This window comes from Pezoporus occidentalis, unplaced genomic scaffold (assembly GCF_034315485.1).
Source record: "Pezoporus occidentalis ecotype Australia unplaced genomic scaffold, CSIRO_AGI_Poc_V1 ctg15, whole genome shotgun sequence".
Lineage (NCBI taxonomy): Eukaryota > Metazoa > Chordata > Aves > Psittaciformes > Psittacidae > Pezoporus > Pezoporus occidentalis.
The window spans coordinates 10,217,704-10,345,428 of NW_026913316.1; the positions used below are offsets into that span (position 1 = coordinate 10,217,704).

Below are 127,725 nucleotides of genomic sequence, written 5' to 3' on the forward strand. Positions count from 1 at the left end.
TCTGGCAGGGACTGGACTTACAATATCCCTTCTAGTTGTTTTATTTTCTCCACCCTGTATCATTGTATGCAATGAGCCTGTAGGGCTTAGGTGACAAAAATCTTTTGCACAACATACACTGTGCTAGGTTTTATATATAGTTTTCAGTGGCAAGTACCTACTTTTAGATAACACTGAAGTATAAATGGAACAGTCTTGTTAGGATGTACTGAAAGAATGAGGATGTGAGTAGTACCTGTAATATTTGATAAGCAGAGCTGCTTTTTCATTTTTGACCAGTGTATCATAAGGTCATTAAAAAAGTGAAGGAACCTTTGATTTCAAGCCCATTTACAAGAAAAATGCTATATTCCTCAGACCTTGTTCCACAATGATTAGAAGCGTTAGAGTAAGCAGATTATGCTTATAATTTTAAAGGTCAGATTTTATAATCCTTTTCACTCTCCATCCTTTTTGTCAGAGCATTTAGAACAGCAAGATCTGTTTTACAGAAGGAAGAGCATGTTTCAGTAATTATCATGAAGCATACAATATTGTAAGCATATGCTATGGGAAACTGAACATGATGGTGATTCACAAGCAGTTTATCGTCCTGATAAAAACCAGCATGAAACTTCTATATTCAGTCTGAGGCCAGTGGAATCTTTTTACTCCATATTTGCTAGGGCTATATATGTATTTAAGTGAGTTTAAACAGGGGAGTGGCAAGGGATGTTTCATAACCTTATAGGTGATTACAGTTTATAGCCAAATTAGCTCTTGAATTACATTAGCTGAAATCAATGTCTTCTACTAGGTGAACAGACTGTTCCATAAAACCTTGACAGATAAAGCATTAATAAGTGTCAGAGCTGACTTAGTCAATCGAATGATTTGCTGACACTTGTTTTTACCACAAGCCTGCACTTTCAAGTCTAGTGCCAAAGGTTCATTATATATAGCTGAAGACAGCAAATAGATGATCTCTTTTTGCACAGATTTCTACCTAGCTGCCTGTTTCACTGTCTCCTCGCTGGGGCAGCATTTCTGGTCAAGAAATTGAAAAGCATGGTGAAGCTACAGTTGCCCAATCCTGGCCTGGAGGACAGGATACCTTCCCTTGAAGAACTTGAGGTCCTTGAGAAGGAAGAGGCAGATACCAGACCAAAATGGGATAACAAGGCTCAGTATATGCTGACATGTGTAGGGTTTTGCGTGGGCTTAGGAAATGTGTGGCGGTTTCCATATCTCTGTCAGAGTCACGGAGGAGGTAGGTCTTTAATATATCTTAACTGGCTTTGTCTATAAACTAGGTTTAATCTCTTTTGGGAAACAAATAGTGGAATATGTTTAGACCTGGTCAGTTCCTATAATGATGTTCACGTATAGAAGGTTATTTCCCACGTTATGTATATCCACTGAAGTCACATTAGTGATGGAGAAAAAGGAAGGGACTGGTTTTATTTCAGGATGCAGGACTGATCAAATCAGTCTTGCACTGCCATGTACATAATGTATTTTCTTTATCTAAAACTAATGTTACTTTACATGCATACATATATATATAATGTTTATTTAAAGTATTAATAAACTACTTGGGAATATGATTCTGGTCACGGTGCCAAATGATCATTTCATAATGGTGCTTTCATAGGTTTTGGACTGATCTGTGTATCAGCTGTAGGGCCAGTGTGTGTAATTTTTGATAGGAGTAATAGTGTGAAAGCAGTTAACGTTAAGGACATGGTATTAGCAGCTGGTGTTGTTAAGTCATTTGAAATCTGAATGTATGCCTCCAAAATCCATGGCACTTGTTGACTTCTCAACTTCTTCTACTTAGAAAGTGGGCATGCCCAGTTTCCCAGGGTTGATTTATAGTCACTTTCCTGCTTTTCTATCTATCTTTCCTCATGTTCTAGCTGTATGAAATGCAGCTGAAAAATGAACTTCCAACAAACACAAAGAACTTGGCGTGGATCATGGTTTTGTGACTGATGTCAATGAAGATTTATGAATTGCTTGTGTGTGTCTGTCAGTACTGTGTTTCAATTTATCCTTTGGCAGAAATTATTTTTCTTTCTCATTATCCTGTGGCTTTTATTGCAAAGACACTCTGAAGTCTGGGTTCAGCTATCTCCAGTTGGAAATATGTATTTAGTAGACATTTTGGAAAGTTTTGCTTTAGTATTTTCCACTCAACATGGTAGCCAAGACGATTCATTCATCTTTGCACTTGTGTGGAACACTCAGGGACCCAGACGCGTCTCTGTAACAGAGTAGGGGAAAACCACAACCTTCTTCCAGTCTATTACAAAGCATATACACCAAACTCATGCGTGAGCTGAGCAAGCTCCATTTTCCCCCAGTCTGTCCAGTGTCTTTACCCTGGATGGTGTATGTCTTCACACTTCATGTCTTCAAGGTACTACACCACAAGGTCTTCACTGAATCCTGGATGCAGAGCAGCAGGAATCTCTGCTGTTGCTCTGTTTCACTGGAGATGGGGGTTATGCTGCACCTCAGTCTGTCCCTGGTATGACTGTTTTATAGACTTTTAAAGCTCACTTTGGATTTTATGGTGGATTATGGCCGTGCTTTAGGAAATAGAAAAAAATACAGCTATTTACTACACAGTAAATACCTGCAGAGGATAAGAAGTCTTTGTGATCACATAATTAGAGGTTGTCTCTTAAGGTGCATACAGAATCAAGGCTGCATAGACAACTTCATGAAAACAGTTTCTAATTTCTAAGGGTTGGCTTTGCTATCTTAACTTCTTTCTTTTTGAAATAAGAGTTACATGGATGAGCATTTGGAGTCATTTAGCGCTGGTCAGGTCTGGTAGCAAAGACGTAGCTAGTCAGTATTTCAGCAAGGACACTCCTAAATGAGGCTAGATGTCCACTTACCTTGTGAATCAGTGTTTGTACATGTTATATTCCTCAGGAAACGTAGCCAGACTACAGTGTAGCATAAAATTTATCCTTGTAGTACTTGGACTTCAAGGAAGGTGGATTTCTTTTCTCTGCAAATAGACTGTAGTGAAGGTAGTTAAGAACACTGAATTTACAGCTAGCTTGCCTTTCAAAAACAAATCAGTTGTTACATAATTTGGCCACTTCTGTTGTCACAGATTATGAGTCTATACTTTTTGAAAAAAATATATTTACCCCAGTCCAAGTTAGTAGAATAAAGCACATTTTATCTTTTCTATGTCTTGAAAGTTGTAAAATGTATCATTACCACAAGTGAACTAGATTTCAATATACACACAACATAAAAGCCAGTGTTTGCCACAGTGCTTTCACCAGCTTAATGAGATAGACATTTCCTTTCATTTGATAGCTTTCTCTGACATTGCTTAATAGCTTTTGTTTAATCTTTATTGAGCAACATGTCATTTAATCAAGTGTTAAACATTTTGTTCCATACCTGATTAGTATTATGAAAAAGAGGATGTATGTTTAATGTTTAAACTGTTGATTAAAATAGAAGTATTTAAGTCTTCAGCTTGCGTTTGTCCGCACTAAACCTTGCCACTATGTGAGGGAGAACCTGTTCATCTCTGTTCATACCACACTGAATGAAGTAGCACTAATGGCATTGGCAGTTCCTTGCTGGTTTCGGCACTCTCACTACAGTTCAGGTCTAAGAATATGATAGCATAGAAAAGCATTTTTGTCTGAATTTTACCTGTCTTCTCTTTATGAGAAATTATGTGAAAACAGTAATATTTCTTTCAATTTCACATTAGAAACTCTTATATTAAAGAGAGAGTAATAGATGTTCAACAGGTGTTCAAACCAAATATTATATGTTCTGAAATGCAGCACTGAAACATGGTTAGAATCTAATATTCCAGTTGAAAGGTTTTCAGACTGGAAAACTGCCCACTGTTTACATACATCTGTACAGCACTTATTTTCAGAGCATTGGTTTACTTGTTAGGTTCATGAAATTGTGACAGCTTAAAAACCATTGTTTCTTTTAATGTCCTGTATAGCAGCTTTGCAGAGTCGTTATCACCATTTTTCCGTTATAGCTTCCTTCAGTAAGCTAGGGGAGAAATTGAGAGAAACAGAAAATACAGCAGAGTTGGATTTCTGAGCTGGCTGTTAGAGTTGAATCCTGTAAAGGAAAGAACCCAAGAAAGAGGAGAAGCGGCATACACAATTCAGAACTGCCACTTTATTTCTCTTGCAAACCTACCATATTCCGACAGCTAAATATTAGTGGTTTTACTTATTTGCTCAGTTCTGACATGGCACACACTGCATTTTTAACACATCAGTTACACAATACCATGTATAGTGTGGTAGCTAGAAATGTTTTAGTTTTATATGTTTGTGTAGGGGTATAGATCATGCAGTTCAGGTGTATACACACACCACATAGTTTGTATCTGTGGTAACAAAAGGACAGAGATAAACCTTCTCCATTTGTATCCATCCCAGAACCCGGTCTTTATTTCCCAGTGATTGTAATGTAATGAGAAAGCTTGGGAGCTGTGAGCACACACTTGGACAGCACACCTTTTTCTTGTGATAGATGGCTCCATGAGGGCATCCTTCCCCCTTTCCATGGCTGCACAGGAAGGCCATGGAGCCCCTTTACCTGACTGCTTTTAAAGATGTGTCATGCTTAAATACTGGTTTTATGACATCATAATAAATATATCTAAGTATCTCAAGGCCTCAGGAAATCCCCTGAGGCTAATAGAGTGCTCACAGCATGTTCAACACAAAATATGGTTCAGTTCTGAAAGCCTTGCAGCAAATTTGATGCAGTGTGCTGCAAGCAGGGAGTGTTATGGTGCAGGGACAGAGCTGTTGCCGAATCTCACTGCCTTGGAGCGTGAAGCATCATGTCTACACAGACTGCAAGAGCTGTGTGAGTGGTGGTGTGCTTTGCATTTAAGGTTTGCAAGAATGTCTTAAGCAAGTTAAAAATGAAGCCCAAATCCGAATATCAACTTTTTATCATTCGAATATCAACTACTTTTTACCGAAAGTGGAAAGCTGACGCCTTCTAAAGGAAATGCTTTTAATGCTGATCTTCCTTTCCTTCTGCTAACAGAGGTGGTAAGCACCAAACCCATTTTTTCTTTGACAGGTATGATAAGAAACAAGTGGTCACAGATTGAAAGGACTATAAAGCATGTGCATTTCTTTACGCAACAAGATCTTTGATCGGGGGGGAAGTTCTAATGAAGTCCTTATGTGATCTTACTGTGACCTGATGAAAAAAGTGACGTCTCTAATAGGAGCAAAAATGGTTAAGCAATGCACCTTAGCAGAACTGACTGCTGGTACACTCTTCATTTCAATAGATGATCTAAAATCACTGCAAACCAAGTTTCAAAGGGGGACAAGGACTTGCCCTGAGTGCAAATGAGGAGTACTTGAATCAGGTAGCTGTACAGATCCATCTTCTGGACTCAATTACTACTATTTCTGAGAAAGGGCTTTACCTTTCTCAGCAATAGTAGAGATAAGTGAGATTGCAGTACAGCAGAGGCATATCCAGCATTCAAGAGGGAAGGTAGAAAAGATCCAAATGGAGCAGCCATACGAATTCTGTAGGGTCAGGTTTCAGACTCTTAGGAGGTGTCTTGTGCTTGAAACAGGGAATGCTCTGGAACTAAAAATCGCTGGTATAAACACAATTATGTTGCCCTTATCTCATCTTACCCTCTTGAGAGCTCCTGGACAGAGTGTGATATGAGGGAAAATGTGTGCCAGCCTGACATGAGATTGGAGAGCATGACATATTTTTGGCAGCTTGCAGCTCCATTCAGTGGTAAGTAACTTTCTGTGAAAGGCCAGAGGCCATGTGTGTGGAGGTTGTTCCCACTGGCTCTTCCACATAGAAAGGAAGCCATTGGGATGTAGTGGGACATATCAACAGTGAGAGGGCACTCATCATGTACATTCAAAATCTTGTTTTCTAGAACAGCAAGAATAAGACAATTGGGAGAAGTGTTATTCACAGAAATAAGGAGGGGTTTCAGTAGAGAACAAACTCTTTGAAGCCAAATCTGCATGCACTGCATGTCTAATCAAATGAAGAGGGACCCTTATGTGCACGTCAGTGCATGTTCCAGCGCAGCTAAGCAAGTCCCTAAACCACTGGCGAGTAAGCACCATGCAGCAGCTTGCTCAGTTCCCACCTGCTGAAGACCCTGGAGCGGTGGGAAGACAGAAGGGAAGAACTTTGTTTTGGAAGATATCCCAGTCCCTCTAAAATTGCCCTATATGTTTCGTGTTTGTTATCTGAAAATACGTATCCAGAAAGGAGCTGATTGTTCTAGCACTGATACTGTTTGTAATGATACCTCAGCTAAGACTACAGTGCTAAATTTGAATTTGCAACTAGAGTTCAGTTTCCTCAGATCTAGGGTTGACCACCATACTTCATTCCTTTGGGGCATTGCAAAGCAGCCACTTTCCTCCGAGATCAGAGAACATCAGCTTGAGGCTCCTAGATCCAAAAGGTAGCTGCTCCCCATTAATGCAAGACTTTTGTTCCTGTAAAGACTACGTGGTATCTGGAAAAGTGAATGTGAAAGAAAACAAACGGGATACTGTCCTCTTTGGTGGCGATACCCATATAATCCTTTTCCTGAGGCGATAGATTGACACAAGAGAAATAAAGGAAGAGTCAGCAAAGTTGGAATTTTAGCAAACTTCTCTACAAATAACAATTCATAATGAGTCCTTCAGTTTTTAACTAATAAAAAATTTCCCAAGTCAGTCATACTTCTGGCTCTCCTCTGAAACCTTTTCAGTTTGTCAGTCTCCATTTTCACAGTGATAGCCAGTTTTTAATGCAGGCAAGATGAGCTACACTGATTTTATAAGGTGTTAAACTTTTAGTAAGAAGTTTCTGTGTTGCTAAATGGCATACTTTATACAAGTCTGAGAATAGCATGCCCATACAGCTACCTTTGCCAACTGGCGTCAACAAAAAATGTCTTTTCTGGTGCATCAGTGATTAATCATTCAACCTGAAGTGTGGCATGTGCATTTTCAAAGTGCTCAGCATTTTTAATAGCTTTTTATGCATTCAAAACTACTGATTTTGATTAGCAAACCTTAAAAATGTCAGTGAAAGACAGGTGAGTAGCTAACATTACTTGAATTCCATAGGATTGGAAAGCAGAAAGTATAATTGGCTGGTTTCATTATAATAGTGGCCACTTGGTATAACCATATTGGTTCTAGCAGACTCTACTGAAATACACAGAAAATGAAGACTTTGCTGTAATGATAATTTCTAAAACTCTGGTGTAGACAACATCATAAGATACCCCATGGAGTAGACAAGTATGCAGTTCAGCTCTTCCAAAAGCCATTCAACTGCCTTGAATTCCAAACTATAGTTTCCATTCTTCAACTTTCCTCTTTTCCTCGCTAACTGATTTTCATTTCACACATGAGGAAAAAGTCAGCAAGTACCCAAGCAGGAAATGTTCACATGCTGGTTTGCATTTTTATGCGCTGAGTTTATGTACTACCTATAATTAGAAAGTTAAAGGCTTTTTGCAATGACAGATAACCATAATTCTAGTAAGTAGCAGTATAAAAGCATCTGCACTGTGGCATTCTGGTGTGGAATGTTATCTCCCAGGTCTTAGATACACTTTATTCAGGAAAAAAAAATAATTTAGAATTGTCCTGTACCAATCAGCCTTGTCATAATTATCAAGGTTTGAACCCTGTACTTCAGAACTCTTCTACTCAAACATAAAGGCTGTTGAACGCAGCTGCTGCCAGGAAGTTACTGGTTACTTTATGCAGACAGTCCAGGCTCCTGACTAATCATTTGTGGCATTTGATCAGTTCATTCAAATACTTCAAATACTTTTCATGATTCACAGTTATAACACCTGAATCCTTTGCAGAAAGAAAAGGAAGTCATTCCAGGAAAGCAGCTACCTTTCCTCCGCTTGCAACACAAAGGGGGTTTCTTCAAAGCTTAACCTTGGGGCTGTATAATTTCTGTTTATGTTTGTCACTTGGGAAGAATAGGAATTCCTACCTGAAACCACATCTGTAATCAAGTCCCATGCTTGGGCAATCAGGCGAAAGCCTTGCTCAGAAACCAGAAAAGGTTTCCACAGGTATGCTTTCAAGTCGCTTGCTATGTCAAAAGCCCTACATGTCTGTGGTTTTTGCAGTACTTCACTGATAGGAATATTTTGTTTCTTTCTTTTCCATTTCAGGAGCTTTCATGATCCCTTTCCTGATTTTGCTAGTCTTGGAGGGTATCCCCCTGCTTCACCTTGAGTTTGCCATTGGCCAAAGGCTGAGGAGAGGCAGTGTGGGTGTCTGGAGCTCTATCCACCCTACCCTGAAAGGGGTTGGTAAGTCTGAAGAGGATACAAAAAGTTAACCGAGAAAGCATAAGTCTCTGAACTCATAATGGGAAAAGCAAATCTTCAGGACTTTATTCTGGCGTGCCATAAGAGATTCTAGGATCTATTACTTTTTCTTACTAACTCTCCATTGAGAGGTCAAACTAATAATAACAAGGCACTACAACAATTTAGTGTCCACATTCCCAGGTACTGTGGGCCCAATTAAAACCTTTCTCGAATTTGAGACAGATTTTGTGTTTAAGAGAGATATTTTTTGTATTATCGATATTCACCATTTTTACCATTAGGTTGAATGTTTAAGTGTGCCAAAACTTTATTCTGTAACTGTTCTAGGGATAAATAATAGTTAATTCTTTCTTTAAGCTAGTTTACTAGACTTTAGTTCCATGTAATGTTATTTTCCTACATTTGAGAGAGGTACCATGTCAAAAGCCATGGACACAGTACTTTGCAGAACTTCTTCACATTTGTACTAGACTTCTGAGTATTCAAACACTCCATCTAACAATGCAGTTAAAGCCACATTATGTACACAGCATAAAACATTCCACAGACAACTCGTAACACAAGAAACTCGGAAGGTGCCATTTGAACACCACGAAACACTGGGAGGGTGACCAACCACTGGCACAGGTTTCACAGAGAGGTTGTGGAATCTCCATCCTTGGGGATACTCAAAATCTGCCAGGACATGGTCCTGGACAACTGATTGTAAGCAGCCCTGTTTGAGCAGGGGGTTGGACCAATGATCCTGTCCAGCCTCAGCCATGCTGTGATTTTATGATTACCACACACTTGAAAGGGAAAAAACACAACCATTATGATGGCTGTTGGCATCCACCAGACCTGTAAATCAGTTACAAAACTTAGTTGCTCATTGCATCTGGAATTTTTCAAACTTCTTTAGAAACTAAGAGCCTACAGGAGCTAATTGTTAGCATTTACTGCTAACAAATACTGCTAACTCCTCTGCCAGAGGGGTCAGCAGAGATTGATTACAAGTGGAGGAAGAGAGGTACCAGCTTGAACCCTGAACCTTTTCACAGACTGTGTCTCCTGGCAGCCATCCATCCTATACAACAACACGTATGCTGACCTCCGCCGTGACACTGTGGCTTCTAAAAGGCTGCCAGCTTCAATTCTAGAGTAGTTTTAGGCTATACGTCTATGTAGGACTCACCTGTCCAACCTTTAGGTGACAAATTTACTGTGATTAAATCTAAATCCAAAATAAAGAGAGGAGAGGGGAAAGGCTATAAACCCTGGAATTATGGTAGGGAGAAGAGCACAGAAAGGCTGAGGCTCATACTATATGTTTTGATATGTCTTGAAGACAAGAGTATTGAAACTCACATAGTGTCCTGATTTATTTTCTTCAGGCATAGCAGCAATGTTTGTATCCCTCCTGGTGGGTTTATATTATAACACTATTATTGCCTGGGTAATGTGGTATTTCTTCAACTCCTTCCAAGACCCCCTGCCTTGGAGTAGCTGCCCTCTCAATGCCAACAGAACAGGTATATTTTATGAGATATTGTATTTCATCACACAGCACATTTCTCTGTTTCTAGCAATTAGCCTAATTGAGTTTTTTCTGTCATACAACAGTAAGGCATGCCAGCCCTGTCAGGAACAATGTGCTAGGTTAATACTTGTGTTCTGTAAAATTTCACATTCTATGAAATGCGACCAATGCTTAATCTTTGAGACAAACTTTGACTTTTTATATGAAACTTCAGGGCTGATTTTGACAGATGTTCACGCACAGAATACTCACAGAGTGCAACTCTAGCATAAACATTAGCATTTTCCAGATTTAGACAGTGTGTTTCATCCATCTCTTCACCAATAACCCTCGGTTAGCATACTGAAAAGGGAAAAAAATATTACAAAGCATAGTCCACATGAAACACCTGTATGTCTCAGTATAGCAACAGTCCATAGCAGCTTTGTTTTCCATTGTAAGCCTGACATGAAACTGAAGCAGGCTTTCCTGGTGGGTCAGTGAACAGCAATTCAGAGAGCTTTGCTCCTCTCCTCCCAGAACAGGTATAAAAAGCCATATATAAGAGCAGGCCAGGGCAGAATACTGCACAGGTCAGCACATTCCAAGGAGCTGGGAATGCAACCTGAGCTGACAACATCTTGAATGGTGCCCCATAAAACAGAAAGAAAAGGAATTGCTGAGCTGAAGGAAGTGTGGGAGGGGAAGAGCTGCCTGGATGCAGGAAACTGTGGGCAGGTCCTCACACGCCATCAGGGAAGAAAAACCAGGATGCATGTGGAAATCCCAAAGTTGGTTGGTTTTTGCTAGGAAGTGTACAATCATAGGAAAACATCAGCCTAACTGTTTTTCTTCTACTTAACATAAAAATCCATGCAATGCACATACATTTATACTCAGAAATCCTCCCCAGTGTTTCTTTGGCACAAGCGGTTTCTAACCTCACAGTTTTGTAGAAAAAAAAGAAAAAAAACATAAAGATAGAAAAGACTTTGGGTGAGCTTCATAGATTTTATCTTCATGGTTGCATTAATAGAAATAACAATGAAATCTGTATTAAAATCCCTGTTAAACAATTCTCTTTTAAATCTCTTATTTTTCCATGAAACCAACCTCTAAGACTCTGAAATTTGGCAACAACAGATTCAATGGCATTAGGTGGCATAATTTAGAGCACTGGTGTTTATTATTTAACTTCCTTCTTTTTTTTCAAGTAAATAAAAAACCATAGAGAATGACAACCATTTTGTGGTTACAGGTTACATAGAAGAGTGTGCCAAGAGCTCTCCTGTAGATTATTTCTGGTACAGAGAAACACTGAACATCTCCACTTCCATTGATGATTCAGGCACTATACAGTGGTGGCTTTTGTTATGTTTAACATGTGCATGGGGTGTACTGTATGTGTGCACAATCAGAGGAATTGAAACATCAGGAAAGGTACTCTGTTTTTTGTTATTTATGAGATGATATCCATTATGCTGCTGTGATTCCTGATTCATACAGACTGACTCATACTGTTGAAACCACCTGTTTCTTGAGTAAAAGCACATCTAAAACTTCATGTGTGATCACTAGGACTGCATTTTTAAGAAGGAAGCTAAATTTGATTTTATTTGAATTATGTGGAGATTTTTGACAGCAGTTTCACTTCCTTGTCCCTGTAGGTCCTAGTAAAACATTCATTAGGTATCACCACCTTAACATTAATATTAATCTTAAATGCAGGATTGAGGAACTCTGTCTTTTTGCTATGGCCATTCTCTTCAAAACATACATGTACACATTTATTTGGGTTTGTGCTAGTCCTGAATATTACCTCTCTAAAACTGTGATCAATGCTCTGAGGCCCAGTGAAGCCTAAGAGCCCATACTTGCATTGGCAGCACCAACCTGATTCCACTGTGTAGATTATATTTTATGCTGCTTTTGAGTGATCTGATTTTAATATCAACAATGGGGATTTGTCTTAAATAGAGCACTTTAACTGTAAACGTTTATTCTTAAAACGTTCTGCACATACTGTTTCCCTTGGACATAGTTTTCTTTAGTATGCTAATTGTGACTCACTTAAAACTTGCCATTATTGTTAGTCACAGTACCGTATTTATTCCCCCTTTCTTCCCTGAAGTGCTGTTTGTATTCCAGTGCTCTGTTTTATTGGAGTGTTTTATTTAAACGTTCCTTTTGTAGGCTGTCTATGTAACATCAACTCTTCCATACCTTGTGCTTACCATTTTTTTAATCCGCGGCTTGACACTGAAAGGATCCACCAATGGAATTGTGTATCTCTTCACCCCAAATGTAAGTCACTGCATGGTTTGTCCCTTAGTGAACACGATGTAGTTCTCTCTGTAATTAACAACTGATTGAAAATTAGTGCCCCCATCGGTGCTTTTCTATCACTCAGACACCTTTAAGATCTTGATTCTGGGAGGTGAATCCTTTGCATCAGATGTAAAATGTATACATACACACAGGCATTTTCTCTCTCTCTCTTTCTCCACTCCTCAGCAAAATCTGTTATAAAAATGGAAGGATCATCACAGAGCAATGGAATGGGATTGCCTTAAGGGGGCTTGCTTGCTTTTCCTGTATTCCTGTTAAGGACAAGTCTAACTTTATAAAGCACAAATCATTTAGTGGGAGTAGAACCCTTCTAATCAGAGCAGCTTATATGGACAAAAGACCTAAGAGAATGGTTTAAATATACAACAGTTTTTAAACAAAATAAAAGGGGCTTAATTTTCCATGAGAAGATCCCTGAATGGTCATTATTAATGCTAAATAATAAACACCTTTTCTGGAAACAGGCAAGGAAGCTGTCAGCTGTTGAAAGTAATATGTTTATCTTCAAAATACTTGTATAAAACTTAGATAGGTTTTCTTTTGAAAAACAAAACAAAACAACAGCCAAAAAACCCACATCCAAGTTTCACCAAAGTATCAACCTGTTTGTTGATATTCTTCAAAAATGGTGAGTTCTGCATGGCTAATGTTCTTGGTTTAATCGTTGTTTTAAATCCCTCATATTCGGTCACAATAGCAATGTTGCATATGCTTAAAGCTGTATGTCTGATGCCTCAGGTAACCGAGCTGGCTAACCCAGTGACGTGGCTGGATGCAGGTGCTCAGGTGTTTTACTCTTTCTCCCTGGCCTTTGGAGGCCTTATTTCATTCTCCAGTTACAACTCTGTTCAGTAAGTAGCCAGGCAAAAGCCAAATTTTATATGAATATTTCATTCTTTCAAGTGAAAAACTTCCACTTTTGCCCATTACATGGGACCAGGCTATGCTCCTTCAATGCCTGGTCATTCACAGCTTAAGGAGGAAACTGCAGAAAGTCATTACATTCCCACGGAGATATAAGAAAAAACCCAATGCGAGTTCCAGCATTACACAGTGGAGTTGGGCTATCTGCAGTCCGACACCAGCTGATGGATGGTTTGGGAGTATAAACATCCCAGGAAAACCATGAGGTTTCAGTGCTTCAAGATTCAGTCATTCATAACAAGGAGGAGCTTGAGCATCTTAATTTCTTTGAAAGGAAGAAATCTTTTTATCAAGCCTGTTATTGAGAATCTCATGTGACAGTGGGAAAGCTGACACAAGAATACAGCAAGGAATTCCCATTCAGTGCTCTCCACCCAGTAAAGACCTATTTGCAATGCTACAAATGCAGACGGGCCACAATGTCACAGGTCTTGGCTGGACAGGCTTGTCTTTTCTCTCCTCCTCTCAAAGGTGATCAGGAAATTAAATATGACATCAACTTAATTTCAATAGTAATCTCTTGCCCAAGAGGAATGCGACATCTACAGCTTTACAGCCTTCTCATAAAACCATTAACTAATTTAATATTGATTCTTCATCTTCTCCCTCAGATGAAAGTCTCTTTCTGGCTCTGCAATTTTTTTGTCTTAACATAGATACATACACTGGCAAGAAGTGCCCGCAGCAGAGAAGTCTCTATAAGGCAGTTAAACTTTTACAATGGAACAGTTTCTCTCTCTGATGTTATCAGCAAAATGTTCCATCCCATTTCCAAAACCTGAGGACATTTTGAGCCATCTTTTGTCCAGCAGTCAAACACAACTGTTCCTAAATGCTCTTGGCTACTTCAATTTCACCATACCAAACTGCAATGGAAACTTTTGTTCAATTTTCCTTTGTGACTGCCTGCATCCAAACCCAAATTTTTCACCTTGCAGCAGAATACCCCAGCACCTAAAATACAGTCCATGGCAATGTGTGTCTGCAGACACGTATGACAGGCATGAAAAGGAAGAGGCATATTTTTTGCTGTTCATGTTTTACTTTCCATGACCTGGACATGGAAACAACTCAGGCAGTTATTACTTATGAACAGGATTGTTTCAAGAAAAAAATGACAACCAACCAACCAAATCAACCAACCAAACCCATGTCTGTTAAACTGGTCAAGTCACCAAGTTTTAATTCACTAAATCTCTCTCTAACAGAGTTCATATACTCTTAGAGACTATACTGATGTACCAATGCATCTGTAGACTACTTTTCTGGTTAGTCTTGGTAGCCAGTTTTCAGTATTTATTTTGGGAATGTGCTTGAAACCCATTGTTTCATCTCTTTGCATTGCAGCAATAACTGTGAGAAAGATGCTCTGATTATCTCAGTGATCAATGGTTTCACATCCATCTATGCAGCAACTGTTGTATACTCCATCATTGGATTCAGAGCCACAGAAAGATATGATGACTGTTTTGACACGTAAGTTATTGCAACCCCCCCCTCCCCAGATTTATGATTTCTGAATTATTGCAGCTCTTGACCTACATGGTATCAGACTACGTATTACTTCCAAAAGTTCAAATCAAATGGTACCGTTCCCATAGAAAATGGTAATTGTTTGAGCCACCTGATTTTCTACATAAATGTTGCATACGCGGCCATATTTTGCATTATTCCCCAACATTTCTGAAAAATAACATAGAAGAGTGTATTCCACATTTTAATGTGGGTTTTTTCTAAACAATTCTTTCAAATATAACTGCAGTTATTGTAACAATTTCTACCTACATAAAGTCCGATTGTTTGTGATATCTTATTTCTCTAAAACATGCTAAAATAGCTATAGTTTTGGAGGTAAATGTGAAAAATTAGTACTGTGCAACAATGTGTATGAAACAGCATGTCCTGAAGAAATGTGTTTCTTTAACCTCATAGGGCAAAAGTTTCAACAAAACTAGTTCTGTGAAAACATGAGTTTTACACCACATACTTAAGAAAACATGAAATAGATATTAGGCTGCTGCTGCTACATCTACTAAGGTTGATGTCAAACCCTCAAAGGTCTCCGATATTCTTGGCCAAACTATGTGGTTCTGCTTTGGAGATCACTTGCAATGAGACACTGAAACACTGCCCATTTTATGAGAGCTCTCCATGTCTAGGCAGTTCTTAGAGTCCTGCAAAGTCCCAGCCACAGCTGAATGACAGTGTAGGCACCTCAGGTACTGCTAATGGCTCCGCATATTCCCTTGGGAAATTACCCAAATTAATTAATTACATTATTTCTATTCTAATTTATTAGATGGAGCTCCACCAATCACTGGAAAATTGGCTAGAAGCTTTGCAAAAAAAAACCTCCAAAACGCACAAACCCAACGCTGAATTCACAATAACTGATGTTTGCTGAGCTGACATGAATTCAATATTCCCTGGCCTTTGTGTTAGCTCTATATTTAGGTTGCCTTTCAAAGAGCTTAAATGCTTAGGTCTTATCAGAGGTACCTAATTTTACCAGAGCAATTCAGATCCCCTTCTAACTGGGGCTGCCAGACCTTGTAGGTTCCAGTCAAGTTCTTCCACGGTCAGCTGTAAAAGTGCATGATGCTTACCTGTGGACACCTTACACATTCCCAGAACCTGCTCAATCTGGTAACTGGGGCCTCGCCTGCAGTGCAAAGATGGTCACGTAACCTCTGCACAGGTCCCTAGAGCATCCATCCATTTAGCTGTCATCTGTCCCATGAAAGACGCTCAGTCAGACTCATCATGGAAGAAGAAAGAAAGAATTGCACATGCAACCACTGGACTCTCCAGTTTCAAAGTCTGATCTTGACATCATGCTCTCAATAACTCGCTTGGTGATGAAAATAAATCCTGAGGATGCTCACAAATAAATAATTTCAAATTACTTGTATTTCACTTTTTCAGAAATATTCTTACTCTGATGAATGCATTTGATTTGCCAGAAGGTAATGTAACCCAAGATAACTTTGAACAAATGCAGCACCTATGTAACATGACTGATCCAATGACTTTTGCAAGCCTGAAGTTTGAAACCTGTGATCTAGAAAGTTTCTTGAATGATGTAAGTTTAATACCCCCACTCATATCAATGCCATAAATATAGCAGGAACACACCAGTTTTTTAATTGCCTAATGCTTTTTCTTCTGAGGTTGTTTTTTATATAGTTGCACTGATTGATTGCAGTTGGCCTGGAACACTCTTGAACTAAAGGATTACTTTTGTTTACCACATTTCTCTTTTGAAGCTATAAACTGTTAATTCCTCTGAAAGGTACTGGCAACATGTCAGACTAGCAACTAAAACCACAAGTGTTCTAGGCTGGTCAAATAGCAGCAGGCATTTCTCTAGAACTAGCTGTTTGCAGCTGTGGTGGGACAGGATGACCACAGAAGAGACTCCCAGAGCAAGTAAGCAGATGGAGCAAGCCCTGTCCCAGTCAGTAGGAGCGTGTCACAACACAGAAAGAATGGATCTGGACACTGGGGTTAAAAAGTCACAAGAAGAATCAAAGGGTTGCACAGGGTTTTTTGGATGAAAAGGTGATGAATTGCAGATGAAAATAGGTGTCCATGAAATTTCATGAAATAGAATTCGTATTATAATTACAGAAAACATACTGCTGCATTAGGAGGTCTTTGTGAAAACAAAAGCCTAAGTATTGTGGTGTGGTGTAGCATATGCCAAGTATAGTGAATACCAATGTAAATGTCTGTGCTGTGTGATGTTAATGAGCCTAACATTGGAGCTTCTGAAATCTTCCACAGGGAGCTGAAGGAACTGGCCTAGCCTTTATTGTCTTCACGGAAGCTATCACCAGAATGCCTATCTCACCTTTGTGGTCCATTCTCTTCTTCATTATGCTCTTCTGCTTGGGTTTGTCATCTATGTTTGGAAACATAGAAGGTGTGATTGTACCTTTACAAGATCTTAAGATTATAACCCCAAAAGTGCCTAAGGAGCTTTCTAACTGTGAGTGTTTCTTTTTGGAGACAAGTGAACCTTGGGTGACATGGTTTAGTGCCAGGTGTCCCTGCCCACGGCAGGGGGGGTGGAACTAGATGATCTTAAGGTCCTTTCCAACCCAAACTATTCTATGATTCAATGACCACCCCAGGGAATATCTTGTGTGCTGAAAACTCAACCCACCAGCCATCTGTTTGCTGATCTGGCATGGTCTTCAGACATAGGTAACCTAGACCTGATAACCAACTGATGGTTTTCTCATGTCCCCCAGTGGGACAGCTCCTGTGAGGTTGCTTCAGAGCCTTGCAGAGAGCTGCTTATGCTGTGGCTTGCCCATCAGCCTGCTCATGATGATTACCATCTCCTCCAGTGGGAATCTGGAGGATCTGACTCCTTCACCCAGGCATGATTTCTCCTAGGACAACATTGCCCAACCAATGGAGGAAGAGGACCTGCTCTGTCTCCTCATCCGTCTCCCATTTTATTTGCAGCATCTCCCACCTGTGCAATGCTAGGAGAGTTGTCATTTTACTTCATAGAAGCAGACCTCCTCAGAGTACCATGAAAAATTAAGTGGTTACATTCAGGCTGCAACTGAATTAAAAGTTACTTATAAAGCTTTCTAGATACTGCAAAAATATCTTACTTGTTTTATTTTGTTTTCCTTATCTAAGTGTGCTGTTTTGTTCTTTTCACAGGTTTCATTTGTTTGGGTTCTTACCTGGTAGCTTTAATTTTTGTGCTGGAGTCTGGCAATTACTGGCTAGCTCTCTTTGACAGTTTTGCTGGCTCTATTCCCCTGCTAATCATTGCATTTTTTGAGATGTTTTCAGTCGTCTACATTTATGGAATAGACAGGTATGAAATACGAGTTAAAAGTTACTAGAAACTGGTGCATAACTCAGTTAGTTATATAACTGCAATCTTGCTACATCTCGATGCATTGTTCTGTCATAGAAAATACTGAGATCACGCAGCTGTAGTTCAGGGTTGTTTATCTGATTTAGGTTTCCAAAAGAGTTCTCAACAACAAGAAAAAATGCTTGTGAAGAGTGCAGTAGGGATTTTTATTTGCACATGAAAGCTTTCCGCCTTATTAATACATTATAACAGATGATGCTCTATAATGACAAGCTAAAATAAACACACCCTTAAGATATTGCAAGACAATATTAAGCATTAGCAAGTGCCCTAAAGTATAATAATATGAGTGCAGATAATTTAGTCTTAAAGTAGGCATCAGAATGTATGTATTTGCAACAGTTACATTAGTGCCACTGCAGGTCATTTGCGTTTAAAATCTGGTGATCTTTACAATAAATCTTCCTCAGGAAAATTGCATTAAAGATTTAATTAGCAGGAGCAAATTACAAATACATTGGCACTGAGATGAAAGTTTAAAACAGAGGTATGTCCCAGGAGTATTTAATGTGACTGCTAAATGACCCTGTCCAAAGCAGGGATCTCCAGGCAGGCTGCAGATACTATTTTATAGCAGGATGCAAATTGAAGGCTACAAAGATATGTAGAAAGCTGATAGATTCAGCACTTTATCAGTTGTAGCAGTGAGTAATTATCCTATCAACCTATAACCCTATCAGGTTCTATAGATGTAATAAATCAAATTCCACCATATTTCTATTTATAATTAGTACATACTGAAGATGACAAAAGCATGGGGACTTCAGTCACCCACGGGTTTTGCTTGAACCTGTGCCAGCTGTGCTGCTTTTAGTGATGGGGTGAATGCTACATTGCTGTAGCCCTTTTAGAGTACAGAGCTTATCAGGGCTGCCCAAAGGTGGTCTTACCTGCTCCAGGTGAGCGTCTGTGACCTTTTTCTGAGAAAAAGGCATTGGTAAAGAGATGACTGTTTGAAGGGGAGCCCACATGTTATCCATGACACTCATGTGAACTACGCCTTGGGCATGCTCTGCAGTCAGGACATGGGCTCCATAGCATTTTAAGAATGACACCTAAATCTTAGAAGTTAGGGATGAAAAGATAAATTCTCATAGTAGTTGAGACTCAACTGAATTCTGTGTGTTGTTCATAGCTATAGGACCAACTAAACTGTTCCCTCAAATGTATCCCCATGGGATAAGCTGGAAAGGCAGACAAGAGGACTAACAATAGAAGTCCAAATTTCCAAAATCATTATTTTCAAGAAGTGCATGCACATGGTTCTGTATCATATGTAGAGGTCATAAATTGGCTCAGGACTGATGCAGGCAGTACCTCTCTCAACTCTGAGATGCTTACCAAAAAATTATGAACCAATACTGCAATGAGTTATGGGGAAAGTCCATTTCCATTGACTGTTTTGTGTAGCAACTATTTCACACGGGCTTCATTGACTACTTGAAGAAAGTACACTTCCAAAAACAATTTGCCTGACTTACAACAAATTCTACCTTAATTTGAACTACTTAGGTCTAACTCCTGATGTTATTATCAGTCCTCATTTCACACTGACATTGTGAAGTCCAGGGAATCCCAGCAAGGGGTAGTTTGGAGTCTCCTGTTTATGAGCAGGCACCCTTTGATCCTGATCAGTTTTTAGTGTCCTGAACTTCCTGTTTTTGTTTCTAGGTTTAACAAGGATATTGAGTTCATGGTTGGACACAAGCCCAATATTTTCTGGCAGGCTACCTGGAGAGTTATCAGTCCTCTCATTATGTTAGTTATCTTCCTCTTTTATTTTGTGGTGAAAGTCAATGAAGAGCTGCTCTACAGTGTTTGGGACCCTAGCTACGTAAGTTTGTAACACCAAAAAAATTATGTACAATTATTCTCTCTATTCTTCTTTCATCTGAGTCACACTCAGTTATATGCAGCTTCCATCTGAAACAGTTTTCCAGTAAAAGACTTACTACAACACATATAGTAATAAAAAAAGGTAACCCTTAGAAAAATAAGACCTAAATTCAATTGCAATGCCTGCAGCTGGTGTCTGGTGACGTGCCAGTAACCTTTCCAGAGGGGACAAAGCCAAAACATTAACCCAGTTGTCATGCAAGTCTGAAACAGGTGTCAGTTCCTGAGCAGGGTTTATAGAAGAGTCAGATATGTCACAGGCTTTCTATGTTGACAAAGGACCAAAGCTGCGAGTCCATTTTGATATTGCACTTGTTTCTGGGTGCATTTAAAATCACAGAGTGGCAGTGGTACTGGTTACTCATCACCAACCGAAGAGATAAATATTACTTAGTATTAATATCCAGGTTTATATTTTCATCACCCATTTTTTTCATACAAAATTTAAATTATAATTGCAGCAATAGGTTAGGTAGTGTGCCTTTCTGCGCCTTGCAGAATAAAAGGCTGTATGTCATACAGAGAAGGGCATATTAGAAAAAGTGTGGACCCCATCACTTCCCCACCTGTCAAGCTCTGCTTTTTGTTCTCTGGCCTTGTACCAGTCATCATCCTTAAAGCAGGAACAGTCATGCAGCACACTTAATTTGTAAAGATGAATTTTTCTTTCCACAAGACAGAGACAGAAAGGGAGTGAAAGATGAGGAAGCGGGACTGCCTTCTTCTCTCTTCCTTGGTAACCTCAATTCCTTCTTAATAAAGTTGCAGCCTTCCTGCACCCTTTGATTTCAGCCTTCCCACACAAAGGCTGTTTCACCACCAAGCCCTGGTGGCCTGTGAGCCTCCCCCCGCCCCACACTACTTTGAGCCTGGGAAGCGTGCCTGGAGGAGTCTCCCTTCCTGGCTCCTACACCTTTCACACCATCTTTTTTCCATAGCTTGAAGTAAAAATATGTCCAAACCAGGTGAGACTAATGTGGAAACTGATGTGGAATTGGCAAATTATTGTGCCACTGTGGCTAGCTACTGTTCTGATTCCATCCTTGATCTGTTGAATTACTGAATATGTACATGTTACCAGGTATTTGCTCCTCACGACTTTCTATAACTCTATTGTTTGCTCTTCCAGGAGATGTTCCCCAAAACACAGAAGGTTGAATATCCCAGTTGGGTATATGCTATTATTGTAATCCTCGCTGGAGTGCCTAGTTTGGCTATCCCTTCTTTTGCCATCTACAAAGCTATCAGAAATTGCTGTCAGAAGAAGAATGATCATATGGGCCTTATGATCTCCACATCTGAGACTTCTGTTAATGGAAACCTAAAGTACTCAGCATAAAATCATTTAAAAAAATGTAGAAGAATTCCTTGGCAGTGAGAAAAGTAAAAAATATTTTTTTAAAGAATCCAGAGTTCATTTTATTTTCATAAGATGATAACTATGTGTTGTTTCCAGGTAAACATTTCTCTGCTTAACAATGTAATGCACTATGAAGAGTAAATGGCCTGGATTCTGGCAGCAAAGCAGCAACATTGGCAGGTGATTGGGGCACCAGGCCTAATCATTTGTCCTCTTCTTGGTTTTGAGGACAGCTTGTTTGAAACTGGCTTGCAGTTCTCTGTTTGAGGATGCACTGCACTTAGCATATCATAAGTGACTCTTCCATCTGCAATCATTCCGGCTGGCTGACAACATGAAGGGTAACTTAATACCGACTCCTCTTGCACATCAATTGTTCTTACTTTACATGACACTGTGTTGCACAAAGCCACCAATATTATTTGTCTCATGAAGAAGTTTAAAATATTTAATAAAAGCATTTCTCAATATGAGAATGACAGCTTGATTCATTTACAATTCTAGATATTTTATTAATTTCTTATTACTTCAGTATTCCCAGCAGATAGCACTGGTTTTGCTGATGACAGAAGAGATAATCTTGTAATAGGGCAGCAGTAGTCCAGGAAATGGCAGTCTGCTTTCTCTGGCACCCATGAACAAGAGGTGCGCCCCTTGCCTGGGAGGTCCATGCTGATGGGAGAGGTACCCAAGGCACCCAAGCTTGGGTTCAAAGCTTCTTGTTTTCATCCACCCCAGGATTGTGAAAGTGAGTAGCTCTAGCTCACATACATACCGACATGGACACACACACCTACCTCACAACTGTTTCAAGCTTTAGACTTCCATGTGACCCAGAGGAGCTCAGTCAGGAGTCCCATTCCTTATGTGGTCACTGGAGAGAGAAAGGGGCACTGTGTAGAGCACCCAGGCTGAACGTCAGTAGCAGACAGTGTAAATGTCCCCTCTGGATATCATCCAGCTTTTCGGGTACATAAGCAACACGCCTGTATCGCTTTGCACCTCTTCCTATACCCACTTTCTGAGACAAGAATTGATCCAGTTTACACCCTGACATTCCCTTAGGATCAAAATATTCTTTTAGAAGAAATAGGGATATTTAGGGTCTAACTAGTCTAGACTGTATGTTTAGAGTAGTACGTCTGCTCTAAATAGAGAGTAAAGTACCAGGCATTGTATGTGTATTTGAATTATTAAATCCATTTGCATTCCATTTTTTATTATTTGAGTGTGAGTAATTATTTAAACTATTTAAAGATGTTTTTCTGTAACAGAAAAGAAAGTTTTGTTAGGTTTTCCTGCTGAGAAAAAGCTCGGCCACTCAGAATGAGCAAAACCAAGTGTGACATGGTCAACTGCAGGCAGCAGGTAAGGGATTCAGTGTGTTGCTAGAATAGCCCCAGCACAGCACAAGGCATTTCTTGATCTGAAGTGCAGCAGCAGCAGGGGTGCTGGTGATGGGTGCCCTGGCAGCAGTGATGCTGTGCAAGTGCTGCCAAACCATGCCGCACACATCAGCTCATACATGCCCTGTGAAACATCCTGATAAGGGACTGGGGAGTTGAGTTGCTCCATCTATAGATGTTTGCAGAGCTGCAAGCAGGTGAACTGTGCTTGCCTGGAGAGACTTGTGTAGCCTAGATGCGAACTTGGCTTCTGGTTGGATAAGTCTGCAACTTGATTATATTCACATGCTTAGCTGCAGAGCAGTGCTTTTATTTCTCTCTAAGTATTCTGGGAAAAAGAAATCCATCTTCACTTAGATACTCTTTCCAGTCTGAAAAGGAAATCCAGGCATAAAGTGTTGGTTTACTGAAGCAAGCAATCTGACTGGTTGACATGTTTAGTGTGGAGTGAACTGATTTGGTGTGCCAACTAGCAAAACCCTGGTATAACTGAAAGACAACAGAATAACATTCTCACAGATTTTCAGTTGAAGGAAAGCATTCAGATCTTGCATTCATCAGTAACTATTTAATGACCAATTAAAATAGTCACTTGGGATTCACTGACAGCTGGGAAGTGATTAACTTCTGGCAGCTATACTGAAAGTGGACCAAATTCTAATGTCTGAACATACATGTTCTACTCTTTCTTGCCTTTTTGATTTATTTACTTCTTGCACTTGTAAAAGATGTCTTCATTCATTTACCCCATTAACAAAGAAAGAAAGGAAATGGCAAGACTTTATTCACAGGTTTTCCCAAGTGTTCTACACTTGTAATAAGTCTGCTGTAAAGGTTTCTCCTTAATGACATTCAGTGTCACACTTCCCTGAAAGCATCTGAGAACAGAAGCAGAACAGAAAATAAAAACCTGCTTGATCCCATGTTACCCATTAACAGCATATTCCCAAGTTCTCTAACTATAGAAGGAGCTTCAAAAAAGTCAAGAGTAGTAGCTCTCTCTATAATTGTAATTCCTGGTTTTGTCTTTAAACTGCAGCTTTGGCAATGACACGTTCCTTTGTATTACATAAAAAGAAAGCTCCACCTCTCTTTCCAGGATCCTCCAGTCACCCCGCATAAAATCTGTAGGAGAGACAGGTTTTGAAGCATCTTCCAACTTATAGGGAAAGGAGCTAAAGAGCCAAGGATACTGCATTAAAATGTCGAAAGACTTGTCAGTGCCACCTGAAATCCCTAAAGAAGATAGCAGACCCAAGTGGGACAACAAGTTCCAGTATATTTTAAGCTGTATCGGATTTGCCGTCGGTTTGGGGAACGTGTGGCGATTTCCATACTTGTGTCAGATACATGGAGGCGGTAAGACTGACATGCGGTTTTGTTGGACTATTAAATTACAATTCTTATATAACTACACTAACTTACGATGGGCACGGAAGTTAGATATAGCCCCCCAATGATTCAGGGGGCTTTTTTTTAAACTATCTAATTCTCATAAATGTTTTGCTCCAGTTAGACTAACTTTTTCTGTAGACGTGTATTTCATTTTAACTTCATAGAGTCATAGAATCATGGAATCAATCATAGAACAGTTTGGGTTTGAAGGGACCTTAAAATGATGTGTTTGTTTAGGAGATAAGACCAGACTGCCACTAACTGTCAGCAAAACCAACACTGGAGCTCTTACATTGCTTCTACATTCCAGATAGGAGCAGGAATCTGACCCTGCAGCTTGTTACTTTAAGGAAAAGCAAGAAGTCCTGGGGAGGCCCAAGTGAACCGGCCCCCATACAAACAGTCACTGCTCTTTCCTTTGGGAAGGGAGCAAGTTGTTCCCTTTCCTTCTCTGATGCACTCAGGAGTTGCCTCATCATCTGGAACTTCCCCTGCACAAAACTAAATTGTACTTTTTGATGCCTGTGAGGCATTTATCATAGATCACAGTATCACAGTATGCTAGAGATTGGAAGGGACCTCAAAAGATCATCTAGTCCAATACCCCTGCCGGAGCACGAACACCTAGGTAATGTTACACAGGAATGTGTCCAGGCGGGTTTTGAATGTCTCCAGGGAAGGAGACTCCACAACCTCCCTGGGGAGCCTGTTCCAGTGTTCCGTCACCCTCACTGAGAAGAAGTTTCTTCTCAAGTTTAAGTGGAACCTCTTGTGTTCCAGTTTGCACCCATTACCCCTTGTCCTATCATTGTTTGCCACTGAGTAGAGCCTAGCTCCATCCTGACATTCCCCCTTTATATATTTATAGACACTAATAAGGTCACCCCTCAGTCTCCTCTTCTCCAAACTATAGAGACCCAGCTCCCTCAGTCTTTCCTCATAAGGGAGATGCTCCACTCCCTTAATCATCTTTGTTGCCCTTCACTGGACTCTCTCCAGCAGCTCCCTGTCCTTGAACTGAGGGGCCCAGAACTGGACACAATATTCCAGATGGGGTCTCACCAGGGCAGAGTAGAGGGGAAGGAGATAAATGATAAGAACTGGAAGAACCCCACCAGGACCCTGCCAGGTACTGCAGGCAGCTGCCCAAGCCTGTCCCAGGGCACCATTCCCACAAAGAATTGCTTTAGAAGCAGCCAATTTAGTAAATATAAGTGGATCAGAAAAGAGTACTTGATAACTCGCCTTTCACAGCAGCTTTTGAGATCCGCCATGGTAAGCTGGCTAAAGCAGAGTGAGATAGCAAATTGTTTCAGACCAGTATTAGTCTTTATCTTTCAAATAACTGGAGAAAGAGAAAATTCAAACCTGGAGAACTGTCATATGACAGAAAAAACCTATTAAATCCAGCTTGTTATACCAAGGTATCTGTATTACTTGATGAGCTACATATATTTGAACCAGCCAAGGAACCAGGAATGGATGCTGCCTTTAAATGGAAGAGGTGTTTCAGAAAGAAGGAGACACTTGAGGATTCTCGTAAGTATCTGAATGAATAAGATACAGAAGGTTGTATCAACACAAAGAACCTTAGTTCTTAGTCAAAACACAGCACTGCACCAGCTACCAAGACGGATTAAAATGACTGCTACTGCTGAACCCAGGACACATATATAAGCAGAGCATTAGGAAGTAGGTGTAGATACTACTACCAGTACTAAGAAACTTCTGACTTCTTCAGAAAGTCCGCCTTTCAAAGTCAACTTGAAAAATCAGACAAAATGCAGAAAAGCCCTAACAACTATTCAAGGTCCAGAAAACTTTTGGGACAAGGAATGACTCAAGAATCCAGTCTATTTAGCTCATGAAATTCAAAATGAAAGTGTATGTTGATCATAGTCCATAAACAAAGGGAAATTATCTTGGCTGCAAGGAGCTGTTAAACATGTAACAGCTGGACGCTACAATTAGATCGATTCAAATAAAAAAAGAGAAGAAGTGAGCTAGATTCCTCCCGAGAGACTTAACATTTTCCATTATTTATTTAGATGTGAAACCCAGTGAAACTCCCCCAGAGCAGTGACATAACTGGGTGGTGAGAAAGCCATAGGTGCAAGCATGTTTTTTTTCTGTGTTTGCCCACGGAGATGGCTGGAAAAAAGCCTGTCACTTCAGTTAATGATACAGACATTAATGAGACATGATAAACACCTTTTGAGAAACATCCCCATAGCAGGTATGGCATGGGACCTGCAAGGATGATACTCTGGAGCAGGAGCTGTAGGTCAGACAAAAACCCTACAGCATCTCAAGTGGCCTTTCTATCTTGGAGCAAGGGAACAAGCATTCAGAACAAAATTAACATAATGTGATATTTCTGTAATGTAATAATTAACACCAAGCATTCAGTGGAAGGTTTCAAACTCATAGACGGGACCATAGCAAGACGCAGCTCCTCCACACATCTCATTACACAGAGCTGGTTCTGGGGCCACCAGCTGCATGCGGCTGCATAAACTTTGTGTGTCAGGGTTTCGTGCTGTTATGGATTAAGATGAAATATTGTTCTACGGACCATAAGGAGGCTCTCACACCTTCCCATGAAGCACCAAGGGTTGCTTCTCCATGCTGGAGGCAGGGTCTAGCTGTGGCCAGCTGTTTTTCAACCTCTTCAGATCCCAGCCTCACTTCAGAAGATCAGGAACACTTGCCTCGTACTGAGGTTTGCTCTCTTCCCTCCATTCTTCTCCTCCTACATCCCATCACTGCCCTACAGACCTCTACCACCACAGAAGTGTGAGTCTTAGTGCAAGGATACCCAAGTGACCAGTCTGTATGGACTGCACAGTGCTCGGAAAGTCTGTTTGCTTGTGGATCCAGCTTCTGAGCACTGATATAACCCACAGGAGCTTCTAGGGACAAAAAGAACAGGGTTTAAGCAGGTTTAAAGACAATAAAAATAAGAAAATGCTGCAGGGACAAAGGCTGAATCATTCCTTTGCTTCATGAATAGTATTTTTTTCTGTGAAAAATCAGTTTAAAATAGGTAGCAGACTCAGTAATGGTATATAGGTACTTTGCATCACTACAGTCTGTAGCATGAGACTGGTGAGTAAAGGTCAATATGTGGATGTACGGGCAATGTCTGGTCACTGGATTTAAAAAAGGGCTCAGAGAGCTCAAAGCAGGGTGGACTCTGTAACAAAGTGCTGCAGGATTTGTGAATAATTTATCCCAGAAAGCCGGCATTGGGAAAGTTTGAGGGAGTCATGAAGACCACCAAGAAGACAGAGCGGTTGGGTTTACACCGGTGTATAATGTAGCTGCATTATATTTCTGCTAATTTAAGACAGTGATGTGATTTTGGGGTTGCATTTTTTGAAAGCAAGCAACTCAGATGCAAAAGCCCAATAGATTTTATGGAGTACTGAAGTATAAATCCTGCTTGTGTGCATCTGAAGATGTAAGCATGGGAGAGACCAGCAGCATCTGGTTAAGTAGGAGACCTGAGAGGTGCAGTGACTATACCTGCAGCCACAGCCAGAAGTGCAGCTGGTAGGGACATAGCATAGATGTGCTCTAAGGTGGAATGGTTTATGGGTACAGCTCACAGTTTCACAGCTCATTCAGGTGTTTTCCAAGTCTGTAAGAGTTAGTCAGTGCACTTCACCTCATTTCTAGATCTTTTTAAAAACAAGAGATAAAAACGAGTGCTTGTATATTTGTCTCATGTCAGCTGTTCTCAGCAGACCTCTGGACCTTATTCATTGCACATTAGTGTTACTCAGTAACTCGGATCTAATATAATATCAGTTTTGCTGACATTTATCACCCTCTGTCGTTACTGATTATTTGCATTTATTGCCTGAGTTAAGTTAGTTATTTACTTTTCATGACTAATGGATATGAAGGTTGTTTGCCACAGTAAGTGGAGACAAACACAAAGGTTCCCAGGCAACTGGGATCAAAAAGAAGTCTCTAAATGACCCAGCATATAGTTTGACACTTAAAACTGAGACTCAAACAAGCCATACAGTTATATGTGTACACATAAGATCATCTGAGTGTATCTAAAAAACCCCAACAACCCAGATGTACCTGGAACTTACCGCACTGTTTTATTTTTTTCATTATAGCTGGGATATATATATGCTTGCCTAATCCATGGGTATTACAAATGTGCATTGTGCCTGAGCCTGCAGGATGACTGGAAAATACCTTTAACATAAAATACAGTTTCTTTCTAGGAAAATAAATACAATCAGCACTGAAGTACAGCTCAAAAGGGAGAACTGTTTACTTCTGGGGCAACGATTAACAGACTTTAATAACCCATGGCCTACCTGACCTTTGCTAGGATTTGAACTACCACTGGCTGCAAAACGCAGTTCCTGGCTCCCTGTGTCCTCAGAAGGAAAATAAAATCTCAGAGGAACAACAGGTACACCAGGAAGATACTGTAAAATTAAACAAATAAAAGAAGTATGGTGGGAACAAAAGAGCTTGCATTTGGTTGCCTTTTGCAGTTCAGAGTGGTGCATGCTTGCACGTGACTGCTGCTCTCTTGCATCCCTCAGTTATGAGTATTTCATAGAGGAGTTCACCAAGGTCATTTTATAAGTTGATCTACAGGAGTTAGCCCCATTCTTTCCAAATCGCTATTGCCACCTTGATTTTTCTGGGCATGGCTTTAGCTTCTTCAATATTGTTCAAGGGGATAGAGTCACTTACACACACAACCCTGCAAAGTTTCAGAGTCTAAGAAGATGTGCAGTGTGGCCTGTAAGTCAAAATCAGTGCCATCATAAATATGCTGCACAAGTATGACATTTACAGTAGCTCATACTTTTCATCTGTATTAAGGCATGTGTAGAAGACATCGCAAAGATCATGACGTATTGTTTTCCAGAGAGAAGGGTGAATACGATTAAGCTGCTGCTTTTTTTCCTACTTGATTGATGTCTTGATGTGATTTGTTCCTGTGTTGGCTACTACCCTGCTTAGCTGAACTCCTATGGAGAAAGTGAGACAGGTCTAATAATCCCTTTTCAATATCTAATAGCTTTTTCTCTGTATCTGTACAAGTAGTTATCAGCTATTGCAATTTCTTGTAGGTAAAACATAAATTATTCTGCTACTTGATCTGCAGGCACTGGTAAGATGCAATATTGAACACCTGAATCAATTCCTCTAAGCTGTTCTTCAGCATTTAACAAGTCTTTATTGGTACTCCCAGGTTTTCACATCTGCTTCTCACTGATGCTAATGAATTTCTGCTGGTCTTGGTACAGCCTTGGTACTCCTTGATGAGGAGGTCACCTGGCTGGTACATCAAACTGCTTTACATTTCCACTAGTCAGGTCTATTGCTCTCTCTTGGTAAGATGTGATAGAACCAATTTGGCTGTTTCACTCTGTGGTTGCCATTATTCAGCTTTAGACTGCTCTCCTTTGCTAAGCCCCTGGTCACTCTGCCCTCCAGTGCATCAGCAGCTCTCAACAGGCTGCCTAGCAGCTCCTGCACTTTTCTTCCAGATGGCCATGTGTGGGTGATAAAACAAAGAGCGTGCCCTTCAAGTGTCATTTTGCAAGCAGAGGGTTGAATAGGGCTGAGCAGTTGCTTTTCTCACCTGATTTGTCTGTACATCTGCCAGGCTGGATGGGGCTTTGAGCAATCTGGTCTAGTGGAAGATGACCCTGCCTACAGCAAGGGGGTTGGATAATCTTTAAGGCCCCTTCTAACCCAAACAATTCTGTGATTCTATGATACACCACAATCAAGGGATCAGGTTTTAAAAACTCTCAGTGTAGCTAGAGCACACCAAGTATTTTCTACCACCACGACTACAGAGCTGTCTCTGCTCTAATGGCTCTTCTGAGTTAGCAACACCACCAGTCGTGCTACATGCTGAAGCTCCTTGTCACTTGGGATTCTGCTGTCAAGGAAACCAGCTTATCAATATGTGCAGTATTTGTAGTTGATAGACTGATTTGAAAAAGCTATTGTAGACTTTCTGTGCCTTCTCATGTGCACAGGGATTGCTCCTCAGCTTTGCAGTATCCTTGTGCAGGATCTCCTTCCAAAATGACTTTCAACTGTGGCACATTTTGGACTCTTCATTTTTCGTTTAGTCTGGGTAGTGCTAGAGGGTTCCTACTCACTATGAGGTATCTGATACTGATGCGCGGATAAACTCCACAACTCATTAAAAGTTGTAAAGTAGGTATGCTTTTATTCAGCGCTGAGACGCATAGGGATAATTCCTCAAAGTCATGCGTGCCTCAGTGTTGTTTCCCTCTACATTTATCCTCTAAAGTTATATATATTCATAAGGTTGCACAACACGCCTATACATATTCATATCCTATCCCCGCTTCGTATTATAATGAGCCAGAAGGTCATGACCCATTATAATGACCCTCTGGTCATGGGCAGGGGTCTCAAGATGAAGTAACTGAGTCTTCCTCCTGTGGGTAGGGGTCTTCAAGATGAAGTAAATGAGTCTTCCTCTCCTTGCACTTTTCACCTTTCAATCTTCACATATGGCCTTAGGGTTTGGCCCGGTATCCCAGCCATAAACCATCTGCTTCTCCCCTTGTTAGTAGATTCAGGCATCTGCTTTTCCTTATCAATAGCTGCTTATCAAAAGGACCAAGTGTCTGCTTTTCCTTATCAATAGCTGCTTATCAATAGGACCAAGTGTCTTCTTTTCCTTATCAATAGCTGCTTACCAATAGGACCAGGTGCCTTTGTTCTGCTTAGCAGACATTTACAACAGACAATACTTTTAAGCAAGCAAATTCCTCTAACCCCCTTGTACAATATCCCTGTACTACCCCCCTGTACATTGGTCAACCTTCTGTATCAATACCTTTCTAGTATCAGATAGGGGTAGGGGGATTTTATTGTGGGAAAAAGTAAGCTTCTAGTGCTTGAGCAGACTGTCTGTGCTTTTCCTAACTCCCTCCTTCTTGCTTAAAAATACTATAAAGCAAAGGAATGAACAACTGAAAGCATATTTTTACACTACAAGCCATTTATTTGAATTAGGTTTGAGAAAGATTAGCTCCAGTACCTATTTCTTCTTACCCCTATCTTCTGCCATATTTCCATATTTGCAGGTAGCATACTTTTTATATCGTTTTCATGGAAAACCAGTGTTTTCTTTCCAAGCCTGACATTACGCGTTGCCATGCTTTCAATATGACTGGAGATAGGTACAAACCAGCACAAAGTAAACAGGCTTTTATCAGCACATTATCTAAACATGCCCTGCTGTCAGTGGTTCATCTAGCAAACAGAAGAGAGCGATAACAGGGGGCAGTTTGCACTAATTATTACACAGTTATTTCCAGGAAGATATGACATGAGAGATTGCCGGTCCCTTACAGAGCGCTTTGCTAGCAAGAGTTCAGCATGGCAGGGATTGCAGTGGACAGCTGCCGCTCGGAGCTGGTGCATGGCCACACAGACAGGAGAACAAGCAGAGTGCTCCAGGCACTCTCATGGATATTCCACTATTCCTATTAGACAGCCCAAGGCATGGGGCTGTCAGGAGGGCTGGGTGGGCACCCCGGTGTGCTGCGGAAGGGGATATTGCAGCAGGTTTGAAGGAGAATGCAGGACTGAGAATGGTGAGAGGTTACCCAGTTCTTGTGGGAAGGACCTGCAAATTCCATCGCATTTACATGGGAGGCGGGTAGCTCCAGGTGAGATTTTATCAGGTGGTAAAACACTTAAACAATTGTTTTCCTTAACTCCTCTGTAAGTCTCTCTCTTCTGAGGGTGTGTGTTTGTTATAACAGCCACTTCAGAGCTTTTTCCAAGCACTGGGACTACTGTGAAGGGGGTACGTGCAAATTGAAGATTTAACGTACTAGGAATTAACAGTCTCTTTTAAAATCTGATTCTTAGCCGTTAAAAACATCTTAAGAAATCGGATCATAAGGGGACACATTTATTTCCACCTTTGGCAAACTAAAAACAGTCCTTCACTGTGAAGAGCTTTGCTGATTTTTGTTCCTATGTGTTTCTTGATAAGGGGAAATTGAAACATTAAAAGAACACACTTTCTCTGGGTGCTGTACCAAGTTACTGTAGCACCTAGCAGCAGGTAGCAAAGTTTTTGCAGTACTTAATACAAGCAATTAGATTTATCTGCCCAGCCTTTCTAAATAGTCCGTGATTGCAAAACACAGAGGCCATTCTAAGAAGTGACCTGAAACCTTGTGCATCCCCCCACCTCCCTCTCAGAGGGGAAGATGGGGTGGAGAGCCGAGCTGCTCCATTCTGCTCTCTCAAGTGGTGATAGTGATGCTCTCCCTACTAGCCTGAGGGAGAGCAGAAGGTTTCCAGAGCTGGCAGCAGAGACAGGCAGACACAGATATGAGATCTGGAGGGTAAGGGAAATGGTATAACAAGGCAGAGGTTTACTGACAAAGTCATGAGGAGCACAGCCAGTAGGATAGGAAGGGGGCTGAGGCAGGACTTCTGCTTTTGTTTCCCCAGAGAAAAGAGGCTTCATGCTCGCAGTGCTTGAGGGGAAGCATCCTGCAGAACTAAGCATCCTTTAGTCCTTCCTCCTGCATCTTCAGCAATAAAACTACCAGTAACAGATGTTACTTGGCAGGTATCCCTAGCAATGCTTTCTCTCCCAACACATCCTACAAGAACAAGGGTCATAAAGCAGGCAAATTATCAAACAGTAATCTCAGTGAGATGCAGATAACAACGTGGCTTAATTGCACTTTATTTTCAGGGGCATTCCTTATCCCATACTTCATCGCTCTTCTCTTCGAAGGAATCCCGCTGTTGCACCTTGAACTGGCCTTGGGACAGTGCATGAGGAAAGGCAGCATCAGTGCCTGGAACAGCATCTCGCCCTACCTCGGAGGAGTCGGTATATCTCTTGGGGTCCCAGCTGAAGGAACTGCAGCTGAGCTCCCAGCCAACAAACCCATGCCTGATGCTTTGTTAGGATATAAGAAGAAAGTTTGTACTTTAAGGGTAGTGAAACCATAATAGGTTGCCCAGAGAGCTGGTAGGTGTCCCATACCTGGAAACAGTCAAGGCCAGGCTGCATGGGGCTCTGAGCAACCAGATCTAGTTGTAGATGTCCCTGCTCATTAGAAGGGGGTTGGACTAAATGACCTTTAAAGGCCCCTTCCCACCCAAACTATTCTATGATTCTATATCACTCCCATCAGATGTTACTCTAGGCACAAAGGAGCCTTAAATGCAAACCTCATAACCTTTGCTGTAGAAAGCACAGCAGTCACAAGCTCTATTGGCCAACACTGCCCTATTCCTACCATACCTTGTAGCTTACACAAGAGCTGCCTGCACACAGTGGTTCTTGCTCCTCCCTCACAGCCCCTCCAGGAGCCAGGAAGAGTTGGACTGGAGGACAGAAAGAGCGGAGATCAGGAACAGGATCCTGCCACCTCCTAAAGAGCCTGAAGCAACCTAGGAGAGTTCCTCACCACAAAACACAGGCACAATGGGGCTACTGAAGGGCTATTATTAACATGAGTGACAGTCCACACAGCAGGATGCAGACTGATGAGCAGTTCTGTACCAACAATTTTTTTTCTATTTATTTAATATACGCTGAAAAAAAAACCTGTATCTGGTATCCCAAGCACATTGTTAGGCCGCAGAAAGTGAATGGGAGCAGCCATCGTTAGAGGGCTGAACAATCAGCTGTACCAGCTTTGAGATAGCACCTTCCTGCCTGTGGGGTCAAGGAGAAACCGTCAGATGCTCCAGCCAGCACTGATGGATCATACCCTGCTTTCAGCAGGTGCTTAAAAATGGGATTGGGAGCAACTGCCATACCTGTGGGTGTGTGTGAGAGGAGAAGGGGTGGGTAAGGGGAGTTATCTAAGGGCCAAAGAGCAATGAGGAAGAAATACCAAGCAGCAGTGTAGTGGTTCCAGCTAAACCCATCTCTTACAATTAAGCATGTCCATCCTCCCTTTGCAAAAACACAAGCAAGCAGAAGCCATGGTGTTGCTATTCTTCCTTCCTCATTGTAGGAGCAACTCAGTTAATAGTTTAGGGCACTGTGCATGATTTGGGACAAAAGAGACAAGACATGCTGCAAAAAATTCAGTCTCTTTTGGTGTCTGCTATTAAAGTTGTGTTGCAGAAAACAATGTATTACATACTACAGCAAAGACTTCAACCCTAATCTTATAAATATGTAGTGATTGGCAGCCCTCTTGGAGCTGGGGGCTGCACCAGTGTTTGGCTACTGAGGACACAAATACTCATCTTTCATGTGAAAATTCCTGGGGGAAGCAGAAAATGTTGCAAAGTGAGGAAACATGAGCTTCTGAGGGCAAGTGCTGCGACTGATATTTTTCTCCAAACCTTTCTAAGCTGAGATCTTGTGCTTTCTGCAGGTGTTGGTTCGTGGATGGTGTCAGTTCTGGTGAGCTTATACTACAACACAGTTTTAACCTGGGTGATGTGGTATCTAATAAACTCCTTCCAGGAACCTCTTCCTTGGAGCATGTGTCCTCTAAATGAAAACAGAACAGGTAACTACCACTCTGAGCATCACTCATAGGAAAAGGAGGATCACAAACATCAGTCTGGGGACTAGAAAGGGGAAAAGGGAAGCTTTGTGTATTTTCTATGCTTGTGCTATGATACAAAAATACCAGTCTGAAAGAGCATCCTCTGCTTCCTATGGAAAAATAGTCCTTTATCAAGACACATGTATCTGCTGTTACAAACTACACATCAAGACACATGAGATAGTTAACATAAAACACAGATTTACAACTACATCTTTCAGTAACTGCTTTAAATGAGACTTCTGAGTTTTCATTAAGTGGTGATTCATTCATCATGACTCATTACAAGCTCTTACAGAAACCTTTCAGGTCATTTGCCATGATGTACTGAGAAAGATTAAGTGAGATGCCAGAGCAAGAAACACAACCTTACCAGAGAACTTCAGTTTCTGCTGTAGGTCGCTGAGACAAGAAGACAACATCCTAGAGCAGCTAATTGAGAAACCCTTGAGAAGCCACACTTGATTTGGCCCTGAGTTGTGCACAAGATCTGGTTTGTTTTCCGCTCAAAAAGCTACGATAGGGTCCATAGACTACTCAAATACATCATCCTCACACGAATAACAAAAGCCATAAAATCCATGACCTCTTTTGCTTGATTTCAAAATAGGAAATGTAATAACAGTGTTTAAAAAAAAAGGAGCAACTGAGTAAAATGTTTTTGAGGTAGCAGAGGAACTACTCAAAGAGGGAATCTTTGAGGCTCAGATCAAATTCACATTACCCATTACAAAACCTTTAGTAAGCCCAGAGACAGACAGTGTACCTAAGCAGCATAAGGAAGACTGCTCTCAGTTCTTCAAAATTATTTTCCAGCTATTTTCACTCAGAGCACAAGAGACAACAAGTTCCAGGGCAGTACAAGAAACATAATCTGAGGAAGAAGCTAGGAAGACAAAACACAGCAGGAGATAACATTATTTTTGAGACCTTAGGAATATTCTAGAGTAAGAAGACAGTTAGACATCCACCATCTTTGTTACAGAAGAAAATCATCTGTCCCTTAAGAAAGAGGATTCTTTCATTTCTCAGGATACAGACATCCCAGCTAGTGAGCTAAACAAATGTTTTCCAAACGTGCTTTGGAGATCAACTTTTTAATCAACTAGTTTGATATACAAACCCCCTGCATTTTTAGTTAAGCATCTGTCCTGGGTTTGGATGGTACTTACTTGCCAGCTGGGCTTAAACGATGACAGCACCTTTTAGAAAACACTGAAGAAGTCCTTTAAGGATGGATTTTTCAATACCAGGGCCAAGATAGGAAGAACCCGCACTTCTCCATCATGATTGCATTGCTCTCTCCAGGCAGCTTCTTCCTAAATGAGTCAGACAGCAGCTGTTTCCATCTACCAGGCTTAGCTGAAGGTCACCTAAAATGGCATGATTTAGAGGTAGCTGGGACTGTGCTGGACAGCGTATGTCCCAGTGCACATCCAATTATTTTAATTCAGAGCTGAGGAAAGGACACCAGCAAGTTTGAGTACATTAGTGTCCTTGTACACTGAAAGAGGATCACCAGCTTCATTTCAGTGGCAACCATGCTTTCAAGAGTAGATTTTTAACTTGAAAGTCACTTGGCTAAATCTGTACATCCCATAGCTGCAAGTTACTTCATTATCCAAATCTCACCAGAGTAAGTTTTGGTTGAAAAGTTGCATACAGCCACAATGACCACAGTCATGATTACTCCTCTCTGTCAGTATTTTGGCTGGGACAGAGAGGAGTTGCTTTCCCACAATTTAGATGTGACACAGGTCACCTTTCTTGCTTTTCAAAGATAGGTGCCCTAACTCTTTGTCCACTGGAATTCCTGGAGTATTTCAAGACTTACACATTCAATTTGGCAGCCCGCAAGAGACCATCCTGCTACTCTTCAAGTATAAAGTATTGCTTCCTAACCGTACAGTGACTGGGGAAAATACTACCAATTCTAAAATCTTCTGCTTTCCACATTTTTTTCCAGGGTTCAACGAAGAATGTTACAGAAGTACAGCAGTCAATTATTTTTGGTACAGGAAAACTTTGAACATAACACCTGATGTCACTGAGAGTGGCACGTTACAGTGGTGGCTCGTTTTGTGCTTAGCAGCTTGCTGGGCAATTGTCTACCTCTGCACCATCCGAGGAATTGAAACCACAGGAAAGGTACAGAAAGGACAGAGAAATGCATCATCCCATACTTTGAGTCTTGCTCTCCAGATACTGAGTTTTACCACCTTCCTGATTTAGCGTACTAGAACCATTTTGGAATGTTCCTTGTCCAATAAAGTGGTAACATTGGTACAGATGGTCCAAAATCACAGTCCTTTACCACTGCAAGTGCTGCTGCCATACAAGTCTCCTCTCACACAGTTTTAAGAACAATTTCATTACAAATATGTTCTGCATATCATTCTGCTTCTTTTAAAGATGGCAATGTTCAGCTGTTGCTGTCTTATCTTACAGTATTAAGACTGTGTGTTGCAATAACTTAGGTAGGATTTATCAGTGTTATTGTCAGTAACTGTCTGCCTGCATTCTTACTTTAGGCAATTTATGTAACAGCAATATTTCCTTATCTGGTCCTAACTATATTCCTTATTCATGGACTCACGCTACCAGGAGCCACAAATGGTCTGGCTTACCTCTTCACCCCTAATGTAAGTATTGCTGCTATAATCAGAAATACTGTTTTTCCTTTTTCTCCCACTCGGATCTCATACTGTGTATTCACTTTCCAGCAACTCCTGATCTAGGTCCCTAGGGGGGCTACAAAGAACTCTTCCATCAGGGACTGTAGGAACAGGACAGGGGGTAATGGGTTTAATCTTAAACAGAGGAAGTTTAGATCAGATGTAAAGAAGAAGTTCTTTACTGTGAAGGCGGTGAGGCACTGGAATGGGTTGCACAAAGAAGTAGTAAATGCTCCATCCTTGGCAGTGCTCAAGGCCAGGCTGGCCAGGGGCTTGCAAGGTGTCCCTGCCTATGGCAGGGGGGTTGGAACTAGATGATCTTAAGGTCCTTTCCAACCCAAAGCATTCTATGATTCTACACAAGAACTCAGGTAAGCTCTTTTTCCTGAGATTAAGTGACTTGGGTTTTAATATACTTTACCAAGAAAGGAAGCAACAAAGTATTAAACAGTTCAGTAATAAACATTTCAGAAAATACTGGAAAACTGAGTTCGTTAAGGGTGCTTCAGTCCTGAATGTGTAAGTGAAACTGATACACTTGACAATCACCTCTCTTTTACACATAAGAAAGATGGGGTTTCCCTGCCAATGCTACAGAATCTACACAGCTTTAAATAATTCGCTGAGGAATTACACTGCAAAGTGTTTGGTTTGGTTTTTTTTTTTTTAAAAGGTTGAAAGTAGTTTTCTCCTATCCCTCTTTCACCATAGCTGAAGTTTTCCCCCCACCCTGAAGCTGCCCCTAAAAGACAGAACTGCTGGACAATACCCCTCTCCCATTTTTTTCTCATCTTGTTAAAGGGACAGGAGTGCCAGATCCCTCTATAGCTGGCCATTTCAGAAAGACCTCTTTACTTTGTCCTTAGCAGCCTTCCCAAATGCAAAGTCAAATTATCCCACCAAGTGGTTGCTATCAACTGCAGGCTCCTCAAACTCTGCCTAAAAACCTCCATAAAACAACAAGCGTGGAGAAGGAAAAAGAGCACCCACTGACAGATGGTCTCAGAGCATCCTCTGCTTCTGCAGGTTCCATCACAGAGGCACTGGGTATTTCCCTTTTCCTTCCTACAACAGGAACACAGGTATTAAGGAAAACATAACCCAAGAAGCATGGAGATATGTTACATGCCAGCCTGGAAAGTGACGACAGCAAGAGAGGGCTCAAATGAGACACCTTTTTTATCCCTCACCCTACAAGCCCAATGGCACAGAGACTCATCTGAATGCTGTCAGAGCTCAAAAAGGATAACCTTGGTCTTTACAGAAGATAAGGACATGCACTTGCATTTTTGTAGAGCCCAGACAAGACAATAAATGCTTGGTGCAATGTCTTGATAAAGAAAGCAGATTAGACAACAGAACCAGAACAGAGTTGGTCTCTGTTGATATTTGGTCTCAGCCTGGCTGTTGGGTTTCTCTGGAAGAGTTCAGGCATCTTCAGGACTTAATCACCACACAGTGAACTTACTGCAAAAAGTAGATTTGCGTGTATGCACAAAGCCTAAAGGTACTGCAGTGCTGAGGGGGAGCAGATCATCATAAAAGAAGAGGCAGATGGTTCTGCAGACTGGCACCAGAAGTCAGAATGAAAATCCAGCTGCAATCAACCTGCAGTTAATGATTAGCTGGTTTGAGGAAGCAGATCCTGGGGACATCCTTGAGGAGTCAGCTAAAGATGGTTTTGGTGATGAAACTCCGTTCTTATCTACAAACATGGAAAAGCTGATGCAACAGCCTGGTAAGTGATATCTGCTATGGGCACTGCTGTTGCACAGATTTACCTGGCCAACCAAGACCATATTAGCTTACAGAACTGTAAAGCAAATTCCTCAAAGTGTGTGCTGGTTTCTTCTTTTCATGTCTCTGCAGGAGGCTTGTAAAGTTTTAGTAATGTAAAATACAGCTGCCTATTTCAGCCTGCTTTAAAAAGAAGCCAAACAAAACATATATAAAGCCTCTTGACACTCTCCATTCACTGGAGGCAATCTTTTCCAGCTTTTCTCCAACTTGCAATGCAGCAGAAATTGTAGTTTCCCTGTAATAGCTGTCACATCCACTCTCTGGCAACTGCTGTACCTCACTGTTGTTTTTGATAATCTGTGAGAGAAAGTACTACCTAGTGCTAAAGGTCATATCTTAATAAGTTTCAACATCATCATCACCCAACTGAATTTATTTTTTTCATTAAACATTGTTTATTTGCTTTCCAAGTTTGTATCTTAGGTCTTACTAACTAATATCACTAATAATGGCTGTATGCATATGGATTTTAAATAGAATAGGCTGTGGTTTTATTTTCATGCAAAAACACAGTTGTTTTTTTACCATACAACACACTTTCACACTTTAAATGAATAATGAATACTATGCTTCTTTGACTTTCAGAGATGGAGAAGTCTGATGATTTATTCACCCTCTCTAAATCCTTGGCTACTTGGAAAGTGAAGCTGCCAAGAATAGAAAAAAGATACTGAAGTTATACTCACAGGCACTTGAAGGGAAAGCAGAAGCTGCACAAAGATGCAGCAATAGAGGAGCTGGAACAGAGACTTTTGGAAAAGTTCTTGGGTAAAAAAAAAAAACATCAGAGGCAGCAGAAAAGGGATCACATCAAGCATCAGCAATGGTCTTTATGCATTTCAGTTTCTGTGGACATCTGTGTCAGATCAAGAGCACAGTCTTTCATACTTGAAATTGCTTCAGAGACTCTAAATATTTGGGGATTCTCTGGCAATGAACAATTCCAGGAACATGGCTGGGCAACTGATGCCTGCACCCAGAGCTCTGCTGCTATTTATGGAGCAGTGAGAATGGCCACAATAAAGGCAGCATAGTCACCATGTCCTCTATCACAGAGACCATTTGTAATTTTTTTCCTCTATTTTGCAGTTTAGTTTTACACCTGATATATTACTGTGAATGAAGACTTAAAACTCCTTTCAAGGTACCTGGTCTATCCATATTGTTTCTGGTATTGAGAACAAAACCATTACCTTAATGAACTGCTGTCTTTAAGTGCAGAATTACTTGTTGGTCACTTGCTTATGAGAAACATTAATAGCTGTTTTTACACCAAAATCACACATCACAGATATCCCAGTAGCTTTTAATTCTGTTTTAAGAAAGCTTCTGCCCATGTTTCATGTGTTTAAGTGTCCAAACGTCTCATTGTTCAGGGGGGAGCAGTTATGCTTCGTTTCCTCATTACTCCTGTGTTCATTGATTAATATTCTGGTTTTATATCTTCAGCCACATCTTTCTAGCTTCAGCACATTTTTTTTTTATCTGAAGACACATTTATGAAATCTGTATGCTATATTATTGAAAATATAAAATACCATTTAGATTCATAATTTGCTTAGGACCAGATAATGACATTGCCACAGCATGCTTGCCTGTTCACTATTTCTTCAGGTTTGTGGGTTGCTTAGCATCTTTTAGAATCAATAAATGCATTGCCTCTAGCACCAAACTAAACTACCTCCAGACTCATTAGCCAAAGTCCACAGTCAGAAAGCCAGACTTTTAACACTCGCATCAGCACTGACAATTGGTTTGTCAGCACTGACAATTGACTTAATCAAGCTGTGAAGGCCACTTGGCAACATGCTTTCTGCACTGCAAGAGCAATCTACTTCTACACAAGGTCCTACCAGTGAGCACTCCGGCATTGGAGGGTTTGGTTATGATCTTTCAAAATAAACCTCTAGAAAGGTTTGCCTAAGCTGAAGCATTTAGCCAATAACGGCTACACATATCTGCTTGCTATGCTATGTTCTACCAAACATTATACCAGTTCTGCTGCAGTTGAAGCACTGGCATGCTTATGGAGAAAACATATGCAGTAATGGCATTCACTGCATCCATCCACACTGAGGTGAACACATTATTCTTCCTCCTCAAGCTCAGGCCAGTTTCAGAGAAACCCAGAATGCTATTAAGGTTCTTTGGTATACTTACCTCTTATTCTATAAATGCTTCTAGTAGGATCATTCCTACAAATGTTTCTAGTCACGTACTTCGACCAATGGCACAGGCATGTACAACACAGCAAACACACAATTTGCCCTAGGATGCCCTAGGATTTGCCCTGGATGACTAGGATATAGATTTAACTCAGGCTGCCGTAAAACAAAGTTAAACGACTCTCTACAGCCCCAGTATTACTTTTGAGCCAGCTCTTTTTTAAAACACTCGCTCTTAACTAATACTGGTTTGTATTTTCACTACTTGATAATGGAACAATATTCATACCTAGCAGGGTACGAATGTAATATGCTACTTCTTAGTTTCTGCAGGAAATTAGTATTTATTGAGCACATTTACATATTGCATACTATTTATGTTTAATCTTTTTCTTTTAAACTGAGTTTAAGGGTAAGATTCCTTCTTGGTGAAGCTATTTAAAATTTATGCTATCCTCTGTAATCCAACAATCACTGACTTTTTAATTTAGCTTCCTCTATCATGTAGCCCTTACATCAAAATTCATTCTGTCAACTTCTCCTTTATCCTTATTTTTCTTATGTTGCCCTTTTATATTTTATTGTTGTTTTCACAGTACTTTTAATCTAAGATGCACTTTTAAATGAATATCCTCTCTTGGTCTACTTGGGCTTTTAGTCTTTTCATTATTTGAAAAGCTATGGAATCACTTTGTCTTAAAACAATGAAGATTTAGTATCTATAGCATACAGTTTTAGGAAGATAATATTCTTAAACTGTAAATTACGGAGTATGTGGAGTAGCAAAGACAACAAACTGAGGAAAAATGCAATGTACTGTCCCTATTATGTTCCTAATGCATTTAAAAACACATTTTTATCATCAGATAGAATAGGTGTACAATGAAACAGGTTCTATAATTGCTACATATATTTAAACAGACCTGAAACAGCTGCTTTACTGACATGTTTTGTACTAATTCCCATTTTCAGCATATTTAGATGGCAACACAACTCAATTTCAGAAGTGAAATAAGAGATGAGCTATGAGAAATGGGAGAGAAAAAGAAATTTTAATTTAAGCCTAATAAGTGCATTTATTCCAATTATTTCAGCTGAACACTTTGAAAAATCCCAGTGTATGGCTTGATGCAGCTACCCAGATTTTCTTCTCTCTCTCTTTGGCTTTTGGAGGTCTTATTGCATTCTCAAGCTACAATTCACCAGTGTAAGTAGAACTAAAACCTTTATAAATTGCCTAAATTCCTGCTGAATTTTGACCAATTTTCTGAAATTTTCAAAACTCTGTCCTTAGACTATTTATAGAGGATCTTATTTTTTCTAAAGGATTTTAACAGCTGCTGTCTCTCCAAAAGGCCAAATAGACTTCCTAACAGGAAGGGAAGGGGAGAGAAACCTAACACATTTAAATGTTTGCAGAAATACCTGAGAGAATCACAGCTAAAATACTGCCTTTTTTTAGTTACTTCATTTGTTTGAATGCTATTTCTAGAAACGACTGTGAAAAGGACGCTGTGACAGTAGCACTTGTGAACAGCATGACATCCCTCTATGCTTCCATCCCAGTCTTTTCTGTTTTGGGATTTAAAGCAACCACAGGCTACTGGGACTGCTTGGACAGGTAAGAAACTTGTGTTTCCAGTGTTATACTGCAGTTTCAATGCCTAAACAGATAATGTGTTACTTGAAAAACATGCATTTAGATAATTCATTTTCAGTAAAAAGGAAAAGCATCTGTATAGAGAGGTCTCATATAAAAATAGAAAGTACTACGGCATTGAGACAAGAATGATCAGGGCAGGGTCTGTAAGAAGCAAGACAAATAAAACAATCCAAAAATAGAAGTAGCACACCAAGGATCACATCTCAATCTCAGACTGGAATTAGAAGTAGTTAAAAAAACAATACCTTTTCCTGTTCCACTAGATTCACTGAATTACTAAACCCAAGTGGTGGAAATTCAGGAGAGCTGATAAAATAAAATAGGAATGTTCTAGAGACTGCATCCGCATAAAGTACTCAAAGTTTGTATCTGAAAGAGAAGACATTAAAAAGTCTAAATACTTTCTTGTAACTATTTTATATAAAAGTTCTCATTTAATATTTTCCTTTATATTGTAAATAACAGCACAGAGAGTAAATAAAACTTCTGATTAAATCTGAATACATGGCAGAGCATTTCCAGCCACACCCTCTGCAAACATTTAAGCTTCTTGACTTCTCTGGCAGGAACATTATCAGTATTATCAATGAATTTGATCTTCCGGAAGAAAGCATCATGCGAGATAACTACACAGCCTGGATTAGCCTCCTCAATTCATCACATCCTGAAAAAATTGCTGGACTCAAACTGAAAAGCTGTGACCTTCAAGAATTTCTTGATCAGGTACCATCATTTCTTTCAACAAAGTAACCCTTAAAATATACAGAAGGACTGGCATCTTCCTTTTTCTTTTAAGTACTTGTACTTTACTCTGCTTGTAATTAATCCATTATTTCACAATTTGAAATAGCAACACTGCTATAGGACAGTCTGAACTCAAAGCTCTCTGGTACAGCATAAAAAATTACACGTTATCACCACAAAACTGATCTTCAAAGGTGGTCCTACCTGGAGCCTACTACAGACACTAGATTCAGTCCTACTTTGTTTTACAGGTATAAGCATAACAGATGAAACACATCTAGCTGAAAGATTATAGAAAACAGGACGCTGAATGGGAGTTTCCTAAATCAATATCTATTAAAATGTTCACTCTTTGCCTTCAATCACATGTATGACCAGGAGGAAGGTATCATCACTGTCTTCTCTTTTACCCTTCTTTCCATTCCCTCTTGTCCTCTCCCTTTTATTTTAACTCCTCTCTGCACAGGATCTCACCTATGTTTTAAATCTTTTTACCCTAAACCCCCTCCCACCACCAAAATACATCAGGATTCTCTTTGCTTCCTTCTTTTCCAACCCTCCTAAATAATTTTTCCTATCACTAAACACAGATGTTTTCTCTGTTTACTTCTCAAACCTCATTTCACTTGCTCCAGTAATTCCACCCAGTCCTGTAACTGTCATTTACTACTCACGCATTTGCATTCCTTCCTTACAAGGCCTTACCACCTAATGAGAAAGAATAGAACTCTCTTGCTGCTGGAGTAGCAGTCATACCTTACTTAGATCTCATGTTTAAAGTGGCATTAACAAAAAACCTGCTATTTCAATTACAACTCTCAGATCTGCTTTACTCCAGACCTGTCTCTCTTGTGAGAGCCAAGATTCTGCTCTGTGATTGTCTGCACATCTCTGATAGACCATTTAAAATGAAAATCTCCACAAACACTCTCCACTACCCATTTTCTCAACTGCTGGCTGCCACAGAGCCCCACAGGCTGACCAGCACCCTTGACTCCAGGGAAGGACAGAAGTGTGTTATAATTCTATATGCATAAGAAACTACATTTACACCATTATAATGTGTATTTTTATCTGTGAATTCTGCAGAGTGTATCGGGAACTGGCTTGGCTTTCATCACTTTCACTCAAGCCATCATTATCATGCCAGGCTCCCAGGCCTGGGCTATCCTGTTTTTCATAATGTTGTTCTGCCTGGGCCTTTCCTCTATGTTTGGGAACATCGAGGGAGTCTTCACTCCTCTTCTAGAACTTCGAATTATATCTAAATCAGTACGCAAAGAGGTATTATCTGGTAAGATATTTGTTTCACTTTGTTCAAAGAAGGTGGTTTCTTTACAGATGAGCAAACTACCAACTGCTTAACAAACATCATAGGGGATTAAGAATCAGTAATATTAATTTGGCTATCTCATAGTGTTAGTAAGGGCAGTGGATTGTGTTTGCAGAAGACAAGCACACAGATGAGGCAACAGTTATAGCAGAAGCTGTCAGGTGGCAGTATTATATGGCCCTTGCCAGTTTTTTTCTCAAGTTGTTTCTGTCTGAGAAAGCTTGTTAAATTGCTATTCCTGGAGTCAGGTTTACCCTGAGCTACTGTAGACACAAGAACAAGCCTTGTCTTTACTTAAGCCTTTGGTACCTCAACAAGTCACTTCAAGGCAACCAGTGACATCAGCTAGTCAGCCATAACCATCTGTGCACAACCTCACCCCACTGTCAGAACTATAAGGTAGGTCATTAAACCCTATTTCATTCAAGTTTATGCTGCTACAGATTATTTTATATTTACTGTGAACACACCAGAGTACAAAATTACCGCTTGGAAAACCAGGAATGAGTGCATGAAATCCTGTTCTAGCATCAAAGCAGAATCATTTCAACCAGAGACAGTCGCTGACCCCAACCTGCTCCTCTAAAACCATACTTGGTGAGAGTCTGAGATCTTACTGTGAAACTGGTCTAGAAAAACTGGTCTAGAAAAATTTCAGGCAGTTTGAAGTAATGTATTAACATTAGTGCAATGTGCCCTTTTAAATTATTTTAAATTATTATGGGAATATTGCTGTCATGACTAAAAAAGTCTTGCTGTGGCATCTAAATTATATCCTTATCATTTTACAACTTTCAATGTAAAAATAAATTTCTTTACAACTTGGTAAGGTAATTATATCACTTTGTTTTCTTAAGGAAAAAGAAGTCTGGAACCATTTTTTGACAGCATTCAACCAAAGGCCATCTCAGAGTCAGAAGCAGTTAGTAACACAAAAGAAGGACATACCAACTGATTTACAGCCCATGTCTGCATTCAGCAACACTTTCCCTCCTTTCTACATTTTCTCTCAATTACCCTAAATCCGTATCTTGGCTAAAGGAGAACTGAATGTACAGAGTGTGATGAAACTTAGACCAATACACACCAGGACACAAGGGACATAACACATTTGCAGCTCTGGGCCCTTTGAGGAAGTGGGGGGCAGAAATCCAGGGAGCCCTTACACTTCTTAGGTGCTGGCTGCTGCATGCTGAGACTATTGACTTCATGGAAACGCAGACTATTGACTGCATGGAATTACATCAGTCAAAATTTAGCATAAGACAGCCCAGCTCAGCCCAGTCTATCTGCTGAACGTATTAAAAACTGAAGGATGCTCTGAGTCATACAAGCACGTTCCTCCTGCAACAGGGTGGTGCCTCTTGGCCAACACATGGTGGAAAACTGAGTTTGGGAAGTGATATCAGCTCCCCTAAGGGAAAAATAGCTTGTTGTAGCTCCACAGAGAGAGAATAAAAATCACTAGAACAAGAGCAAAATTAATTTAGAACAAAAATAGACTTACTAAGTTCAGTTCAGTACTCCAGTAACAAAGATATCTTTTTTTCTTCAGGTATAATATGTCTAATTTCTTTCCTCATTGCTCTGTGTTTTACGCTGGGTTCGGGGAGTTACTGGATTGACATTTTTGACAGCTATGCAGGCACGGTGCCTCTTCTAGTCATTGCCTTCTTTGAAGTGGTTGGGGTTGCATATGTCTATAAAATTAAAAGGTATGTTGGAAACAATTTTTTTTGCCATAAGAGACATGCATTTTACTCTCCATCCATGTTTGTTACATACAGGTATGCAATATAAAGTTATTTCTGTAGCACTTACCAGTTCTGCGACTGTAGTTATCATTCTTTGCTTTAAGTCTCCTGTATTTGTAAAACAGGAGGGGTAATCTCTGCATGGCACTTATGGAAGGGCAGATCTTGAGTTTAAAGCTAGCAAGTCACCAGCTATTGTAGTTCTTTGGCCAAGAAGAGTTACACTGCCTTTCAAACATCCTCCTGTTACTGCCCTTTTGTTTTGTACTCTTGTATTTTTTCTTTTGATTTTTTTTAATGATTTTTCCCCTCAAACTTCATAGTAAGCAACATGCAGTAAACTCCCCGTGTTAAAAGGCTCAACCTGCAAGCTGAAAATTGCTTTAAATGTTCTCTTTATCGGTGGATAAAGAACTGGCTGGATGGCTGCACACAAAGAGTTGTGGTCAATGGCTCAATGTCCGGCTGGAGACCAGTAATGAGTGGCGTCCCTCAGGGATCGGTGTTGGGACCGGTCTTGTTCAACATCTTTGTCGCTGACATGGACAGTGGGATTGAGTGCGCCCTCAGCAAGTTTGCCGATGACACCAAGCTGTGTGGTTCGGTTGATAGGCTGGAGAGAAGGAATGCCATCCAGAGGGCCTTGACATGCTTGTGAGGTGGGCTGATGCCAACCTCATGAAGTTTAACCATGCCAAGTGCAAGGTCCTACACCTGGGTCAGAGCAATCCCAGGCACAGCTACAGGTTGGGCAGAGAAGAGATTCAGAGCAGCCCTGCGGAGAAGGACTTGGGGCTGTTGGTTGATGAGAAAATGAACATGAGCCGGCAGTGTGTGCTTGCAGCCCAGAAAGCCAACCGTATCCTGGGCTGCATCAAAAGGAGCGTGACCAGCAGGTCAAAGGATGTGATCCTGCCCCTCTACTCTGCTCTCGTTGAGACCTCACCCGGAGTATTGTGTGCAGTTCTGGTGTCCTCAACATAAAAAGGACATGGAACTGTTGGAACAAGTCCAGAGGAGGGCCACGAGGATGATCAGGGGACTGGAGCACCTCCTGTGTGAAGACAGGCTGAGGAAGTTGGGGCTGTTCAGCCTGGAGAAGAGAAGGCTGTGTGGAGACCTCATAGCAGCCTTCCAGTATCTGAAGGGGGCCTATAGGGATGCTGGAGAGGGACTCTTCATTAGGGACTGTAGTGATAGGACAAGGGATAACAGGTTAAAACTTAAACAGGGGAAGTTTAGATTGGATATAAGGAGGAAAGTCTTTCCTGTTAGGATGGTGAGGCACTGGAATAGGTTGCCCAGGGAGGTTGTGAATGCTCCATCCCTGGCAGTGTTCAAGACCAGGTTGGACGAGGCCTTGGGTGATATGATTTAGCGTGAGGTGTCCCTGCCCATGGCAGGGGGGTTGGAACTAGATGATCTAAAGGTCCTTTCCAACCCTAACCATTCTATGATTCTATGAAAACAAAGCCGGTGTTTGAACACAGACAGGCACAAAAATCACAGTTTCTATTCCAGACTACAAAACTCCTCCCAGCTTGATAGATACAGGTTATCATGTAACTACCAAACCGAGAACCACATATATCTACTGCCCATTCGATGTATAAAATGGTAAGAGGTATATGTAAAAAAATCAGCTCCGTGTCCAAATGACTGCCACTACTGACTGCAAAGGATGCTGGTTCAAGTTGCTGTATTGTATTACTGTCGTAATATTTTCATCCCTTATTTGTGCTTAGAAACTTTAGACTGGTGCTCAAGTAATGTAAACTGACAATGTAAACAGGTCTTTATTGATGTCTACCAGGGATGAATCATCTACTTTATTGATATTATTATTTACTTAAGTCTGCAGTAAGTTATTAAAGAAGCAAATGGAAAAGATTTAGGAAACTGTAATAGCACAGAAGTTGTTTAAAACTTAGTTATGAAAGTGTTTAAAACTTACAGAAAAATATGAAAAAGTGAAACTCTTATGACTTAGATCTGACATCTGCCTCCTCTTAAAAGGTTCAGTAAAGATGTGAAATGGATGACTGGACGAAAACCCAATCTCTACTGGCAGATCACATGGAGGTTTATTAGCCCTCTGCTCCTGCTAATCGTCTTCCTGGCTTTTGTTACTCTTCAGATACAGAGGCCATCAAGTTATGCAGCCTGGAACCCTAAATATGTATGTTCCCAAATACTTTCAAAACTTTAATAAACGCCAAGAGTTTATGTTTTTTCTCCCTTATTAGATCCATTAGAATCATTACCACCTACTGCTTACCCACATAACGTAGCCTGAAGTGATGCAATGCGCAGAATGAGAAGGCTGCAGTATGTACAGAGGTTACACATGCTAGAAAGTGTTTCTGCCAAGAGCCTCTTCTTGAGAAGTCCCGCATACTTCATGCTCCATATATCTTATCAATGTGTGTAATGCAGACTACTATTGAAGAAAATGTCTCATAGATGCTCCACACCTACAGCAGGTTCAGAGGTGGAACAAATGTATGAGCAGAGCATTGGAGCTGCATAACAGATGCCAGGCATGAAAATATTTCTCACTGAGAACTACCCATACCGCTGGGGTCCTGATGAGTATGTATTTGACAGGCAGACAGGAAAGGAGGCAGCAGTCTGAGAACAGTGTTGATCTAATTCAGCATCAAAGACATGTCATTGTTGAGACCATTTGATCTGGATGTCACTGTCAGTTGCAGTTTCTTGGATCCCTCTCAAATACACCCTGCATAGGAGTGTGAAGATTGATTCTGGTCTTAAACTGCATGAGGATTACACTGCAGCAGTGTCTCCTCCAAAATCCATGGAGAATTACCATCCCAAAATAAAACTCATAGCCACAGACTTGCAAAAATGTCATTATCATAATTCCCTTGAAATCTCTAATTTAAATCTTCCCTATTTGGATAACAGCATGTTCAATGATTGCTGAAACCAGATAAGCTTTGAGTACTAACAAGAATAATCAGAGCTTAAGCAAGAGAGTAGAAGTTTGATAACTTCAGGGAACCTCTGCAGCCCCAGGAATTTGACACAATTCCAGCTGTAAATCTTTGAAACTATAAAACAATTACAGTCATCTTTAAACCCATGAGAAGGGTATACAGAGGACATGGCCACTGAGTGCTACTGTGGAGCAGGAGTAAAACTTTTGTTGTTGGGAGCAAAACTTTTGTCCTTGCTATAACAGCATAAGAAAATGCAAATGGAAATGTTAGCAAAATGTAAGTGTACATACCAATTATTTCTTCTGCTTGTTTTTTTATCTCCATAGGAAGGCTTCCCTATGAAAGAGGAGAAAGTGTATCCACCTTGGGTACTGGCCATCTGTGTGCTGTTAGCTGTTCTTCCTTGTGCGTTTGTACCTCTGGTAGCACTCTTTCATCTGATCAAACAAATGTGCAGAAGTAAGGACCCAAGCTTTGTACAGCCAGAAGTGTTTTCGTGTCAGGGGGCTAGTATCAACTTATCTCATCCAAAAGAATCAATACCAGTTGTATCTGTCTGTAAAAAAAAGTAGGACAACCTTTATTACACATGACTAGCTGTAGTATGGTATCATCCAACCAACCTGATTTATGCAGTTCATATGCTTACAGCCAGTCACCAGCACTCTATAAACAGTGCTGCTGTTTATTTTCACCCAATTTCACAAGTTATATTAATACTGTCCCTCCTACAACCTGTCCTGAATCCTACATACCAATCTAGTACCTGCCCCATTGCTTTAACCCTTTTCATGCATTACCAACTTCAGGACTCTCTCCAGCCAGAATTTAAACTTGCAAAGCCTGCTAGTAATTGCAAATGCCCTGTCTTCCTTCACTTCTCTCCTGAAAGAGCCAGTCTATTCCAAAGAATCAGCAATTCTTACTTAGAACAATTCTAAAATTGGAACACAAGCACCCTCATTTCATTCACTGACCTTCCTCTGAGAGATGTAGAATGGAAGCTCTTGAAGAGTAAGGACTCCTCCTGTTCACTACACTATTTTTTGTAAATCCATATCCTCAAGTGTTGCAAAGAGCAAAAATAAAGCATTGGCAGTTAAAAAGAATGTACATCAAATAAATCCGAGTAATTAATTTTGCACAAATCTCTTACCTTAGCAGATTCCAGCATTTATTGTAGTGGAAAATACTGTGAAAACAAATGTGCCCATTTTTTCCCCTTAATTTCTCATACAGAACACAGTAACTAAATAGGGTAATAGAAGTGCAGATGTATGGAAGCCTCTCAGTGAGCTGCAACCTTACATGACATGACAATGAAATGAATCTTCATTTAAAAATGGGTTTTCCTGTACTGGCCTGCAGATCCTAGCCACTCTGCAGTGATGTGAGGAGTCCTTTGCTGAGATACCTGAGCAAGCAGCACCTCTGAAAAAATATAGGTAAAGTATGTGAGGATAAGTATGACTAAGCCTTTAGGCTCAGTAATTAAGAGACTCAAGGAAAGGAAAGGAAGATTAAGGAAAATGGAAGTAATTTCAGTATTTAGCCTTGTGACAGGCTAGACACTAGTAGGGCTTTGTAATAGGTAATGGGAATTTGGCCACACAGCAAGGATGAATGAGACCAACAAACTACCAACAAACTACAGAGCAAAAGCAATTACATGACACCTTGAAATGTAACTGGTTTTTATCTTGCTGCTTAAGGAAAGAGCAGGGTAAAAAGAGAGAAATAGGTTGGCTTTTTTTAGATTTTTCTTTTTTACATTTAGCATCCCCCTCACATTGCTGCTGCAACCTCCTGTCCTGCAACTGGCCTAGACAGTAACTCTCCTGGGCAGTGACAGTACTAGAAACAGCTGTGTATAGTTTGCCACACCACATCCACAGCACACTGTGCTCCTGCCTGCTGGAAGGAAATGCAGTTAACTGCCTGTGTGCACAGCAGCTGCCATGCCAGAACCTCCTGGCACTTCCCACGATGTGGGATGAGTAGTAACACCTGCAAAACAATCTAGTGCTTGAGCTCCACATGTTTTTATTTCTGAGAGCCATGGACTTGACCAGTGGCATTATGATGTCCACCAATTCCCCATGGCAGCCTGCCAACAACCCCAGCCCTTCAAGTCAATAGTGGGCAGGTACCCCAGCATGGAAACACAGCTTCTGTCAGCAAAAGCCTCACAAGTCACGAAGGTCCAAGCAAACATCCTGATGTTCTGCAGTTACTGCAGAGGCTCTTGAAAAGGACACAGAAGATTAAAATTGCCACTCTGCCTGTTGCAAATTAAGTTTGAAAGGTTATGAGTAATAAAAGCCTTCCATAAAAAAATGAGTAATCAAAAAGCCCCAATATAATTGCAATTTTGACCATATATTAAAAAAAAACCTTAAATACAGAAATAAATTTTTCATTAACTAAAATATCCATTCTATATTCATGTCTCTGACTGCAGATAGCTAGATTTCATTAATATCTTATATGCAGAGTATACGCAGCAAGTTTAAGTAGGTCAGAGATCTGTTCTTAAAAAAACCAAACACATCCAACTAACACAGACACAAGCTGAGAAAAGAATTAAGCTACATATAACAAGACTGTCAAGTCTATAAATCTGTCTCAAGCTACTGTCACAGCACCCACAGAGTTCCTGACTTTCGAGCTGTCCCTTCCCATTCACCAGAAGGGAGACTTCATGTGTTGCCAGACACACAGTTCAGCCTGGGATGGGAAGACTTGAGGGGAAGACAATTTTCAGCGCCAGTAACTACAACTCAAGGCAAGCAAATGCACTAGCTGAAGTTACTTTTTAGCCAAAGTAGGCATGTAGAAAATGTGTTGAGCAACTCTTGCAGGAACATAACTTTTCTGCTCTCAGTGCACTTCCGATGTGACCTCTACTAAAATTCCTGTGCCAGAACTGTAGCCTTTACCAGTCAGATTAGTGCTACAGTCTTCTTCCTATTCATAAGAAGCACAGAATCCTATAGGTACTATTTTCTCTTGAATAGCATAACTCTTACTTGAGTAAGCATATGCACATGAACATGAAACTGAGTGTGTTGAAGTCCTGCATACTAAACACTTTCTACTTCAGCATAATCTCCTCCCAATCTGTCACCCGCATATCTCATCAGAAACTTTGCTATAATACTCTGCTGTGAACTCATACTGTTCTGACAGAGAAGACCTCTCTAGAACTGTCTAGGCTGTAAGGACAGCCTAGATTATTGTGGGTAAATGTGTAAAAGACACAGACACAGGCATGGTGATGTTCAGCCTTAAGAAGAATCCACAGTCCTAAAACAAGGAGGTCAAAACCCTATTCAAGGAAAAGGTCTCAGAATAATCATGCAGTGATAAATGCTCCATCCCTGGCAGTGTTCAAGGCCAGGTTGGGTGGAGTCTTGGGTGACATGGTCTAGTGTGTGGTGTCCCAGCCCATGGCAGGGGAGTTGGAACTAAATGGTCTTAGGGGCCTTTCCAACCTAACTATTCTATGATTCTGTTATATAAAAAACATTCCTTAAACAACCAGCTTTAACATTGAAATTTTGGCATTTATTAGTTGTATTCCCCAAAGCATATCATCTGTACATCTTGCTAGGTACTGCCATGAAATGCACTTGCCCTGTGCAGGTAACTGTCTTTCAGAACACAGCTGGGCAGGATGTTAAGGATTACTGTAAAATAAAGGTATTGGAGACAAGGACCCATTATTGCAAATAATCAGGCAATTTATTATAAAATAGTCTGTAACACAACAAAGCAAAGAACACTTCTTCAGAAACAACATGCTGAAACAAGATAGTAGATCTGTGTATCCAGAACATAGTTAATGATCCCTTCATCAATAACATGGAAATTACAGAAGGAAACCCAGTCTATTACTTCAAATAGCCTGTGAATTAACAAAATTGTCTGCTCTTTTTAAGTCCTTGTGTGGTATCTGAGAAACAAACATGGAAAACTTCTGAGTGAAGTTGCTTTCTGTCCACTACCAAAATAAACTAGAGAGAAAAGTCATCTGGAGACATAACATTTACTTTCAAACCTGGAAAAAAAAAAAAAAAAAATGGAATAAACTTCAACCAGTTAGTCCAGGATAGTTTTGAAATCTTGATAAAAAGACGGTTCTGTCACTTCCTTCAATAGTGCCATAGTATCCTTTGGGATCTTCCTGAATAGCTGCATCTTACCTACAAAAATACCAGAAAAAAAATCATTACTATTGCAAGTAACTAACAATTCTGGTTTAGAGAAAATGCTAATAATATAATTAAATCAATACTTGATGAATCCAATTAAGAAGCTGGAATACCTGGAATACAGAGACAAAAAAAAGCAGTAATAAAATATGCTACTATTCTTCTGCCCTTAAATCAGGCTAATAAATAAAAAGGTTAAAAATCACACGTGAAAATATTAACAAACTAAGAAAATCAAGGAGCAAATTCCCCTACTATGTCCTTGTAACACTTCTTTGTTTGGATTTAAGATTTATTTTTTTTTAATACAAGATTATTTATTAAATAACTATACACACCAAAAAAGGCCTTCTGTCAAACCACAGTGATGTTGAAAGCCCGTATTCTAAACATTGCTAAGGACAAGGGACAGGTCCTGTGTGGTTGTTAATGTTTACCTGCAGCAGGAAGGTATTCCCAAAGTGTTTCTTTTCCCCCTCTACTTTCAGATATGACATCAAAGTAGCCTATGCTTGGAACTGACACATTAAAAAAGAAATAATACAAAGAAATAAAATCACCTTGTGCTATAAGACTGGCAACAAAGCAGCAACTCTTCCCAGAGTGCTTCCTTATAAGAGAAGAGAGTCTAACTGGAAAGCTACCCTTAGGGTGGAAAATTTTGGAGACTAAACAAGGCTCTTGGGAATGGCATTTTTATGAATAACAGTTTTGAAACAATGAAGGTCACCGAGTCTAACATCAACATTACAGACAATAAAAAGGACTTTTGAAACATTAGGAAGAACATGTAAAATCCTAGCAACAGTTAAAGTCTGTCGCCTAAAGAAAGGTGGCAAAATTGTCAATGGTGCAGAAAGGCAAAAGTGCTCAATAAACATTTGTTCTGTCTTTGGAAAGGAGACTGATGATGTACTTGTATCTTACCATGACAAGGAAAGACTCTTGCTTCTTTCCCCACTGGTAATAATAAGAGGGATGTTAAACAGTAACTATATTTTAAATACTTAACTCTGACGAATGATGACAACTTGTACCGACAAGCCCCTGATGTTGATATTCAACAAGTTTTGGAATATGAAGAATGACGACAACTCCTACTAACAAGCCCCTAATGTTAATATTTAACAGGTTTTGGAACTGTGGGGAAGAAAAACCTCCTCCACAAAACCTATGAGCTTGATACCGATTCCCATGAAGAGTAATGGAAAGGCATGTGCAGGGATACAAGACAAAATGTTAAGTTTATATCAAATCCTGTCAACAACCTGATCTTACAGGGGTAATAAGTTTTATATAGCTGATACAAGCTCCAAAATGAGAACAGAAAGTGTAGTTAAGTCAACACAGGTGCTATTACCTGTCTTTGTTATCTCTGTGCTACAGCTTGCTGTGCCATATAGAGATACTGAGCTAACTCGACAGGAACACACCCCAGAACCAGTGACTTCCCTGCCACAGCTACTCTGACATCTACACATGCTACCTGATTACCAGAAGACAAACTCAAGGTAGCTCCGGTATCTCTACATAATGCTCAGCACTGTAGTAACCTTCTCTCCAGCGTGGTGATGTGATTCTAATAACATTACCCAGGAATAAGTCTGATGCAGGCCAAACAAAGCTAATTCAAGACTGAGCAGAAAAGTATCAATAGCTCTTTAAACTGATTTTAGTGCATTCCTGCAGGATTCAGAGTCTTAATATCTTACTAAAATAAGAAAATACAAATATAAATGCCATGTACAATCAGGTGACTGAAAACCAGCCTTTATCTACGATCAAAGATCTTAGAGACACGCAGATAATGATGCACATTCATACCAAGGGTATGCACATGAGTTACCACTACAGGTCACAAGATGTCTTTGTACCACTTTACCAGCACACTGATGCCTCATCTTCCCTCCTGTTCAGCCCCTACAGGTGACATATAGTGCCTTCTCAGTTGCTTTACAAAAACAGTTTGAAATTATTTTTAAAACCTCAACCAACCCTTAAAAGAAGGGGAAAGACAGATGGAAGCAAATACAGATGCAGGCAAAGCACCTCTCAAAATCAGTCACTGGTAAATACTCAAGTTACATGACAAGCTGACACCAAACAGCTACCCTCCTGCCAGATTACCTAGCAGATGTTTTGGGAGCTTTTCATATAAGCAATAGCTACAGAAGTGCTCCACTACAGAATCACAGAATCCTAAGGGTTGGAAGGGACCTCAAAAGATCATCTAGTCCAACCCTCCTGCAAGAGCAGGGTAACCTAGAGTACATCACACAGGAACTTGTCCAGGCAGGCCTTGAATATCTCCAATGTAGGAGACTCCACAACCCCCCTGGACAACCTGTTCCAGTGATCTGTCACTCTCACAGTAAAGAAATTTTTCCTGATGTTCACATGGAACCTCCTATGCTCCAGTTTACACCCACTGCCCCTTGTCCTGTCACTGGACATCACTGAAAAAAACCTAGCTCCATCATCCTGACACTCACCCTTTACATATTTGTAAACATTGATGAGGTCACCCCTCAGTCTCCTCCAAGCTAAAGAGTCCCAGCTCCCTCAGCCTCTCCTCATAAGGGAGATGTTCCATTCCCTTAATCATCTTTGTAGCTCTGCGCTGGACTCTTTCAAGCAATTCCCTGTCCTTCTTGAACTGAGGGGCCCAGAACTGGACACAATATTCCAGATGCGGCCTCACCAAGGCAGAGTAGAGGGGGAGGAGAACCTCTCTTGACCTACTAACCACACCCTTTCTAATGCACCCCAGGATGCCATTGGCCTTCTTGGCTACAAGGGCACACTGTTGGCTCATGGTCATCCTCCTATCCACCAGGACCCCCAGGTCCCTTTCCCCTTCGCTACTGTCCAGCAGGTCAACCCCCAACCTGTACTGGTACATGGGGTTGTTCTTCCTCAGATGCAAGACTCTACGCTTGCCCTTGTTGAATTTCATCAAGTTCCTCTCCGCCCAACTCTCCAGCCTGTCCAGGTCTCGCTGAATGGCAACACAGCCCTCTGGTGTGTCAGCCACTCCTCCCAGTTTAGTATCCTCAGCAAACTTGCTGAGGGTACATTCAGTTCCCTCATCCACGTCGCTGATGAAAATATTAAACAGCTCTGGTCCCAGCACCGACCCCTGAGGGACTCCACTAGTCACAGACCTCTAGCTAGATTCTGCCCCATTGACCACAACTCTCTGCCTTCTTTCTTCCAACCAGGTCTTGATCCACCTCACTACCTGATCATCAAGCCCACACTTCCTTAGCTTATCTATGAGGATGCTGTGGGAGACAGTATCAAATGCCTTACTGAAATCAAGAAAAAACACATCTACCGCTCTACCATCATCCATCCACCTAGTTATTTGCTTATAGAAGGCTATAAGGTTGGTCAAACATTACTTCCCCTTGGTAAAGCCATGTTGGCTGCTCTTAATGACCCCCTCATCCTTGATATGTCTAGAGATGGTGTCAAGAATAAGTTGTTCCATCACCTTTCCAGGGATGGAGGTAAGGCTGACCTGTCTATAATTACCCAGGTCCTCCTTCTTGCCCTTCTTATAGACTGGTGTAACATTTGCCATCCTCCAATCCTCAGGCACCTCTCCTGTTTCCCATGACTTACCAAAGATGATGGAGAGTGGCTCAGCAATGACCTCCGCCAGCTCCCTCAGCATCCGCGGGTGTATTCCATCCGGACCCATCGATTTATAGATGCCCAGATTACTTAACTGATCCCTAACCCAATCCTCATCTACCAAAGCAAACTCCTCCTTTATCCTGACTCCTTCCGGGGCTATAGGAATCTGGGTCCCCTGGGGAGAGTCTGCAGGAATAAAGACAGAGGCAAAGAAGGCATTCAACACCTCTGCCTTCTTTATATCCTCTGTCTCCAGGGCACCCACCTCCTTCAGCAGTGGGCCTATACTGCCTCTTGTGTTAGTTTTATCTGCTATGTATTTGAAGAAGCCCTTTCTATTGTCCTTGACCCGACTTGCCAGATTAAGTTCCAAGGAGGCCTTAGCTGTCCTAATTGCTTCCCTACATCCTCTAACAGCTGTCCTATATTCCTCCCAAGTGGCCAGCCCCTCCTCCCATAATCCATAGACTCTCTTTTTCCATATGAGTTTGCCCAGCAGTTCCTTGTTTAACCATGCTGGTCTCCTGGCTCCCCTACTTGGCTTCCTACCCACTGGGACACTCTGATCCTGAGCTTTGAAGAAGTGGTCCTTGAATGCTGACCAACTATCTTGAGCCCCTTTACCACCTAGTACCCTTTGCCATGATACTTCCCTTAGCAGTTGATTGAAGAGGCCAAAGTTTGCCCTTCGGAAATCCAGAAATGTGGCCTTGCTAGGTATTCTATTCCTCCCACACAAGATCCTAAACTCCACCATCTCATCGTCACCGCAGCCCAGGCTGCCATTGACCGTCACTACTTCAACCAGACCCTCCTTGTTGGTGAGTACCAGATCCAGACTACATATTGAGTCAACCCCTGCAGCACAGATGGAACACGGCTAGTGGAAGTACAGGTAAGATTTCATAGAGAAATAAGGAAATAGAGATCACGAAGATGGCATTCAAGTTATTTGGGCCCCAGTGATCTGTTGGCCAATCACATGAAATATTTCCACCATAAAAGTTTCACAGTAAAAACAAGTCACATCCTGCTAATTGTTTAGGCAGCCATTAAGCAAAAATCTGAACCCTTGATCAGACATTTCCAAAAGAAAGCAGGCCTTGCAGATAGAGTTGTCCCAACATTATGAATGTGAAGAACAGATTCTGTCTCAAAGTTAAGATTTACAAAAGAATAGCTGGAAATCACTCTTTTCAAGAGAATGTCACCAGTAATTTTCTACTTGCCTTTGGACATTTCCTGCTCTACCCCCCACAATACTCAGCAAGTATAGAATTAATAGCTCTCCCCAAGAACTGAGGAAACGAGGTTATTATGTATCTGCAAGGGCAATTCTTACTGACAGAGAAGCTAACTGATAGATGGTCAGCTTTCCCTTCTTGGGGTAGAAACTATGCATACAGTGTTAGGCCTGGACCACATACAAGTTTAAGGTCAGTACTGTGGTTAGGCAAGAGGCTGCACAGGTACAGCATAAGCCTAACAATAATAATTATTCAAACTAGGAAAATTCCACCTCTACTTCCCTGCCCATTTTCCCTGGCATCTGTGGTGGTGTGATTTTGTGGACAGTGAAAGCATTTATGGCAGATGCAAACACCCATGGAAGATGAGATTTGCTGAACAATAAAGCCGCCTGGGGCTGTACCTCCACCCTGAATGTACTGTCAGATTCAACAGCAAAGCATGCGCAGAGAAGAATGCGGGAGCTTTCGCACAGGTTGTGGTCTGACAGTGTAAGATCCCAAGAGCAAAATTTTCCGCATTACAGATGAAAATTCAGAGGTGCTCTATATGGATATAAGGGAACTCACACAGTTCCCAGAGAAGCTGTTATTCTACTAGGTGTGACCATTGCATTCTCTGCTCAGCTTTTCAGTTTCTGTCCTCTCCAAGTGATGCAAGCAGCAACTCTTCCCTTCCTGGACACAGGTCTCTTTCCCCTGGTAGCTTAGAAGGGCTGAACAGAACTGGCTTCTCAGCAGCAGTGATCAGACTTTGTGCCTCTGGTTTTGGTGTCAGTAAGTAACTCTGAGAGAAGGAACTTCTCTGAAGAGGCTGATGGAGGTCTGCTCCATACAGAAAGACTGTACCTGGCCAGAACACACCTGGTGCAGTCCCAACAATGAGTTTGTTTTCTGTAAATGTCTGTCATCTTTGATACATTCAGACTGTTTGCACCCAGGCATTGCTGCAAACCTCTGATATGGGAAGGAAATGGATACTTCCAAAACCAGATCTGCTCTTTTTCTGGGGCACTGGGCCCTCAGTACAGGTATCAAGGGAAGCTTGCAATATGTTTCAAATCAAATAGGGATTATCCTTGAATCAGGCTGAAGAACTCCTCAGTATTGTATAATAAACCCCCCCCAAGTAATGACTCATTCAGAGCACAAATTACAGAGTCAGTGCTGAGAGGCCTTCACTGCAGCTAAATTCAGCTGCAGCATTGACCACTTCAGAAAAAAACTACTGCTGTTCACTTTTGATAACTTAGAATTTTCAGTTCTAAGTTATTTCTGTGCCTGCCCTGGGGACAGATGGCACAACTGGTCAAAGAGACAGTTCCCCATAGGCCAGATACACAGACAGGCTCTTTCAACAGTGTAGAAAGCTCAGAGATTTGCCAACACCACTCAACTCTATTACAATACAGCATATGCAGCACAGCAAGTGCTTCTGTTTCAAAGTGACCGCGGTGACACTTCTTTTGGTAAGAGTTTACATTGCAGGAGGAACTTACTTAGTTGCCAGTTAATACAGTGTAAAGAAATAGAAACCTGAGCATTCATGCATCATTTAGTTAAACCTGCTAAGAATGCTTATATGATTAACTAGATCTTATACAGCTTTCTGAACTGTAGAAAGTTATTTAGTGCCAAGTATCAACAACTATTCCATAAGAACAAGGCTCTAGAACATGCAGTGCTGAAAACCACACCATTTTAATTTACCTACTTATGCATAATAAATTTGATTAAAATCAGAAAGCTCATTAATGTACATTTTAGAAAAAACATTTTATGGTAGGAAAACTTAAAAAAATCCATAGATTCCAAGCTTTATTACAAGTAACCATATTTCAAATTCCAACAATAATTGAATACTTACAGATTTTTAGAGGCTTAAGCAGGCATGTGTAAATAACTTTGTGGTTTGCCAGCTTGACAGTGAATGCATCATAGCAGAGCCATTCTGCCGCCTCAGAAGGGAACATACCAGATGCACCTTTCTTACCTAAAGCAATCCCTGGAAGCAGAACATGAAAATAATGTCACTGAAACTTATGATCATGAAAAACAGTGTCTGACTTCTCCTCGCTTTCTAATCACTCCAAGATTTTTTACTAAAAATCTGTGTAGTCAATGAAGTCTCCTATGTCAGCAGAGAACTAAAAACTAAAACATGAAATATTTCAGTGTCTTTGGAAAACTGAGTTTAGGAAAAAAAATGCCCTGAGATTGTTATTATGCACTCAGTGTTTTCCATTCCTGATCTTTATCTCAAAATTACATGATCTGACTGCACATTCAAGACATTTTATTTGTCAAATAAAAAAAAGCCAGAAAACCCCACACTGCTTCATTGCTATTAACGTACTACACCTTTGTTCTTTGCTTTCAGGATACTATAGCAGCATGATGCAGTCTCAGAGATGATTCTTAGGAAGAAATAAGGATTGTTTCTAACTTGCTGGTTGAATGGAAGTTGGAGAACGCAGGCATGAAACCTGTTCATAAAAACAGCCTATTTAATCATGTCATTTGCAATTTCAAGTGAAACTATAACTGCCTACCTTAGGCACTAAACATTTAAAAGCATACAACAGTTTTCAGCTGTATCAACACAGTTAGCATATGACAACTCTCCTGTATACCCACGCCCCTGGAGTGGCAGACACATGTGATGTTTGTTTCTAAATTTTGTGCTGAAAGAAGATCTTGAAGCAATCTGCCTTGGTAATGGAATTCTCTTCTGAAGACAATGACCGTCTTATGTGAAGAGAAAGTTAAACTATGCATCCTCACCAATTCCATATCACAAACCATGCAGCCAGAGAACACCCATGTGACACAGTGTAAGAGGAAGAAAAAAACAAAACCAAACCCCAGAACAAATTATGTTCAGGAATTCAGGAAAACAGACCTCCAAATGACAGTGTTTCACAGACCAGCATCCCCACTCTTTTGTCTACAAACATTACTTGCATTCTAGGCTCCTTTACACCTCTGAACAGATATATTTTAAAACTGCTTTTTTTTTCCCAGGAAGAGCAGGGGAGGGAGGGCTGAATACACTCAACAATTACAACGATGATCGTTAATTACTTGATAATGTGTATACTTATTAAATTAACCCAGCATAAGTGTAATCACTTCAAGAAATTCTGAAATTATAAAATATTTAAAGGATAAACACCATTACCACACTCCATCACTGGCTAAATTAACCTGACATGCCGGTAGCATGGTGGACAGGTTTTTAAAGGTATTCTAACCTAAAGACCTTTGTTCAGGTGTTCCCATAAAAGCAAACAGAAGCAACTAAGTAATCATGTCCAGCATCAGAGAAAAAAAACATAAGTCCCTCACAACACAAAGTTTAAACGTTCAGTAAATGAGTGCTGCACTAGACAAGTCCAATTCCACTTCCTGAACACAAGAATGATACAGGTGGAACGCGGACCAAGCTGAATTTAAGAACAAAACTAAAATGTCACTCCCTAAAAAGTATGAGCCTAGCAAAAGAGCAACACCAGATTTCTGCGAAGAGGGAAACACCTCTTATACCTTTTTTGTGTTAATAAAAAAATTCTTGGTGCTGCCAATCATTCAAGGTTTTCGATGTACAGATATTAGTATTTTCTCCTAAATTACTTATCCATTTTTATTTCTTTCCCTTCTCAATGTTTCAAACATTCACTTCCTCTGCTTGTCAGGAACAGCTCACAAACCCCAAGGTATTACCAGCTGAGGAGCAATTAAGATATTTATCAGCAGCTAAGAAACTGCAATTAACTTGGCAGAATGTAACTTCACTTTAGGTGAAGTTATACAGGTCAAAGATCTGTACGATTTTAATAGATACAAAGTTCTAAATATAAACTGGTTAATAAGTGATAAGGCTTCTTGTCATCCTGCTGAAGCAAAACAGACTGCTTTTCTTGAGGTCAGCTGTCAATACCACAAGGCACTGATAATGCATTTAGTGAAGTGTCACAGAAATACAGACACTAATACAATCCTGTATCCCAAATCTAATAGTTACCTAAGAACGGTGTTGAAACAAGAGTAACTTGACTTACATTTACACAGCACACTTTTCCCTCCACATGTCAAGAAAGAGTAATGAAATATTCAGAGTTACTGCAGAAGACAGTGACCTACCTGTAAGCCTGAAGTAAAAATATCTTGTAGATGTTAATGATAACTGTTCTAAGGCTGTTGATCTAGAACAGAACAGAAACAGACCTATAGGAATACTTTGGTGTCACAATAGGATTTGTTCAAGTTCAACAGCATGAGATGATTTAGAGATCTAGAGAAAAAACATTCGATGCTAAACTTCAAAGATTTCCTTAGGTACCTAAGTTAACAATATTGTGAAGGCTCAGTTCTGGAAGGTGCTGAAGTCCCACATTTTAGTTGATGTCAGTATTTCCAAGTTATGTCGATTACCTCTCAAAAATCAGCTTTTTATGTCAGAACTCAAAGCCTTTCTAATTATCTTTATCACTAATCACAGTATTTCCAAACATCCATTTCCATATTCCCACCTGTAAATCAAGAAATAAAGAATGGCATTTCAGTTTGAGGACGGCAGTCAATTTGTATTTCATGTTTTTCCCAGCTGTTTTACTTGAATTGAAGGAAAGACTTGATCTGATGGCAGTATAGCTATAACTAGGAAAAATAAAGAAAAAAAAAAAGTAGTTAAACTCCATGGGCTAATAGACTAAATTAAATTCTGCAAAGTAAGCATTTAACTTCCCATGTCACAGACAATGCCTACTAATAATGAGCCAGTAGCCAAGAGACGACTATAACTAAATCCAGTTTAGAAAGAGGCTAGACGCTGCGGCGTTAAGGTATTAACTGTTAGCTAAGGAATGACTTCAGTATCGCAGGCTGAATAATTCACCCTGCTAAGTAAACCCAAACCAATAAGCTTAAAAACAAACTAGATACATTAACAGAACACATGGTCTAGGCCAGACCACTATTAATGACTCCAGTGACAACCAAGTTATACTCTGTGATCCATGCAATGCAGGAGCTGAGGTTGGAAGTCACACAAGGGTGAACTGAGGTAACAGTTACTTAAGTCAAGCTTATGAAAAGGAAGGTGGCTCTTGTAACAAACACCTCAGGATTCTGAGTAGTATCTCCCAGATCAGTAGTACCAATGTCCTCAGCAACATAAACTGTTTCTTCCACAAACACAACTAGTAAATAAATCTCTTTGTTAATTCTAGTCCTTTGTTCTTACAGAAAATCATATCATATAAATTCCTTTCCTAAACAGTCCAAGCTTTTCTGTTTTGGACTACTACTAAAGAACTTCAACACACTGGTGATGGAAAACCTCCCTCAAATTTCCCACTTAAATGTATATGTGGGCTGGTTATACCAAACACAATCAATAACAATATATTCCTTCTCTTTAAACAGGTTTGTGGTTTTTTTATTAATCTTTAGCAAATGTCTAATGCCATCTCTAGTAGCCTATGTAAAGGGTCTACGGAGCTTTTCAGTAGGATACATTGTCCCGTCCTGAGTTCTATGCCATTTCAGACTGCTTTGTGTAAAGAGTTAAGGTTGCATAGAGGTTACTTCTACCCTACACTACCATCTGGAGTTTACCAGAAGGAACACCTCTGATGTTGAAAGCATAACTAGTCTCTCTAGTCCATACAAAATTAATCCCATGACTAGGAAGCCACAAAAAAAACAAAACAAAAAACACCCACAAAACCCCAACAATTTCAGAATACTAACTATAGCCATATAATACCAGGCACAATACAGTGCTGAGATATATATAGCTACACATACACAGTTTCACAATAATGGTGAAAGAAGCTAAACTGAGGTGACTGAATAAACCTTCTCAGAACCATGCAGCCACCATACAGTATATGACTTCTGGTCATTAGGGACCTGTGCTACATTCAATGGTGTTAATGGTATGTACATTCCATCAGGACAGAATGAAGAAAACAGCAGGCTGCACAGCAGAATAAAATGTTTAGACTAATGTATAAGAAACAGAACTGTAAAATCTATTTTGCAGTGAATTCAACTACACCATTCACAAGACATCCTTGTGCTTCTCACATTTTGTACAATATACTGTAAAGCTGACAGTGAAGTATACAACTCTATTTACCTGGAGTAATCGCAGTAAACCTCAAGTGTCTGTATATCAAGTAATAAACCACACCATGGGATCATAGGACAATCTGGCACCTGTTTAAATTTGGAACATCCTGGGATATCATCAACACGAAAATTCATGACTGTCTTACTGGGGTTTATTAAAAAGCCATACTCAGGAATACCTGTTGCTAGAGTCCTAAAACAAATATGAACAGTAATAAGTGTAATAACAATATAAGACACATATGATCTTGCATAAAACAACAGAAACCAAAGAATAACGGGAACAACAACTCTTTTTTATTTCTAGCCATGTTTCAGTAACCTGAAAACACCCTGAATTAGAGTTAAATAGATACATAAGTAAGCTGAAGAATACGAGGATAATGGAGAAAAACTTTTACAGATTAACACACATTAAGAACTCAAACCAGGAAACATTTGAGACAAGCTGCATAAACCACACTCACAGAAACCACTGAGATCAAAATCACTGGAAGAAGACAGAAAAAAGTTATTGGTTTTGAAAGTTAACAAAACCAAGAAGAATCCACATAACAAGAACCTCATTTATCTGATTAAATGCATTCTTTCCCTAGGGAAAGAAGAACAGAATAGAAGGTGGTAGCATACCTGCCCAATAAAACCATTCTGAGAAAGTAATTAAGACATCTTAAAAATTTGAGGGAAAATGGTGTTGAAAGACAACTGATAGGTACTTTGGTTAGTCTGCACTACTAATTGCTGCTAGAATCTCCATCAAGCTCAGTAGCTGGGTCCCTAATTTAAAATTCAGCAGGAATCCCCCACCATCTGAGCTGCAACAGATTTTTAGTTGACCACCAAGAAAGCAGCTATTAGATTTGTTCCCAAGCACAGACTACCAACAAGGACTCCAAAATTCCCCTTGATTAAGTCATAAAATATACCTGTATGTGCAAACGTATATGAAGATGAAAAAGAATGAACTAAACGGCTTATTCACTTATTTTGAAGACTATGTCGTTAATAGCATACCTTAGAAAACGTCTTGCCTTCATTAAATGTGGTGTAACCAGCAAAAAGTCATCAATGAGACGTATTAGAACTCTGTAATCAGTAAGAAATTGGGTGTTAGTTTTTTTTTTTAATATGCAATTCTCTCATTTTTGTCCTACTCCTCAGAGCAACAATGTGCCCATTTTAATTCACAAGAAGGTAGAGGATAATATGATCTCCAAATCAGTAAGGCTTCTTTCCTAAAAATAAATAAATAAATAAATAAGAAAGCAAAATGGTTGGCTATATGAAACATGACAGGAATTTATGGCACACAAACTACTCCATAGTAGCTTCTTAGATGCAGGGTTTTACTTCAAATTCTCCCTCGGAAAAGTGTATCTTACTTAATTAGACACAGAAAGGAGGCGTAATACCAGGTACACAAATGCAGGTGCTAGATTTTTGATGTACTCTAACTCTGTATCTTCATTTACCATGTAATAACCTTTCTGTGAAGCTGTAACTCAGATGTAAAACAGACTACCATCAACCACTGTAAAGGCTGGAGCTTGCTTTTTCAACAGAATTCAGGCCCCAAGCATGCTCATATCTGTCTGATGAATCCTGCCTAATATATCAGAGAAAGGAAGCTCTGGAGATTACTTTGTCCAGTGTCCTCTTCAAAGCAGGAGCATTGCCATCACAGTGATGGCAAAATTGTGGAAGAACCATAAACTTCTTACAGAAGAGCTTTTCAGACTCTACAGCATGCCTAAATATTGTGCCCTGTTTAAGAACAAGTCTCATACCCACAGATCTAGGAAAGCTTCTTTTCAGCACTTTTCTTCCCAATCTTATGTCAAACAAGCAAATTCCCTCACAGAGCCACCACAGAAGCTTCAGAGATGATTCTGTGTACTACACTCTGACTGGACAGTTGGAAATCCTTGAAATTCAAAATTAAACTTCACAGAAAATGGCTAACACGTATCTTATATATTATGCATTACTATAACAGAGCACCCAGTAAAGAACAAAGCATTCCTACCCATCCTGCTGTATCCCACTAAGCAATTTGTTTTCCATGTCTCCATAGCATAAGCTGCAAAGTAAGGTTGACAAAATGGAGCCCTGTGGAATTCCACAGCACTGTATGTAGTACCTAGTACAGAAGAAAGATAAAATCAAAACACACAATATTGCAATAAACAATTCTATTAAACTTTCACTTGTTTTTTCAAGTACAACATATATGTTTCAATAAGACACAGACTACATGCTTGCTAGTTAGCCTTAAATTTGTCCTTAACTTACATACAGCTCGGAAGTTTCACATTAAACAGTGTAAAAAAACTCATTAATACGTATATTCCTTTCTTTTTAACAGTAAGCAACTGTTATTCAATGAAAGAAATTGCATAAATTGTCTCAAACCACAATGCCTCCTTCAACTGCATAGCCACACTTCATTTAAGCTTTGTAATTCTTTACGTTGCATCTTACACTGTTTCTTGTACAAGACAGTTTGTTTCGAAGCTAAGTGCACTGGAGAAATATTCCAAACTATTATTTATTTATTTATTGAGGTGTTCTTTGTATATACTTGCACAGCATGACCTGACTGGGAAATAGCTTCTTGGGTTTATGGTTTTGTATTTTTTGTTTGTTTTGTTTTTGGTTGGTTGGTTTTTTTTTTTTTCCCCAAATAAGTATTACTTTAATTTTAGGAAAATTTCTGACAGCTTAGCCCAGTATAGCACATGATCTGTTTTTATGCATCTCACCTACACTTTAAATCACATTTATTTCCTCATTTAACAGCTCAGGCATGAAGCTATCTTACTTTTAATTAGGAAAAAAAAACACTACATCCTGTGAAATGCTATCCCTTATTATTTGTAATTATACTCTGCCTCCCCCCGGCCTACTTGAAAAATTCACTTAAGTTATCAGTTGTCATTTTGCAGAAGCATAATCCTTGATTTGTTTCTCCTGGCTTCAAAGAATTCACATAGACATAGCAAGGGGGAGGCTTCATTACTTCCCTTATCTTGTTACTTATATAAAACCAGTAAGACCACGCATCGTAATAGTAATGTAATGCATGACATCTAGGTAAGCTACTAAAGACAGAACTCCCCATTAACTTGTGGATTTTTCTATGCTGGCAGCAACAGAATGAACATGCCACACAAAACGCAAGGGAATTATTTTCACAACACCCCTTTGAAACAGTGAGCTATTAGATTATATTATAATGTAATGACTTTTGATAAATGTATTAAAAAGTATTAAAGTATTCCTTCTAGCACATTTTTCAAAACATCAAGTAAATATTAACTGTGATGCCTTTTGAAGAATCATCAGTTAAAGAGTGTATTCATTTACTAAACTTACTGCAGCTTGGGTTGTTTTTTTGTTTTTTTGTTTTTTTTTTTTTTAATTTGAAAATAAGAATAAGCTATTAAAAAAGGACAAATCCCTTCCAGGACAAACAGTATTTTTTCAGCCAAGCTGAGAGACTAAGCAGGTGTGGAGTTGGCTTTGTCAAGATGTGCTTTCTTTAAAACCATTAAACTTTCATTAAACATACTGATGTTAGTCAGTCCTTATTAATGGCCACACGAGCAGTCTCATGATTCTGCCACCTATAAAGGCTCTTTGATTTGCCTCCTTGAAAGCTTTTCACCCCCTCACACAACCCTGTGAGATTAAGTATTCTAAACTAAAGGTATTTTTTCAAGAGCAAGCAGCTATTCATTCTAATCTACCTCACTCTGCATTCACAAATAAAGATCATGTAAATACTCGTTTTCTATGTGTGATACACTTTTGCCACCTAGAGGCAAAACCAGATGAGAAATACCAAATTAGTATCTCTAGGAACACAAGAAATCTGCATTACTACCCTCTATACTATCCGATTCCTAATTTTAGAGTTGCAAGTAATTTTAATTAATATTCTTACTGCCTTATTTTCATTTTAAATTGCCAAATAGCAAGTCCACACAGAGAAGGTTTAATTTTGCACTACGAGAAAATGACTAACAAGACTTTTGCATGATTGCTTAGATGTTACCTTGCTTTTGTTTATCACTATGGATCCCAACATTTTAAAAGTATTTCTCTTTTGACCTACATCAGCAGTTTTAAATAAAGAAGGTTACATATCTCTAGAATAATGCATTCTTTGTATAGTTAACATCATCCAAGTGGGAAAGAGAAACTTTATTCAATATAAATTTTATTCCACACTCTTCGTGTTTTTATGGAATTTAAACTGATATAACAGATTTCAAATGCATGCAAAGTAAAATTTTTAAAAGACAGCTATCGAAAATCCCCTGAGCCAATTCAAAGTATCCTGTTTAACAGGAAAAAAAAAAAAATTAATGAAAAAACCCAAACACACTAAAGAAAGAAAAACTATTTTCTTTTTTACCTGTTCCCGATCTCCAGGATGTTGTTATGTATCATTTGAAGAAAAAAAGTAAATAGGCTGGAACTTGTCTCATCTAAACTTAAGCTCTAGAAACGCAACAAAACAAAAGGTTTGTACTTTAGAAAGGTACTGAAAATGAAAACACAATATACACTTAGAAACCTTTATGGACGTTTAGACTGTAGGAGTTTAAATACCTAAGGTAAGAAGAAAACCCACCAGAAACCAAAATCTGAATTAAACACTAAAAAGCTGCTCTCATCCAACAAGTGAATGGTGCAGTTACTTTTCTGTTTTGCTTTAGGAGAAAAGAAGTTTTGATTAGTGTTACAAGGGAAAACAATTAAGTCTAATGTCTAAACAACTTTAAGCGCTGGCATATGATAACGGATTATTACAATGTATGAGACCCCACTCTTTTGGCCACTTTCTATCCTGTAGGCCAATGTCTGTAACTGTCATGTTCTTAAGGATTCCCCAAGGACAAATACACTCACTTGCCAGCTCTATTGCAAAACATTCTGTACCATGTAGTACCACCGATTCCATGCATTACTGCCCACCCAATATTTATGACGCTTATTTTATTAAAAATTGTGTAATAAAAATTTCATTTAGAGCAGTTTAAATCCCTTTAACAAAAAGAACTAAAGTAAAACTACTTCTTCTGCATAGATTAGACGTGAGACAAATACATTCAGCTTTTGACAGACCCACATGAAATCATGGTTATTTGCATTGAAAAGCTGATGTGATACACCCATGGTACAGACACCCAAGCCAGCAGGACACTGTCCTCAGAACACTTTAAAGTAATGACATACAGACACACAACTTGTTTCCAAATGCAAAATACTCTGAAATAGAATGCTGCTGTTCATGTAATATGTAGCACAGTTACCTAGATCAGATGTCCAGTGGAAAAAAGAACAAAATAAAACCTACACACACATCACAAGAGATCCAACTAATTTTTATTTTCATTCATGCACTCATTAGGCTCTCTGCACTTTGTAGGATCATAGAATCATGCACCACCCATACTGTATATTCTATTCCTACATCCACAGATATATATATATATATTAAAAAAAAAATCATTCTACCTGTATAAGCATAAATTACCTCAAATCAAAATTTTCCATTGGGAAGTTTGTGGGGGAAAAAAAAAATAAAATAAATAGAGGAAGTAGGCTGTTAGAAAATACCCGCCTGGGCTTCTGATGGTCAGGAATATGGTAGGTTGCTACCATGGAACACCATGATACCAAGCAATAAAATGTATCAGGGAACTGACTGAGCTCCTCTCCTACTTCTATGACTTTCTCTGTCATGCTCCTTGCACAGAAGGAAATCTTGAGAACAACCATTTGGAATTAGTACAGCTCCCTGCAACACAAGAATCAAAACGGCAGAAGGATGCGTGCTTCCTGTAACAAAGTGTCCTCTGAAGAAGAGTTCATTTTTCTCAACCTTGACAGGTAATCATTGAAGTTGTTCATTTTTTTGTTTTTGTTTTGTTTTGTTTTTGTTTTGTTTAAGTCATTTTTCTATTCTGTGCAGTTTGCTACTCAAGATACCACATCTATTTCCTCAGCTACTTAGCTTAGAATGCATTTTGCTCATTCTTACTTCTGCTTGTTTTAGAGATAGCAAGTGTTGAAGCCCTTCTTTATTAGACAGCTAATTTTTCACTTGAGAACTGTTGAAACAAACAATGGAATTAGGAAAGGAAAAAAAAATACTGGTTAAAATGAAAGTTTGAGGCAACAATGAAAAAATCTGGGAAAAGTCTAGAAGGGCATTTTGCCAGATTTCTTGCCTGCTGCTCCTTCCACTGAACACCGAGAACCTGTTATAAACATCAACGAAGAGATTACAAAAATCTTTTTATGGAAGGTGCTGGGTTACTAGAAAACAGGTGGTGTCACCACCTAATATATACATTCAATTAAAACACACAATCTTCCTCCAATTCTTCTGTAGCTTTCTTATTTCAATTGAAAATAAGCCTCCCAATATTTACCTGTTCAACTACTATTGCATTTTGCAATGAGGTAGCCTCCTGAAGGTAGGACACAAAGCTCTCCATGTCTGACTTAAAATCCTGCCAAGTAGAAACCTGTATATTGAGTGTAAAGAAAAAAAAATTACAAAAGCAATAGAAAATTCAGTAGCAGACTCTTTTATTCAGTGAAGGTCAAAGGGCCAGCCTTATTCCATTATTTTAATCCAACAGTTCTGCTATTGTTAAAATGTCTCCTGACATATCTCTATTTCTGCAATACATTTACGTTTATACTTACTAACATGGAGTAAAAAATGCAAAAATTACAGGGTAAAAAGAAGCTTTGCTACCTCTGAAAAATATCCAACACTATTAACAAATGGTTTATGAAGTAACTGCCCAATGCATATTGTGACACACACAAAAAAAAAGTTATAAATAAAAATACTGCTTGGACCGAAACCTATTCACAGCAGTAAATAAAAGAAAAATTGGCATATCATACACTTCTCCTATAGGACTTTCTGGCTTTTCCACTTGGAGTAATCATAACCACAGCATAGCGTCGTATGAAGTAGGGAGTTTTTTTCTGAGGTTTTAAGATCCGTGAAACCACTTCTACAAGTTTATCGTGAGGAATAGTATCATATGCCCTGGACACATCAGCCTGAAACAGAAAAAATATCTTCCATTATGTATTCATCAATATCACTGTAAACACTACATTAGTAAGACGAGTATTGTAATATGTAAAAAAGACTGAAGGATAAATCACATAGGAGTGTAACTATTGCATCATTCAGTCCAAATATATGACAAAACAGAAACTCATTGTTTATCTGCAAAACCTTTCCTCACTGATCGACAAATATGGCCTTACAAGAGATAACCACCCGTTTTAGCACAATCCTTAAATCTAACGCTGAACCTTCAATCATTTAACTGAAGTTTATTGGTGACACTTTTGTATGTTTAAATATTTTGTATATTTAAATTTTTAATTATTTAAATATTTAAATATTTGTATGTTTAAATATTAAGAAATCTTCCACTCCATATGATCACGGAGGTGACATCTTAGGCTTTTGGAAAGCTGCAAACCCAGATGTTTTATCTTTCCTAAAACTCATACTGCAATCTTACCTCTGCTTTTACTTGTCACAGCCAAAATTCAAAACCACCTGAAGAAACCAATTTTAGCAGAACTAGGTCAATGATGTGATTTTTTTGGCTTGAAGGATAACAAGACAATCACTGAAAGTAATGTCAGGACAGGATGACAACTGACATATGAAAGCACAGGAGAGAAGCCCCATTATAGTGTATATAAATTTCTGTAATTTATACACATCTGTATAACCTGCCCCAATTCAAAGCTATGAATTGAGCTCAAACACAAAAGATTGCCTGCTAGACATAACAGAAAAAATAAGGTGTTAAGAAAAAACTCCTTCATATAGTGGGATAAGACAAGCACTCATTTTTTCAAGAGAAGAAACTTGTTGGAGAGACACTTGTTGGCAGTTCAAGTATTCATTTTCAACAGAAACTAATGAGAGTGAGATAGAAGAGACCTATTTAAAAAAAAAAATGATTAATTTATCCAAATATGCATAGCAAGTTTTTCCTGGTTTTCCTTTGGGAAGATGAACCGAAAAGCATAACTCGTTTTGTATCTTTGTCCTGTTTTCATACTAAAGTAAAAGTAACTGCAAAAATCCAGTGCATGTGCTACACAACAAACATAGATAGAAAAATACAGTAAAGGAAATGCTACTGCAGGGACACACCCTGTCCAAAAAAAACAACCAAACCCCATCTTGAAAAAGCCAAACCACAGCCTGTGTTAGGTATGCACAAAAGTTTATTTTGAAAAAGAAATAATTATGCAGTCAGATCACAGCTATTACAGCTACAGAAGTATTTACACAAGTTGACTTTGAAAAATTAGTTTGAATGTGTAATTAAAGGCATACCTTTACAAAGTAGAAATGAGGAATTTTATCATATGATTCAAGAACTTCTGTAACAAAATTCTTCCATGCCCTGTAGATATCATCTTTCCCAAACACTGAGGAGCCAATAAAACTGCTGGTTTTAGTCCGTTCATAATTTAACACACTAAATAGATTTTTCAGTTCAGTGTTGTATTGCTGCACCTACAGAGATCAAAGAGAATCACCTTAAAGTATGCTGAAACATGTTAAATTCTGTCCAATGCACAGACTTCACACTTAGATGAAAAATGAGATTAAATTTATGTATTTACTATATTACTTTGTTCAACTGCTGTTTTCAGAAAGCCTGAATTTAGCTGCAGCAAAAACCTGCAAATGACAACAGAGCCTCTGTACCCAACTCTTGGAAATCAAAGTGTAATAGTTAAGGAGATAAATAGATGGACTTATTAGTTTTGACAGTCAAGATCTGCCTAATAGCTGAAAACCTCAGTGCCCTCAGCTATTTGTCAGCACTCTCCAACAGGAGTCTATTGCTCCCACTTTTCAGCAGATACAGATACTCCCTCTCAACTCCAGAGCAGGTTACCTCAAATCACTTGACCAGCTACCATGGTTGACTTTGAACCTACATCTTCTTCAGTATAGTCATATCATCCTTTGCCAGATCTGCTACAGGATCCGGCACCTTTAAAGCACTGCAGCTATTTCTGAATTAACTGTGTGTATATTTTCAAATCTGAGAGTCTGACTGCCACAAAAAGGCTATGAAGAAGTAACACTTCAGATCTGGTTTGGGAATCACACGCCAAGCACTAAGCACTAAGAAGCCACTGACCTATCATCCATTTGGGGAACATCAATCATGTGCACCAGATGCGACCCAGCCTTAAGGAAAAACAATTAATGCAGTCATGCAAGACAGTGAAATCAGGCTCCCACTATGTCTTGTAGTTAACTGGCCTGTTAAACAGATTAGTCTGTGCACTGTGTATTCTGCCTCTGTTCCCACACTGCAGTAATTCCCAGCTTCTTTTGTATCTCCCTAACGCGGTTCATCCAGCTTCCTTGCTATTTCTGGACCTTCTGCAATACACCCAATTCACCGTTTGGCCCTCTGGGCTGACCTGGCATCAAAGCCAACTAGTCAACACACACCATCAGTATTCAGGTAAATCCCAACAAGACAGACTTGTCTAATCCTCACGCGCTGGTGTGCCAAACAAATACGACATGTTAGTTCAGAATACTGACGGAGATTTATGTCCTTCTACTCTCATAGGTGAGTGACGCCTACTACAACCAATTAGTAAACCTGAAGGAATAGAAAGAGAAGAGGAAAAAAAAAACCCTAATAGGCCATACCATTCCACTAGATTCACTTCTTTAAGACAGGCTTGCAAACAGAAGTACACGATTTTGGAACTGAAGGCTAATGATAATTAAGCACTGGGAAGGGAGAAGTCAACAAGTAAGCCCATTCAGTCATTCCAATTTGAATGTTCCAGTTCAACATGTTAAAACTAGTTTTATACAACAAAAAGCTCACTCGCTTTATTAGTTGCCTGCATCAAACGCATATAAAACAATAAAATAAAAACCTTCTTTTCTCTGCTTTCCTTGCTGAACGCTCGTGCATTAACAACGCTGCTCACATTTACTATGGGTCTTAACCCATTTGGTCTGGGAATGAACCGGAGCCTTGATGTCACATATTTTTTTTGACGGATAGCTTCAATATCCTCTGAAGATAAAGCACGTAGACGTACTCTGGCAAAATGGTTTCTAAAATACAAATACACATTAAGTGTAAACAACAGGAAACACAGAAAGTCAAAACATTTAATCCTGTTATAATAAATGAAGCCAAATATTTTTCTAAGAAGATAATTACAAATACTAACCTCTGCAGAAAGTGACATGGAAATCTGAATTTCAGAACAATTTCATGGTACCTTAATGAAAATGTAATACAAAAAGGAAAAGAGTACTCATTTCTGCTTGATGCAAATTAAGATAATTAAAACCAAATCTTAATTAACACAAATGAAAATTTTAGCACAGATTAGCTGAATACATCTGAAAATTATGACATATTTTATACATAACAACAGGAAGTTGGAGGGATATTAACTTGAGGGATATTAACAAAGTTGAGCAGAACCTTCTGAAAACTGTGTTAAGAAAGATCCACGGAAGGAACTACACGAGATAATGAGCTGTTCCACTCACAGCATCTAGGGGACCTACTACTTATTAAAAGTGAATACCAGGATACATATACAAAAAGGGGTATTTAAATATCCAGTAACATGATTGAAAAGAATTGATCTGATAAGCAGGTGTCAGCTAATAATGAAGAATGGAAGGCTCCCAAGTCATGGTTCTGAGGTCTGTAAGTTCACCTTACTGGGAAATGTGCTTCCACCTGAGACATTCCCCCAGAATTTACAGTTCAGTGTAGCTTAATCAATAGTTTTCTAAGCAATGAATCAGGAAAAGGAGGTGGAGAAAAAGCCCTTGCTTTTAAGTTAACACATATTGTTAAAATGACCTAGCTGCAACATAAAAGACCTGGATCAATCTCCTGCTACTTGTATTGCTCAGAAAGAAAATGTGCCATTCCAAAAAGCCCTACAGGTTATGATACTCCCCTGGGAAGTGAGACAACTCAATCCCCACAGAAGAAGTGGGACAATGCCTGAAAACACTGGCTGGGTAAAAGAGGATGGTGCATGGAAAGCCTCAAAATGGCTGAGGCAGCCCTAAACAGCTGTATATCCAACACCCAATTTCTCTCCTGTGTGAAGTAGGCAGCTTGCTACCTGTACGGGTGTAGTATAATGGATTAGCAGGAGACCTCATGTTATACTGCACACTTGAAAAAGCAGTGCTAAAATCCCTGGAGCTGTGAGTGAAGCTTAAGCACAGCTGCTGGGATTAGACTAGAAGTCCATGCAGCTATGTACCCTCTAGCCAACAGCAAACACCCTGACCTCACAGGATATCCTCAGCAGGCACACAGCACAGGACTTCTTTGGGATACTTCCCCACCTTCCAGTAATGTGCAGTTCACAGATTTCCCAAGTCAAAAGGGAGGTGGAACTTCCTATACAGTAGGGAAGTATGTGGGGAGGAAATCAAAAGAAACAAGATCAACCTAGCTTAGGGTTTTTTGAGTTCAGAGCACCTTGTCTTTACACACCGGGTTTTTCTGGGAAACTGGGAATAGGGACAAAAGGGCTAAACCCAAAAATATTTTTCTTTTAATCAGATGCTCCACTACAAAACAGCGTATCTAATACGTAAAAATTAGTACTTGATGATACTTTATGCCAAAGGCAGCCTTGAAGGTACATTAAAATGACATAAAGCACTAATTGCAACACTAAGGCTGTTAGTTTGAAGACCAGACAAACATAGTATGTGGGACTGAAAATTATATTCTACTACTACTATTTAAATTGCATATTCTGTGCTACAAATGCAAATGAGGTCAAGACCCCATTCAGTGCAAACACATATGCAGAAAAGCTGCACTGCAGATATCTAAGTTGAAATCAGAGAGTGGTGGGGCAGGAGGGGAAAAAAAACAAAATCACACACATAACATTGCAGACCAGGAGACCACTGTGAAAGCAAAAGGTTCTCCATATAAAAGAGCCATTAAAACACAAGATATGAGGTACGCTCATTTTGCACAGTTCCAAAGCGCTCTCAGATACCAACAGTTTCTAATGAAAACCCAGAAGATGTGAATTACGGAGATGTGTGCATAATCCTGTTCATTAAAACTGCCTTCAGATCTTTCATATTTTCTGACTTAATTGCTTTGAATTTGATCTTAAATAATGACCTAACTTAAATACATGCATGCATTTTTAAGACCAAAAAAGCAGCATGGAATTCCACAGCTGCACTACAAAAGATAAATATTCAATAAAATAAAATATAAACAGAAGATAAATATTCAATAAAATAAAATATTCACTTCAATAAAATCCTCAAAACACAAGACTACTGCCTGTATTCCTAAGCAGAGTATTACAGCATTTCAGCAGAGGTTTGGTTATGTTTAATTAAAACAATTGAAGCAAGTTGAGTATTTTTAAAATTAACTATCCCAAGGTTACTCTGGGATTTTTGCTGTGCTTTACTCACTGTTAAAAGGTGTAAAAAAAAAAAAAAAAAAAAACACACAACTTATCAAACCAAAAACCTCATCGTAATGGATTTTACTATTACAAAGGTTTCTCTCCTCCTACCACAGAATTCTAAATTTGAATCAGTTTTCTCACACAAAATATTTCTGAATTTACAAGCTGTGCACATTACGATCACAGACTGAATTTTCTTTTAGGAAATTAAGCAAATAAAAGGAGGAAAAATGGGCAATAAATGAAAGCAGAATTGTAAAAACATGAGATTTCCACATATTCTATTAATGTTTGATTCATTTTCTAGTGTTACCTAATTCCAATGCTCTGTAACTTGCCCCAGACAAATTTTCGGTAGTAGAAAAGCAAGTTCTTCTGGAACGTGGTCTCAGTGACATAGAAAAATGATCTGAGCAACTCAATAACATAGGTATCCATCAGCCAGTACAGGAATTTAGCCAGAAGTTCTTCACGGAAACAATGTTCATCAGCAGGAACAAAGTGATCACCTTCAATAAACAATTCAAAGGTAAATATCAGCTATTTGTATTAGTAAAGAAACAGAATACACAAACAAAAAAAAAAAAACAAAAAACCACACATAACACTTTCTTAGCTTGACATTAATGGAAAGGAAAAAAGCAAATATAAAAAATGGCACAAATACCACTCCAAATTTTCACTGGCATTAAATAATGTGACTCACCCAAGCTTAAAGTACAAACATCACAATTAATGTGCAGTGACAAACTGACAGGATACAAATACATGCCATAAGTAGCACAAAGACTTACTTTCTTCCCCCAGTGTTGATTGTGCAAGGCACTATGGCAAGATTATTGTGAAGGGAAAGGTAAAATGGGAGTCAGCCTACTACAATAAAAAACGTTTTTTAGAAAAGGCAAAAGAATGAAAATACTTAGGTTTAAATATAACAGAATTAAACTGGGCTGACTTGGGGATGAGAATGACATTCAGATTTCCCAATAACATGAAAATAAAGTTTAGGGTTAGGCTTTATTTCAGACATCCTTTACAAAACTTACTGCTGTGGTCAAAAAAGAAAAAAAGAAAAACAAAAAATCACCCTAAGTCCATCAGCACTTATGACATTTAGATAGCACAAAAATTATGAACCCAGAACATTCCCAGCTGCTGTCAGATTTAAGACCATAGATCTGTGGTGAATAGAGAATAAAACCCTGTGCTACAATACTGATTTTTTGCCACCTTCAATAATACTTTTCCTAATTAAATTTAAGAGTAAAATTTAGCAAAATGCAACATGGCAACAGAAAGAAATGATACAGAAATATTATCTTAGCTGCAAAGCACAAATAATGATTATGGCACAAATGTGTTAAAACCAGTTTAATTTTGACACGACGCAGCTGAGGCTTAAATCTCAAACTTATAAAATGGAAGTAAGTCTCCAGTTCTCTAACCTGTCTGGATTTATTGCACTTCAGGACAGAGACACTCTCATGCACTTAACCACCCAAGACTACTATAAGGAGATAAATCAGTGCTCACTTCAACACAAGCCAGCTAACATTAATCAAAAAATCCAATGACTGTTAGAAAATTCTCCAATTTAAGAGTTGCAATATGCAATTATGATACACAAATTAAATTGGGATGTCGTTAAGTAGCTGTCCTGGAACCAGATACTTTGTTTTGTAAGTTACTAACAACAGATGTAAATGATTACAATTCAGGGAAATGATAAGTAACCATTACTATTACTTTTGGAGGAAAAAAACCCAAACGCCCACAGTGCAGCAAAGGAATGAAATGTGTCTTTGAAATCCAAACACAAGGGAGCAGTTCCATGACAATTAAAATCAAGCCTATGTGTTGCTTTTCCTGGAATAAGGTCAGAGGATAAGAGACATTTTTTTAAGATATGATGTTCCAAATGGCTACAAACCAAATGTGTATCTTACAATAAAAACATTTTAAAATATGTAACTGCTCAGCATTTAAAAAAAACCATCGTTTTGAGTTTCTGAATAAAGAATTAATATGTCTGCTAGAATTGACAGGTTTTTTATGGAAGTGTAACCTCTTCCATTTTTGACATCAGTTCTCAAACATCAGAATTTTTACTGTCCTCTTACATTACAAAGAACCTTTTGTAATTTTAGAACCTTACTGCACCTTTTAAAAAGCAATACCCTTTTCAGTACACGTTACTGTAGAACTAAGTACATTACCAGGAAAGAAAAAATACTGCAAACATATAGTCATGGAAGTGCAATACACACTGTACAGATGGAGAATGGAAGCACACAGAAATGACAGCATGCATTAGATCCTGCAGGAGTCAACTACAAAACCACAGCTACAGCCTGAATTTATGTCTTAGAACAGTGTCTGAAGAAAGACTTCTTCAGAGAAGCAAAATTTACCTGTCACCTGAAACAAGGACTAAACTGAAGGGTTTCACACAGAATTTGGAGCAATCAGTTAATGCCAGGGATAACTTGGTCTTGTGACCTCTGCTCCACTAATTACTCAACCTGAACTAGTGCTCAGTAAGGGTCTCTTGTTTGTAGAGGGCTCTAGAAAGGTGACAGATGGTGGGCAACCCTCATACTGCATGGTTCCCATACTCACATCTTTCTCACAGGGTTGACATGAGTGGCAAAAAACCCAAACACACTGTGGGATGAAGGCTCACTACACTAGCAGAGGGACACATGCTGCTACAAGTGTTTTATCTGCCTTTAGTTCTTTCTGAAGGCTCATGGTAACCAACAAGCAGACTGCATTTGTTCATTACGTGCTTTGGTGATGCTTCAATGAATTTTCAGAGTTACTGCAATTTGGAGGGTAGGGGTGGAAGGGGAAGATCCTTTTTGGAAATGCTCAGGTTCTGAATTCATGTTGATGAAAATGCCATACTATTAAATACAAAAAGCATGAACAATAACAATGAAAACTTCAGGCTTTGGAAGGAAGACAGGCTTAACTGTTCTTCTATTTTTAATTACAAACACTACTAGTTTGCTCTCTCAGCTACAGTTATTACCAATGAACCCAACTACTCTGAACCCTGATTCATTACCCTGCACTTCCCACCTTAAACATGAACACCAGACATCTGACACCCCCCACCACTTAGCTCTTTAATATAAGAAGTACCTTTAACTAGACGAAGCCACATGCAGTCATTCACTCGCATCTTCCACATCAACTCCTTCAGTGAAAGCTTTGCAAACTTCCCCATGGAAATGAATACTTTCACGTTTTTTAAGAACTGGCACTTGTTATGGTTTGAACCCCAAAGCTCAGCAGGGATGACTTGTTCCAGGCACTCCCTCACAAACATGTACACCTGCCAGTGGCTGCTGTGCCGCCTGAGAAGGTTCCTGAGGTCAGACTCACACACCCTTCCTGGATTTTGCTCCTCACTCTGTGACTTCTCATGCACAGGAGTGCATAAATTGTCTGGCACAGTAGTGTGACCAGATTCACATCTGCTGCTTGCCACACCATTAGCAGGCTCTTTCACAAACTGTTCCGCTTGTTTGTGAGCCTCTGCTTCTCCAGGCAAAGTTACCCCACAAGGCAGCTCAGTTTTTCTCACACTGGCTTCAGATATCTTAACAGGGCAATAGTTTTTCAAGATAGCTAAGTAAGGGCACTTTCCATGGTTCTTTAGCAGCTTCTCAAATGTATGTCTCATTTGCCAATAGCGCTTGGGCAACCTCTTCTTTCTCCAGTTGCGATGTAGCAGGTTTCGGTTGTGTTTTTTCTGCAACAGACTTGGATTTAAGAATATAGTTTCTATAAGCCGTCTTCCACCTGCCTGACAGCCCTGCAAGCGATTCAGTAAAAATGATTTAGGAAAACATTCCCGAAAACTCCTGCAGGAATAAAGCAGCAGCTTCTTACTAAAGTACACTGCAGAACGCAAGAGCTTATTTGGTAACTTCTTCACCAAATGACCTACAGGACTTTTTTGCCTTTTGCATTTTGAAGAAATACCCTCCACAGGTTTAGTTTGCACAGAATCCGACTGAGATTCATGCATACACATTTCTACTCCTTTCCTATGGGATTCTGCTTGCATTTCAGTGCTGGACTTTAAAAGTTCATTACTCTGAACTCCTCGTGAACAAGATCTTTCACGTGCCACAACAATCTTCCTGTCACGCGATGCGCGACCTAAAGAAGGACCAGACATATCATTGTTACTTCTTTGAGAAATGTGCCTTTTTTTAATGAGACTTGCAGAATGTGATGCTACACACCGAGTTCCACATCTCTCAGAACTACTTTGGTTTACAGCAGGAGTGAGATTACAAGCCTTTTCCTCTACTCTTGCTCTCTTAGCTGGAATTTCACGTTGTTCCCTATTAAGCTGCCTTTTTAAAGATGGTACCGTAGCTGACAAATACAAACTGGAGCTACTCTGTGTTTCCAGATGCTCAGTAGCCGCTCTAATCTGTCTGCTTGCTTTAGAAACAGCTTTTGCAGAATACCGGTAACTGGGCATCGAGCTTCGTCTCTTGTTATTTTTTCTACTTCCCATGCTGGAGACATTAGTGCCAAGTCTTTGTCTGCTTTTCCACCAATGTGACTTTGAAAGATACTGTCTATGAAACACGAGCCTTTTTTGCATATAGTCAAGCAATCTACTACGTTTACGCTTTGAAAACCTTTGTCTAACAAATGCAGAGGGTGAGCATACATTATGTGGAATAAGTTCATAAACGGGTTGCCCACAAACTTGGTAACAATTACTAGGGGGAACCAGCATAAAGATTGCACAATGTTCCATTAAATACATCATCACATCGTCCCCTATCCTGCTCAGCAGTGTTTCCCAGACGCCACTGGTACAAGTAGTTTCCGTTCCAGTATTGGATAGGTAGCTGTATACACGTGAACATGGCATGACTGGGAGATGAGAACTGTTTTCATCCAGTAAGGCATATCCATATGCGAGGACATTCTTCTTTCTTTTTTCACACAGTCGCTGAACAACTCTTGCAGTAACTTCTTTCTGACTAGACAACTTGAGGAAAGAAAACTAGCTTTTATCACTGACACTTCCATAAACCACAACACACAATTTAAATAAACAGACATGCAAGATACAAAGTCCTAGACACCAAGTTTTGAAGCGGTATTAGTGATCCACACGGGCAATACTAAAGAAGGGTTTTCAAGTGTACCACAAGATGTTTACGTGCAGCAACGTGGGCCTATGACTTTAAGGAAGTCTTTTTAACATCTGCCCTGTTGATCGTGGATTTCATGCCCAGGAAACACCTTACACTATGCCCCTTGGCTCCCCGCAGCAAACCGGCCCCCAAGACCTCCATGTCATTCTGCCCTACACGTGCTTACACAGGCTCTAACCTCCAGGGAACTAACACTGATTTTCTTGAGGCCTCCATTTCCTTTTACGTACAGAAAAGCTCAATTAAACGACTTCGTTCGCAATTCTAAGACAAGCTTATTTACTACCAAAGCGCAGTTCTGCTCATGCACTCTAAAACTCTTAGAAAAGCGGCCTTCCTTCTCCGTCAGGTTTCTTCTGCTTAATTACCGGCCCACAAGCGGTTTCTCCCCTCATACCTCCCCTCACTAGAGTGGGAAGTGGCACCCGTAATTCCTCGCTGCTCCCCGGCCGCACTCGGTTTGCTCCCCCGTACCACACACGGCACGCAGGTAGCCGGGGGCTCAGCGGCACGCAGCCCTTCCGTGGTACCTAACCAACAACCCACCCGCCGCCTTTGTTTGCTCACCCTCCAGGAGAGGAGAAGGGGGAATGCACTCACACCCCTCCCCGCTGGCTGGAGCGGGCTGGCGGGGCCCAGCAACAGCCACGAGGGGCACGCATGAAAGACAGGAAGCGTGGTGCCACCATCTACCGCAGGCAGCGACGCCCTTCCGCAGCCCCCCAAGGGCAGGCACCGGCTCTGGTGCTCCTTCCAGCCACTGGAAGGGGGGCTTCGCCCGGACCCCAGCAGGCCTCACTCCTCGGCGGGGGCTGTGCAGATACGGCCATCCCGGGCCCCACGCAGGCCACCGGCACTCTTGGCCTGCCTCTTACCTGCTTGAAGGTGAAGGGCCGGGGGATAGCGCGGGCCCCCCGGGGGACGCACACCAGGCACGCCCCCACGAAGGTCCGGTAGCAGCCTATGTCGTCGCCCCGCAGCACCTCGGCCTCCCCGGAGCTGCTGTCCTGCAGCTGCCGGATGAAGGTCTCCAGCGGGGCGACCTCCGCGTAGCAGCCGCGCAGCGCGGTCAACACCGCCGCGAAGGAGTCCGTGCCCGCCATGTTGTAAGAGGCAGTGCACGCCGACACCTGGGGCTGCCCCGCGCCTCGCTCCCCTCCCTCCCGTACCGCTGCGCTGCGCTGCGCTCCCCCGCCGTTGCTGCCGGCGGGTGACAGAGAGCTGCTGACTAAAACAACGAAAACAGAGTCACTTTTAAATATGAAGAAAACGCCCTCGCAAAATCATCCCGCGGCTGCTCCGTCTGAGCACCACCGACCCACAACTGCCGGGCAGGGGCGGTGGCCAAGGTGAGGTGAGGCGGGACGGGGCGGGGCAGGGAGGGAGGCCGCTGTCCAGCTCTAGCGCTCCTTCGTTACTTCTTGAGGCGCTATCTCCTGAGGCCATGGGCTCGGCCTGAGGCGGGTGGGAAGGAGCGGCTGTGGGGCAGGGAGCTAGCACCGGCTAACGAAGATGTGTGGTATGGCTTCCGACGGGAATACAGGGTGAGCGGGGACTGGATTGAGGGCAGACTGAGGAGGACTTGGGGGTGCTGGCTGGTAAGAAGCTCAACATGAGCCAGCCAGCTTCAGCGTGCGCTTGCAGCCCAGAAAGCCAGCTGTATCCTGGGCTGCATCAAAAGGAGCATGACCAGCAGATCGAAGGAGGTGATCCTGCCCCTCTACTCTGCTCTTGTGAGACCTCACTTAGAGTATTGTGTGCAGTTCTGGTGTCCTCAACACAAGAGGGATGTGGAGCTTTTGGAGCGAGTCCAGAGGAGGCCATGAAGATGATCAGAGGGCTGTAGCACCTCTCCTATGGAGACAAGCTGAGATAGTTGGGCTTGTTCAGACTGGAGAAGGTTCCAGGGAGATATATCAGCCTCCCAGTAACTAAAGGGGGCCTACAAGAAATCTTTGTATGTGAGAGGAACTTTTTACAAGGGCGTGTAGTGATAGAACAAGGGGGAATGGCTTTAAACTGAAAGAGTAGATTTATGTTAGATATGAGGAAGAAATTCTTCATCATGAGTGTCATGAGGCACTGGCACAGGTTGCCCAGAGAAGCTGTGGCAGCCCCATCCCTGGCAGTGCTCAAGGCCAGGTTGGATGGGGCTTTGAGCAGCCTGGTCTAGTGGAAGGTGTCCCTGCTCATGGCAGGGGGGATTGGAACTGGATGAACTTTTAAGGTCCCTTCCAAACCAGCCTGTGATTTAGGCTTTTATTTTTAGTCAGCTTTGTAGCATCTTTTCAGTGGATAATTTTTGCTGTGTATTTTCGGAATGCTCAGGGTAGTGTGAGTTACAGTCAAGAAAAATGTTGAAGGAAGTTATAAAGTGAGCATTACTACTTTATTAAGGTAGATTTCCTCTGGAAGTAACCAAGAAGATTCCCTTCCCAGGAACCCCTTTAGGACCAGCACTCCATGGAAGATCTGTTTGAAGTAAGAACAACAGTAATGCCTTTGTTTGTTGGTGCTAAGCAGTGCTTATACAGCCTCTAGGCCTTTTTGACTGCTCAGACTGCCCCACTGGCAAGTAGGCTGGTGGTGCACAAGGAATTGGGAGGGGAGACAACCAGGACAGCTGATCCCAACTGACCCAAGGGATATCCCAGACCATATGGTGTCATACTCAGCATTAAACCGAAGGGGGATATTATGGGGTGGCACTGCTTGGGGACTGGTGTGCAATTGGTTGCTTAGGGTTGGTGGTGAGCCGTTGTTTTCATTTGCATCACTTGCCTTTCTTGGGTTTTATTTGCCTATCTGTTGTTTGGGGTGTTCTCACAAATTATTTTCTATTTTTTTTTTAATTATTATTTATTTTTAATTGTTAAGGTGTCTTTATCTCAGCTCGTAAGTTCCTTTCTCACTTTTACCCTTCCAATTCTCCTCCCATCCCACCAAGGAGGGGAAGTGAATGAGCAGCTGTGTGGAGCTTAGCTGCTGGCTGGGGTTAAGCCATGCCACCATGGGTTCAGTCCATGCTCAATTCCTATGTGTTGACATGTTGCTGTTCATGCAGATGAGACTCGTATGTTTTGAGACCTCCACACAAACTCATTCTCTCTGGCACATACCTCTTTGTAGCCCAGATGTGGTCTGCCCCATTGCTCTTGGACTTTGACTCCTACTTTAGTGCTGAAGATGCCCTCATCAACCAAATTCACATCTGATTTCACTCTGCATAAATGTGACATCCGTGACCTTGTCACATGGGAAACAAAGCAGAACTGTGTGCACAGTTGGCTCCCTGAAATTTTTATTTACTTAGTACTTTACATATCACTGGGTTATTTATTTATTTTTTTAACTATGTGATTGCAGTCTGCAGTAGCAAAAAGTTCATGAAAAAAAACAATGCTCTTCTGGTATCAAACAGGTGGGGAACCTGCTGGCAGTGAAGAGGTGGTGTTGATCAGACAGAATATCCTTACCTGGGGATAATGCTGGAGCATTCCCCAAGTTTATGAAATCAGCTTGAAAAAAAAAACAATTCCTGGTTCAATACACAATTTTGTTTTCTCCTATGGATCTTCATAACAACTCAGAGAGGGTGAGGCTGAGTGATTCTTTCTCAAGCAAGTTGAAGGGTTTGTTGGTTTCACCAGATGAACCACTGCTTATTCCTTTCTGTTCTGGCTTTACTTCTCAGCTCCTACAGCTAGATTTATTCACTCAAGAGGGTTTTACACAGATTTATCAGAAAAGCCCAGTTAGTCTGTAACAGGGGGAAGATGCTGTGCTGGTACTGGAGAGCCTCCTGAGGTCCCTTCCCAGTATCTTTCAGTATCTTATGATACAGCTGTAAACTGTATGCTGAGGACTAGCATTACAAATAGATTATCCTGTTTCACTTGAAACACATCTTGAGGCCATTTTCCTCTTGTCCTGTTACTTATCAGTTGAGAGAAAAGACCAAAACCCACCTTGCTACAACCTCCTTGCAGGTAGTTGTAGAGTGGTAAGTCTCCCTGAGCCTCCTTTTCTCCAGGTGAAACAATCCCACTTGCCCCATCTGCTCCTTGTAAGACTTGTGCTCCAGACCCTTCACCAGCTTTTATTGCGCTTCTGGAGACACCTCAGTGTCTTTTGCTATTGCTACGCACTAGTAAGTACTGTGCAAGAGTATCTTTCGGAAGGAGATGAACATTTTCCAAGTTAACTCTAAAACAGCCCCGCCCCAGGCCACTGTAATCTTAACTTCCAAAGCCACCCCAAGCCTAATGAAGATGAGAATGTTTGGTGGCTACCTTGCTGCTTACCAAAATTAATCCTATGACAAGTGAGGAACTTTTAAGTAGATCACAGATACTGATAATCCAGCATAAGCTGCAATACATTCAATGAGCTTTTGTATATGTTTTTCTTCTACATTAACCACACACAGAACCACATTTTTAAGCTGATGACATTTCCACAACTAGAAAACTAAAACACTTCATTTAGTATCACCAAAGGTTCTCTACTTACATAGTTTTTCACAACCTTCCTCTTTAATAACAAAAGGTAACTCTATCCCAAATGCCAAGTCTTTTACTTGGAAATGGTATGCAGAAAACAATGGCTTGAACTGGAAAGTCTCGCTTATTTCAAAGAACTTAGAATGTTCTAATTTTGTATTAGGGTATTCTGAGGTCATTGTCATCACAAGCGCAAGATAGAAGAGCTATAAACTCACAGTACGTAAAGGTGCAAGAGTGATTTTTTTTCAACAGCTGCATACAAAAATTAGAAGCATCAAAAATGCCCGAATATGGTATCCTGCACTTTCAGACGCTGCTCCAGAAGAACCAGTGACTTGTTTTGAAATGAAAAAGGGAATATGCTATGTGAATTATTAATATCAGGAAATTTTTGCACACACCACTATTATTATGCAATGGGAGTCCCAAATTAGTTTGCCTAACAGCCATGAGCGAGCTGCTTCCAACCAAAGCAGGTGCAAGATACAGCAAATGCAACCCCAGTTTTGCATACTTATTTATGTACGTTTAATGCTAAAATCAACAGTCCTCCTTAGTAACAATCGACAGTGTAAAGAGACCTTAACACAAACATGAGTTAAATATCCACTTCAAGACTCCTTTCCATTGCCAGTAGCATGTAAGGAGGATTTCAGTATAAGAAAGACTGCAGTTTGTGACAGAAGAAGTTAGGCACATGTCTTTATCTTTTGGGGACCCAAGTATTTATAAGTTCAGATTTCTTCAGTATCTGAACTGGATACAATAGACTTCATAAAGTAGTTGCAGACTATAGGAGCAGATCTGTGCTCTGCAAGGTTATTCAATTAATATTTTAAATCAGTGACAAATTGGAGTTACAAAGCCTTGCACGAACAGCATGCAATTCAATACGGAAACTTAAGAATCATTTGGGTTAATTTATAAACTTACAGACCAAAGCAAAACTGGAATTGGAAACCAGAATTCTTCCTTTCAGAATTTTTTAATTGCATTTTATTTGCTACTGAAAGGAATGCACTCTGTTTCACTAAAAACCTGGCCTTTAACAATCTAGAACCATGGTTTCTAGATACAGCTGTGTAGTTTGAATTTTGCTGTAATAATTCAACTTGATTATTTCTAGTAATTGGAAAGAAACAAATCAAAATACCTCCTTAAATGAACTGTGCCATGGAATATGGATTTTAAATGGTGTGAAAGGGAGATACTTATTCTTCACCAGGCTGTTTTTTTTCTTCTGTATCCAGGTAGGTTGTTATTCCACTTGAATGATGTGTGTTTCATCTTGTAAGTAGAACTGGGCAGGGAAAGACCCTTTGAAACATGAGAGAATTGGGCTATTAGGTCACAGGCTCACCCCATGATGAAGAATTTGAGATGCATTAAGAGACTTTCCTAGCACATAACAATGATTTACATTATATGAATACCTGCTATGCCAAGAAACCAGAAGGTCTGTCAACAATGCAGGATTTATATAAACTCAGATACATATTGAAAGAAATAATTTTACAGGTTGGGCTGGGTTTTTCTTTTCCACATCTTCATTCAATTTAAGACAACCGAACCCTTCTGCCATATTGCAGGCTAAGAATATGGCAAATTTGAATTTTAACAACCCTGCCTGTCTCATCCTATATTTCCAATGTGGTTTTTTTTAGCTATGAAGGTAAATGCCCACATACAACTTTAATAATGATTTCTAGAATTTGCATGATTTGTAATTATCATGTAGCTCAATATTATACATGTTTGTCAGCCTCCAGTGCTCGATTCTGCGGCAACACACTGACTTTTTTCTTTCATAGCCTAGTGGCATGAGCACTGCACTTTCAGTTAGTGAGTTATCTCAAAAACACAGATTTTGGTATTAATTACAATAGTCAGGACACTCAGGCTTTCACCAAAGAGAAGTTTAAATGCAGGAAGTTTATTTAATAACATCTGGCAGACTGTGGACCTTGTGAGGACAAAAGAGGATCTTGAAATAGGAGGATATCAAAACTAGATTTTGGCAATAGAGAAGATGTATTGTCCATGTAGTTTTGTCATAAGCTTTAAAAATACTCTTATTAAATATGTTTTTCCTTCCTTAAGACCAGATAATACATGAAGCCAGTAAGAGTCCAGGGGTCAGAATCTTCTTCAATTCTTAGTTATTCTCTATGAGCTTTCTTTTTTGGCTTTTCTTCATAAGATTCTCCATACTCATTCACTCTGCTCTTATCCACAGGATAAAGCCTGGCAGAAAAAACAGATAAGTAGTTACAATACTGTCTGATACCTGAAGGAATTACGCAGTTCTGTGCCACTTAATTTTAAAAGTGACTTTCTTTCTCATCATAATATCTATTCCTATTTGTGGCAAAACCCCCAACACTATTAAAGATTAGCTACAGACACATCAGCTTCTTCACATTAAGACTTAACCAGTTGTCTCATACCAGGGCCTCTTAAAAGATGTATGATCTCCTCTAAATCTTGGCTGGTATAATTCTCAAGCAGTCCAGGATATCTCTCAAACTTGAAACCAGCACCCAGCCACTGGCTGAGAAGTTGTTGAGCTGTTAACTTCTAGAAGAATACCTTGGAAGGGGGCCTATTTTATTTCAGTTATGTGTGATCACAGAAACCCAAACCTGGAGTCCACATTTAGTATTAATGGTTAGAGAGACAAATTCATACAGTCTGGTATAATGGGAACCTGGCTTAAAATTCTTGTTTGCTTCACGTATAAATATTTATTCTTGGGAACAAGAATACATTTTCTGTAGCTTCACTTATGAACAGTATTTCAGTGATGACTGCATATAGCCTTCCCTGTTTGATTTTTGTTACTCAAAGAATGTGAAACTCACCAGATACTTGACTTACTAACTTGTGTTTGGAAACCAGATAAAGAGGAAAGCAGAGCAGGGCTTTTTCCTCATCAGAAAACATCCTTAGCTAGTACCTTGCATAGCAACTTGAAAAGCGTGCATCAGATCCTGAGCATATGTAGACATGTAGCCCCTCAGCAAGGGTTAGAAGCCCAGAACTCCAAAATGGGTTTGTGAACAGAAGTTTAAGAATTGCTCTCCTTCATCTTGCTTCAGGTCTCAGGTTAATTTTCTTGGTAACTTTCAAATACAAAACTATCTGCTGAAAGGGATGAGTGCTGTTTTGGGAAGAGAGAAGGGGTAACTGACAAAAACTCTGTGTGTGCTGAGAGGAGTTTCTTGTTTACTCTCAGCATGCTCAAGGGTCCAGGATTATTGTCTGTTATGAGGAAGCCCTTTTGCTCCCCATTTGTATTGAGATCTCATTTTCAGGATACCCTACTCGTTATTCCCTTCACTAGGCACATACGCAACTACCATTATCCAGACCATACTGTACATTACCATGGTATAAAAATCCTCTGGAAAGTCTATCCCAAACTATTTCACAGTTCTTTATAGCAATAACACTGCAACCATCTACAGCACTGTAAAAAAATTTGACAAGTATTAAAGAAAGGCATACCATCTTTGGTAAAGATAGACCAGAAACACCACATCATCTCTAAAGCACGCCAGCCTGTGAGATGTTGGCATAGTGATGATAAAAGCAAATATATCATCAATAAAGGTGTTGAATGCCTACAAATAAACAAAAAGAATACTTCAGTTGGCTGTGAAGAAAGGAAGGAATCTGTCATACAGAACTGCAGGAAACAGGCTTCCTAGAACTATATTTTTCAGTAGGAACACAGACTGCTTGCATATTTATAACAATACCCAAGAGTTATGCTGAAAAACTAATTAATGCAAACTTTAAAGTGCCTTTTTAAAAATGAAGACCATACTGTCTACTACAGATCACACTATCACAGTTACAAGTAAAAGTCATTCATTCCTTGTTTGAAACATAACATTCTATACCACTCAACTAGGCCTACTATAGGTTCTGTTTCTGAAGCAGTAATAAAGTATTTCCTCACTACTTTTTCCTGAGTGAGAAAGTTTAAATTCCCAGACATCCGCTGGGAAAGCAATGCAAAGCAACAGTATTTTGTCAGAGAAGGTGAAGAAAGTAAACAGAAGGGCAGCTCCTCTTGATCTGGCTCTAGCCTAAAGGGAAGACTATAAATCAAGTCTTGCAGTGCACCAGTTCTAGTACTCATATGGTGCAATAAACTGTTTCAGCTCGCTAAAGACAGCAGAAAACAAATCCAGCAAAGAATATTCACTGTTGGGTGAACAAACCGAGTCAGTATCATGGCTTCTCCTTTCAATATTAGCCAGTTGTACATTCCCCTATACCATAAGGGGGAAAATTATGTATTCTTTAAGCAAAGAAGGACTCACTCTTCAAAATGAACCAATGTTTATTTGATGAAACAAAACATCGGTAGGAAAAGGGGGTGTTGGGCAGGATAGAGTTCTGATTAGTTACAACAGGAAAACTCTTTCCAGCAAGTCAAAACAAATCCATCAATCCAAAGTGATCAAAGAACACGGACAGCACTTCTCAAGCCTGTTCAAAGGTTTGTCATGGCACAATGACAAGCACAAGAAGCCTTGGCAAGCTGGAAAAGGCAGCCTTTCCAAGTCAACACCCAAGCATGTGATTCTACAGTGATGAAAGGAGGAAAAAGCTCCATCCTTCAGGCGTGTAGGCAGTCCTCATAAATCACTGAAACTGAATGCATCAAGGTAGCCTATCTAATAGTATTTAACTAGCTAGTCTTCTGCTGAGATTACCGCATTTAAAGGTACTCTTTAGAAAACTATAAAGGGCATAAATGTAAAAACTACAGAAACTGTAAAGTTAATCTCTGTTTTTGCCAAGGTCTTCCAAAACAGGGAAGAGTTAAAATGAAGGAAAAGTAAGCTCCCTAAACCAACAATCACAAGTAAGACCTTAGACTGTTCTTTTCACTCTTCAAGTATAGAACAGAGGAAACTTTAGATATCCAGCAGGAAAAAGTAAATTACCTCTTCCAAAGCCCAGTAAGTTAAACACAATTGAAGCATCATACGCTTCTCTCTACATATACACAATCCTTTGTGGCTTGTTGGTAGCCTCTGGCATCTTAACAGGAACTATAAATGCTGTGTAAGAAAAGGATATTCAGCAAGAGAATTCTACTGTTTTAAATGTTACTTGCTTGGATACTTGCCCTCTGTTGTCTCTTTAACTGTTGATGTCTCTGCTCAGTTATTGGTTTTTGTGACTGAAGTGAAATTACTTCACCAATATACCTTTCCATTAAGAAACATGCTGATTTCCTTATTACATGTCAGAAACACTACATAGGTTTTCTTTTTATTTTTTACTGTATTTCCGTATCAAACACTGTTTAGTTGCTACTCTGCTATCATCTATATTTCCATCTGTTTTCTTAGATGCCCCTAATTCCTTAAAAATGTTAGGGCGGCAGGAAGTTGGGCTATTGCTGTAGGCTCAAATGGAAAAGCTATGAAAGGCAGATCAAATTTTTAAGATTTTAGTTCTCTTGTCCCAGATCACCGTTCAGAAATGGACATTGTGTCTTGAGCGGTTTTTAACAGTTTCTTTTGAAGTACTGATGTTCTGGAGAGTTATTAGACATCGGCACAAAGGAAAAATAAATGAAAGCATTTATGAGTGGAAGCAGAAGAATAAAAGGGCATAGGCTGATGGCATCAAGGTCTTGATGATCCCAACACATCCAGCCAGGGTTTCTCAGGACCCAATGACTAAGGAAGCAAAGGACATTATAGAAACCCTAATGACGCAGAGAGATGGAAAAAGATGGAGTCAAAACACTGTCAGCTCTTTACGGGTACAAGAACAAAACTAGCATGTAGTTGCTGACTGAGGAAGAACACAGAAGATACAGGAACTCAGCAGTGGGTATCCCTTGTCCTCCAAATCAGTGTAAAGAATCCTGACTGGGATACTTGGGTACATCCATCTTGGTGCTTGAATACTCTACAAACCACTTGGACAGACAGTGGGTGCTCGTGGGTGTACAGGTATCAAAGGGTTAGTAAGATGATTTTGTTTTGAAATAAACTCATCTTCCCTCCTCCAAGGTCCTCCAAGTGCTACAGCACTGCATTATTTCCTACAAGGGCAATCTAGGCAGTGGGGACATGCAGCCACTTCTCTTCTGCCACCACACATTGATCACTACACTGTTCAGCAGCTCAGTACCACCCCAGCACAGAACACGGTGTATGTTACTTCAGTCTTTGGCAGCCCCTGGAAGCTGCCAAAATAAGGTCTCATGGTGGTCCTATCTGTTCCTTAAGAACCAGCCTTAATAATATAATTATTGTATTAATACAATAATTAATATAATTTCTCTCCCTGTGAAATAATGCAATAAATTGAGACTGATTAATTTATAGGCAAGACCAACACTTGCACCCTACAAGACAGCTGACAATATAAAAAAACCTATTACTATCAAAACTAGGATACACACATTGTCCGGATGTGGAAGGAATTATGAAAACGGAAATCAATATTTCTTCTTTTTTTTTTTTAAAGAACAGTTTCAAACAAATATAGTTCTTGAAGAAAAAAAAAGCACTGTCAGCCTTAAGCTAAATATTAATAAGCTGTTCCTTGCAGGACATTATTTCCAAAATGAATGCACCAATCTTTAAATTAGAGCTTTACTTACTTTGTATGTGAAAGCCTTCCATGGCAAGTGTGCAACGGATTTCATCTAGGAAAGAAAATATCAATTTGTAATAAAGTCTGGAAGAAGAGACAAGAAAAGTAGTCTTTATCACTTTTCAACCTTACCTTATAGTTTACAAACAGCTGCGGCAGCATAAATAGGAATCCAAAAGCATACACTCCTGAAGATAAAATATAGAAAACTTACAGACAGATGCACAATAGAAGTACATCACACAACTATACTTTCACAATTAGAGATTTATACTCATTTTCCTAAAGAAAGAAGATATATCTAAATCCTTTGTTCCCTTTGGATTGATTCTTCTCCCTTTCTCAATCACTGTGATAATTTTGGAACCTACAGTCAAGTTATTGCTCTATACTGCACTGATCCAGCTGATAGCTGTTAATTTTCTACTTCAGAGTCTTAGCCTCCATTTGAAGATATATGAATAGGAAAAAAAACAACCAACCCCCAAAAAACCTAGAAAACAACATAAGAAGGGACTCACCATTGACAAAGCTGTTAATCAACCAGGAGTACCAGCTACAAACAGAAGACAGCCTGGTTATTTTTTCACCTCATCCAAAAATACATACCTGTAATAACATCCTCTACATGATGCATGCTGACTACTCAAGAATTGGCTATGTTGTAAATTACTTAATGCAAGAACTAAATAACTCCCATCTACCTTTGCTAAGGAAAGGCTCCAGAGAAAGTAGTTTAAGTGAAGGATGCTTATGAGTCCACACAAGAAGTTTGAAGAGATTTATCAACTGCTTAAAACTGAATGTTTTTCAGAACATTCTAAGACTTCTGCACCCAAACTGACATCATGCACCCAAACTGCACACTGAACCCTGACAGACTTTTAAAAATAGCACTGCATTCTAAATACTAAAGAGACACTTAATATGGCACTGTAATGACTTCTCAAATTTCAAATAATGAATACCCTTCACAACAAACTATTATAGTAAACACTTAAAAAGTTATGACAAGGAATCTACATTTTTCCCTCTTTACATCAAATGTTGTTTAATGGATGTTCGATGGTGCATAATCGTAGCAACATAACAAATAGCAGTCAAATTCCACACTTCTGCTTGTGATTGTAAGAACAGCTAAGAACTGTGATGCTCAGGTTACATTATTTAAAATTAAACTTTCACTGCTGTGTTAGTGACGTGTTAATAGCAACATTACAGCTGTAGGAGCACTTCGCTCATCCACAAGCATGTAAAAATTGCATGAGAAAATGCCTGCAAGATTAAAGGATAATCCACTGGAAGATTTTTATTCAGTCACATTTTCTTAGATTTAACAATGACAAAAATTCTACGATATGCACTGTTTTAACTCTCTTAAGCTAGAGCTCAGAGAACCCCGGCATACAGTATTCTGCAGTACTGAATAAACTCAAGAATTTTTGAGAAAAGCAGAATTTAAACGCTGCATATTTTTTACCTCCTTTCTAAGACAAGAACCTTTTTAAAAAAGCCCTGTTTTTCTAATAGCCCAGAATTGTCCCAATTTCTAGTACAAGTGCTACAGCTCATGTGTACAGCAGCAGCAGTTGTTTCTGATGTTACTTTAAGCTACTCTTTGCTCTCTCTCCCTTCCCTTCTGGACCTAAAGACTATAAAAAGAACCCAAAAATATGCTTACATGGCTGTCACCATGCTTGTGTTTGCAGGTTTTTTTCTTCAAACAAGTCTCATGGCTGTATACTTGCTTGCATGTCCCCAATACAAAATGAACTAGAACATTCAAATTATTATTTAGAGTGAAAGTGGGCAAGAGTTTTGCCTTTTCATGAAATACTGAGTCTTCAGCTTTTGTGAAGTATCAATATGTTGCAGGAAGTCCATGGCTCTAAAGGAACACAGAGTCCTCTCTTAGAAACGCTTTCACTTGCTTGCCATCCCAGCTACCGTATTTAGGAACAGAGGAACCTCTTGGCTGGAGCAAATAATTCTGGGACAGTTTTTACTTCTCTCTGTTATTGGACAGGTTCAGTCACAGAACATCTGTCTTGCCACCTTATCGGTTCTCTGAACATCAATGGCAGCTTACTTCCTTCTCTTCTGACTGACAACCTATTCTGGTTCCTGGCTCATTAATCAAACTAACTGATTCGTAACCTATCATCTCAAATTAATTAACATACAAAAGAATGGGAATGTTTCAAATGTATATAAGATCAGTTATAAATTTACAGTACCTTTTGTATTTGACATTCATCAAGGAGTAACCTGCACCTCCAATACACAATGGATAGAGCAAATATGACAAGTATTTCATAGCCTAATAGACAAGGAAAATATTTTTTTCTTAGTTAGTTCACATTTTATGTACTGCAGACTTTTCATGGCATTATTAGGAAGACAGACACTTGTTTTTTTTTCTTCTGAAAATTTCTTCCTGTTCCTAAATGTCTGCTGTTATTTCCAGTATGCTTCCAGTTATAGGTACGGTGGTGAAAATTCCATGCCCAATTCAGATGAGCAAACATCTTAAAGCAAATGCACCAAGACGTAGCATGAATATCAGAGTCTAAGAGTAGCTCTCTACTTAACACCAGTGTTTCCACCAATATTCAACTCCTTTCAGAATCAGGAAGCACATGAACATTCTTCTGATCTAAATAACGAGTACAGATACCAATTTTCAAAGTTGTGAATGGTAACCCTTTAAGACATTTCTCTTCAGATCAGTCACTTACAATTCTGCTTCTCAGAGAAATATTTCAACAAGATTCAGTAACAAAAAAAAAATTCTTTCAGTGTTTCTTTTCACAAGTTATCAGAATGAATTTTCACTCTCTGATCATCTACATGATGATAATCCACTTGACAACTATGACAACAAGGAAAATACACTTGCAGCAATACAAAGAGTAAAACGAGTCATTCAGCAGGCTGCTCATATAGACTTTATAGACCGGAAATCACAGGATTCCTTCCTACCTGGGTATCATACTCCTCGGTTTTTTTTTCAGAGTCATTGTATGTGCCAAACTGCAATACATGAAAAAGTATAATCAAGTCAGAACTGGAAGGAAAAGCACAGCTATGTGACTCCCTAAACAGAGTTTCAAACTGCAAACTAAACTGCTTGGTCATTAAGGTAGGGAACAGTTCAAAATTTTTATAAGCATCTATACAAAAGTCATGCAAGTGTCACGTGCAGCCTGCCAAACACAGGGTATGCAAAAGTTTAATTTTTTTCCCTTCACAAAAAAACATCCAGGAATTCTTTGCTTAGAAAAATGTTGTTGTGAGAGCAGGGTTCAGAAAGGAAAAGGAAAGTCAAGTCACTAAGAATCTGGCAGATACAGGAAGCCGTTATTAAAAACCATAACCGTTTCCATGCATAAAGAGGTCAGTTATGGATTATCTCCACATCTCCAGAAACTGTAACTGCTTCAACAAAGTTCCTTGAATACTGACAAAAGAACAACCAGAGCCATCAGCCACTCGAGATGCATAGGCTTCAAGCCCACAAAAATCTAGTACTTCCTGTGAAGTAAACACTGAAGGTTCAACAACTGTTTCTCCTATGAACAAGAGAAACTTTCAATGCAAACTTGGCTTTACATTAAAAAAAAAAGTTAATTTCAATCACTGCTGCCAATGCATCTCCTGCAAAGTCTCAGGATTTAATTCCTATCCAGAAGATTTATCAAAAGCAGTCCTGCCCCCAGAATATCTAAATGTGCCACAATGGAGAAGTTACATCTGCAGCTTCAGTGAAATTCAGTGTCTTACGTCAAATCCCAGTGTCAGTTAAGAATGCTTTTCCAACACAGTGACAGAAGCACAGTCCCACCCACCTGTTAACATCCAGAGGGACTAGCAGAAGAATTCTGAAGTTTCTCACACATTAAATACATACATTTAGCTTTTTCTTTTACAGAACTCAAAGAAATTTGTAAGTTTGAAAATGCTTATCTAGCTTTTGGATTAAGGTATCTATAAATACAAGATGTATATAGGAAATTTTTATAAGGTTTTTATTCATCTTCATTTTACTAAAAGCCAAGTTGCACAGTAATCTGGAAAAAGATGGACAACTCAAGACTGTAATCATGAACAGGCCAATGTCTACTATACCTGAATTCTGGGCCTCAAACCTTGCCACTTGATTGTCATTTTCAAAGCCTTCTTCACTTTCCAGAGCTGTGATTAGCAAAACCAAAATGTGCACAGAAAAGATTATCCAAAGGAATGCCTTATGCAGGATTTAAATAATCAGAATAAAGACCCCAGAACATCTACTTTAAGCATCCATTGCATAAAGCAGCAACAGCCTGATTGCAGCACACTGCCTGTTTCTCTTCAAACCAAATGCTGTGTCACCAGATAAATACAACACTGGGAGCCTGCACTATTAAGACTTAGATGATACACTTCAAGTACAATAGTGTAGTCCTTCCAGGATACCTGCATTGCAGTGCTTAGGTGGGGATTGCTGCTCTCAGCACCAGCATGCATCCCAGGTCAGCCATTTAGAGAATTCTCTAGTAACCACCTGCCAAGCAGGTTTTCATATACCTCTGAGGTCAGCTGGGGTTTGTATAAAGGTGCCTCAGAACTCTCAACAGTGATTCAGTGGATACCTGCACAGGCATTACATTTCAGTAGTGGGCTGCAAGCAGAAGTCAGTGAATCCACTGATTTGTTTGGCTATGTACTGTACAGCTGTAACAGCTTCACCGTAATGTAGCCAAAGGCTCAGTTCTCCTCAAAATTTACTCATGTACACACCCACATAGGTACTCATGTACCCATCTATACAGATTCAACAATTTAGACAATGCAGTAGGCTTACCAGGAGAGATATGGTCCATGAAGCTTTTTGTGGACAAGGTTTACCTTTAGATACACCAATATTCTCTTCCCACCCATCATACATTCCAAATAAAAAAGGGAATACAGTAAAGATGATCCTTTACTGTCATCTTTGATGCAAGTGAAAAAATTGCTTATTACAGAAGAAATGTCACTTAGTATTACAAGAAAAACAGGAGTTAAGAACAAGTTGTGAAAAAGCTCTTCCCAACAGACAAATTCCCTTGAGATTTACAGCCCGTATGTTCATTTTCAACTTGAGACAACCATGTTATCTCACCATCACTCTAGAGGAGACAATGTTACTTCAACAGAACCAACAGAATATTTCCCTTTAGTTTAAGTGTCCTACACAGTGTTCCTGTATAATCCTTTCAACCCAGTTCCTCCAGCCTGCAGTCCAAAAGCAACAGTCATAGGAATCACAGATCTCAGAGAGATTTAACAGATCTTTGGGCAACTTGAAGACAATCTCAGACAGGCATAACCACAAAATGAGATCTGAATCTCATTAGACTTAAAAATCTCAACCTACTGAAAAATAATGTTACAATAAATGAAATGGTACTATTTAGGACACCGCTGTTCATAGTTTTCACAAGAGCTTAATCTCTCTTATACAATAAGCTGAAACTTAAGGATCACTTTGTGACTTTGCATTCAGTAATTTAATCACTAAGAATTCTGAGCAGTTTTGTTTCCACAGGGATTATCTGCAACAGATGCGTACTCAGGAATTCCATGTGAGAGCCCTGAACTTAATTTTTAAATCCTGAGAAGTAAGTAGATCTGCAGGCAGTGCTAGGTGGAGAAATCTCCCCTTCCTGCTACATCTCTCCCCTTCTTACTACTGCTGACTTGGTGCTTTACTACACATAAAGCTGGCTTCTAAGCAGTACCTGCAGCTAACTGACTGAACATGTTCTTCTGGAATAATGAACACAGCCAGCAGTCTCCTCATTTTCCTCCTTCCCCAAGCACCTCAGTCACAGCCATGGAGAATGCTGCAGATGTGTAGCACTGCCTGATGGCACACAGCCTGCTCTTTGACAAATGTTTCCATGAAGGCTTCTTGACATGGTTATACATGCCTGGTCAAGATGCCTATCAGATAATGCAATAGGAAGGAACCTCAGCATAGCTTTATGTTTGGTTTCCACAGTACCAGCTGGATCATCCCAGAGAAAAATTATACTTCCAATTTAGTTATAAAGGCGTACAATCTCCTCTACCACTGAAAGCCAGTTAAACAATGCTGCAAAGACAGCATATTACAGCAGTATTTTTCCAGTAGCTAGTTTAGCATTCTTATGGAAGTCACTGCAAATAATGGTATTTGGTTCTAGAGCTTTAAGAACTGTCCTGGGTTCCGCAGTAGCAGTCATGTTTTTCCTTTGTGTTAACTGGTACAGTGCTGTGTTTTGACTTCCAGTTTGAGAACAGTGTTGGTGAAGCCGATGTTCTCGGTTGTTGCTAAGTGATGTTTACCCTGACCAAGGACTCTGTGAGGCTCATGCTCTGCCAGGGAGGAGGGGAGGCTGTGAGGAAGCAGAGACGGGGCGCCTGACCCGGGCTAGCCGGGGAGGTATTCCATACCACAGCACGTCATGCCCGGGGTGAGGGGTAACTGGGAGTGACCCGGGAAGGACAGGGGTTCCCGGGTGGAGCTCGTTTCTCTTGGCCGGTGGTATCGTATTCTCTTCCCTTGTTATTTTCCCTTATCATTGTTGTAGCTGATAGTAGCGGTGGTGATTTGTTGCTGGACTGTTTTTGTCTCAACCCGTAGGAGTTGCACTCTCTCGATCCTCCTCCCCGTTCCTCCGGGAGCGGGGAAGGGGAGAGCCCCGGTGCGGGGAGGCAGGGGGGGAGACGGACACGGACCTCGATTGTTGTCAGCTCGGCACCACTCACTGGGAGTGAGTGAACAAGCTACCTGACTGGGTTTAAACCACGACAGTTCTTTTTTGGCGCCCAACGTGGGGCACGAAGGGTTGAGATAAGAACAGATCTGACTGGATTGATAGTCACTCGTCACAATGCTGATTTATTGGCTCTCAAGGTTGTTCCTCTTGATCTCACAGTTTCAGTATATGATATCTTACGTCCATCCGGTACTTGCTGTATTAGTGTTTTTCAAGTATGGGGCTTGGGCTAAGGTTTTTATCCCATTGTACTTTATGGTAATGACTTGTAATACAATAGAATCATTGATCATGAAATTGATCTGGCTTATGTTCCCAGTGTGGTCACCACCTTTATACTTTGGGAGGTATATGATGGAGGTGCTTAGCAATTACACATCTTCTTTCTCCTTCTCAGGTGCTCAACCTGGGAAGGAGACATCCTTTTACCCTCCTAGTCGTCCCCCCAGACCATTTACATTTGAGAGTTTTGAATTTTTTGAATGGCCTTTTAATGCTGTTGAGACTTGTTTGCTGATGGTGATGGGAATCACCATGCTAACACGCATACAGAGTGTGTTTTACCCACTACTGATTTCAAGAGTTAAGCAGATTCAGGTTTGGGTCTTGTCTGGGGTCAAACGACGATGTAGGAGGACCGAGAGATTTTCCCTGAGGCTGGACAGCCATGAGTGGCAGGGTGTGTGGGATAGTATGGGCAAGTATCTAGGTCAGTGGGCCCCTCCAGTACTTTGGAATTTCACTACTGAACAACTGCAAAATCCAGAAGAATTAGTAAAACACTTAAATGAGGTGTGTGGTCATTCTGGCCATACCAGAGATGGACAAATCATGGCAACGTGCTGGGGCTTGGCCTATGCTTACAGGGCCTTGTTCAACACTATCCAGCACCTTCAAAAGGAAAAGAATGTCGGCGGATCTGAGGGCAAAGCAACAGTCGCTACTCAAACTTTGGCTGCAATGAACAGCACAGCTCCTTCTGGCACCCCGGCTGCCCGTGCTGGGCTGGATGTTCAAAGGCAGGGTCTCCTCTACACATCATGCAACCGATGCTACATGGAGTAAATGGGCTGCACTAATTACACAACGAACTCGAATAGGAAATCCCAGTCGTCCAGGCATTCTAGAAGTCATCATGGACTGGCCAGAGGGCAAAGATTTTGGAATGTCACCAGAGGAGGAGGTGATGCGCGCTGAAGAGGCCCCACCATATAATAAACTGTCAGAAAGTGAAAAGCAGTATGCCTTGTTTACTGATGGCTCTTGCCGTATTGTGGGAAAACATCGGAGATGGAAGGCAGCTGTATGGAGTCCTGGACGACAAGTTGCAGAAACTGCTGACGGAGAGGGTGAATCGAGTCAGTTTGCCGAGGTGAAAGCCATCCAGCTGGCCCTGGACATTGCTGAACGAGAAAAGTGGCCAGTACTTTATCTCTATACTGACTCATGGATGGTGGCAAATGCCCTGTGGGGGTGGTTGAAGCAGTGGAAGCAGAGCAACTGGCAACGCAGAGGTAAACCCATCTGGGCTGCTGCACTGTGGAAAGATATTGCTGCCAGGGTGCAGAACCTGGTGGTGAAGGTACGTCATGTAGATGCCCATGTACCCAAGAGTCGGGCCACTGAGGAACACCAGAACAACCAACAAGTGGATAAAGCGGCTAAGATTGAAGTGGCTCAGATGGACTTAGATTGGCAACGTAAAGGTGAATTATTTTTGGCCCGGTGGGCCCATGACACTTCAGGCCATCAGGGCAGAGATGCAACATATAGATGGGCCCGTGACCGAGGGGTGGACTTAACAATGGACACTATTGCCCAGGTTATTCATGAGTGTGAAACATGTGCTGCAATTAAACAAGCCAAGCGGTTAAAGCCTCTTTGGTATGGAGGACGATGGTTGAAGTATAAATATGGGGAGGCCTGGCAGATTGACTATATCACACTGCCACCAACCCGCCAAGGCAAGCGCCATGTGCTTACCATGGTGGAAGCAACCACCGGGTGGCTGGAAACATACGCCGTGCCCCATGCCACTGCCCGGAACACCATCCTGGGCCTTGAGAAACAAATTTTGTGGCGACACGGCACCCCAGAGAGAATTGAGTCAGACAATGGGACTCATTTCCGGAATAACCTTATAGATATTTGGGCCAAAGAGCATGGCATTGAGTGGGTATATCACATCCCCTACCATGCACCAGCCTCTGGGAAAATCGAACGGTACAATGGACTGTTAAAAACTACACTGAGAGCGATGGGTGGGGGAACTTTCAAGCATTGGGATACACACTTACCAAAGGCCACCTGGTTGGTCAACGCCAGAGGATCTGCCAACAGGGCTGGCCCAGCCCAGTCAGAACTGTTACATATTGTAGAGGGGGACAAAGTTCCCGTGGTGCATATGAAGAATTTGCTGGGAAAGACAGTCTGGGTAATTCCTGCTTCAGGTAAAGGCAAACCCACTCGTGGGATTGCTTTTGCTCAGGGACCTGGATATACTTGGTGGGTAATGCGGGAAGATGGGGAAGTCCGATGTATACCTCAAGGGGATTTGATTTTAGGGGAAAACAGCCAGTGAACTCAATTGTATGCTGTTGCCTGCTGTGTAATGCTTTTATAGCCCATCAACTAGATGTCTCCAGGTCACCAGCGACTGGCCCTGACTTCCCTCCAGCCATCATCCCAACAGAGAATGAACTTTGAACATCATGGACCGAATGGACTCGGCAGCATTATAGGGATTGGTCCATGCACTAAGAAAATGATTTTTCCTCTTGGTCTGTATGTATATGGATGTATATATATGTGGGAGAGCGATGGTGTATTGAAAAATGTGGGATCTGAGCACGACGTGAATGGTATGGAATAAGGGGTGGATAATGTCCTGGGTTCCGCAGTAGCAGTCATGTTTTTCCTTTGTGTTAACTGGTACAGTGCTGTGTTTTGACTTCCAGTTTGAGAACAGTGTTGGTGAAGCCGATGTTCTCGGTTGTTGCTAAGTGATGTTTACCCTGACCAAGGACTCTGTGAGGCTCATGCTCTGCCAGGGAGGAGGGGAGGCTGTGAGGAAGCAGAGACGGGGCGCCTGACCCGGGCTAGCCGGGGAGGTATTCCATACCACAGCACGTCATGCCCGGGGTGAGGGGTAACTGGGAGTGACCCGGGAAGGACAGGGGTTCCCGGGTGGAGCTCGTTTCTCTTGGCCGGTGGTATCGTATTCTCTTCCCTTGTTATTTTCCCTTATCATTGTTGTAGCTGATAGTAGCGGTGGTGATTTGTTGCTGGACTGTTTTTGTCTCAACCCGTAGGAGTTGCACTCTCTCGATCCTCCTCCCCGTTCCTCCGGGAGCGGGGAAGGGGAGAGCCCCGGTGCGGGGAGGCAGGGGGGGGAGACGGACACGGACCTCGATTGTTGTCAGCTCGGCACCACTCACTGGGAGTGAGTGAACAAGCTACCTGACTGGGTTTAAACCACGACAAGAACTCACCTCAATCACTGCACCAATGCCTGCTGGGATCAGCACCAATAAACTTGTTTGTTCATCCAAAAGGAAGAGAAATATTACCACAGTACTAAAGCAACGCCAAAGCACTAGAGAGAAATAATGAAAATTAAAGGCTTATTAATATTTAAATGAACAGCTGAGATAACAGAATTTTGTTGACCTATTTACTACAGTTCCACCTTGCACAGTTTAAGCATAAACTTATATATATATCTTGATATATCAAGTAGTCCTAGAAACAGCCAGTGATCTATATACCTCCAGCCAAATAAGGAACAAAGGTATTTTATGAAATCTTTATCACAAAAGATGAAAGGAAATGCAAATATTTAAGGAAAACTCCTGTACTGCAGCAATTCAGCAATATATCAGTACTATTATGAACTATACTCATGAATCTTGTCTTGAAGAAGCTGAAAGGCTGTGAGGTAATGGAATGTCAGCCTTTGAAACCCATGCAACTAACTTTATGCTTGTAAATGTTAAGAAGTATATTTTTGGGTTATTCTTCAGGTTTTACAAAACCTTGCATGCTTTTAAGTGTCTATCAACTAATTCTTAGATTCAAATATCCATTTCCCAGAGGAAGGACAGAAAGACATTAGAGCTACAAGACACCGAGACATCAACAATTACACTGTACCAGAGCAATAGCCTGTGACCCTTCTCCATCAGGGCAAGAAGGAGATACAGGCAGAAAGGTGACAAAGGCTTGCTAAAGAGAAGCAGGAATCGACAATTACTGGAGAACAAAGACTCATCCTTTGATAGTACAGTTAAAAAAACCCTTTGTCACTCAGTCTCCAGTTTGATTTTCCTCACTTTTCACTTTGAATTTTTACTAACTTTTTGGCATACATATGCTAACAGCAGTACAAATGCCTTGCAGAAACAAACGCACTGTGATAAAGGCAGGAAGAAGATTCTCCACATGAGAAAACCACATTGCTGTTCATGGTAATTTAAAATGCCAATTTTTTTACTGGTATTGATATTCCTCACATGTTTCAATCAGTCTGTAAACCTGACAGAATTAGGGGCAGACTCAGAGGTCAAAAGACTCCTGGTTTATAATCAGAATGGAAAAATCTTATTGGAAAAACAAGCAGTATCAGTGCAATAAACAAGGCTGAGAAGTGGCATGTTAAACCTCCAGTATGCAGGGCTGGCTATTACCTTCACCTGTCTCTAAGAAGGCTTGGCAGGGTATCAGACCACTATGTTTCTCTCATTTTTCCTACATCCAAATCAACTCAACCCTTCCACGTTCTTCTGCCCAAGAACCTTCTACTGCTCCTATTTACATAAATGCCCAAATCAAACAACAGTGTTACACGACAGCATTTTCCCTCCCTCAAATATTTTGGAAGCTGTAGTTATCTACAAACTTGCAGGACAGCATTACCCATGATAGTGCATTCTCTCCACCCACAGGACTTTCTCTGGTCCTCATTCTTTTCTCAAAGTATTTTTTGGTTCCTTCAGCAAGGGAAATACAGCAACTGACCTAATCTTAAACCAATTCTCAACTGCAAGACAGTCAAACTTGGAAGTGACACAAGTGCCTGAGACTGATACTTCAGCACAATGCTAATAGCATTAGAACCAGCCTGTTTTCATACACAAAAACATATTTCATTTTACCATCTTGGTGAATCCACAAAGTGTCAACTTACTGCAAGACTGGAAACGCACACAATGTATCACATAGCACATGCACAAGACTTCAGATTCTGGCCCATACCTGCTTTTGTTGACATCCCAATCATGCTCCTCTTTTTCTTCCAAAAACTGATATCATTTTTGAATGCAAGGAAATCAAAGAGAAGCTGCAAATAGCAAGAAACATACTCATTTGCTTGAAACATGCACTTACTAGAGACTGCCAGCTGAACTGTTAAAAATACATTTAAGATGGAATTAAAGAAAAAACATTCCAATAAGGTTTAGAAGCTTCAGAAATAAAAATTCAGCATAACAAATAAAAGCTAAAAAGAAAAACTGTTTTTAGAAGCCCAAGCTCTAAAACAGCGCAAAATGACACAATGAATTCCAAATACTGCTAGTACTAGCACTGCATTGTGCTCATCCAAATTTCTCCAGGGATTAGAAATCAGATTCAACCCCTGCTGTTGGTGCCCCACCTGTGTCACTGCAGTGGTAAACCTTGGATGACTCAATTAAATTTGAACCTATGTTGATAGGTATATTAATTCTAGGGGCTTTGGTTCAACTATAACTAAGAAAGACTTAAGTGTTTTATATTTCAGTCAAGATTGTTAGTTTCTATCTAGTTATCTCAAATTTCTGTCTTATTTGAGATTTTTATATTAATTCTGCATTGGAAATACAGATGGGATGCAGCAGAAATCACTTCCATTGTTCTACTGAAATTACTATTTCCTAGAACAGTGGTAATTTCTAACAGCCAAAGTTTCTCCACTTACATGGAATGCTGCTACGAAGAATGTCAAAGCCAGAAAGTACAGGTTAGTATCAACAAAAATTCCTTTTACTTCATCTGCATCCTTTTCTGAAAACCCTAAGACAAAAAAATCCAAATAATTATACAAGAAATACCAGACAAGTAATTGCTGTTATGCTAGTCACATATGAAAGAAATCCTATGTCACCTGCATATATTTGGTTAAAGAAGCAGCTTTATTGATAAAACCCTAGTCTATCTATATATTGGTGAATTATTTGTCTTGCCCATCAGTTACAAGTAGATTGATGTGCCTCTAACATGTTGTAAGAATTTTAAGGATTTACGAATCATTAAAATAGTACAGCACAGCAGCTTTTAAGATCTGTTGGCCTGCAAAGAAGTTCAATTGCTGTCTGAAGAGCTTAGAAAGAGAGGATTGGAAAGAATCCTATAGTCTTCTACATCAACGCCAGTTCAGATACAATGTAGTTCCTTACTCTGGCATAAAGAACCCAACCACAGTGTAGTAAGAGAAAGCTAAGTCAGCAAAGATAACCCTGAAAATAAGATGCAGATTTTTAAGGATGATGATTAGACTTACAAGGAACAGCGGAACAGACATTTAAAGACAGTAAAAGCTTGGCTATACCATCACCAACATAGAGCATATTAAGTTCAGTGCAAAAGTGTACACTTGCTCCACTACATTTAAGCAAAACACAGAATTTAATAGTTTAATGCATGTGAAGCCTCCAGTTTGTCTGAATTACCTTATAAATTTGTAACTGAGCCAAAGTGAAAGGCCAGCCACTTCTGAAGTTTCAGAAGCAGTGATGATGAGAACCAAGATTCCTTCTGCATGCTAACCCTGAGCCCAGAGACTTTGCTGTGACTGCCTGTATTTCACTGTAGGTGTACGTCTACAGTGACCAGCTGCTTATAGCTTATAGCAAAGCTTATGTAACATTGATCCAACTTTTCTGTTCCATGGATGACAGGGGAAACCCATGGTGAAAATTACCTCTCCTTTCTTTTTCCTGCATGTCAACATGTTATTTGCATCTTTACGTTCAGGTAAAACAACCTGAGACTTGTAGCATTAAACCTTTGCACCAGCTAACAGGATGGAAGTGTTATGTATGTACTTACAAGAAAACCAGTGAGGGGTTGGTTGGGTTGGTTGTTTGTTTTTTTTTTTTACCTAATGTCATTAAAGATAAAAAACATACCAAATTGTTGGAGGGAGTATACAGCATCTTGCATGTGGATCCAAAATCGGAGTTTTCCAAGAGATATTTTATCATATGACACTGTAAGAGGTAGCTCTGTTGTTGAACGATTTATAACCTGGATTTCAAAAGATACAGTTTCATTTTTAATAGAACAAAAATGGCAACAATTATTTCCATTCATTGTTGCAAAGTGATTATATTATATCACAATTTTAAGATGTCAGCTTGGTTTCTGAAAGGGAGTAAGATCTTAGACTTCTATATGATGCTTGAAGTCTTCAGGGTCTTTTTCCAAATGTTAAATTAGCTGTTTATTCTGTTCAAGTTCTTATAGCAACCTCACTGTTACTGTATACAAATGCCTCCGAGATGTTTATGTAATGTTACCTCTGCTCAAGTGGGAGATGTGTGCTCAAAGTAATTCTCTCTTTTGACAGTTCTTCTCTGAATATATAAGCTAAGATTACCTAAGACAGAAGATTAAAAAAAGAAAAAAATCACATCCCAAAGGCCACAGTCTGAACTTTACTAGATTGAGGCTGGTTTTGAGAGAAATGGAAGTTAAATTCATATCAAAACAAAAGGTGGGGAAGCAAAGTGATGCTACTTGCTCGGACTGGTGAAAACACCACAGCTAAAGCTAAACAAGCTGCCCTGCTTAGAAACTTGGGGATACGGGGTGTCACAGAAATCTTCCTGCTCCAAGAGAAGTAAAATTCAGCAAGTTCTGCTGTATAATCTGTACTTTAGTGATGATAACTACCTGGGGTCCCCTGAGGCTGGAGGGGGAAATCTTAAATTGCCTCACCTTCTTCTGCATGATAGTGTAATGTCTCCTAAACAGGTTTAACACAAGCAAAGGAAAATTGTTCTCACAGATGTCAGAATTCTCTGCAACTACCTAGGTACAAGCTCAGGCAGTATGTTCTAAACTTGCAGGGACAGCTGCAGACTACAGGCAGGAAGGCATTCTGCAACACTTCAACATCTATTGCTGCTAGCTCCTGACTACTACCCAATCATAATTCCCACCTCAGAACTGCTACTCTGCATCAGCTCTGTTTCTACAGTAATTAGGTAGCTGACACCTATCTGAGATGAATGGGCTTCTTCTGATTTTTATGTTACAGAACATTATTTTAGCCTCCCCATGTTATCAGTCAGGTGTGAAATGGGGCTTATGTTCACTTTCCCGTTCACTCTTTCCTCCAGTAAGTACAAACGATTCTCAACCTCACCACTCTCTTAAGACCCTGAGAGCTTTTCAGACAGTGGCAGAACATGTATGCATGCAAAGGAGAAAAACAGAAGCTGAGAGAGTCTTACAAATACAGCAGGAAGAAAGCCTGAGAAACTAGAATGGTGCCAGGGATCACTGAACTGTCTGGGAAAAAGGAAAAACAAACAAACAAACCAGGGTGAAACCAACAACGTTAGAACTGAGGACAGAGAATGCTGGCAAGATTCTAAAGTTGTTTACCAAAAGCTACATAAACATCTTCCAGGCTTCTCCTTTTTAAAGGATGCCCGTAATCCGTCCATTCTCATTTCAGTTTCTCAGTCTATCAAAGATAGTATCAACATTTCTGAGAGAGAAGGAAAATACATTTTATCTGTGCAGAACAGACAGGAAACAAAAACTTTGCAAATGCATGGGTGAATACCAAGTGCTCTCTACACAGACAAAGCACTACTAAGGAGCTAGGGGAAGTGTAGGAAGAAAATGAGATTTCAACACAAGACAGGATAGGAATTCTTCAACACAAAAATTAAATTAAATGAAGAGAAAGATTAGAAGAACAAACTCTAAGTGAACAATTAAAGTCCACAAGTGCTGCTTCACAACTTAGTTGAGCGTAATGGTTGCTAAGCTTCTGAGAAGTCGTCAAACCTCTACAATGCAATCTACTTTTGTAGCATGTTCTCAGAACATTACACATTACTTCTAGCAGTGTGTAAACAAAGCAAGTTCAGTGATATGAATTTTAAAGTTTTCTTTTTATTACATCAGAAGCCTGTACAACCCCCAAAGCCCCAGCATTGGCAAGAGCATTTAAGAACATGAGGAACATGTAACCTCTATACTACAGTATTTATCATAGAAGACCTACATCTTGGTTAACATAATAGTCACTTCAAAATGTACACAGCCTAACACAAGCAGGGAAAATGCATCTTCAGCTCCATGACTTTAGGTTGGGCATACCAAACAGAGTTCATGTTCTGATTTACAGTCAAACACTGACCTTGCTCCACAAAAGCTGTATCACCTTCCCTTATTCTTTCCTGCTCTTTACTTGCCCCTCATTATCTCACAGTATCCATAGTATTAGAGCCCTCTTTCTGCAGGGCTTGAGAGCAGTTTGGAATGTCACTACTGAGAAGTCACATAACCTAGCACTGATGGAATAGTCTTTGCAGCACTTCTCAGGATCTGTAACAACTTTAAGGCAGTGACTTAGAACAGCATTAACCGTGGCATGCATGACAACTCCAGGGATGTTACTAGTAACATGAGAATGCTGAGTTTATTTGTAAACAGGGTACATGACCACTTAGAAGCTCTCATGAATATACTGAACTGAATGAGCTGTGGTAAGAAGCTTAAAACTAAGGACAATGACCACCAATAAAAATACCACAAAAGCATGTCTAAAGGAATACTGGACAAAAATATCTACTACCAAGATTTGTAACAAATGCTCAGGAATTTATTTTGCCAAACTTGGAGTGGGGGGGATACAAGCTCTTAAAGAAGATTCTCCCCAAAACTAAGTAGCAATTCTGTTCGTCTGAGCTAGTTAATCAATCCAAAAGTCAATTTAGAAGGTCTACAGAAAGTTTATATCTACCAAGGCTTCCATCTAGAAGATAATGAATCCAGACATACTCATTTAACAATTTTGAGACATTCCCCAAGACTTCTCAGAAACTCTGCTATATTCCAGTCAGTGCAACTGAGAACTGCAGGGCTTAAATAAGAACTGCTATGATGAATGTGGTTTAGATGCAGGGGACTGACATGTGTAACTTGCAGTAAAGAAACTGCATGATTTCCCACAAGAGAAGAGTTGGAAAATACCCTGAATACAGAAAGCTATTTAAATGTATAAAGTACCCTATCTTTTTTTAACTGCAGGGGTGACTGAAAACTAAATGAGGTTGCACAGAGAGGCTATGGCATCTCCATCCTTGGATATATATCCAAACCCAACCGAAGAAAGTCCTGAACGTCACTCTAGATGACGCTATTCTGAGCAGGGGCGCTGGACTAGCAGTCTCCAGAAATCTCATCCACATCACCCTTCTGTAACTCCATTATTGAAGTTTCTAAATCCTGATTTGAGTGAGTGCACAAAATCACTGGATGTACAACACTGCACTGCACCACACCACCAAGCTTTTAGGTGCTCAGGTTACTCTAATGTGATAGAGAGCATCACAGAAAATTTAACCACAAATGAACTTTTTGGAGATAACAGAATAGCTGCTGACTTATCTCAGTGTAGCACCAGTATAAGATATGCTCAGAAGATACCATAAGCCACTCTGGGATGCTAACACAACTGCTTCAGCTCAAGGAGTTTTGCTCATGAGACTGCTCCTACCACAGCTGGTGCTGCAGTGATGTCCTCCATGTTCACCCAAAAGGCAGAAGCAATGGAACCCAAGTACCTTTTGGTGGAATAGAAGGGGGTGCTTGGCGGATACTTCTGCAAGAGGAGAGTCTCAAAACCCAGATCCAGCCTCTGCAGTTACCAGCTGACCACATTAACTTAAACAGTCATTTATAGAGTCCTTCTGTGAATTTATACTTTTTCATTATTGCAAACAACCTATGACAATATCTTAATTAAAACAACATTGAATATTACTGTTAAAATTGTTAAATGTAATTAAAGGTATTCTATTACTCACCATCAAATCTTTCACTCTGTTGCTTAGCTGATCAATAAATAATATTGGAAGGTAATGCACTGTCTTCCCCAACTGAACCCTAGGATGTTTAAACATGGATTTTATGACTGTAGTGATCTAAAAAGAAAACTACTTTTATTCAAATTAGCACTCATTCATTACTTTCAGATCTACCCATGTAGATATTTCCCACCATCTTTTCAGGCACAGTTTCTTTTAACACACAGAAAGAAAGAAGCCACTAGCCTAGAGTCTTTCATAGAGAGATGTCTGTATTAAAAAAATCAGGCAGGTCGTATTTCTCCTTTTAGTTTGCTTTTATTCTTCTGTAGAAAGACAGAATAAGCAAAAAAAAAAAAAACAACCAAAAAGCCAAATGAAATTGGTTGTGATGATGCTGAAACTGCTGCATGACCAAGAGTAAAGGAAATTAAAAAGTTTGTTGAAGAGAAACATGCTGAAGTTTACTACCATGTATTTGTATCCTTTGTCTCAAGTTTCCCCCTCCTACTGCAGCAATGTCGATTCTCCACCATCTCCCTGACTCCTGTATGCTCTCAATAACATCTATCAGGTCAGCAACAGCATGTGTTCTTGCTAGCATGGGACTAGGAACATGATGGCTGACACATACATGGGAAGGCTGGATACTACTGGAGAAACTGCACAAGGAGCAGAAATCTTCTCTGCCTTCTCAACATAACTCTTTGGATTGCTCTAACACCTCACCAAACTGCATAATAATAGAAACTTCACAGCCCTTGGTTCCTCTACAAAACTCGAAAGTTACTTAGCAAATGACGATCTATATGCAACTGCTTTGTCAGTATCTTAGAAAGTATTTAGCCTAATGCCCCCAGAGAGACTACTTCTTATAGTTCTTCACTAGAAAGGTAGTTATCTACTCCGTGATGTTCTCAGTAAAAGTCTATGGAACTGGCATAAGGGAACTTTTTAAAGCCTGAAAGTTGAATTTGAGTTGTTGACAAAAGAAAGAAATCTCCGTGCATGATAAAAGACTGGATACTAAATACACAATGGGCAACAATAATACAGGAAAGTACTACATCAAGACTCAGAAATACCGCTTGGTTACTTAACTGAAGAGGTTTAGATTTCTATGTAATTACTACAATTGAAGCTACTGCTTAGTGGAATTGCAGCAGACTATTTCATATCCAAACTGTTTCCAGTATATTGCAATGACAAAACAGCACTGATGCCAATATAAACATGACCCTTGTTCATTAACCCCTGCTCAACCTGGTTTTGTTACAGGCCTATCTTATGAGTTACTATGTTTATCTGTTCTGGCTGGGAAGCTATCCCAGAACCCCAGGATCTGCTGAGTAAGCAACTATTTCTGGATTTAACAGCATACTTGTAGAGAAAGGCATCAACATTCAGCAGCACAAGCCAACACAGCACTATTTATATGGTTAACACTGGAAGTAATTTAAGCAAGCTGTGAACAGAAGCTACTGCCTGCATTTAGTGACCTAAAAACCTATCCTTGCTTTTTAGTATTTACTTGAGAAGATAGCATAATGTAGGAATGCACATTGTCAAAGTAAAATAAAGCCAATCATAAAGGAAGAAGAAAGATGTCACAGGAGATTGATCAGCTGTGCCTGTTCAGCACTTGCAGTTTGCAGAGTTACTTTGCAGATGAAGTATAACTGGAAAGACCAAGGGACAGTAATTGCTTTAAAGGCCAAAAGTGCGATTTGAGAACAAGGGGGTATGAAGTCTGCTTTTTTACTTGTTTATATTTTACTTGTGTCTTTGTAGTTCTGTTTTGTCTTACTATGATAGCTCCATACAAAAAGTATTCTGATCTCCAGGCTGCCCAGCAACAAGATACCTTCAATACAGTTTTCTAGCCCATGATATATCACTAATTGTCACTACTGAAACGCAAGCACTAAGAGTACCTACCTGTCCTTGTCTCCTAAGCGCCAATTTAAACACAAAACACTACAAGAGCCCAGAGAGGATTTCTTAAGAAATATGCAGTAAGTTCATAATAGCAAAAATGAACTCATACACTTACATCTTCATGTAACGGTGCACATCAGCAGGGAGGGATGATCCATCAAACACAAAATCTTCTGCCATGATGTTTAAGGTTAATCTTGACCTCCAGTGAGAGACAGGCTCATCTAGAGTGTTGGTCTGTTTTTCTGCTTCAATTTGCTTTAAAAATAGAGTAAAATATACATGCTGCTAAGCAACACAAAAACTGGAACAGAATTATACTGCAGCTCACAGAAATTATGGAGTCATTAATTACATCATAAAACAGAAGCCCCACTTTGAAACACTTCACCTTAATTTTGACCATATCAAGTATTTCGCTCAAATACAGCAGAACGGGTTGTAAAGGCCCACCATAATCTGACACTAAAAATCTTTTACTGCTCATTCACAGCCTTGTTCATCAACAATGAATACTGAGCTAATTAATACCTTAGGAATGTGGGTACTACTCAGAAAAAGTCACTTTGGAAGAAGGACTGGAGTGTAATTAGATACTACTTCGAAACAGGCAAAAGGACGTGAATCATCACACTTATTAATTTTTGAGAGTAAAAACATCAGGCCATTTGTCCTGAACTTCTGAGCCTCTAAAGGCAAGTGCCGAAACCAAGGCCTTAGCTTTCAAGAGATGCTTATCCCCAGCCCATTCTACTTGCTTTTCTTTGGATGAACACCAACTGTTCTGACTTTTAGTAGCCTCAGCTAATTTTCAACTTTATTCTGACAGGATTCAGAAACGTCACTCCTGGCTACAGGTATATTTCTGATTCCAAAGAAGAAGAGTGTGAAATTCTCAAGCACCACTTAATACGAGACAGAAAAGCCATCCAAAAGTATTTAAATAACAGTATGTTTTCCCCCTCCAACAAGCAATCACAGCATTTGTCAAAGGATACTATCTTATTCTCTTGAAGTGAAATGTAAGAACATCTTAAAGAAAAAGAAGCACTTTGACATTGGTCACTCGCCAATAGCAAAATCAAATTTGTATCTCTGTTTTATAAAAGCAAAGCATATTATTTCACATGAATCCAGTTCACTATAAAAAGCAGCATCTCACTGTCATCGAACAATACAGTATTTCTACAGAAAGCAATGAATCACTAAAGAAATAATTAATGTTAACTAGGAAAATATTTTGATAGCAGCCAATGTTATAGAGGGCTTTACCTCTATTGTGCTGAGTGGTCTACTAGTTGTAAACAAGCTGATAATCAGGAAGAGGAGTTTGGGTTTATTTCCCATATCATTATTGTTGTGAAGATGCAAGCACAGCAAATGCTAATGCTAGAAGTGTCTATGCAATAAATTCTTTTTTTTGCCGTTATTCATCTATAGAGGAAAAAACCCACTTACCTGTGTGGCTGATTCTCCAGTGAGCAAATTAATCTCTTCTGGTTTAGGGACCATGTATGTGGTCAGAGGGCTTACTATATGCACCTGCTTACCATCATGCCAAGGCAAAATGCCAGCATGATGAAGAAATATATATGCATATAATGTGCCATTATTTCGGGTCTTCTTTGGTACAGAGACATTCACGGTCCTAAAATACAAAATAAATATGTTATGAGATGACATAGCATATGCTGAAATATTTACCTATTACATATAAGGATCACTGAAGATGTTCCAGAAACAAGCAAAAAATGGCTGAGAACATAAAAGAAAAAGGAAGACATTTGGCTTGCCTGGCACACAACAGTTAGGGCTAATATTCCCTAATGAGCCATGGCTGGATAGTATCAATTTATATACTCCTGTATGTATCAATATTTGCATTTCCAAAGTTTTACTAATAAGATAGTTTAGGCTTTGTCCAATTCATACTTTTATTACCCTAACAACACAGGGACTGTATTATCAGTTCTTTTGTTGTTTTGCCCTGCCAATATGTCATAAGGCCGAAATTATCAGGGCACTTGTAAAAACAGCCTTCTGTGTGTCGAATATGTATGGTAGATCCTATACATGATATGAAGTTTTAAAAAGAAAATCACAATGTTTTGCCAAGCACTTTGCATTAATATTTTCACAGCTATGGCATGCCAGGCACAGAACTCCAGATTAGAGCCCCAAACCATGAAGTCACTCCCTTTGTGTTAGCCAAGATATCACCCTACTTGCAACATTGCACTGCCTCCCCTGTTCCTGTGAATTTGCTGTGCTTGTTTTGCTCTGACTACTTTCAGTGGCTTCACAGACTATGTCAGTAAAACAATTTTAATATTTTCAAGTCTGACAATGTTTTATATGACCTAAACTGCACATCATGTTCTTCAATTACAGAAAATTCAGAACGTGAAAAAACCTGGGAGACTCTGACAAAAGAATCAAGAATAAGGTGACTATTTTAAACAAAACAAAAATCCAAACCAAAAGTGAGGCAGCAAATATGAAGCACAAAACAAGTAGTTCTAATCATTTTAACTGTATCAAGGCATATGTAGAGTGCAGTGTTATACTGAGACATTTGTATAAGGACACAATCTGATTCCATCTCAGCACCAACATCCCTTCAGAAGATCTGGAAACCCAAAACTACCAGAAAAAAGAATGTTTACTCTTAAGGTTATTAGAACAGAAACAGTTACAGAGAAGCATAGTGCTAAAACACAGAAAAAGAGAACACAGTTTGACTTTGAAGCTCTATTTCAGACTTGAAGCCACAGCTATCAAGAACAGTGTGTAGGTAGCAGATTGGCTACATATGTTAGAAGGAAGTCTAAAGCGTTTCCAGGTTCCAGGCACTTTGACTTAGATTTTCACAACAAAGTCGGTCTTACTATTATAAGCAAAGCACATTTTTGTAAAGCATTTGTCTCTAAAACAGCAAACTACTCCAAACAAACCAATGCTCAAGTTCAGCTCATCATATATATATTACTGACCTAGAACAGCTAGCAAGATGAATGTTTAGAGTGGAATCTGAAAATTAAGATAGATGACATAGGACAGCATTTGAGATTTGAAAGTCTACAGGACAGAAACAGCATTTCTGTATTTACCAGTATAACTGGTTTGTAAGCTTTGTTTCCTGCAACTACAAGATGATTTCAGTGTGAGAAAAAATTGTTTAAGGGTCTATCCCTCCGTGCCAGGTGAACTTAGCACACTGTTTCCATCGCTTTACGAACACTTAATGCATTAAATACTCTATGAAATTAAAGGGAAAAAACACTGTTTTTATTAACAGCACCACTTCATCCTCAACTCTAAGGCTGAAATCCTACTAACACCTTTGCTGCTTTAACATAGCAAATACAGTTATTACCTTATGAAACAAGTGGGAACTGAATAGCCTGTACAGCATGCAAAAATAGTTTTTACTCTTCCTCCCCCCCAAAAATGCAAGAACAACTCCATTCATTCAACTCTATATTGCTTTATGCACACTTAGTATGTATTCTACCTCAGAATTAAACAAAGATCTCGTAGTCTGGTTACCTACCTTTCAAATTTGGACTCAATATCAAAATCCTCCACGTTCAAAACCAGATCTATATTATTCTCAGCACCAATATTTGATCGTGTGGTAGTGTACACGCTTAGCTGAAATCAAAACACAGCACAGAGAAATCAGGGCATAAAATACTGAACTCATGTAACCGGTACACTTCAGAGCATGGATCTGTACTTTACCCATTTCCCCGGTCACATGATGGTTATATACACTGGGAAACTAAAAATGCATTCAAAAAAACCTGTAGCACAGCTTCCTTCCTTTTGGCAGCAAAAAAACCACTGTAACACAGCCACCGAATGTATTTTAACAGGATGACCTAGAACCACAGAATGGTTTGGGTTAGAAAGGACGTTAAAGCCCATCCAGTTCCAACCCTGTGCCGTGGACAGGGACACCTTCCACTAGACCAGGTTTTTGAAGTCACAGATCTCTACAGAAGCCGAGCCATTTCTCTAGCAAGGCTGCTCTGGTCAGTGCATGTGTCAACAGATGCATGAAATAAGCAAACGGAAACACACTTCCATCCCGCCCGTGCTTCAGCCACGGGCCTTATCCACAGGGCAGGGCACTAGCACCGCGCTCCCTTTCACCCCCCGACCACAGCGACACTCGGGGCTCGGACGACGGCGCGGCGCGCTCGGGCACTTGACGCGTGACCGCAGATGTCAGCCGAGTCACGCCGCGCTTCCCGCACCACGAGCGGGCACGGAAGAGACAGCCCCGGACAGGCACCGCCGCCCCTACCCTCCCACAGCAGCACCGCGGTCAGGGCCCGACGCTGACGGAGACGAGGGCTGCTCCCGGCCCCGCCACTCGACCTCCTTCCGCCGGGTGCCCGCTGCGCTGCGCTCACCTGCAGCTTGGGCCTCCGCGCCAGGTAAGGCCACACGCAGCCTGCCGCACCCCCCGCCGCCGCCGGGCAGGGCCGCGTGTAGACGATGCCGTACATGACCCAGCAGGTGTGCGCCACGTACACGGCGAACACCCCTACCACCAGGCTGGTGAAGGAGCTGCGGCTCAGCATGGCGGCGGCCGAACCCCCCCCCGGCTCCCCGCTCGGGATCAGCCGGGCCGCCCCGCCGCCGCCGTTCGCGCATCCCACACGCACAAAACCGCCACGCCCCGACCGGCCGCTCGCTCGTCACTTCCGCCGGGCGCGGGAGGAAGCGCCGCGCAGCAGCCGGCTGCAGGAGCGCCCCTCGCCCCGGGAGCGGTGTCGCTGCGTGCCGTCACTCGCACCGCTAGGGGGCGCGCAGGGCAGGGGCTGGCGGCAGCGCCGGGCTGCCTGTGTGACAGGCTGTGGTACAGAGCAGAGGGGCGGTGTGTGACAGCCCGGGAGCACAGAGCGGGGCCTTCAGATCAGCCAGCTCCAACCGCCTGCCTCCCACTAGACCGGGGTGCTCCAAGTCCCGTCCAGCCTGGCTTTGAAGACTGCCAGGGATGGGGCAGCCACAGCTTCTCTGGGCAACCTGTGCCCGGGCCTCATGACTTTCACAGTAAAGAACTTTCTCCTAGTATCTAATCTAAATCCACCCTTTTTCATTTTAAAGCCATTCGCCCTTGTCTTGTCACTACATACCTTTGTAAAAAGTCCCTCGCTGCATACCCTGGAGGCTGCTTTAGGTAGTGGAAAGCTGCACTAAGGTCGCCCCAGAGCCTTCACTGCTCCAGCTTGAACTACCTCTGAGCCCGTCTTCATAAGAGAGATGCTGCAGCCCTCTGACCTTCACAGCCTCCTCTGGACTCACTCCAACAGGTCCACATCGCTCTTGTGTTGGGGTCACAGAGCTGAACACAGTACTGCAGGTGGGGTCTCATGAGAGCAGAGTAGAGGGAGAGAATCACCTTCCTTGACCTTTTTTCATGCAGCCCAGGACATGGTTGGCTTTCTGGGCCAACCAAAAATAAAAATAAAAATATAGAAGAATTAGGGAAATGAAACAAGCAACATGAGTAAGCAGTTAAGGACAGTGGCAGTACCCGGGAGAAGGGAAGGGAGTGGTGTCCATCCATCAGCAGCTGAGGGAAGCAGTCCACAGCCAGCACTCCTGCCAAGCAGTAAATCACACTCTGCTCTCTCAGGCCTGAGCTACCAAACGTTGTCCCTTTATGGAGCTGGGAATGCTCCTCTGGGCCCTGCCCTATCATATCCAACGTCCGGAACACAGGACACCAGAGAAAGGTGGGGAAGGAGAAGAGGGCATGACTGGAGGAAGTTGTGTTGCTACCTTAGCAGAGAACATGTCACCTGAAAAGACACTGAAAAGAGGGAGCAGCAGGGAAGGGCTGGATGTAGATTCAGTCCCCCATGGCTCCCTGTGGAACCAAGCAGCACAGTGGCAGGAGAAGCAGAGGGCTCTGCAGACCAAAGCCAGGGTCAGAGCCTGTCACCTCTGGCAGGCCTCACACTGCAGGGAAAAGCAGGGTTAAAAACAGATGGTATCACGTAAGGGACCTTTACCCTTGGAAAAAAGAAATCTTGCATACATTTTGTTCATTCACACATCTGTAATTTCATTAATAATGTCAATCACTTCTGGTTTGTAATGAATTAAAGTGTTTTGGAAAGTGTACCTCATTCTGATCGCATCCTCTGGCATTAATTTTCTAGTGTAATCTGCTTTCGTAAGTATAGAGCAAATAAGTTACTTGCATTTCAGAGCAGAAGAAAAAGAAAAAATATATTTAAGCAAAAAAAAAAGTTCAGGCTTTAAAGCTTTTCTTCATAAGAAAGCATGTCACACTGCTTCATGATTGGTCAGATTTCACTGAAAGAAATAACTAGATTATTGTTTTGGAAAAATTCAGTATTATCTCCTTTCTTACACAGAATGCAGTTCACCCATTTGCTATCAGTTACAGGTGTCCTTTCACACAAACCACTGCATGACTGACCTGGCTTGGACCGAAGAACATACTCAAAATCTGCATCCATCCCGTCCTGATTTCAGCTGGGATGGAGCTCATTTTCTTCCTAGTAGCTGGTGCAGGGCTCTGTCTTGGCTTTAGTTTGAGAGCAATGCTGATTAACACACCGATGTTTTAGTTGTTGCTAAATAGCGCTTACCCTGATGAAGGACTTTTCAGTCTCTCGTGCTCTGCCAGTGAGGAGAGGCACAAGAAGCCAGGAGGGTGCAGAGGTAGGACACCTGACCCAAACTAGCCAAAGGGTATTCCATACCACAGCACGTCATGCCCAGGATATAAACTGGGCATGATCACCCAGAAGGGCAAACCGCTGCTTGGTTTGGGCTAGGTATCATTCAGTGGGCAGTGAGCAATTGTATTGTGCATCAGTTGTGTTTAGTGGGCGTTACTCCTCTCTTTTTGTTGTTTCCCTTTTTGTTATAATTGTTACCAGTGTTCAAGGCCAAATTGTACAGAGCCTTCGGTGACATGGTTTAAGTGTGAGGTGTCCCTGCCCATGGCAAGGGGGTTGGAACTAGATGATCTTAAGGTCCTTCCCAACCCTACTCTATGATTCTATTTAATTGCAGTTTTTTAAGCTGGTCTTATCTCAGCCCACGTTTTACCTTTATCCAATTTGCCTCTCAATCCCACTGGAAGATGTTGGGGGGTAAGCAAGCAGATGCTTTGTGCTTAGTTGGTGGCTGGGGTTAAACTACGACAATAACTTGAAATTAGAGACTAACACTAAGAAAAACATTAACTAGCCTTCCCCTGGAATCTTCATACTTTGATGAACATATGTAATTTCTGTGGTAAACTTCCCCAGTATTTCACTTGTATTCTTATTCACATTAATGGTTCAGCATATATATAACTGGACCTCATTACACCTTTTTCTACTACCCATTATGAAATTCTCACATATTTAGATATCTGGAACGTTGAATCACTTTGTCTGTTTCCTGGATAAATAAAAGCAGCCAGAACTGCTTTTCAGTATAATTTAGACAGATTTGTTGTCCAGACTTCGGGAGCTGTTTTCATCTTTTGATACTCCTCTTAAGCACAGAAAAATAGAACTGGAGTCAATATCCCCATCATCCTAAGGGGATGACCAAAGCCAAAATTCAAGGCCAAGCCAAAAACCTGGAATAACCCAAACAAAAAGCCTTTAAAACCCTGTATTTCATACTCCCAGTTGTCAGGTAAACAAGCACTGTTCTTGTACACACACTGCCACAAAGAACATACACCAACAAAGCACACCTAAACATACAAAACACATACAGACTCAGGCTTATTCACAACTATGATCTGTATCCCTTCCCTTATTGTAAGCCTTGTTAGTTATAAAACCCTTAAATCTAGAGAAAAAAAAAATCCAGAGGAAACCAAACATTTTTTTGTTTCATTTTTAATTCGGCTTCACGCTGAAAATTCAATTTACAAGCCATTCATAAGGAAAATGTCCAGCTAGGCAGAATGAGCCATGATTGTATAACTGCACATCAACACTTGTAGTGTATCATTTAGTTCCCTTTTAGTAAATCATCATACGACTTGTATAGCATAGTTTAAGTGTCTACACCGTTTGGCTCAATTCATCACATGCTATAGTCCATTTCAACCTATCAGACAACTAACAAGAAAAAAAATGCTCAAATTGAGGTATTTCCTTTAAGAATTTACTGATCACTGGTATTCAGAGGTAATGTTAAATCATATTGTTTTAAACATTGAAAAATGTACAAAACCAAGTTCATTTTTAAAAAATATTATCCTTAGTCTTCCATGCATGTTAATAAAAAATATAAAAATCAAATTTGTAGCACTGAAGCTATACTTTTCATTCTGCAAAAGTATATCCACAATTGGAAACACAAGCTACAAGTCATCTTTAGTACATTACTTGGAAGTATAGTCAGTTCAGTGCAAAGGTAATAGTCTATGTACACATACCATAGGAGCCATAGCAGGGGAATTTACAGCAGAAAATATGCATTCAGATTATTGTTATTATCCAGTAGCACTATATATCGTTACAGATTTACACTGCGTATCCAAGGGCTATGATGGCAAAAAGCTTGCAGCCAATAAGTATTTTTAAACACACCAGGTCTGCCTAGGCAGCCTCGAAGTCAACAGAATCTGTACCACAGATGGAACAAGCATGTAACACCTTGCAAGGACGTTCTATGAATCAGCTTCCTGCTCTGTCAGCAAAGCTTTGCCACCAAAAGCATCCTCTTCATGGCAGTGCCTAACTGGGATTTAGTTGCGGTCAAGAGAAAATTCCAAAATGTGGCAATTTAAAATGTTTACTTTTCTTGCTTTTCATTTAAATTCTCAAGTATGTTCAGAAACATAGCAATGTGTTTTTCCAAAATATATAAATGATGTCCTCAATGCAAGTTTAACTATCAAAACCATTTTTCTTTCTGAATTCTCTCTCAGCCTGTTGATAACTCAATTTTATTCTTCAAAAAAGAGGAACTAGTACCTGTGATTAAGTTAGAAATGTCTCACACACCTGGGGAGCTGCTGGGAATTATAAAAATGGTTTAGAAAGTGGTCCCACTGAACAGATGCTAAATACTTTCAGTACAATGCCGCAACATTGAAGCTGTAGAGTACACAATACAAGGTTAGCAGATGCTAAGTCTTGGTCCTCCTCCAGGAAACAAAAATCTATCACTTCTAAAGAAATTTACTTCTGACTTCTATTTCTAACATTACTGATTTACATGGAGTTCCTAACACCCTTAGAGGGACTGGAAAAAGCAATATAAACAAAACACCAAACACAACTATATAGACAAGCAGCTGCAATGTCGTTTTTTGTCTAAGTATATACAATTGCTAAGGAGAGCTGTTTAACTTAAGGAATTCTAATCCGTGTATTTAAAAATATAATTTCATTTTTAGATGTTTACTTAAAAATCACTTCTGTAGTCTGGAAAGTACAGCACTGGCTAACCTAAAGCTCCCTTCTGAAATGTAAGAAATATTTTGCTTGAACTTCATTAGAAAAGAAAACATAGGACAAAAATATATACTTAGGGCATACAAGATCTTTACAAGTTTATTTCTTTAATATTTAAAATACAAAATTGTCTTCATGCTGGAGAGTGAATAAAAGACATGTATTTGGGTTTTCCCCATATACATTCATAGACTTAGAAATAACTTACTGTCAGATGAATTTCATTTCCAGTACCATGGTAGGATGAAAAGTGTTTGAGCTTCAGCTTTCTTCAGTATCCATAAGGAGACTTTGTGTTTGCTATCACATTTATAGATGCTGCATTTGGAACTTGAAAGTAAACAGGCACACACTGAAAGTAATATGACTCAGAGGTCAATCCAGTTTAAGGTTTCATTATACCATGTTTCTTAATTTTATTGTTCACAGGAACAAGGAGAATCTCAAACTCTTTCAGAGCTGCTGCCACCTGAACACACATGTAATGGTTAAAGTGTGGGAAACGACAAAACAGTCCTTTGCCTAATGGCAGGCACAAGCCAAAGTAGCCTTGAGTTTTGGGTGGCATTACCAGAAAAGGACTTACTATTCACATGCCGCTTATGTCTTATGGAGAGAAGTCTGTGAATTATCACTTAAAAGGCAGCAAAGTTTCCCTCAGGCTGCAACACACCTACAAAGAACAGTCAGCACAAGTGAGAGCTGTGGATACACAAAACTGAGTTCACCAGCCCAAGAGGCAGAAATGATTGTTCTTTACTGTGGGAAAAGGCCAGCTGCATGGTGAAAGCTCTGCTGCCGTACTAGCCTTGGCAGGCTCTTCTGCTTGCTTGTTCAGGACCTAGTTCATCCTGATTTTTCTCCAGCTGACTCTCTGGCTCAGAACTGACATTCTCAAATAACATCCCATTTATAACACCAAAATAGAATATTACAAAAGTAATTATGAGTTTTCTCTTGCTTCTAACGTTTTTGGTCAAAGTGAAAAACCTGAAACTTAACACTACACTGACAGATTATCATACAGCACCTTTTGTTGAGATCCCCAAGCTAACCTCTGATGAGCCCTAATGTTCATACGGCCCTGTGCAATGTAGCTCAGAATAAAGAAACATGACAACTGAACCCCTCCAAACATGTTAATTAACAGGAATAACTTAGGTGCAGCCTGTGCTAAGGTGACTCTACTGTTTCCATTCCCAGAGACTGATCATCGGAAAACTGCAAATACACCTTTACTGAGGTTAGCCTGCACAGAAGCATGCTGCTCTGCCACTTTGCTCAGGAAAATGGAATAAGCAGCTGCTGCCATCACACAACTAATAAAATTATTTTGCCTAACAAACTTGCAAGACAATCTAGGCAGCGTCAACTGCTGCAAAAAGGTCAGCATGTTGCACAGAAACATAAACCCTCTGTTTTATAAGCCTCTTAAATCCCCTGCTTTCTTGGTATCGCCCACTTCAGTTTAATCCCATTACACATGATAGACCACATCATCCAATCTGGGGAAAAAAGGAAGCTGTTTTCTACAAAACAAATCACTCCTCCACTTGTAAAAGTCAAAGCAATTATCTTGAAATAAACCTGAAAAGTTTCCTAGAGCAAGGAACTATCTTAGCTTGATTCACTATGAGATGCAGGAAGTACTCAGATTCAAGTCCAGGCAAGTCTAATGGACAACCTGTTTGCTCCTGAATTCTCTTGGTAGTTTTACCTCAGTATCACATAATTTACAAATGCTTTGATCACAGCTTGTTGGTGACTAACGTGTACACTCAGTTAACTGCCTTAACTGTAACACGGAATGACTGTGTTTCTTCCTGTGAGGTGATGCTAAAGGACCGCACTGTTACACAGGTCTTGCAAGGCTCCTGTCACAGTTTTAATCTTTTTTTTTCCAGTCTTCAGGGGAAAAAGGCAGGAAGATCCAATGAAACCTCAGTGGCTGTGCTGCCAGTGACCCAGACATTACTTGGATACCCAATGCTGCAGTACCTTCAGGAAATCAACCACTGACTGAAGAGCAGCTGGCTTTATTATTGCCTAGCCAGGACTGCAAGATTACCTGAATGACAGTCTCAATCCCTTTGCTCATCTGGGAAACAGATCTTGCTGTTTTGCTGGACAGATTAATCAAGGCACCAATGACAAATTCTTACTTTCCATTTCAAACTGCTGGACTTATTCTTCCTTCTTTTTAGTAAAGGATCTAGCTAAGTTAATCAGGCAGTTTAATTTTTCAAAATTAGCTGAAGTTCAGATACCTAAAAACTAACAAACCACCTGAACTGCTTGGTTCACAGGGAAATTCCGTGCTTCAGTACGAGTCTAGGAGCTGAACTTAAGGTCTGCTGATGTAAAACTCCTGGCCAACATTATCTGTCCTTTCTTAATTCTAGAACACTCACAAAAGTGCTGCAAAATAAAAAGAACAAACCACAGGCTTCACATTAAGCAGAATGCAACATTCTGGGAGGTTTTAGGACCCATACTCCGACCTAAAGGAAAATCTGACTTGGTCAGTTTTTAATCAGATTTTTACTTCTCTTTCCATCCTAGTCCAGTCAACATATGCAAAGCTGTGCTTAATAGTGTATTTCTGATATCATGGCATGTGCTGCCCAAGTTCTACAAGTTGTACTCTTTAAGTCCCACTCTGCCCTCCCCCCTTTTTTTTTTAATGATAACACCATTTTTGAAGGAGCAGAGAGCAGGATGTGACTAAAACAGTTAATGTGAAAAGCTGCACTTACTGCAGATAATATAAAAGTGGGAAGAACAGCAGGTAGTGCAAGAGATGGCTATGTAAGGGAACTAATAAATTAATAAAAACACATCTGCTTTAGAAAATATACCAAGCTATGAGGTTGAATTCAGCACAATGACCCTTTTTTCCAGAAAAAGGTTTGCTACATTTTATGAATTAAAAAATACTCCAACCAGCCCAGTGCCTAAGACAGCTAACAAACCCAGTCAGTGAAACAAACCTATGCATAAAAGCATGAATAAACAGCTGTGTATAAAACCTATCTACTTCCAGCAGCTTTGCCACTAAAGACGTTGCATCAACTGCCCCAGTGCACACGTGTCTCCTTTTCAACCTCTGCGACCCAAGGATTTATATCTTCAAAGTGGGATTAGCAATCATGCAAAGCCTGGTTGCTTTCTATCACAGTAAGATTATCCTAGCTACAATAAATACATTGAAACATATAGCACGATTCATTCGTACAAAATTACGTGCACAACCTAACTTCTCCATTGAGGATTACAAACTGCCTGCAATGCCCTTCACTGTACCTGCTTACAGCGGTGGACTCCTGAGGCATCTGTACTAGCACTTGCCTTACTGTGTTACAGGCATAGTTAAACATGCTTTGTACCTCCTAAACGTTTGTTTGGTTTTAGTGGGGTTTTGTTATGCTTGAACAAATATAAATGATGTAAAAAAAAACACCAAAATCCCCAATAATTTTGGGGTATCTTTAATTTTGTGGCTTTCTGTGTTACTTTAAATACATTCAAACTGCAGAGTATACTTGTTCAACCACAGCAGAATAGCAAAGTTTTGGCAGGGTGTCTCATTCAATATGTAAAAATTCAGTCTGATGCAAGAGCTCTTCTGGCAAGGGATGGTAGTATTACATAAAGTAGTAAAATGCTCATCAGAAATGTCAAATGCCTTCACACCCCTGCATTTTGTGTAAGGAACATTTATTAGGTTAAATTGATGCAAAGAAGTGAAGTCATTTCTTCATATGCCTCCCTTTAAATTTAGGGGCTGTTGATAACACCAGTTAAAACAAAACAATGCATTTGTGAAATACATAATACTTCAACTGAAAACATTTACACATCAGTGTTTGGTGAAGGGGAAAAGAAGCTTTCACACCTACCCTGACACTGCAGCAAGCCACTGAAACTTGCCTGTCATCACCCAGCTGTTCCACAGTCAGATGCCTCTTGAAAAGGCTACTTAGGTGGAACTACTAAAATATTTTGGCAGTTAAGAGTTTCATAGGTGAGTTGTGTTGAACACTGCTGCCGTAAAGCAACGTGTTACAGGACTCAAACTCAGACTTCATTGAGGGTTATCACCATAGAGAAATGTGGCTTTTCTGTCACTACAAGGCAGTCTAGCATTATAGCCCTATATTCTACAGATGCTACAAATCTACAAATTACCTGAATTACATCCACTGTAATTGTGACGTTATGTGTGATCTAACAATGTTTTCGTGAAGGCCGACCAGGACTTCAACCTATGTTCATCCTATTATGGAAGCACCACAATTCATTCAGAATCTAAGTGTTGCTTTGTGGATCTGTTACCTTTTTTTGTTTGGGTGGTTTTCAATGGTTGCTTCCACCAAAAGTACTTGCATACCAAGCAAACAATGCACTGGTGACTGGCTGCCTTCAGCAGCAGCTCTGGACAGAACTCAACTGACACACGTGCTTTTCAGTGCCTCTTCACCATGCAGTGTGGCTATTGTAGCCTGCAGCACCCTTCAAACCAAACACCCTGCGCAGCTTAGTTGCAAACAAGCGC

At 40.3% G+C, this 127,725-nt stretch overlaps 4 protein-coding genes across 4 annotated transcripts; 2 read left to right on the forward strand and 2 right to left on the reverse strand.

The window, feature by feature from the left end:
- The first annotated feature begins 938 nt into the window (after positions 1 to 938).
- On the forward strand, positions 939 to 21,774 carry LOC134159737 (sodium-dependent neutral amino acid transporter B(0)AT1-like). The gene is made up of 12 exons (XM_062611011.1): positions 939 to 1,249; positions 8,204 to 8,344; positions 9,739 to 9,876; positions 11,122 to 11,303; positions 12,057 to 12,167; positions 12,951 to 13,063; positions 14,484 to 14,612; positions 16,062 to 16,218; positions 16,923 to 17,127; positions 17,820 to 17,979; positions 19,714 to 19,876; positions 21,068 to 21,774. Exons 1-12 carry the CDS (start codon positions 1,048 to 1,050, stop codon positions 21,275 to 21,277), a joined length of 1,911 nt encoding a protein of 636 aa, XP_062466995.1. The 5' UTR covers positions 939 to 1,047; the 3' UTR covers positions 21,278 to 21,774.
- Positions 21,775 to 23,812: 2,038 nt separating this feature from the next.
- On the forward strand, positions 23,813 to 50,884 carry LOC134159732 (sodium-dependent neutral amino acid transporter B(0)AT3-like). The gene is made up of 12 exons (XM_062611007.1): positions 23,813 to 24,063; positions 32,858 to 32,998; positions 34,506 to 34,643; positions 36,649 to 36,830; positions 37,214 to 37,324; positions 42,417 to 42,529; positions 42,815 to 42,943; positions 43,552 to 43,708; positions 44,819 to 45,023; positions 46,618 to 46,777; positions 48,833 to 48,995; positions 50,106 to 50,884. The coding sequence occupies exons 1-12, from the start codon at positions 23,907 to 23,909 to the stop codon at positions 50,349 to 50,351; spliced, it is 1,902 nt and encodes a 633-aa protein (XP_062466991.1). The 5' UTR covers positions 23,813 to 23,906; the 3' UTR covers positions 50,352 to 50,884.
- Positions 50,885 to 53,698: 2,814 nt separating this feature from the next.
- TERT (telomerase reverse transcriptase) lies at positions 53,699 to 84,051 on the reverse strand. The gene is made up of 16 exons (XM_062611008.1): positions 83,634 to 84,051; positions 80,711 to 82,589; positions 77,877 to 78,072; positions 75,008 to 75,191; positions 73,425 to 73,607; positions 71,954 to 72,115; positions 71,467 to 71,562; positions 69,441 to 69,526; positions 67,047 to 67,160; positions 66,035 to 66,106; positions 65,028 to 65,213; positions 63,415 to 63,541; positions 63,026 to 63,087; positions 61,244 to 61,368; positions 60,750 to 60,887; positions 53,699 to 53,984 (listed from the first exon to the last, which is right to left on the reverse strand). Exons 1-16 carry the CDS (start codon positions 83,859 to 83,861, stop codon positions 53,881 to 53,883), a joined length of 3,942 nt encoding a protein of 1,313 aa, XP_062466992.1. The 5' UTR covers positions 83,862 to 84,051; the 3' UTR covers positions 53,699 to 53,880.
- Positions 84,052 to 89,176: 5,125 nt separating this feature from the next.
- CLPTM1L (CLPTM1 like) lies at positions 89,177 to 118,421 on the reverse strand. The gene is made up of 17 exons (XM_062611009.1): positions 118,131 to 118,421; positions 117,263 to 117,363; positions 115,168 to 115,357; positions 113,825 to 113,967; positions 111,772 to 111,850; positions 107,851 to 107,968; positions 106,641 to 106,735; positions 105,938 to 106,022; positions 104,176 to 104,279; positions 98,025 to 98,090; positions 96,879 to 96,929; positions 96,134 to 96,216; positions 94,418 to 94,452; positions 94,029 to 94,084; positions 93,904 to 93,948; positions 90,771 to 90,886; positions 89,177 to 89,507 (listed from the first exon to the last, which is right to left on the reverse strand). Exons 1-17 carry the CDS (start codon positions 118,299 to 118,301, stop codon positions 89,423 to 89,425), a joined length of 1,623 nt encoding a protein of 540 aa, XP_062466993.1. The 5' UTR covers positions 118,302 to 118,421; the 3' UTR covers positions 89,177 to 89,422.
- Between the last annotated feature and the right edge of the window lie 9,304 nt (positions 118,422 to 127,725).

What these genes read in the sequence shown, in the direction of transcription:
- CLPTM1L (XM_062611009.1), bottom strand. Translation starts at nt 118,301, where the DNA reads ATGCTGAGCCGCAGCTCCTTCACCAGCCTGGTGGTAGGGGTGTTCGCC. An exon ending in CGCGGAGGCCCAAGCTGCAG is followed by an intron (nt 117,364 to 118,130) that starts GTGAGCGCAGCG and finishes TTTTGATTTCAG; the next exon opens with CTAAGCGTGTACACTACCAC. An exon ending in GTGCACCGTTACATGAAGAT is followed by an intron (nt 111,851 to 113,824) that starts GTAAGTGTATGA and finishes TAAACATCCTAG; the next exon opens with GGTTCAGTTGGGGAAGACAG.
- TERT (XM_062611008.1), bottom strand. Translation starts at nt 83,861, where the DNA reads ATGGCGGGCACGGACTCCTTCGCGGCGGTGTTGACCGCGCTGCGCGGC. An exon ending in AGGAAAGCAGAGAAAAGAAG is followed by an intron (nt 73,608 to 75,007) that starts GTTTTTATTTTA and finishes TGATCTCTGTAG; the next exon opens with GTGCAGCAATACAACACTGA. An exon ending in GCTTAAGCCTCTAAAAATCT is followed by an intron (nt 53,985 to 60,749) that starts GTAAGTATTCAA and finishes GTATTTTTGTAG; the next exon opens with GTAAGATGCAGCTATTCAGG.
- LOC134159732 (XM_062611007.1), top strand. Translation starts at nt 23,907, where the DNA reads ATGTCGAAAGACTTGTCAGTGCCACCTGAAATCCCTAAAGAAGATAGC. An exon ending in TCAAGCTACAATTCACCAGT is followed by an intron (nt 42,530 to 42,814) that starts GTAAGTAGAACT and finishes TGCTATTTCTAG; the next exon opens with AAACGACTGTGAAAAGGACG. An exon ending in TACTGGGACTGCTTGGACAG is followed by an intron (nt 42,944 to 43,551) that starts GTAAGAAACTTG and finishes CTTCTCTGGCAG; the next exon opens with GAACATTATCAGTATTATCA.
- LOC134159737 (XM_062611011.1), top strand. Translation starts at nt 1,048, where the DNA reads ATGGTGAAGCTACAGTTGCCCAATCCTGGCCTGGAGGACAGGATACCT. An exon ending in CCCTACCCTGAAAGGGGTTG is followed by an intron (nt 8,345 to 9,738) that starts GTAAGTCTGAAG and finishes TATTTTCTTCAG; the next exon opens with GCATAGCAGCAATGTTTGTA. An exon ending in TGTATCTCTTCACCCCAAAT is followed by an intron (nt 12,168 to 12,950) that starts GTAAGTCACTGC and finishes CTGATGCCTCAG; the next exon opens with GTAACCGAGCTGGCTAACCC.